Raw genomic sequence first — 134,766 nt, 5'->3', positions numbered from 1 at the left:
ACTTCACACTAAAGGGTATATATTTATAGTAGAAGAGAAAATCTCTTAACATCCAAATTGTGAAACATAGTACTCATATGATAAATGAATTTATATCAAATTATTAATGTAGGAAATGTTTGTATTTTGGGGAAAATCTACTTTGACATATCAAGTCAAACACATTTTAAGTAAATGGGAGGGATTTGTTCTTCATCACATATATACCTAGAGATAATGCCAATTTTAATTTGGAAGGATAACATCCACTATATATAACAGGATTTGACATATGGAAGAAAATATGGCTCACCCAGGGCAAAAACCTAGCACTGAGTATGGGAGGAGTTTGATCCAAACACACACATGGTGGGAGGTTAAGTTGTCCTTCCACAGATGATCTCTCACCTGCATGTAAGACCTGAGGCATGAGTGTGCATGGACACACACACAAAAATGTAGTAAAAAATGCTTTAAAAAGTCTGTACCATGTGCATTCCAATAGACAAAGTCATGTTGCCTAGAAAAGATAACATATTAATCTGAAAGTCGGTATAAAATTTTAATGTTCATGTATCATATTACCTGAACAGTTATCATAGCCTTAAAGTGAAATCCATTTAGTAATTTTAAACACACAGAAACCAATGTAGTGGAGTGAAGTTCCTGCCCACAGCTTATTAGTTTTGTAATCTTGATAACTAAGATGAGTATTTCTAGGCATGTAAAAATTCAGATCCTGCTTGCTAAGGATGAAGCTGTGGCTGAAAATGTTAGGAACAGGCGGCATGCACTGTGTGAAAGCCAGTCTTCCAATGCATAGTTAGTCTCTCACTGTGCTACTTTAACTTGTTAGGTTTTAGGATAAAGATTTATTTCAAAGAGTGGCTTTATAACTTTAGACACTTTATATTGTGCCGAGGACGGCATATAAGATTCCTGACCTGCTGCCAGCAGAGCCTGGAGAAAAGGGGACCCAAGGTTGTGGACCATCAACCCTCTGCGTGTTCCCCTCCAGATCTTCTACTTAGCAAGCCTCTAGAGGGCCAAGGCGAAATGCCTATGTGTCCCAAGGTCATGCTTTATGGCATGCACATGTCATGTCCTCCTCCATATAAATACTTCTTGTAATACTAGTCTTTTTCTTCTATTTGATCTTCATATTCTGTGTTCCTAAATCAATGGTGATTTCTGTGATACAGGAAAGGAGTGAAGTAAATTTTACAGGAAACTACACAGAGATGATCACCCAGGCTAGTGTTAAGGCAGTTACACAGGTCATGGGAAAGAACCTGCAGCCTGGGGAAGCTTTTCAGGCTTGGATAAACTGTACCGAATATGTGGTCAACTATAGCACATGGTATGATGTGTGTCAACACACTGGACTCAAATTGGCCATTATGAATAATTCAGTTTCTGAGGATATTCCAAGGACATTGTGTAAAACTTGAGACTCTAAGAGATATTGGCTGAAGACTGTGGATGGAGTAACATATAGATGGGATGACAAACTAAAAGTGTGGGAACATAGAATAGGAGGAAAATAGTAGCCCCCACCAAGAAAGGGAGATGGCAACTTTAATTCAGATATTTTTCATCCTCCTGAAGGAGTGTGGAGATAATGTGCCAATGGTTGGAGTGATTGCTACAAGTTTTATTGGGTTCCTAGAATAAAAAGAGCTGCCTTTTGTAGAACAAAGGACAAGGTCAATAAGACCAAATGACAGCCTACAGAATGGGTAATGATCTTCACCAACCCCACATCTGACAGAGGACTGATCTCCAAAATATATAAAGAACTCAAACAAGTAGACATCATAATACTGAACAATCCAATGAAAAAATGGGCTACAGAGCTTAACAGAGAATTCTCAACAGAAGAATCTCAAAAGGCTGAAAGGCATTTAAGGAATTGCTAAACATCCTTAGTCATCAGGGAAATGCAAATCAAAATAACTCTGAGATACCATCTTACACCTGTCAGAATGGCTAAGATCAAAAACACTGAAGACAGCTTATGTTGGAGAAGATGTGGAGCAAGGGGACCACTCTTCCACTGTTGGTGGGAATGCAAGCTTGTACAGCCTCTCTGGAAGTCAGTATGGCAGTTTCTCAGAAAAGTGGGAATAAGTCTTCCTCAAGACCAAATTAAACCACTCGTGGGCATATATCCAAGGAACGCTCAATCTTCCCACAAGGACACATGCTCAACTATGTTCATATCAGCATTATTTGTAATAGCAAGAACCTGGGAACAACATAGATGCCCTTCTACTATGGAATGGATAAAGAAAATATAGTGTATATACACAATGGAGTACTACTCAGCAGTAAAAAACAATGATATCATGAAATTTGCAGGCAAATGGATGTAACTAGAAAATATCATCTTGAGTGAGATAGCCCAGACTCAAAAGGACAAACATAGTGTGTACTCACTCATAAGTGGATACTAAAGGTGAGGGAAGGGATGGCCAGACGGCAACCCACAACTCCAGAGAGGCTAGCTAATAGGAAAAGACCCTAGGAGGGACACATTGATGACACTGTAAATGAGAAGTGGATGAGATCTTTAGGAGGGGACTGGGTGTTGGGGGGGGTGGCAGAGGGCGAGGAGTGGGGGATGAGCACAGAGAGAAATTGGAGGGTCAAGCTGGAACTGAGACAGAGTGGGAGGGCAGAGAGGAAGATACCATGATAGATGAGGACATCATGGGAATAGGAAGAGGCAGGGTGCTAGGGAGTCTCTTAGGAATGCACAAGGTTGACCCCACCTTCGTCTGCTTGCAGTGGTCCAGAGGGTGTCTGGACTGGTCTACTCTAGTGACCAGCCTAGCAAATAACCTAGTTGGCATCATAGAGCCTTTGTCCAATGTCTGATGGAGGCAGATACAGAGATCCACAGCCAGGGACCAGGCTGAGATCCGGGAATCCAATTGATGAGAGAGAGGAGAGATACTGAAGGCGAGGGACGTCGAGATCATGATGGGAGGATGTGCAGAGATGGCCGGCCATGCTAGTGGACCCCCCATGGGACTGGGCTAGGCCCTCTGGATATGGAAGACAGTTGTTTGCCTAGAACTGTTTGGGGAGCACCCAGGCAGGGGGATCTGGAATTGTCCCTGGTGCATGGGCAGGCTTCTCAAACCCAGTGACTATGGTGTGACACTTTGCACAGCCTTGGTGCAGTGGGAAGGGACTTGGACTTGCCTAGGCTCAGTGTGCTGGGCTCTGCTGACTCCCCATGGGAGACCTTGATTTGGGGGATGTGGTGATGCAGGGTGGTTTGGGAAAGAGGGCTGGGGGTGGGAGGAAGGAGGAGGGGTGATCTGTGGATAGTATGTGGAGTAAGTAGATCATTTCTTATTAAAGAAATAAGAAAGAAAAATAAATAAAATGAGCTGCCAAGAAAGGTGAGCTTCCTTTCATGGAAGCTCTGAAAATTGGACCAGTTCTTCCTTGGAATTTTTGAGATATAGAAGGACATATTTTGCTGACTTTCAGGGACAGATTTCTTGTCTGACGTCATTGTGGCCTACCAGGCATGGAGCTTGGTGTTTGCACAGGTCTCAGGAGGAACTTAGGTGGCTGCAGGGGTCTTGAGGTTGGAGCAGGCTGTGTGAGAAGGAAATGGCTGTCTGGTACATTCATCACTGTTCTTATTTTTATCTTTTTTGCAAAATTGCATGTTGCTAGCCTCTGGGTCAAGTGCTTAGAAGATTGTATAATCATTAATAATAAAAATAGATTATGCTTGCTTTGTTGTTAAGCCTGGGATAGTTCCTGTGTTTAGTAAAAGATGTTGAAGAATATGTTGGTGATTTTCTAAGAATAACCTTTGGAATCATGATAACATTCTGTATTTGGTGATTTCCCTTTGCTTTCTGTCCCCCCTTGCTTGTGATAATAAAAGACTGAGGTTACCAAGGAAAAAGCAGAAGCTAAAGAAGCTGTAGAAAAGAAGCTACTTAGCAACCACAGAAGCCTGAAGTGACCTGTCAGCTTGCACAAGCACTGTCTCTGAGCTGTTACTGCACCTTCCAGGTATCCCGTCCTTTGGACCCCTGAAACTGCTGAGGCTGGTCCCTGGCAATAGTGTATAGGTATCTACTATGAATGCCACACTCATTTCTTCCATGAATCTCAATGTATTGAAAATTCATTGCTATACCTGGCATTCCACTGGTAAAAAAAAATGAGAGAAGTTTTGCTCAACTAAGTATTTGTATATTCATACTTGATTAGTAATCAGATAGGACTTTTAACTGATTTAACACAGATGCAGAAAAAAAGACATATCTTTATCTCAAGTAAAACATAGGTTAATTGTAAAAATTAGGAGAAAAACAAACTTATTCTTATACTATTAGACCATTATTATCTAGCATTGTATATTTTTGTAGTAAGAAATTTCAAATTTATAATTTATTATTAGGCAAAATTAAGCAGTCTCTACACATGGAGGGAAATAGAACTGAAACCTGTCTCATAACAGGTGTGTATTGTTTGAAAATGGTCCAAATCCCAGATTGGTACATACATAATCATTTATTCATAGTGATGTTAAAATCACAAATAAAGTATAATTAACAACAGATGGAGTCAAATGTAATAGCTTAATAGCTATAAAGAAGAAATAAACCAAGATGAAATTTGGGAAGTCTGTCCAGCATTGCCATTGGTCAGAAGACATATTGAGTGGTTAATAGAGAACAGAGCCAAAAAAAAGAAGTGAATGAAAGCCATTAATCTACCCTGCATATTGGGAAACAATTTATAAAACTCTTCCCATTTCCTCTACAGAAATGAACATCAAGATAGTTTGTGTGTATTCTTATATAGTATTCTTATTGTACACTTCCATTTTCATTTATTGAGATAATTATTACTTTATTGAATGTCCTTACCTTTTGCAAATTATAATAGTTTTGACACCTTTTCTTAATGTATTGATTTTTAAAGCTTACTAAGTTTTCTCATTTGAAGTAAAAAATTGGAGCCTACTTTAAAAAAGAAATAGGGAATAGAGCATGCATTTTTTGTTTCTAAGAATTTATTTATTTATTTTATTTAATTAATGTATTAATTTTACATCAGGATGGCAGCCTTTCATCCCTCCTCTCATGCCACTTCTTTTCTCACTTTCCTGAACTGTGCCTCCATCCTCTCTTCCTCCATATTCACTCAGAAAGATGCAGGCCTCCTATGAGCACAAGCAAATCATGATATATCAAGTTACCATGAGACCAACACCTCCCCTTTATTCAGGCTGGGAAAGGCAGTTTAGCCTGAGGAATAGGTTACCAATAGCCAGATAAAGCACAGGGACTGCGCATGCTCTCATTGCCAGGAATCCCAGAAATAGACCAAGTTACTCAATTATCACAAATACAGAGGCCCAAAATCATTCCCATGAAGCTGAGCATATAATTTTCTTAGGAATGGAAGAAGACTGAGAAGTAACACTACTTTCATGGAGATTATATATATATATATATATATATATATTCTGCCCTGTGTTGGCCTGAATGTTCTTGTTATTATATAATTGAAATGATTGATTTATATACATCAAACTGATATTAACATTTATACAAGTTTTAGGTTCATAGCTGTGCACTGCAACAAGAAAAGAGACTACAGTGTACCCCTCAACTTTCAGCATTCTCTGATTGGATTAGTATGTTTGATGGGTATTTTTGTGATAAAAGTGTAGGCAGTTCTTTAAACAGAATAAAAGATTTTACACACATGACTGGAGTTGTTTGGAGTGGATAACGCAAGTGCTAATGTTAATCTTAAGGTGCCTTAGGTGATTTTAAGAAGAAATACAACTCATCATGAGCTCAGAGAGCTGGCCTTGCAGAAAGGATACAATTCCTCTTCCCTAGTGTGCTGACTTAAAGGCATTTCAGCCTCCAAGCACTAGATCCAGTTTCTGCCCAGGATGACTGGATCCTCTTCACTGTGTGCATGGGGACACTGCAGGAAGAGCTCTTGGGAACCTGACAATTTGGAGGATGAGCAACAGATGGGTTTTAAAACAACTGTCAGTACTTTGAAAACCCAGGTGTCATTATCACTTATATTAAATCAGATCAGTGTGATTGTGGAATCCTATCCATGTATGTGGTCTAGGGTTTTGAGGTCTACAACCTCAGTTATCTGTTGGTGGGTCATGTTTCTCTGGATTTATTCTGATTGATGATCCTGTCTTTATGTCAGTTACAAACTCACTTGTATTCTGGTGAGGTTATTTACCTTGAATCTTGTGATTGCCTTTTACTTCTGGACTCTGCCTAGAGGAGTACACATGGAGACTATACCTGTAACATTCCTTTTGAAAACATACTGTTCTTGGATCCATGATCTCTGTGACCAGCAGGTGAGCTGCAGGGAGGAATCTAGTGCCTCAGACATGGGATTTGAGTCTATGATCTCCCCTCCCCTCAGTCCTGCAATTTTCTCCTGCAATAGTAATGGGTTTACAGAGCTGTAGTGCCAATAACTTTTCTGAGCATTTTTTTTCCTGGTGACAATAGTCAAAAATGGAAAACATTTCTTGATATCATGGTGAGAACTCCTGAAAACTGCAATCCTGCAGCTCTCTACAGGATGTGTAGAAAGCCACACTGTACCCCATCTAGGCAGCTAGACATTTGAAGCTATCCTCCCATAATGCTTTTCTGCTTCTATATCACTGGAGAGAGGTCCTTGTGAAAGTTGCTTGCTTCTGCCTTCCCAGACAAGGGAATTTGTTTTTCCTTGAGTACAGTGTACCATATATGTCCTCCTGAGGTGCTGCTGTTTCAACTCAGAGGAAACTGAAATAAAACAGAGATGGCTGCGCTCCCCAGTGGGTGCACAACTGATGACAATGAATATCCATTTTCCAGAGTTCATCTATGTTTATGCAGGGAAAAACAGCACCCAAAAATCACCTCCCTGGTGCTTGTTTGAATGTTGAAAGGCCCAGTATTATACAGCCACAGTGCAGGCAACAAAAGCAGCAAATTGTCATGAGATCTTGAATTTAAACAAAGAAAAGCAGCTCGGGCACTGTAGTATTCCTTTCTAATATAGGTACTCCATGCAGGGGTCAGGGAGTTAGGTCAGAAAGTTCATTGAAAAGAACAATCCTGGTTTGTCCACTCAATCCCCAGAGATACATACTGGTAACTGAAAAGTTGCTTGTAAAAGGGATGCCATATTTATCATGCTATAAATTATCCTTTTATATACTTACGCATTCATTTAAAATTCTGATTAGGTTTCTAATAGTATATTATGATTCTGTAAATAAATTAATACAAGATAAAGCAACAAAAACAGAAATTTTGTGGTTGTCATAATGCAGATATCACATGTTTAATACTTAAAAAATATGCATCCCTGCAGATGAATTTCTAGTCTTATCAAATAAGAAACACAGAGCCAAATAGAGGAGTGCAAGCCGTAGAGATCAGAGAAAGAGCCGCCAACTAACCTTAGCTCACCACATTGCCGTAGCTTCCCAAGAGAACCTCTTCTTATATAAACTATGCCTTTATTGCTTTCCTGTTCTGCCTTCTTATTGGCTCTAAGCCCAGCCACATTACATCCTCATCACTCCCTATCTATACAGACCTCCATATCTCTATGGTTGGTACTGGGATTAAAGGCATGTGTCACCACACTTGGCTGTGTCCTTGAACACACAGTGACTCTGGCTGCCATGTGATTGGATTAAGGGCGTGTGCTACCACCACCACCTGACTTCCCATTATGGCTGACTATTATCTCTGATCTCCAGACAAACTTTATTTATTAACATACAAATAAAGTATCACATGTCAGTACAAATAAAATATCACCACACATCCCATTTACTGGAAGACACAAACAAATTGCAATGTTTCAATTTAAATTGTGTGTCATTTGGTTAGTACCTTCTACAGGAGCTTCAGGACCCTGCATGGGTTACTTGTAACAGGTTGCATAATCCCAACCTTTGCCCTTCAACATAGTCCCAATGGAATTAAGATCAAGGGATTTACTGAGACTTAAGAATAGACTTGCAGTATAGAGATCAAGACATGTAAGAAGAACAACATACAAGATGTTCAGTCTTTGAAGTCTATGAGCAGATATACTGAACATGTTATCACTGAAGATGCAGGAAATTTAGTTACACTATTATAGTTTAGTATTTTTGAAATACAGCTTGTTTGAGGGTATTTGGAGAATGGAACTGATTGGATGGTGATGGGTTTAGTATACAATCATTCCAGAGGTTCCATAAATGATAGCTATTTTACTGGGTTTTCCAAACACAGAAGTGGCATATTTACTTCTCATTTTGTACTTGCTTATTACATCCTTCATAGCAAGAATTTTATTATTTCTTCTCTTGGAAGTATGGATTTGTTTGAGAATGTGAATAGTATAGGTAATTATCATGTATCAATGAGTACTGAGGTATTTTTGAACAAGAATTACAAACCTTGAAAATCCCAGTATGTCAAAGACATGCAAAATGATGTATCTGTATAATTAACCACACACCTGAAGTGATCTTATGACTTATTCATTCATCAGATGCCAACCACATACTAGTTAAGGTATGGTTGAAGGAAAGAACACATTAATTATTTCATAAGATGACCTTAAGAACCAATACATAGCTGAGCTAAGCATTGACACAAATTTATAGAATGATTTTTATAACACAGACTGTGTACAAAATCTGCCACATTTATGACATGAAGCCATGTCTATAACACGTGATAGAGTTTTTCAGATCAATTTTTATTCATATACTTGCCAAACCTTAGTGCTTAGATCAGGATTAAGTTACAAGCAATACAGAGCAGAGGTAGAGTCCTCTTGTACCTGGACTCATTCACACACTCTTCACTGTCAACAAAGAACATTTCACAAGGGTGAAACAGGATGTGGCTCCTCTGACAAGCTCTGCTATAACTTCTCAGTGTCTGTGTTAGCTGTCCCTAAAGGTCCTCACCAGGCTCACAGAGGAGATGATCTCATGATCTAATATTAGCATCTCATTCACCTGCCTCCACTGCACAGTTAGAGAAATTCCTGAGACAGTTTCCAGAAACTCACACTTTTACACAGACCTAGATGCTTCCTGTATATGCATAACTCACTTGAATAGAGACATTGACAGTCTACCGGTGCCATGATGAAAACTCTCAATCCTGTTTAGGATTCTAGAAGTGAGTTGTCAGTAATAGACTGATTATTAAACAATTCTGATACCCTGAAAATACAGTTTAATTCTCACTTGAGTTAAGCCATGTCTATGACTGTGTCTGAAGATTTCATTCAGTCAGGAGAATTGACTTTGGGGTAGATATAGGAACTCATATTCTTTGCGACTCAATCGTCATGAATTATCTCTGCTTAGTCTGTGGTGCTGTCATCAATCAACTTTAATCTTAAGTCTTATTTTCCTCATGTGATTCCTTACAAGATGTTGGCATCACCTTTCATCCATAATCTCTAATTAGCAGACAGCTGTTAAAAAAAACTCACTAGCTGGGTGCTGGTGGTTTAAGAAAACCTCACACCTTTCATCCCAGCACTTAAGAGGCAGAGGCAGGTGGATATCTGTGAGTTTGAGGCCAGCCTGGTCTACAGAGTTAGTTCCAGAACAGCTACAACTGTTAAACAGAGAAACCCTGTCTCAGAAAAAAAAAAATCACTAACTTTCTAACAGGATTGTTTTCTCTTGATGTTGACTCACTGACTAAGTCTGGTAATTTAAAATGCTGCAGATATGCATCTGTGATTCTGTACCTTACCTTTCCTCAAAATAGCAAGTATCTTTTCACTTGCCATAGCAAAGTACATACAGACTCCAGCATCAAAGACCCTTCCTGAGAGATGTTTGCCACAAGTATCAGGGATCAAGAATAATTACAAAATTATTTCTCCCGTCTTTTAAGGGAATATTGTAAATAATGATCTGAAAATTCTGCATCATGGGAGGAAGACAAGATCCCACAGGGAGTGAGAAAGAAATATTGAGTTATGACATGTGAAGGACTGGCAGTCCTCTGTGGAAGTCCCATTGAATTCTTTTTTCCACCAGCAAAACAAATCTAGTTATTTCCTCTTTGTTATCCTCAAGAGACTACATCACTTAAGTTAGTAAAGAGAAAGGAAATGAGACAAATGGATGATAAAGATGTCAGGGAACATAAGAAAATGGCAATAATCCACACTGAATGTTATTGTGTCCTCTGTTCAATCACACTCTGACACTGTGTACATGCCCATGTCTCATTGCCAATGGGTAGTTATAATTTGTATTAAGGTGTGGTTTATTTAGAGTCTTATTAGTCACAGGAAAAAAAGGAAAAAGAGTAAGTATAGAAGAAACACTGGAGGTTCTCACAGCTCCTGACAAATGACAGCCTCAGCAGCAGATGCTGTGACAGGCCAACTCTACCATGACTGTAGCTGTCAGATACACCACTGCTGCCCAAATCTGTTAAAAACTACAGATGATGTTCTCATCAGAGTTTTCCCCATTTCTTCCCACATTTGCAAATCCACAAAACCCTCAAGGACAGTATTTGGTTTGAGATAAATTGAGAACGAGCATGCAGAGACAGAGATATTTGTCTTCCTGTAGACAGTCATTGACTGGGGGATGGGGAATAGCAAATATTTTTACCTTGCATTTAATTGATACAGATAGATATAAACACTATGTTTTTTTTTTCTTTTGGCAATTTGTGTTTCTTCTACCAAGATCTCTCTGTGCTAATCATTAATATATTAAGTAATTCTGTAATTCCTGGGATACAATGAATTTAATTTTCCATTTCTTTTCATGATTTATACACTAATATGTTCTCAAATATTTTCTCAACAAGGACTTTATTCTCTTTTTGCTGTTTATATTCTTATTACATTTATTTCTTTGTTTTGAGGAGGTGCTTTTCTTAATGAGTTTGGAGGTTATGGGACAACTGTTCTCTCCATTCACATGAGGGCCACCAGAATTGATCACATGGTCAGGATGGTGATTGATTTAATAAGTGAGTTTTTCTGAATTTTGTTTCTCTGATTTTTAGAATACTCTTCAAAACATTGGTGTCAGCTCTTTAAAGGTTTGGGAGAAGTCAGCAAAGGATCCATCCCATCCTGGGATTCTTGTGTAAGGACCATTTTTATGAAGCTTCTTCAGTCTTCTATGATTTCTTATACCTTTTGGATTATTCATATCAGGTCATATGTATATAGGAATTTATTTACTTACATATTTTTCAATTTTTTAGAACAGAAATGTCAAGATGTTTCCTAATAATTCACTGGATTTTACTGGGATCTGCTAAGACACCTGTTTTCACTGCAAATTTTATAATCCTTGATCTTAGTTCTCCTTCAGTTTTACAAATGGCTTCTCTTAATGCAGAAATCATGGCTCTAAGTGGTTTCCTTATCTTTTTATTTAATAACTTATTTATTTTGAGACAGAGACTCTCCATGTAGCCCTAGCTACCATCCACTTTTCTTCTGAGAACAATCTGTCCTTGAATGTACAGAGATCCACCTGTCTCTGACTTGCCAGTGCTTGGATTAAAGCAGTGCCCTCCTTAAGCGTTGAACCACATCTTTCCATGGCTGCTAAGTAGATGCTAATGAGAGTCCTGACATCCCTCTGTTGTGTTTTCACTTGCAGAGTGATGTCATTTTCCTTTATATCTTGTTACTTGTTTTATTAGCTATGTATTTCCTATTATCTGATTACCAGATGAGGGACAGAGTTTCTCCTCTGGCCATATCTCTCTATACTCCAAACACCTCTACTGTTAAAATGTCCATATCTTTGTCTGCATTTGGGAAATTCCCATTCCTTCATTAAACACAATCTCTCTGATAACTTTTAACTTAGTTTTGTTCTCTTGATCGAATTCTAGAAATGTTGTGTTCTTTATTCACCTTCCTTTCCACTATTGGGTTTTAATCCCTGAATGTGGAGTTCCCAAAAGGCATTAAAATATTAAATACAAATAGAGGGAATTTGAATAAGTGTCAAAACCAGAAATCAGCTCATAAATTTTCTATATAACTTCATTGCTTTAGAAAACATGGCTCTCTGCTTTCACTGCTGTGTCGGACAGACAGAAGGACCTGGATATAAAGGCTTTTTGCTTTTATATGCGGGATTTGGTCTCCATGGTGGTCTTTTGTGGGTCCCTGGGCATAACATCTGAGGCCTCCTCCCAGAACTCCCAAGCCCACTGGGAATACCAGCCCATAGAGCCTGAAGAGCACCAGCTGGTATGCATGTTTTCTATGTGTCTGTGTTTACCTGTGTCTACTTTTGTGTTTTTTGTATTTACTTTGGTTTGGTTTCATTTGAATATCCTTTGGTAAATGGGCTTTTGGAATGTCCTTTTGTAAGTGGGCCTTTGGGACATTTGGATATCGCTTTGTAAGTGTCCAAAATTTGTAAGTACCTGCAGGTATTTGATTTATATAAATGATATGGTTGTTCCCATGGGACCAGCATGAGGCTGTCATCTTTTTGGTTTTGGTTTTGTCTCAGAGTGTCAGGAGAGCTGTTTTGTTGTCTTGAGTGTTCTACAAAGTTTTGTTTGCCTTTCTGTTGGAATGTCTTACCTATATGAATGTGTGACTGTATGAGAAATGTGGCCACATGAATGAATGTTTTATGCCTGGGCTTATATGTGTGTTTTGACTCCTAATGGAAGTGCATGGACAGCCTTTTGGGCCAGATGGACAACATCAAGGCATGGAGGATCCCTTTGGTTGAGCTGGGACAGACTAAGAATGTTCCTGCCTCATTGCCTCCTTTCTCTCTGGCTGGCAGCTGGCCAGCCCAGGCATTGGCTCATTTTTATGGTACAGCATGGCATAGGCAGCAGCCAAGAGGATTCTATGTGGCCTGAACATGCAGCAGGTTTGAGGACAGGCCCTGTGCAGGAAGCCTCAGGGTAGAGGCTTTGTGGTACAGGGCGGGCAGGAGCCAGTGAGGGGTCAGAGCTCAAGGAGCTCAGAGCATGCCTGAGCCAGGCAGGGGCTGGTGAAGAACTGCCCCTCCAGGGTCACAGTGGAGGAGTGGGCTATAGGTCCAAAGGCCCAGCCACTCTCGTGTACTTAATAATCTGAGTTTAATAACAATCTTTTGTCTCCATGCTGTGCGTGGTCCTCTTCCATCTCCCATGCTGATGGGTGGGGCTTCTAAGACCTGCCCTGGGGCTAAAACCTGATCAAGGTTTGGTTCTAAGTGGAATGGAATGTCATTGCCTATGGTTGCTACTGCGGCTAATAACAACAATTTTTTGTCTCTGGTACAGTGCTGATGCAAATTTAGAGTTATTCTTGTGATGGTATATGCATGTATTTCTGTTCTTGTTTAAAATATTGTAGCTTACAGTATATTCTAAACTACTGAGGGAATCACAAGAAATAATTTGGTAAAAGTTTCTATGTTAAGATAAGAAAGAAAGAAAAAATTCTCTAAAATGAATGTCTGGACTGTGGGTACATGGGAGGTTATAGAAGGTGGGAATGGGTCTTATGGAAGGTTGTAAAAGGTCAGAGGGAATGTGAACTATGTTCATTATGGTTTCTTATACCTGCAAATTCTGAATTTAAAAGTTAATTCTGGTTGGTTTTCATTTTAAAATTAGCTCATGATTCTACAAACTGTTATGTTAAGTATATATAGACATGTATATGAGTTGGGTTTAACTATATGCATGAGTGTAAGCTAGCTTTAACTGTATATATGTGTATATAACTTGGATCCAACTGTGTGAAAGTGTGCAAATAATTATTGTTTACAAAAATATGCTTTAAACATCAACCACGTGGCCTTCCTCCATCTTGGCTGGTGACTTTATGGTCAGTCACATGGCTGGCAGCCATCTTTCACTAAGGTTATAAAGATCTATTCAGGTTAACAAAAGTTAACTTAAAAAATTTACATCTAAGTACTTATTTCTTTACCAAGTATTCAACAGCAAGTTGCTAGAGAATTTAAATAGATGGCTACACATGTTTAATAAATAAAGTATTTGATAAATATTAAATCTGCACCTCAATGCTTGCTCTGGCAGCTAAACTTTGTAATTTAAGATTTATTCATTGCCATTTACTTATTACATAAGATAAATGTTTTAAAGACTTGAAGGGATCATTGGAAACAGATGAGGTTTATAAATGTATGGCAGAACTAGAGTCCCAAAGAGAGTCCAGCTGCAATGGTGGACTTTAGCAGTTTTGGAAATGTCAGTGCCAGGTGAGGATCATGAGAACTACCAGTCATAATGAAATGGAACAGGCTATGTATATGCTGCAAAAGGTAAGGCCAAAGAAATCATCCAAGCCTCTAAGTAAAAGAACCAAAAGAATCATGAATGAATCCCAGATATTAAACTTTGAGATTGTTTGCACTATGGAGCTTGGTTTTGCTTTATATAGATTATGATGATGCCATGTTTTCTCCCTCTTAAAGTAAAAAAAAAAAGTATTTTATTTTTGATATTGCAGAAAGACATTTGAGAGATCTTAACCTTTTTAAGAACAGCTTTTAAATTATTTAAATTTATAAGGCTGTGGGACATTTTCAATTTATAAAATGCTCTATGTTGTTAATATTTGGACTTAAAATAAAAGGCTAAAAATTATAGTCACAACAATAAGCACAGAACACCAGAAACTGGGATGTTCATTTCTTGTGACGCAGCAAGGCAATAACCTAAGCAGTCTGGCAAAGGACTTGAAACAGCTTATGACTCCATGAGTCTCAACCCTTTTGGGGTTGAAAAACCTTTTTACAGGGGTAGCCTAGGACCACTCATATGTCAGACATTTGCATTGATATTCAACAATGGCAAAACTGCAGTTATGAAATAGCATTAAAAATGTTGAGAAACAGTGAGGCTTCAGAATGTTGTCTAGTCCCCTTGCCTTTGCTAAACTTGTTAAGTTTAAGCTATTTAGATAAACTGAATCATATATATTTTATGAATATTTTGTTTTGGTTTCTTTACTGAACTTGTATTTGATACCAGAAGAAGAGTTTCAATTTAAAATCTTTGTTTCTAAGGCTCCTTATTGTAGACTGTTAGATAACATAAGTAAATAGTCAGTAATAAATAATCAAGTTTTTTATTTTAGTCAGGCTAAGTACTTCGTAATTAATTACAGGGATAAGCTTTACTCAGTCTCTTGCATGTTTTCAGGGTTGAGCTTAAAATAAGTAACTAGAAACAAATTTATCTATTCAGATATACCTGGACAGCTCTCATACTTCAGAGATCTGCAGAAAAAGGCATTTAAAATGTTGATCTAAAAGCTTATTATATCAGACAGACCTCCAGATCTCCAAAGGTCTCCCAAGGTCTCCAAAGAAGATTATGTACAAAGCACTACAATGTCTCTGCTTGGATTATGGCAATACTGACCACAAGGCACAATGCCCCAATGCAATGCCTACCTCTAGGATCTGGCCCAGATTGTGGACAAGCAGCAGGACACTGGAATTGATTGCACCCTTTTGCCTGGACAAAGTAGGTCAGACTTTTGTGTCCGTATTCCACAGGAAAACAACTCTGCTTTATAGGCCTGATAGTGGAAGAAGATGAATGCTGTTCTGACTGGTGCCTCCAATGTTATTGAGACCTGGGTATGGACTGGTCCCTGTCATTTATAGCATTGGAAGTTGCTTGGTCTGCAATCAGATATAATTTATCCTTCTCAGATCTCTGATAGTACTGATGGCTAGGCTAGCTATAACTTTGTCAGCTTGACAGCATCAGACAACCAGATCTATATAGCCAGCTTTTTAGCTCATTTTTAAATAAGTCATAAAAATTCAAATATGGGTCTAAGAAAGATCTGAGGATATAAAATTTTCTAAGCTTTGGGGATCTCAAAAAATGATTTAGATTATAGAAGATGTTACAGATTGCTCTTCCATTCTATAATGTAACAGTTCAGAACTTAACATTTAATAGAGTTCTGACAAGCTGGTAGAGCAATGACTACTTACTGTATAGTCATAAGCTCAACAATTTAAATTTATTTCCGTTGTCATCTATAAATCTAGAAGTGCTTCTCATCAGGCCAAAATTGTCTGTCCAATTTATACCTGGCTCTCTGGACAGAAGGAAAATACACATGCTATTACTCCAAATCTGTAGTTCTTGTTGGGAATCAAAGATATGAGTCTACTTCTGCTATTTTACAGATACCCATCACCTGCTTTGTCTATGATATGGATGCCAGTACAGATTGGTAATACCAATGTATCTAAAATATTATGTCATTTTGTAAGATAGTTCCTGTAGGCCTCAGAAGATTAAAAGAGCCGGGCTAGAGAGATGGCTCTGCCGTTAAAGGCTAGGCTCACAACCAAATTGTCATAAAACCTGGATCCACTTCATAGAGGTAACAAGGACTCCAGATAGGTACAGCTTAAATTTTCCCCACTTGTCTATTCCTAAGGATGATATTTTTCTCTCTCCTGGTCTTGAGATTCCTGCCCTTCCCAGTAACTAAAAAGGTGGGGCTAAGGGTTCCAAATAAGTTCATAAATTTTAACTTCTGTTCCTACTTTAAATTCATCTCAACAGATTTTGACTTGGCTGGCAGACACCTCCAGGCTTCAGTTGCTGACTACACTGCTCTGGACTTGCTAAAAGCTGAAGAGGACCAGCCCAGCCAATGTGATTGTTCCCTGTCTCTGCAGGGTCAGATAGCCACATGCTTCTGACAAATGACCCATTGGCCAGCCTTTGACCAGCCTTTCAAACATTTTGGGGCTCTGACAACAATGCCCCAATGCCAGTTCGTAGCAGTTTCAGAAGAGAATACATCATCCCACGTTTCCTGTTCAGAAAAGGCTGAAATGCTGGGTTAAAGGGAAACTACCTGGCATAGAGGCAAGATGGCCAACTATTATACCCTTTGACATACCAGGAAAATAGGTTCAGAGTTGTCTATAAATAAATTTATTAACTGAAACAGTTCTGCAAGAAGATAACTTAAAATCTTTGCCCAGAACCAAAGAGGTATTATATAAGATCATAATCTGGTTGTACTCAAAGATCAGAACTATAGGGCCTTAAAAATGGCAATAGATACAGATGTCGCTGACCTAGAAAAAGTTAATGGTTCTTAGGACAGGTAGGACTCATGACTGAGTACTGTCATTGATACTTGTGAATGGGGGAATGTGGAGGGCCCAAAAAGCTTGACCATACAGCAGCCATGACAGGCTTAGGGGACTAGACACAGCTTCTGTGAAAGGCTTACTGGCAGGCAACACCCAGATCCAGGAAAACTTTAAGCTGATACAACCCAGGGATCCACCCAGGGTCGAGGAAGCACCTGACATTCCAAATATTCCAACCATTAGATAAGTGTCCAGATGTCCTTAAGTCTAACACACACCTATTTTTTGTTTTATAGATATCCCTAGACAATTCTCAGCCAATCAAGGGCCTAGACGATGGAGATCTCCTCACCCCAACCTCTGCTATGATAAAAACTCTGCCCCACCTGAGCTTAGGGCAGTCTACTCTCACCGTTTTTGAGAGACAGAGGGACCAAGCTTTCGAGCTTGAAATAAAGGCTCTTTGCTTTTACATTCGGGTGGTGGGGAGGGAAGAAAACCTGCCCACTTCCAGTTTCCACTGTCAAATGTTTCATAGCATTAAATTGGATGTGGCATTCAAGATGGACAGATACTGACACAAGAACAGAATCAGAGCAAGAAGTAAGTTTTATTTAAGAAGCTAGTCACCAAACATATCAAGAAAAGCTTAACATAATTGTTCTTGTTAGTTTATCATGATCATAGTAATTTTTTTCAGAATTCTAAATTTTACAAATATATTTTTATTTGCCCTTAGTTAGTTACAATGTGTTACCAAAAAATTGACAAGCACATTATATGAAGTAGGGTAAACAGAATCTGAGTGAGTGTTTTTATGCACTTGCCTAAATAAAGAGGCTTAAAAGCACATACATGAATTAAACACAAAAGACTATATATTCCCCCCAATATTTTTCTGTGATGGCTGTCCACAATGTACATACCATTCTCAGGCACCAGGGATTAATCAAGAACCATGTATGGTGCTTCAGTTTATGTTTTTAATCATATCAGCTTCTGATAAATTTCTCATCCAGGGAACAGAGTGGCTGGATGCTACAGAATAGTGACCCATGAGCAGATAGGGACTCACTGCTGGGAAACACCCAGAGATGACTATGGATGTTTTTACCAGGAGATATCTAGGATTATTCAAGATCCCCTGTAACAGTTGAAAGAGACAAGCAATTACATAAAAGAAAACAAATGTACTCACTTCAAGAAGGATGGTCTTGATAGCCCTGGACTCTGGAAGATTTTGGGGAAGTTTTGTTAGAAGGCATGTGTTGCATTCTCTGCTTGGGGCTATATAGGGTAAGAATAATAGATATGCTGACCCAGACCATGAGCTCCCCCATACAGCATCAAAGAGAGGCAGGAACACAGCACACAGAATTTTGCCAGTTTCTTCAAGAAAAACAGAGCAGTACCCACAGTCTTGTATACTTATGTTTCTATCTTCCAATTTTCAAGCCATGTGGAGGAGATTATAAGAATTTATAAAGATGTTCAGAATGCAACAGAATCATATGAATAAATCACTGTGCTGGAATGTTTTGTCTCTAATCTCTGCTCACCCAGAGTCCCTGTGGCTGATGGTAATGGCCTGGAAAACACTTATGAAGCTGTTACTTCAAATACATGTACTGCTGCCCATTTTTTCAAGGTAGAGAAAGAACTTGCATACAAAATCAGTTACAAAGACTTTTAGCATAAAAGTTTCCATGGTCTGCCGCAATCCTTTGTAAAGCAGAGTTAAGACAAAAGCTTGAACCTGAATGAATGGCAATTGAGAAAATGTGCAAAGTTACAGTGCAGTGCCCTGACTGCTGCTTTGATGACTTCTTCAAATGCAGTTTACAATATTTCCCTTGTGCTTACACATAAATGCTCAACCTACAATTCTGGGGCTTTGAGCTTTTTTTTACATCATGTGTACACATGAATGCAAACTTCTATTTTCAGGTCACTGTAAGTCATGGGTGAATATTTACAGTAACTAACAGATACTATAATGTGATAGCAACTTGCCCCATAGTGAATCATGTTCAACCTTAAGGTACTACCTTGAAACGTGTATGGTTTCAAATAGCCTTTTCTAGATCCACGTGAGGAATATAGGTGTAATGTGTTACAGAACTGTTAAAAACCATGCCATGTATTTTGGACAATGAACATGAATACATTTTAAAATATTGAGTGTGAGAAAAATAATCTGTCTTCAGTCTCAGATGACACACAAAAATCTTAATGAATTACAGCAGAATGTAAAAATATTGGCTATTAATACAAGAGTGGAGAAAATTTTAATATAAAGATGTATATGTAAAACTGTTATGTGAAAAATGAAAGCTAATTGCCTAAACTGGGAAGAGTTCAAATGTAGAATTTTTTAGACCATTGCTTAGGATCACTTTCAGTTCAGAGATGAATTTTAGGATGTCAAAACGTTTTCCACATCTATCTTATACATATCCAAACTCATCACTTTTAAATTCTTACACCACGGAGCTTTAATTTCCATGTGATTTCAATATTTTGAAAACTGACTGCAGGACACACTGCTAACAGCTGGCATCAGATGGACAGCATTTCATTAACTCTCCTTACCTACCTTTATAGAAAAAATGACCCAAGGGACTCCACACTGAGCACATTTGTCAAAGAGATTCAAACATTTTCTCAATTTATTTTGTTTTACTTAAATTTATGTAAAGACATCTTTCCATTAACATATGGACAGTCATTCTGGAAACAATTCCATTAATCTTAGAAATAAATGCTAGTTTTTATTACAAGTACAAAACCATCATGCACACTACCAACATCAGTATTAATATATTTCATGATTCTTATAATTCTAGTTAAATAGCAGATTGTTAACATAATATTGTGTTTCCAATGTACTTTGTTTTGTTTCAATTTTCTTTTGTATAATTTAAAACATTTAATTAGCAAATACTGCATATAACAAGTGAACAATGGGAAGACTTGGGATATGTGAATTTGGTATTCTAATCATTACAATCACATTCAGTAATATCTCTATTACCAACCACAGGGACCACTTTGCAAATGAGCTCTAAGGTCAACAAAATATGTATTTTATCATGGTTCAGACAAAAACTAATGATTATTAACTGATTTCATCCTCCTTTGTTCTGCGCATTCATACTTTCCATAATTAAAAGATTAAATAATTTTAATTTATTAACCTTAAACCACTGTTTTCTTTACCCCATAAGTCCTGTCACTATAGAATATATTAAATATTTGCAGAATTCAGCAATGTTAAATGTCCAGAACCACATGTATCTTTGCTGACTAACCCTATTTCTCGGTGGTGTCTCTCCTTCCTTTATACTTTTGACATACACACAGGTTCAATCCACACTCCCATGATAGGGCCACTTACCCATACTCTTGACACAGGATTTCTTTTATGAACTTTTGCTTTGGGCTATCTTTCTGTATGCTGTGAATAAGTGTTGCTCCCATTGGTTAATAAGTAGACCTGCATTGGCCTAAGGCATGGTAGACTGGAGCCAGGTGTTAAATCCAAGAGTGACAGAGAAGAAAAGCAGGGGGAGGGCAGGTGCTGTGAGTCACTGCCAAGAGAATCAACACATGAGAGAACAGGTAGTGCCCCAATGCCATGTGGCAACACATAGATGAATAGGAATGGGTTGAGTTAAGTTGAAGGAGCTAGCTAATATAAGCTAAAGCCATAAGCAATACAGTTTGTAATTAATATAAGCCTCTGAATGATTATTTTATAAGTGACTGTGGGACCATAGGTAGGAAAGATTCATCCCCACATTCAGGCTGGGCAGGACCAGAGAAACTTCTGGCTACATTTGATCCAAAATGTTTTAGCAATATTTTCCACCTAAAACCTGTGGAAACTTTAAAGAAGGGTTCTAAAATGGAGCAAAGAGCAGCTTCCTAGTTGTGTCTCTCAGGCAAGCCATAATCCAAAGATGTTTCAGCAAGGAGGCTTGAGCTAAAGTATGGTGTATTCAGGGCATGTGGGCTCGACCTACAGCATGGCAGGTTTCCACCACAGTACACAGAGATGTCTCCAAGCTATGCAGTGCGATGTGTAGTGAATTTAGCTTTTCTAGTACAGACAAAAAAGGGGGTTTCTGGGCTGCACATTGCTTGATGGAGGCATAGACCCACTGCTTCCTAGAGTTGGTGGTACACATAGCTCCCCAATGTCAAGAAGCCAAGAGGAGTGGAGTCAGCACCAAGTCTGCTGCTTTGGTTCTAGCCACACTGTAGATGTAACCAACCTTCTTATTAAATAAGAAACACAGAACCAATGCAAAGAAGAAAGCCAAGAGGTCAGAGCTAAGAGCTAAAACCTTACCCTTCCTCCTGCAGTGGTCCTACCTCTCCGAACTCACTACCCCTGTGTTAATGTCTTTATATAGTGTTCCTGTTCTGCCTTCTCGTTGGTTGTAAACCCAACCACATGACCGCCTCGTCACGGCCTGTCTGTATAGGCCTCCAGGTTTTCCTTGCTTGGTATTGAGATTAAAGGCATGTGTGTCCAATAATGGCTGTATCCCTGAACACACAGAGACTTACCCAGCTCTGCATACCAAGTGCTGGGATTACAAGTATACGCCACCACTGCCCTGCTTTCCTATGGCTTGCTAATAGCTCTGACCCCCGGGCAACTTTATTTATTAACATACAAATAACATTTTAACACAAATAAAATATCACCATATTTCCCCTTTTCTATTTTAATATAAAGGAAAAAAGAAAATGCTTATAACTAACATAAGAAAAACTATATACAAAAGTACAATAACTATATATAATATATACAAGTAATAAATACCTAAACAATGTCTAGTTCATTTGTATTTGACAAATTCAGAGAAAATAATTCCATTATCTATTCTATTGTATCTAATTCACTTTCTATCCTAATTAATCGTCAACTATAACTAACTAAACTTCAACTCCCTCAGAGACCCAAGAAGGAAATAGTATTAGCTAACAAAAAAAATAAAAACAGGAAGTATATGCAAGCAACTTCCAAAAACTTGTGAGTTGACAGAAACAGCCAGTTGCCTGGACAATCATCTGAGGTTTCTCCGCAGTGTTGGGGCATCATCTTCAGCCTATAGGCTTAGCGTATCTGACAGACTCATTTGTGAAGTAGAATGTACACAAGGTCAACAGTTCAACCTCACATTGGGTGAGAGCAGTCTATATACCAGAAATACCTGAATTCCACTAGTTTCATGTCATGATTCAGGATTTTAAATTCTGGAAATTGTTGATGTTTTTTGAATTCAGCTGTCCATTCTTCTTAGCTATGTGTGTATGTGGCTTCATTTCAGCATCCCGTTCTTCTCCACAGCCCTTTATTAAATGCCATTCTTCTGTTGAGAGGTGTGAGCTTAATTACTCTTCAAGAATAACTGTTTCAGCTACCTCCCCATTTCACATCAGAAGCCATCGGCCCACTGCCTGTTCAGCTGCCTTCGAAGAAAAGGGCACTGTATGTTTCCCGGATTACAAAGGCCACTTCAGGGATGGTGCCATATTGTCCTGGCCTCAGAAGATGCCTTTTGATAAAGCCATAACCACACTTGTTTTGACAATAATCAGTAGTCCTTTGTTTCGTGTCTTGTCTGTCCTGTTCCTCAGCAGTTGTTTCGAGGATACGTTGTTGTCCAGTGGCTAACTTTTGCTACAATGAAAGTTAACTCCAATTACAGTTTTTTCAATGCCCATATTTTCTCTGAAGTAGATTGGTACTGTCAGGAGCCGACATGTCTCATAGTCATAACAAAAAAGAAAATTTTTCTAAGTTATTAAAACATTTTAAATGCCATATTCTGTAGATCTCTGAAGGGTTTGAAGATAACCTGTCTATCTAAAATATATCTACTCAATCTTGAAAACATACCTAATATAACTACAAGTTCTATTATAATGTCTAACTACTAACTTTCATTTCTTTATATCCTAATAGTTGTTAATAACAACATTCAAGGATTAGAAAATTGCATTACATTGTTAAATGAACGGTACAATTAGAAATATACATATAGCATTTTCTAATAATATCAATTTCAATATATATAATTTGTATACAATATAAAACAATCCAATCCAATGTAAAGTATTTACATTTTTCTTTTTTTTTCTTTCTCTCTTTCTTTCTTTTTTTTTAAATAAGAACCTTAAATCTAATCTCCTTTGCTTAGCCCTTTTCCTCACCCTTTACAACAACTTGTAACCAATCCCCCTAATCAATGAAAATTATCCCAGACCCAAAACCCATTAAAAGACCTAAAAGACCAAAAAAACCAACCACCCCACACCACCTCTTTGGGAATGTGGGCGTCGTATTCTTGAAATTGCTTCCTGCTGGGTATGGGCGAAGTTATCTTTATCCTGAAAGAAAAATTTTAGGTTAATTGTCAAATTCTAGGAAAGGTAACTATATCCTTCATTATCCAGTCTGTGTATAATGCCAAAGTTCAGGGTTTATCTCAAATCCTTATTCAAGTAGTCTTTGAGACTGGATCATCTCAGCTAGCGCTCTCAAAATTGCTCTGAGCACTTTGTAGTTCAAAGCTGATCTGTAGATGATGTTTGTCAGCTTAGTGATATTATTATTGTCCACGTGGAATTGTTGTTGTTGTGGGGCCCCATCTTCTTCCTGGAGACTTCAGTTGATGTTAGGCCTGACCGTGATTTCTTGCAGAAAACTGATAAGAGACTCGAACACAAAGACTATATATGCGGCTTTTTAGAATTAGTTAGTACTCTATATGACCATTTATATCTTAACAAAGTTTAAAATGTATATATATCTATATATATTAATCTTGTAAATTTTGATATAAATTTCATACTTTAAGAAAAGTTTAAAGAATCAGAATAGAATCAAAGAGTTGAGATTAGTAATAGAATAGTCCCTTAATTAATTTGGCTTTTCTCCTGTCCTATAGCAGAAGATGGCTCTTTTCCTCTGGCATGATACAGGGAGTCTGTATTTTCCTTTTAACAACATGCTTCAGTTTAAAGAAGGATCGAGCCATTCTCCAACTCCAAAGTCAGCTTTAAATTTTAATTGAACTGGGACTATTAGAAGTTAAATAGTGTTAAATCTTTAAAGAAAAGCAGAAACAAACATTTAGGAAGACATAAAATTTTTTAGATAACATACCCATACGCCATTTCACTCTGTTTCTTAGGATAGACGATTTGTCCCTTTTCTTCAGTTGTCTCATTTGTCCAGTGTTCTTCAAATTCCTTAACCTTCATTCTCCTAAAAGACAAAAACAAAAAACTTTCCCCAAGGTTTTTTGGGGATGTTCCTTTTTGGCAAGTTACTATCTGATTAAATGAAAAGATATATGTTACTGGTGTAAGTTAGTTTAAATTGGATGCTCATGATAGTTGATAAACTATCACCTCCTCTAATTAAGAGGTCTCTCTTGTTCAAATCGAACTTTTATCAATTTTGATGGTACCCACAACTTATCTTCTCCTGTAGAAATAAAAGCAAAACCTCATCCCCAATGTAACACATATCCTGGTTTCCATTCTGAGGTCAGCACATCCTTAAAGTATATAGGTTGATTTAATTCTGTAGTTTTTTCTATTATCCAATGTCTCTCTGCAGCTGTTGTTCCTTTCTCATTGGCATTGAGAAAATTCAAAGTTAATAGAGCATTATGTAGTCTATTTCTGGGGGTTTTTGTTACTCCTTTCTGTTTATTTAGCATATCCTTTAGAGTTCTGTTTGATCTTTCTATAACTGCTTGACCTGTAGGATTATGTGGTATACCTGTAATATGGTTTATATTATAATAAGCAAAAAACTGTTTCATTTTAACAGAGACATATGATGGAGCATTATCAGTTTTGATTTGTGCATGTATACCCATAATGGCCATAACTTCTAGCAAATGAGTGATTACAGAATCAGCTTTTTAGAACTCAAAGCAGTTGCCCATTGAAATCCTGAATAAGTATCAATAGTGTGGTGTACATATTTCAATTTTCCAAATTCTGCAAAGTGAAACACGTCCATCTGCCAGATTTCATTCCTCTGAGTACCCTTTGGGTTACATCCTGCTGGTAATGGCGTTTGATTGTGGAAGGAACAAGTAGGATATTTCTTTACTATTTCTTTGGCTTGTTGCCAGGTTATGGAAAAATCCTTTTTTAAACCTTTACTATTTACATGATGTTTTTTTATGAAATTCTGAGGCCTCCAGCACATTTCCTATCAATAATTTATCAATCTCATCATTGCCTTGTGCTAGAGGGCCTGGCAGACCAGTATGGGATCGGATGTGAGTTATATATAAAGGATGACTCCTTTTTCTGATTGTATCTTGTAATTTAATAAATAATGAAGTTAATTCTGAAGTATCGTGGATAAATTCTGCAGTCTCAATATGTAATACTACTCTTTCAGCATACTGAGAGTCAGTTACTACATTGAGAGGTTCTGAAAAATCCATTAATACTAACAGAATAGCATACAATTCTGATTTTTGAACTGAATTATAAGGACTTTGAACCACTTTACTTAAATTTTCTGATTTGTAACCTGCCTTTCCTTGTTTGTTGGCATCTGTATAAAATGTACGAACTCCAGATATGGGTTTTTTCCTCACAATTCGAGGCAAGATCCAATCAGCTCTCTTTATAAGATCAATTCTATTGCTTTTGGGATATTTGCTGTTAATTTCTCCCAAAAAATTACTACAAGCTTTTTGCCAAGCTTCATTTTCTATCCATAATTTTTCAATATCCTCCTTAGTTAAAGGTACAACAATTTCTGCTGGGTCTATTCCTGCTAAATGACGAAGTCTCAATTTTCCTTTCCAAATCAAGTCAGAGATTTTTTCTACATAAGTTTTTAATTTTTTATTTGGTTTATTTGGTAAAAATATCCATTCTAATATAATATCTTCCCTTTGCATTAATATTCCTGTTGGAGAATGCCTAGAAGGTAAAATAACCAAAATGCAATCCAGCTTTGGATCAATACGATCTACGTGCCCTTCATGTACTTTCTTTTCTACCAAGGCCAATTCTTTCTCAGCTTCAGGTGATAATTCTCTTGGACTGTTCAAGTCCTTATCACCTTCTAAGGTTTTAAACAAATTATTCAGTTCATCATTTTTTACCCCAACAATAGTTCTTAGATGAGAAATGTCTCCAAATAATCTTTGAAAGTCGTTAAGAGTCTGTAGTCTATCTCTCCTAATTTGCACCTTTTGAGGTCTAATTTTTTGAAGTTCTATTTTATATCCTAAATAATTAATAGAATCTCCTCTTTGTATCTTTTCAGGGGCAATTTGTAAACCCCAGCAAGGCAAAATTTTCTTTACTTCTTCAAACATTCTTTCTAAAGTATCTGCATTTGAGTCAGCTAATAAAATATCATCCATATAATGATAAATTATAGATTTAGGAAATTTTTTACGTACCACTTCTAATCGCTGTTTTACAAAATATTGGCACAAAGTTAGGCTATTCAACATTCCCTGTGGGAGAACCCTCCATTGAAATCTTTTAACCGGTTGAGAATTATTATAAGTAGGCACTGTGAAAGCAAATCTTTCTCTGTCTTTTTCTTGTAACGGTATTGAAAAGAAACAGTCTTTTAAATCAATAACTATGAGAGGCCATCCTTTTGGTAACAGAGTAGGCAAAGGAATTCCAGATTGTAAAGAGCCCATTGGCTGAATTACTTTGTTAATTGCTCTAAGGTCTGTTACCATTCTCCATTTACCAGATTTCTTTTTAACAACAAATACAGGAGAATTCCAAGGGCTGGTTGATTCTTCAATATGATGAGCATTTAACTGTTCTTCCACCAGCTCTTGTAAAGCCTGGAGTTTCTCTGTTGTTAAAGCCATTGCTAAACCCATACAGGCTTATCTGTTGACCATTTTAAAGGTAGAGCTGTTGGTGTTTTTGGAAAATTATCAGTTGTGCCCTGTTCTTGTATGACATGGATGGCTGGTGAGCACTCATTAGAATAATATCTTTTAATATTTCTCTCAGAAACATGTACTAATTTATGATTTGTTTCTGAGATTGGAGGGATATTAATCTGAGTATTCCATTGTTGTAACAAATCTCAACCCCACAGGTTCATAGCTATGTTAGCCATATATGGTTTTAATTTTCCTTTCTGTCCTTCTGGACCTATACATTCAAGCCATCTTGCACTTTGTTTTACTCAAGATAATGTCCCAATTCCTAACAGTTGAACGTTTACCTCCTGAAGAGGCCAAGTTGGATGCCAAAATTCTGGTGCAATTATGGTAATGTCAGCACCTGTGTCTACCAGACCAGACAACAAAACACCATTTATTTTTATTGTTAGTTTTGGTCTTTGTTCATTAATAGAAGTTTGCCAAAAAATTTTCTTTATGTTTTTCCTGAATTCCCTATTTTCTCTGTTTCATCATCTTGACTAACATGATTTATTCCTATAGACATTTGGTTATTTAGTTGCTTTGAGTAGGGGTTTCCTCTACAACTGCAGGAAAGGTTTGAACTGGATTTACTGTGGGGGCCTGCCTGAGGCTCCTCTGGGAGTTTCCCGAAGCTCGAGGCAGAGGATTACCCTGTCTGTCCCTTGTTGATCTACATTCGTTGGTCCAGTGTTTTCCCTTACCACACCTTCTGCACACTCCAGAAGGAAGGGGCATTCTGTTGCCAGTGTTCCTTGAAGAAACATTATTTCTAGGAATGACCTGTTACAATCCCTTTTCAAATGTCCTTGCTTTCCACATCCAAAACATCTAACATTTCTCAAACCTTTTGAAATTGCTTTTCCTACCCACATATCATCATGGTCATAAGCCTCAACATTAACTATATCTCTAATCCAATCTTCCAAAGGTGCAGATCTTGCCTTTAACGGCCTGATTATCCTTTTGCATGCTGCATTTGCATTCTCAAAGGCCAAAGATTCAATTATTATCTGACTAGCCTCTGAATTCGGGAGCATTTTCTGTACTGCTGAAGTCAATCTTTGTAAGAAATCTGTGAAAGATTCTTTTGGGCCCTGTATAACCTTTGTAAATGACTCAGTTTTTTTTCCTGGTTCTTCAACTCTGTCCCATGCATTCAAAGCTGCCGTTTGACATAGAACTAGGGTTTGGACATCATATAAACTTTGTGTTTCTACTGAAGCATATTGGCCTTCTCCAATAAGCTAATCCTGACAGACTTGTATTTCGCTATCCCTCCATTGTTTTTCTATATTTTTAGCCTCATTATTGAACCACATTTTCCACTGGAGATGTTGTCCAGGTTCAAGAACAGCCTGTGCCAATTCCCGCCAGTCCTTTGGTATAATCCTATTACTAGTTGACCAGTTGTTTAACATTTGCTTTACATATGGGGAGTGCATGCCATAAGATGCTATTGCCTCCTTAAATCTTCGTAAGTCTAACATTTTAATTGGAGCCCAAGTATTTTGTTCATTCTCTTCATCAGGTAGCTGTTGTACCGCTACCGGATAAATTAAGGGTGATTGTGTGAAAACTGGCTTTCTTTCTGTAACCTTATGATCCAATTTTGAAACAACTTCACTGTTTATTTCTTCCTTCTGAGTTTGAATTTCTCTATAATTCATTTTTACCAGTTTAATAGGTTTTTCTAAGACTGTTATCCTGGCACTTAAATTGACTATCTTTTTAAATAGTAAAATGAGGATAAGAAAAGTAATAAACTGAATAATTCGATCAATATTAACCTTTTCATATAGTTGTTCCATTGTCAGAGTGCCTAAAATTTCAAACAAAGTCCAATTTTCTTCCAATGCACACATAAAGCCCATTTTTTTTTTAATGTAGAAAAAAAAATTCTCTTTTAAATAGATATGTTAATTGACTTACCAAGTCTGGGTAGAACAGTAGAATCCCAGGGAATTCCAAAACAGCTTCCTGGTGTTCGAGGTGTGAATCCAGAGAGAGAGAGAGAGAGAGAGATAGAGGGAGAGAGAGAGAGAGAGAGAGAGAGAGAGAGAGAGAGAGAGAGAGAGAAAGAGTAGCCGCTTGAGCCGAGTCAAGCCTTGGCTTTACGGGTATGGGCCCTATTCGGCAGGGCAGGCCTGAGTTGTTTGTAGCAGTTGCAAGTAGCTCCAGATGCAGGTCAGTCAGGCCTGGGCCCAAGCTAGGCAGCCAGGCCGCCCAGGCCGGAAACCGGACCTGCCGCCAAGCCAAGCCAAGCGGTTTTTAATGGATTCTTGTCACGATGGGCGCCAAATGTAGATGTAACCAACCTTCTTATTAAATAAGAAACACAGAACCAATGCAAAGAAGAAAGCCAAGAGGTCAGAGCTAAGAGCTAAAACCTTACCCTTCCTCCTGCAGTGGTCCTACCTCTCCGAACTCACTACCCCTGTGTTAATGTCTTTATATAGTGTTCCTGTTCTGCCTTCTCATTGGTTGTAAACCTAACCACATGACCGCCTCGTCACGGCCTGTCTGTATAGGCCTCCAGGTTTTCCTTGCTTGGTATTGAGATTAAAGGCATGTGTGTCCAATAATGGCTGTATCCCTGAACACACAGAGACTTACCCAGCTCTGCATACCAAGTGCTGGGATTACAAGTATACGCCACCACTGCCCTGCTTTCCTATGGCTTGCTAATAGCTCTGACCCCCGGGCAACTTTATTTATTAACATACAAATAACATTCTAATACAAATAAAATATCACCATACCACACTGCAGCTTAAAACAATGGTCAGAAGGTATAGACAGTCATAATATGTATGATATACATACAATATATATATATATATATATATATATATATATATATATATATATTAAAATTAATTCCCTAAAAGGAGAATAAAGTAATATAAAAAAGTTAAGCCACACAAACCACACAAATTTGGAAATTACACAGCCATTCTGGAGTGTGTTGTCTTTGGGATTTTTCACTGGAGAGATCATTTGATTATAAAGGCTCCTCAGTTAAACCAATATGTATATTTTAAAGGTATCTTGACTTTAAAATTTCTGTCTAGAAATATGTTGCTTTGGAAAAGAGGTTCTGTTTTTGTTTCCACAGAAGATTAGAACCTGTGGATTGCTTCTAGGCTAATATGGTTTGATCAACCAAAAACCCCTAAAAGATCAATAACTTCTCAAACACTACTACAGCCATATTGTAACTTTAACACTTAATTTTCTCAGGATCCCCATAAGATTGACAGAACTCCCAACCAACAGGAAGTAGTATTAGAAGCTATGCCCAAATTTCCAAATATTATTTGTAAATGTTTATTTTTATTTAAAGGTGGTTGATTATAAATGCATTCTCTTTCTAAAAATAAAAGGGGATATAGATATGATAGAATAAAAGGATAGATTATTGAACCTACTTTTTAAGAGCAACAATTTGTTTGAAATGTTTTACATTGCTATGGATTTTGGTTTATTGATACAAATTTAAAGTTAATTTTGTTATACTGTATATATATATTTTTATTCCTGTTGAAGGTATTATGTTTATGCATCTCATTTAAAAATGTAATATATAGTTAAGAAATACAAATTAATAGTCAATTGTTTTTTGGTTTTTCGAGATGGGTTTCTATGCATAGTTTTGGTGCCTGCCCTGAATCTCACTCTATAGACCAGGCTAGCCTCAAACTCACAGAGATCCACCTGGCTCTCCCTCCAGAGTACTGGGATGAAAGGCATGTTCCTCCACCACCCAGCTAATAATCAAATTTATAGTCATGTTAAGTGTTTTTAGATATACAAAGATATATTTCAAGTGGGTAGGTAGTCTTCAAATACTTCAATGACATACAAAATATGTCATTTGAAGTGTTTTAAGAGCTTAGACTTTTCTGGACATTGAGACATGTCTTCTCCAGGCAGCAACAATCTAATTCAGAGATGATGATGGGCATCGAAGAAACTCCACATGGAGCTTACTTTCTTTATGGCAAAAGTTAGCCATTTGGGAAAAAAAAACTGTTCTTGCCTGGATTGCTTGATAGTATGTTATATAACTTGGACATGCAGGACCCCTAGGAAAATGAACAATGAATTTTGCAAAAACAAAGCAAGGTTGTCCTGCAGGTTATTGCTTTGCAGAGGAGACATTGTTCAGGAAACAGGGAGAAGTAACTGAGAGGCTGTAGGCCTATAGGCTGAAGATAGATGCCCCAACATTAAGGAGGAACTTTGAATAACTTTCCAGGCAGCTAGATGTCTCTGTCATGTCTAGAATTTTGGAAGTTGCTTATAATGCACTGCCTGTTTACTTAGGTAATATCATATCTTCCTGGGGTCTTTGATGGAGTTGGACTAGATAGTTATAATTATAGTTTTTCCTTAGTTATGATAAAAGATAAATTAGATATAAAACTTTAGATTCACAAATATAGGACAGATGATGGAATATTTTCCTTAATTTTACCAAATACAATTAGATTAGACAATGTAACTCTTGCTTGATAACTTTTGTTATATAAAAATTTACTGTTAAAGTTAAAACTCTCCTTCTTGTTTAGACTGAAAAGGGGAAGTGCTGTGGGATGTCTTTCTGTATGTTGTGAATATTTGTTGCTCCCATTTGTTAATAAATAAATCTGCATTGACCTGTGGCAGGGCAGAATGGAGCCAGGTGGGAAATCCAAGTGAGATAGAGAAGAAAAGTCGTGTCAGGGCAGATTCTGTGAGCTGCTGCCAGGAGAAGCATGATGTGAGAGAATAAGTAATTCCACAAAGCCATGCAGCAACATGTGGATTAACAGGAATGGTTTGAGTTAAGTTGAAAGAGCTAGCTAATATAAGCTAAAGCCATAGGTCATAAGATTGTAAATAAAATAAGCCTGAGTGATTACTTTATAAGTAGCTGCAGGATCATGGGTGGGAGAAATTCATCCCAACTACAGGGCCAGACATGATGAGAGAAACTTCCAGCTACAAACTCTACTTGCACAATGCGATATGAAGCACACAACACTAGATCTTTTCTGAGTTACTGATCCCACTTCCAAAGTCTCTTTATCTGGGACATATGCTATAGGGAGGCAACCAATGCCTGAGATATGGCTGTGTGATTCCATGTGTTTCTCCCCAACTATCATCTCACCTGTGAAGATAGCAAGTATGCAGCTATGTAGAGCATATTGTAGATGTCTTGCTTGTCAAGGCCAAGTAACAGGGTATTTGGTCAAAGGTGTAGTTACTAAATGTTTTGATAATTTAGCTGACCTGTCCAAGAGTACCTGAATAGGGGAGTGAGGATTAAGAAAGAAAAAGACAAAAGACAGAAGATAGAATCAGGAGGGCTCTAAGTGAATACTGGAGCAGCCTGAAATTTATTTGTCATTGTCTTTTTATACCAAAAACAAGGTTGGGGAAGGGGAAGAACTTCTTACCATGTTTCAAGGAACAAAAAAGCATAAACACCTCCTTAATTATCAAAACATTGCTCCAACTAGTCTCTTTCCCACAGAGGAAAAATCTGTGAGGCACTTGTTTTCAGGCCTTCTTTTTCCTCTTGGCAACAAAAGATAAACACTATAATGGCAAAAGTGACCTCCTTGTCCCAAGATATAGTGTGGACAAATGGCCAAATACCCAGTCACAGGCTTATTTTGGAAAAACAGATAGGCATTTCTCAGCTGGATCCAGAATAATTAATACTCACAGAGGTCTGGAAAATTGTGTAGCATGTCTATCAAGAAGATGAGAATCATTAACCATAACCATAATCTCCTTACTTTTCCAGACTAGAGGATGAAATATTAGGGGATCAGGAACATGGCTCCAGTAAATTTCACTCCAACCCCTCTGGGAAAGCATCAGCAACCACAACATCATCTGGACTGGCATTCCTCTCTTCTGTATAACACATCAAATGCTGAGGCAGCCATCTAGCTTCATTTTCTTCCTGTGAAAAAATGGAAGCATGCCCTCGACCCCATATCAAAAGAGGGTTGGGTCCCTTCCATAACCCAGTGCAAAGTTCCTTCCATTTCACCTCAGCAGAAGTTGTTCGAGTGCCATCATGCCAAAATCTAAATGTGGCAGATTGCTCATGGGCATCCAATTTCAAAATATTTCACATAAAGATGAAATAATTGAATGCATTATATGGTGACTGAGAATATAAGTCCCCTTTTTATTTTTTGAAGATGGACCTTGAGAATGTCATGGGATCATTCAACAATACCTTGTCCTTTAGGATTATAAGGAATGACTGTGTTATGCTCAATTTTCCATTGGGAACAAAATTGCTGAACTGATTTACTACCGTATCCCAAACCATTATCTCTTTCTATAGATTTAGGAATCCCCATATAAGAAAACCATTTTAAGAAATGATCTATCCCATGCATGGCAGCTTCCCCAATTTCCCAATAACCATCAAAAAACCTGACTAGTTATTGACTGTAAAATGCACATATTTTAATTTGCCAAATTCTGCAACATGAGTAACGTCCATTTGTGATAAATGATTGGGAAGACAGACTCAAGGACTTACCCCTAAGGAAGGCACAGGTAATTACTGTAGACACACATCACATTGTTTAACAATCTGACTAGCAACTTCCCTGGTAAGTCCAAATTGTGCTGTGGGATGGTCTGTATGTCAAGTGTGTTGCTGATTGGTCAATAAATAAATCACTGATTGGCCAGTGGCTAGGCAGGAAGTATAGGCGGGACAAGGAGGAGAATAAAGCTGGGAAGTGGAAGGCTGAGTCAGAGAGACACTGCCAGCCGCCAAGATGAGAAACAGCATGTGAAGATGCCAGTAAGCCACGAGCCATGTGGCAAGGTATAGATTTATAGAAATGGATTAATTTAAGCTGTAAGAACAGTTAGCAAGAAGCCTGCCACAGTCATACAGTTTGTAACCAATATAAGTCTCTGTGTTTACTTGGTCGGGTCTGAGCAGCTGTGGGACTGGCAGGTGAGAGAGATTTGTCCTGACTGTGGGCCAGGCAGGAAAATTTAAGCTACAAAATTGTTTTCTTAAATTTCTGCTATTCTGATAATGAAGGGCATGTGACTGTTGAGCCAATTTTACCTGTGACAAGGTGACCATCTGTGTTAATTTATCAGCTGATGTATTATCATCAGCTACAGGGGCAAGACAATTGTAATGAACCCTAATATGAACCACAAAGCATGACAGCTTTCTTTGATAAATGGCATCTTGAATTTGCTGAAATAACATCCTAACATGACCATTATTAGTCCCAATGCAGGAAACAGTCTGTATAAATTGAAGGACTCAGGAATATAATGACTATCAGAATACAAATTAAATGAGTTATTTACAAAAAAACTGGAAAACTATAGCCAAAGCTCAGAATTCTACTACCTGTGCTAAAGTTGGAGAGTCATCACAGCTGGGACAAAACTCACAGTAGTAAAAGTCTAACAATTTTATGCAATTTTGCTTTTATTTCATGATTTGGAAATAGAAAATATTTTACTTCATATATTGTATGTATTTGTATGAAATGGTGATTAATTCTGGAGAAATATGTAATAATAAATTGGCATGTTATAACCTTTTCATGATTTTAATTGAAGAGTATATACAAATTCAAGGAAAAGCAGTTAATTGGAAGAAGCATTCAGATAAATGATGTGCAAATGCACAAATTAAAAGGGAACTGGGGGTAGTCAGCAAGAATTAAAACAGGTGGAAATGTGACATGTCATATGAGGGCAAATAAGGGATGCAGGTGGTTAGAACTAGTTATTGTTCTGATTGACTGACATTTGATTGGGTAATAAAATATAATTTGTAGTAAGTCTACATTCTAACTTAGCATGCAACATATTATTCATTGACTGATGAAATATGTTCATAAAAGATTACATTTACATTTTGAAAATTTCATATTCTTCAGGATAATTACATAAACTTGAATGAAAACATGATAATTTAGTGAAAGACCTTGAGACATTAAGAAACAGATGGCTGTTCTTGTACAAATCTGTTATATTAAAAGTTAAATAGGAAATAAAATTTTGATCTGTATATTTTACCACAGCTATTGAAAGACAAGATAAAAATTTTACTAGGAAACACTTTCAAAATTTAAAACAACATGTGATGAGTACAATTGGAAAAGAGAATATAATTGATGCTTTCAAGCAATTTAAATCAATAACATAATTCTTAGCAGTCTATATTATAGAAGAATATGGTGAGGTGGTAGGACTGGCCATTTTTAATCCCAGAAGAGGTGGTGTGAAGCTGTCCATTTCAGAAGAGCACAGGCAGATGCAGGTAGATCTCAATGCATTCAAAATATCATGATATTCACAGAATGTTTCTGACAAGCCCAGATACATACTGAGGTCCTGCTCTTATGAAAATACAACCTGGATTCCAAGTGTGGATAACTCCAATACCTCCAGTATAAAGAGGCTCTAGGACAATTATTTGACTGTAGACAGAGATTTTCCTGTAGGCATATGACCATGTAAAAGCACAAAGAATCAAACCCATACTCTAATTTCATAACACATAATTTCAGTAGATATCAACTGGACTTCATCTTTGAAATTCATGTCTTAATATGAGAACTATGTTGACTTTTGAACTAGGTTTTGAGAGGGTTATTCCTCCTAGAATTTGGCCTGTTCCTGATATGATGAACAGAGTTCTTATCTGGCCTTATTAAGATAATATAGCACTTAGGGACAAAAATGAAGCCAAGGAGGGCTGCACTAGAAGCCAAGATAGAGAAGACTTCCATAGCCACCATGACCTTCCCCTTGGTGCTGTGGTAGACAGGGAGGAATGTGACCCAAACACAGAAGAACACCAGCATGCTAAATGACAGGAACTTGGCTTCATTGAATGTGTCTGGAAGATTCTGTCACATGAAAGCCATAGTAAAACTCCCAAGTGCCAAAGAGCAGAGGTAACCCAGTATACCATGGAAGGCAAAATCTGAGCCCTTGTTACACACAATAATGATGTGCCCATATTCAACAAGAGCATCTTGGTCAAGGAAGGGAGGGGACGTTCCTAGTCAGATTCCACAGAGGACTAGGTGGATCAGAGTACATATGGGGATGATAAAGTTTGGGGCCTTTGATATTATTAACCACCTCACCACTCTCCTTGGAAAAGTAACCTTGAAGGCAATAACCACAGTGATAGCTTTGGCCAACACAGTGGCAAGAGCCACAGTGAAAGCACCTCCAAATATGATCTGCTGCAGGATACAGGTTGTGGTGTTTGGACGGCCAATGAAGAGCAAGGAACATAGGAAACAGACAGTGAGTGCAATAAGCAATGTGTAACTAAGGGTCCTATTATTAGCTTTGACAATTGGAGTGTCTCTGTGCTTCACAAAGAGTCCAAGAACCACAGTTGTCAGTACAGAGAAGCACAGAGCTATGGTTGTGAGAGACATCCCCAAGAGGTCCTCATGTTTAAGAAAACTCACAGTTTTCTGGAGGCAGTGTTTCTTTTCTGTGTTTTCATAATGACTCTCTGGACACTTCATGCACTGATCCATATCTGATCAGAAATGAAGGTGAGATTTAATCCAAGCTGAAGTAATCCCTTTTATTCTCAGCCATTTTTCTGTTCTTTTTGACAGAATTGCTATCTACATCACTTTCTTTTTTTCTCAGGTACAAAGAAACACAAACTCTGTAGTGAATGTTTTCATATTTATACCACCCAACTTCCTTATCTGATATTTCAGTTATTATTTATGTGAACTTATAAAGTGTGTTGATCCAACTCAGGCCTCTTTCCTCTTGCTCCATTCCTCAACTTCTCCCACTTTACTTCCCAACTTAATGTGCTGTCTTATCTCTTCTTTTTACATTTTAATATTCACTGAGTCTATTCAGTGATGCTAGTATTTACATATTATGGGGGCATCACCTGGAATATGGGCAACATTTCAGAATCCAGAACGTTAAAGAAAAATGATGTTCCTCTTTTGGTAGTAGTTATCAATTACTAGTTGCTTCTCATACATCCCATCTTCTTTATAGTGATATAAATTAAATACACTTACATTTTTCTCTGTTATATACCTTACAGCCTCTTGTGCTATTGGTGTATCTCTTTTGGAAGTTATTAGAATACTGAATTACAATACATAAACATACTTTATTTCTGAAACCACATCATAAGTCATACCACATTATTAATTTGAAGAGTGCAAAAGAGGGAGTATGCTCTTGAAATTATTTCATAAAATACACTTCTTAAATATAGGGTCTCAATTTTCTTATCATTATAAAATACTTCCTGTTTTCTGATATTGACTCTTCTCTGTGGAAGCTTTAGTGAATAGGCATTACTACGTTGTAACAGGCTTGATTACTGCACTAGTAAATATTCGTAATTCCAATTGGGAAAAGGTCAGAACTACTGAGACAGTTTTAGGGTATGAAATAAAACAGTGTTATAATATTCTGCTCTTGAAAATTCATAAAATTCATAATCTTGTATTTGAAGTACAAGAACAGTGATTTATGCATGCCAGATTGCCACTGTCATTTTTTGTATGATTTAAAAAAAACTCATTACCAGATTTTCAATATTATTTTGTTGACAAATTTTATTAGCATATTATTGAATTCACTTTAGTAGAATAAAACTTATTTCTATATACCTTGTAATTAATGTTTCCTTCAGCTATTGTGACACATTGTTGTATCAGTTCTTCAGACCTACTTTCAAGGTATAAGCTTAGGCTCTATTATTTTTTTCTGTTTTATGTGGAGGTGTTCATTTTGTTTTAGTTTTCTAAGTTTTAATGGATGACTCACATGTATAACTCCATTCCTTACTAAAGGCACATGATACATGTAATAAAAACTCCAGTCTCTGTGTGTGTGTGTGTGTGAATGTGTGCATGCATATTTACTAAAAGTGTGTTTCTTTTGAATAACAGTTTGAGGGCACAGTCTTTTTTTTCCAGAGCTGAGGACTGAACCCAGGGCCTTGCACTTGCTAGACAAGCGCTCTACCACTGAGCTAAATCCCCAACCCTGAGGGCACAGTCTTTTACATCTCAATGTGAGAAAGCCATGAAAGAAGTTGCAGAAAGAATGTAAAAGTCAGAGGTCATGAAATACTTCAAGGGAATAGAAACTTCCAGACACAGCTGGGCAATTGAATATATAAATTTGAGGTTTGATATCATGAATATAACATGTGAAAGCTCAGGGCAGACCAAATGTATGGAGAGTTGGCATAAAGTACTACACTTAACTGAGAAGCTATTTGACCTCATAGCTGTAATAAGGGGAAGACACTTTAAACTTTAAGAATGTGGCAGTAGGAATTAGTCCATATTCTATCAGGGACTACACTCCAAAAAGTATTTAGGTAGCAGAAACTGAATTCAATGAGTTTTTCTTATTTTTTTAACAAGAGAGAAAAGAAGTTAGGTAGGAAAATGTAAGATTTTGGAGGATAGGAATATGATCAAAACACATAGTATGAAATTTTCAAAGAATAGAAAACATTTCAAAATTTAAGTAAACCTGCTCACAAATTTAGTAGTATGGAAATACTAGCTTTTAAAGAATTTTCTTCCCAATGAAACATGCTGTGAATATGTTCAGGACCTATTCTTCTAAATGGAGACTCTATAATCCATTGCAGCTCTTAGGTCTTGGTACAACTCTCAGTAACAGACCATTGGAACTGCTTTGAGGATATTGTTTTACATACTGTTTCTCAGAATTGGAGCATAAAAATGGACATAAATCTATTCATTAAGGAAATTTGAAATTTTAGTTATGCTGTACAGTCAATAATTATAGAGTGGGGATATCAAACACAAATTGCTAATTATCTGTTCTTGCTGGGAAGAATCATTTTTAAAATAACCTATCCTACATTTAGGTGAGTTCTAATCGTTATTGAATTACAGTTAGGAAAAAATCCAATTTGTGTACTTTATTACTGTGTGTTAAATTATGTGGGGAATTAAAGCATATTGATTAGTACAGAGAAAAGGGGTTTCTTGCAGGAAACAATAGCTGAAGTTGATCATAAATGTAAATCAATTATAAATTTCTGTGCCTACTATGCACTATTTCAAGACATGGTGATGCACATTTCATATCCTAACTAAGAGAAGGAATACATTTGTCTGACTTCTCTCTAAATATTTTTCAGTTTTTAAAATAATGCAGAATCCTGTAGAAATGTGGAACCATGTCTGTAAGATTTATTCTTACCTGTCTCATTGGAAATCTCATTGTCTGCACAAGGAGTGCAATCATAGCAGCAAACAGCCTTGCCCTCTAGGGAAACTTTCCTGAATCCAGGACCACAGCTCTCACTGCACACAGACTGAGGAATCTGAGAGAAAATGGAGCAAAGTTAACAAATTCTCATGGTTAGTTAAAGTCTCAATAATATTTTTAATATCACATAATTAACTTGCAAGTTTTATTCTTATAAATTTAGAAAGGAATTTGAGCATCTGTGATCTATACAAAATTTGTCTGAGGATTATCCTATTATTAGATAGTTTGGATCATAATGAGAGAGGGACAAGTTTGATGCAGGGATTTAATTTCCAAAGCAGAAGTTGTTATACTGGGAAATATATTTGTATTATTATGATAAGTTTAACGCATTGAGATAATATATAACCCACCTCTGAATATCTTTCTGGCCATTGTATCATCTTCTCAGATAAAGTCAACTGTTGACTCTGGGGAGCATTAGGCAAAAAAATTCCTACTTTCACTTTTAGTCCAAGACCCTTTGGAAAATTCCAAAAGTTGAGAATATCATACTCATCAACATCTAAACTCTGTTTCCATTCTAAAGCCATGTTGGCTCCCATGTGGATATTCCTCAAGAAAGGATGAAGCTGAAAGTGATGCAAGAACATGTTTTAATGTAGGTCTGAGAGTTTGACAACCAATGGATTATAGAATAACTCTCAATATTCATTATCTGTGGCGTAGGACATGACAATAATGTAGCTATCATTGAAAGTCAGCAATGGTGACCTAAGTTAATGGGATACAATTCTACATCTGAGGAACTGTCAGCCTCAAGAACATATTATATACAAACTTAGGAATTGAATTGGTGAATATTGATTGAAGCAAATCTCAATTTCTTTAAAAGAAAGCTATACCCATTTACACACAGTGTTCATCGCAAAGTTCATCAAGTAAAATGTGGGTACTTATGACTACATAGTAGTTAAAAGAAATCATTTATGTGCTAATAACTTGGGATAATGAGCTTACATTGTTTCACTGAGAAAATTCTTAGTTTTCTGGTGTAATCATTATAATGAAAAAAATGTGCAGCTATTTGTGACACAATTGTTATATTCATTAAAATCATTTCCTCTTTGCTACTAGCTCCTTATTCCTCAGCAACATGAACAGAAAGATCTGCACTGACCTGGAAGATAGGATAACATGTGAAGAATCTCCTGTGGATACACACACACACACACACACACACACACACACACACACACTCACACACACACACACACACTCACTCACACAAACACACATATGTATATACTATATGTAAAATACTGAAATATGTAATACCTAATTTGGTGGCTCTGAAGAATCAAAATTTCACATTGCTGATGCTCTTATACAATGGAAGGGATATTACCTGCCAGGGTAGAACACCATTTTTTCTCCATTTCCAAATTTTTGCATCTGTGTTTGATGAAGACTCATCTCATGGAGACTGTGGGCCAAAGTATAAATAGCCTTGTGTGTATTGTAACTGTCTTCATTCATTACCATGTCAAAAATATGTCTAGGCAGTAATTCCAAGGAAGCATTGGGTTGGCACTTCTCCAAAAGTTGACAATCCAGCTCTGAAAATGGGCACTTGAAGAACAAAAACCACAATTTAGGAAGGTAATTGTCTTCAGGGTATTTATAAGGATTAACTGTTTGGATAAAATTTTTAAATTCAGCCACCTGTTCATGGTGTTGTGAAAAAATGAGACTTCCATGGAATGAATCTAGCAAGAAATAATCAGCGATATTAGTAACATCCCACTCAGAGGTCATGACCCAGACTTTACTTGTCAAAATCTGTTGACCTAGATTGCTCATTAAACCTTGTAGTGAATCATTTTCACTATAAATGATGATAATATTGGCCAATGTTTCCTGGATGATGCCAAGACTCTTCCAGTATTTGTATGAAAATGAGTTCCAGGTGCTTTGAATCACTTCAACAAAAGCTATGCAGACTTGATTTTTCTCCATATTTTCTCTGATATCTGCTAGAAACTGAGTCCCTCTGTGATCATCTGGGATAAGCAGACCAACCCAGGTCCAGCCAAAATGAAGCATTAAAGAGACCATGGCTAGTGACAGAGTTGTGTCTTGGGGGGCCATCTGGTAGAGAGAAGTAAACTGACCTCGGTCACTGAAGATAGGCTCAAAAGGACCAACAGTGAGCTGAAGGGAAAAAAAATGGAAACAAGAGAAAGAACAATGGCATTATGCACAATCCTTGTTCTGCAGAAACAGATGGAAATGGTTAGCACAATGATGGATTCACCCTGATTTTAAAGGCAAATTTCTGTGAGAGTACTTTCAGTAAATGTCTGGCCTATTTTCTATTTTTATTAATCCTCTTTGTCTACTCCAACCTTCCTCTTCTTTTCTCAGTGACAGAAATAGAAATCAATATCCAATTGTCTGGACAATTGTCATTGATATCTAACTAATCCAAATATATGTTTTTACCTATGGACACACCTGAAATGTGAGCAAAGGAGATCTACATTTTTATCCCATACAACTCCTCACCTGGGGAAATTTGTAGAGCTGAAGCAGTGTCCCAATATGGGCAGATTTTGCCCACGATGGTCCTGTTAATGCAGCAGTTAACTTTCTCTCCTTTACACAGTTATAATTACAGTGAAGCCTCTGAAGTCTACTCAGCCCTGTGAGCCAAAACAGAGCATGCACAAGAATATTTTTCTCACTGTATGGGACATTATAGAAGTCAAATCCCAGAGATATGTTTGGTAAAAGATGAGGGTTCCTGTTGATCTCCTCAATGGCAAATACCAGGACCAGAACCAACTGGTGTATTTTAAAATTATACCTGCAGAGATTGAATAAAAACATACCTGAGGAATGTACCTGGTGGTGCATGCCTTTAATCACAGCACTCGGGAGGCAGAGCCAGGTGGATCTCTGTGAGTTCCAGGCCAGACTGGTCTCCAAGGCTACACAGAGAAACCCTGTCTGGAAAAATTTAAAAAATAAAAATCTCTGAATTTGCATCCAGCCCTAGAACTTCCAGATCCCTCAAAACATTTTCATTGCCAAAGACAAATGGGGCTTTTCCCAAATGTTGGGACCCTGGAAAATCCCTGTGATACATCAGTCCAAATGATTGGACCCTGTAGCCATAGGATGGCCTATCTTTCAAATATGTGTGGACAGTATTGCTAGCTTAATAAAAGAATGCAATCAAGTTAAATGTGTTAAGATCTGATACACATAGTATCTAGGAAAATGAGGTCTTCTACTGAGCAAAAAAAAGTCATCAACTGTTTAAGGAGTGTTTGACACAGTTCAAGACTCTACTCCTGGCCCCAACTTGAGTTCAGTTTGTCATCAATCCAGCTATCCCTCTTGCCTGATGATGCCCTACAGGTGCTCATACAAGATTGTCACCAGATGAAAGATGAAATCGGGAACGTGGGAGATGCAATATTTACTTTTAATAAAATTATTTGTGCCTAAACCAGGAACCTCATCCCAACTAGAGGAACTGATTGATCTAGCCCAGTATCTCATATGGGGAAAAGGAAACTCCATTACTATATACATGACTCATCAGTTGATATGATTTTACAAGTAGGTATGTCAACTGTGTGATCTATAGAGAAATATGGCTTCTCACTGCTGGAAAAAAAGGACATTAAAAATTTTGGCCCTCCTATGGGCTATGTGGCTTCCCCTACAAATTGCTGTCCTCCATGGGCACACAGTTTAACTCACTGTCTGACAGATGACACTAAAACTTATTGATGTTCTGGTGACACATACTACAAATCAGTGGTACCTGAGACTGCAGGGCAAAGAAAAATAGTCCGTACAAAACTATACCAAGTCAGGATATTTCCTATATCCTGGCCTGATGACAATTGGGGCAAATCTCTCCCACTTGCATCTCACAGAGGTGTATATTAATTATAACTGCATGGCTATGGCTCAAGGTTTTTGCTACCTAGCTCTTATATCTTAAATTAACCCATAACTGTTAATCTATGTATCACCACATATTTTGTGGCTTTACCCACGTCCCATTAAATGTTGCTCCTTGAGTGGCTTGCTGGCATCTCTCGCTGCCTTCTTCCTGTCTCTCACTTTGAATTTCCTGCTGACTCTAAGCTGCTTTGCCATAAGCCAAATGGCTTTATTTATCGACCACTCAGAGCAACACATATTTGTAGTATATGGAAAGACATTCTTCCATTACTTATGTGTTGATGGAAGGTACCAGAGGAAAAGTTTATTCTCTCAGAAATAACGGTCTGGATTCTGGTAACAAACTTTCACCAGGTTATTCCCCTGGGTACCCCAAAACTTTCTGGGTATGTTATAGCTATACTCGGCACACTAGCATGGCATATCTCAGAAATATACCAGCATTGTGTTAAAGTAAATTGAAAACAGAGAGTCCTCACCCATGAAGGTATCCAAATGAAAGACCAACACCCTGTCAAACGTTGGAAAAACTGACCTCAACCAAGATCTGCCTTGCTGTGGAAGGGAAAAATACTTGGAACTTTCTTAAAGATACCGATTTTGAGTCGTTAAAAGTGTTCCCCACATAGACTAAAGTGTTCAAATAGTAGCTAAAAAGCTCAGGCATAAATGGATGCTCCAATTTGGCTTCCTTCTAGCAATAAGGTCCAACAATATCCTGATTTTCATAACCCAAACCCTCTTAATTATTAGCTATGGCTTTAGATATAGAGCAGAAACTTCATTGTGTATCTAGATCTCAGAGTTCTGAGCTGGCAGAAAGAATGAGCAGGCCATCAAATGAAACTCTAACAAAATTCTCATTAGAGTCCAGAAAAAGATGGATTAGCTTCCTCCTTTACTGTGCCTCAGTTTAATGTTCTCCATATAGGGAAGGATTAAATACCCATCAGATTATATTTGGAAGAATTCCCCACCTGCTTCCGAGGCTCAGAGACAAGCAGTTGACAAAACACTTTAATCATTCCCTTATCAAGTCACTAAAGGCTTTCCTATTGTCCACACAGGTTATTCACTGAATTATCTGAGATACCCAGCCATCTTCTGAGTCCACCACCAATTTCACCTTGCTTAAGTAGAGTGATATCCTCTGTGTCAAGTAAGTAGCCAAAGGGACAATGGAGCTAATCTCTTAAGGACCCTAAAAGGTCATTCTCCCAACTCCTCTTGTGGAGAATGTAGGTGCTCTTACATCACAGACCCACCACACCCAGATAAAGAGAGTGGAAGCCACAGATGCTATTCTCAAATGGAATGTCTCTGAACTATGAGCCCATTAATAATAAGGTTTCATTGGTCCCCAGGTTCTTGCACTCCCTACTCTTATACCTCTTACTGAATCTTGTGTTTTTCACTATGGGTATGAACACAGGGTCACCGTCCAAGCCTCAAGGCTCTCAGGACTGGACTGGAGATTGAGGGTGACAGATACATGGAAGGTATTAGCTAATGTGACTACAGACCAGCAGCCTTTATCTCATCTTGACCTTTACTTGCTGATGCCTACTTTAAGTGTTTGGCTCTACTGGAGAAATGAAGGACTTGAGAGTTTATCTTTTAGAGAGTAATACAGAGTTTACAATTCCACCCATTCCCTGTGGCTTTGTTCCCTAGTTGCCAGCATCAAGGAGGCTTCCATTGTAAAACTGGAGAGTCCTAAAATGATTGATTTAAAAAGATTGTGGTCTTTGGGAAACAGGAATAACCTAAGAAATAAGACTGTATCATGTAGGTCAGACCTTAGGGATTGAGTTATATCATTCCCATCCAAAATTAGCCAGAATTTCTGGTTATGCTTAGACCATGCCCTCATACTACATAGGGATATGAATTAAACAGACTGTCAGCCCATTGACTGACATACTTACAGTGACTGGGGGTAGCTTTCATTAACATTAGGAGACTTACAAGGGACAAAGAAATCTAATATCCGAAATTTTTAACCTACACACTTCTCCTTATTTTGATAGCTGATATTCAGCCTTTGGGACTACTTGGTGGACATTAGTAATGGTTTGACTCAATGGCTCTTCTAATTGTTTCCAAACTTAGAAGATATGTTGATCAGAACTTAGAGGCATTAAAAGTTCATGTTTCTGAATTAAAACTGATCAGGAACAATTAGAGAAGTTCTTGGCATGGCTGTTAAAATGTTTGCCCCCCCTGGCAAACTACTCTGCTATCAGCACTGGGTTGGAATCTAACTCTCATTGTGATTGGATCATAAACTAAAATAGTCATGATTTGGCTCATTCCCTGAGAACAGTGGTGAATGTAGCCGTGCCCCAGGCCTTAGTAGGCCTCCAGAGCTTAGCACAACTGACTGGATGGTGGTAGTGCCATTCAGCTTGTAAAGCTCAGCAAATGGACAGCACCACCTGATGAAAATGAAAACAACACACATAGTTTTCAGAAAGACTCTAAATGTATTAAACTTGCTTTTTGCTTCTGTAGTTCCAATTCTTGCTAACTGTTCTTGTTAACTGATGCATTTTAATACAGAACATGTTTTTTGTACTTAAAAGCTCATCCTGAGAAAGTCTCCATGCTACCCTGGATTCTGATCATCCTGTAGAGTTGCAGGCAGGCTAAGAAAGGTTTTCTATTGGCTTAAATCATGTTTCACCATATTCTCTGGTGAATACCCTAAACACTAAATTGTACACTTTAAACCAGGAATAAAAATTAGTTGACATCAGCCGGGCGGTGGTGGCGCACGCCTTTAATCCCAGCAGAGCCAGGTGGATCTCTGTGAGTTCGAGGCCAGCCTGGGCTACCAAGTGAGTTCTAGGAAAGGCACAAAGCTACACAGAGAAACCCTGTCTCGAAAAACCAAAAAAAAAAAAAATTAGTTGACATCATCTGCTTATGAGCCCTACAAGATGCAAAAATAACTGACCTAATAAGACATGCCCCCCTGATGCAATAGAAAAAGAAATGTTACATGAATATTCAAATCATTTTCTGTTTGGATTGAGGGCATGTTCCATGAGAAGAAATTCGTTCATAGCATGGTTTTTTGGAACACAAAAGAGACCATAAGCCCAAGGGTAGAATATAATAATATTATTCTGCTAAATGGACATAGAATTAGCATGATTCCTAATAATTTATTTGTCAAACCATAGATGAGAACATTGATCCATTTTTCTGTCACAGAAACCTCTCCTGGTAGGTGTAAATTAACAGAGACCTTCAACTGATCATTTTGGAGAAAATGAGGCACTGGATAATGCTCAGCTTCAGATGAGTTACAAACACTATTCTCAGGCACAGAAATCTCAGTGATCTTCCAGATGTTGTAGATAATTAAAAGAAAATTATTTTCCAGAAAGAACAGAGTAATTGTAGATACAAATGCATAGTATCAGGGACACCAGAGCTGCAAAAGGTCATGCTAGAAAAAAAACCTCAAGCATAGAGAAGAGAGTTTTGTGTGAAATCACACCACTAGCCGTGGGGATTTGTACTTGATAGGTTTTTGATAGTCAGTTATAATCAAAGCTTTGAACTCCAGTAGGTTTACCACAGTCCAGAGAAGGCTCCAGTTTTATGAGTAATACCACAACATAGACAGGACTCTTTGGGGAAAAAGAAGAAATGTCAAATTGGGTGAACAGGAGGTCAGTATAAAGGAGCACATACAGAAGGAGTTAGGGGAGGAGTGACTGTAATCAAAACACACTGTACTTAAGTTCTCAATAATTCATGAAGGCATTTAAACACCATCAAGTAAGCAGCCAGACACACCAAAATGATAAATAAAGAAAAGCATGTACTGGAAGGGAAATGAGGACAAAAGTCCTTCATAGTGGAAACCAAGAAAAATAGTGGAAACCAAGAAAAATAGTGGAAACCAAGTTTTCTTTTCTAACAGAAAGATTTGAATGTGTGTGTACATACAATGCATGCATTTTGAGAATTTCTTACATGTATGTAGTCTTCTGAGCACATTATATTCATCATCCCTGTTAAATTTTCCATGAAAATACAGCAGAAGTGATCAAAGCCTCCAAACACTAAGCAATGATAAGGGGATGAAGACTTTAATCACAAAATCTGATCAGTATTTGTTAGATCTCTGCTTTTTTTCTATATATAGAACATCAAAAATTATGTCAAGTTCATATATGACACTAAAATGTGGGTATTTTGCAGCTTGAATGCTTTATTATTAGATTTTTAAAATGAAAAAGCATCAAGATAGGTCTGGAGAACATCATACCAGTTTCTTGGAAGAAGACAATGGGAGAGAGAAGAAAGACAGCCATGCTTAAGTACGTGAGTTCAGAAAACGTGAAGGTTAGACAGAAATGGAGAAGCCACATTGCAGGGAAAATGGCTTCAGAGAAAGAGAAAGGGAGCCCAAGATATCACAGAAGCTTAGTTTGGATCTGTCCAGAACCCAAAAGAAAGAAATAGAAAGATAAAATGAAATTAGGATTTTCTGAATGAGCACTCAGCTGTGTTCAAAACCAAGGAAAGTTATTATAGCTAGAGTTTTCCTGCCTGGCCCACAGTCAAGACAAATCTCTCTCACCTGCCTGTCCCACAGACGCTCAGACCTGACCAAGTAAACACACAGACTTGTATTTGTTACAAACTGTATGGCCGTGGCAGGCTTCTTACTAACTGTTCTTACAGCTTAAATTAATCCGTTTCTATTAATCTATACCTTGCCACGTGGCTCGTGGCTTACCATCATCTTCACATGCTGCTTGTCCTGGTAGCACCTGGCAGTGTCTCTGACTCAGCCTTCCAATTCTCAGTTTTATTCTCCTCCTTGTACAGCCTATATTTCCTGCCTGGCCACTGGCCAATCAGTGATTTATTTATTGACCAATCAGCAACACACTTGACATACAGACCATCCCACAGCAAGTTATGACATACTCAAGTACATAAATGTTGTGATCTGAATATTCACTATTGTTATACACAAGAAAGTTTAATCCTATCTCCTATGTACTAGTTAAAATTGATTTTGGATTTTAATATATTTCATGCACATTAATTTTTAAAAATTTTGATTAATGTGAAAATCTTCAGAAATTGGCAAAAATGGTGAGAAATAAAAATACAAGATTCTGTCTCTTCATAAATGTATTTTAGTAACTTATGATGTGCAATATTGTCACTGGATGACATCTGTAGAAGATGAACAGACATTTTGAAAGTTTTAGAAATCTGAGAATGTGTTGTAGAAATTACTGTCCCTGCATTGCATAATTTCAACTGGAAATCAGAGATGTCATTATTTATTTATTCAATCACATTACATATGAGAGTGACATTGGATAATTTAATATTTATTAATTTATTAATCTTATTAGACAAAATCAGTCTAAAATGGTCCAAATTACTACTGAATGTGAATACAGTAATAGATAGACACATATATTTCTGCAAGTGACACATTGAGGTAAATATTACAAGAATTCCCATAGTGCTAACAATGACAGCCATCAGTACTCACTTGTGCGAGAACCCAAAAAAAATTCTTACACTGGGTAGGATAGTGTGTATCTGATTAGCTGTATGTGTGTTCCTTGCTGTGTTGTAAAATACCATTGCAGATTAAACATTCTTTGTGAAACACCCTAAGAAAAGGGGAGCTAGCAAATAAGATCTCTACGCTAATGAAAAGTACAAAGTTTGGATAAACAAAGCACAGTGGCTACAACAGAATGGACACCAAAGAAGGGCTTTCTAATAAATTAATGCAGTCAACATAGACCTTTATACAAGTATGTACAGAGCATTCAAAGTTCATGGTGCCCATACGAGAAAAGGCCACAGAGCTTCAGTTCATGAAAAGAAGAGATCAATTATGAGGCCACAGGCAGCAATAGAGGGAAGAGATCAGAATCATGATATAGATAGGCATCAATATATTTTCACTGCTAATACACAAAAGGAAGATAGATTGGGGGAAACATGAGAGCTGACATTACTGTCTGAGTTATACTCCAGAAAATTGATAGTTACATCTCTTTATTGCTTTTTTTTCAATTCCCCAAAACTACAATGTACATATATTTATGTGTATGTGGTGTTACTCTTAACTATTTGTCTTGAAAAAGATAATAAAAGCGTTTATTGCTATTATTAAAAAGCAATGTTACTAAATCTTGGTCATTCCAAGTTAGGTTTTTTGTTTGAAAATTTTGACATTTTATAATTGAAGTCTTATCCTGAAAGTTTCATAAACATGACTGTCTAAACATGATATGAATTAAGAAGACAATAATAGATATTACAAAGTAGTTGGGAGAAAGATCATAGGGTCTTATTTCTATACAAAGAACTAGAGGCAACTAAGGAATATCAAAAGTCAGAAAAATAGTCTTCTACAGGGAAAAGCAATGCCATAGAATATCCAATATCAAATGGTCATCTTCAAAATTATGCATAGGAGTATATTTATGTAGACTTATCTGTTTGTAGTTAGGAATATGTATATATATGTACTCACATATGTTTATGTATTAATAATTTTTTAAACAGACCATAAGTTTGGAAGGGAGGAAGAAGAGTTATATGACAAAATTTGGAGGTAAGAAAGGAAAAGAGAAATACTCCAATTACATTACAATTTCAAAAATAAATGAAGAAATAAAAATTTTTACAACAAGCATCCCACTGAAAAGTATTTTGGAATAAGTTGCAAGGAAATGCTTTATGATTTTGATGTGTGAAAAACCGCTAACATCCAAATTGTAAAGCACAATATTCATACGACACATGGATTTTTATCACATTATTAATATAAGAAATGTATGGAGATTTGGGGTAATCTACTTTGACATGTCTAGTCAACCACGATTTAAAGTCAATGGGATAGACATGTTCTTCATATCATACATTTCTAGAGACAGTAACAATTTTAATTTGGAAGGATAACAGGCACCATGTATAACAGGGTGTGACATACGGAAAAAAAATATGGTTCACCTAGGGCCAAAACCTAACACTGAGTATCTGATGAGTTTGATGTCAACACACACATGATGGGAGGTTTTAAGTTGTTCTTCCACAGATGATCTCTCACCTGCATGTGAGACCTGAGGCATGAGTGTACATGGACATACACAAAAATTTTGGTTAAAATGCTTTGAAAAGTCTGTATCATGTGCAGTTCAATAAACTGTCATGTTGCCTCAAAAGAAAACTTACATTAATCTGGAAATTGATATATAATTCTATGTTTTTATCTCATAACATCTGAATAGTTATAATAGTCCTAAAGTAAAATCTGTTTAAAAATTTAGACCACACAAAAACCAATGTAGTGAAGCAAAATTCTTGCCCACAGCTAATACGTTTTGTAATCTTGATAATTAAGATGATCATTTCTAGGCATGTAAAATTCTATGCATGAAAAGAGACAAAGAACCTTACAAAGCAGACATATTCCCACTTTGAAAACATATATGCACTCTCACAGTGTAATAAATGATATAATCAGAAGCCTTACAAAATAATTTTAGCTTTGAGATACATACACTTCTTTTTTTTTTTTTTTTGGTTTTTCGAGACAGGGTTTCTCTGTGTAGCTTTGTGCCTCTCCTGGAACTCACTTGGTAGCCCAGGCTGGCCTTGAACTCACAGAGATCCGCCTGGCTCTGCCTCCCGAGTGCTGGGATTAAAGGCGTGCGCCACCACTGCCCGGCTACATACACTTCTTGTTCCCCACCTTGTATGAAAAATTAGGAAAGGTCTTGTGCAATGGAAGATTTTGAGGGAGGAATGGAAAGGGAGAAAGACACACATATTACTATTTCGTAGTAACAAAAATATTTCTCTACCACAAACTTAATTTTATTTCTGACTTAGTAAAGACACAACCCTAAGTGGCCACAATCTTGTCATTGTGTATTATGACCACATCCATGAAAATGAGATTAAAAACTTGTTAGAAGTGCATGGGAAGACATGTAAAAGAGAAAAATACTTCTGGTAATAAAATATTAGTAAATAATTAATTTAACTAAAAAACTTTGAAGACAGGCATAGCTGTTTTGACAAGAAGAAACTACTGCCAGCTTCTAAATCTGACATCCTTACTGCTAAATCAGTGGTATCTAGCAGATGCAAACTTGTTACTCTACCATCAAATCCCTCTATAGTAACAACTTTTGGTGGCATCACCTCTTTTTACACAAGTACAAATAGACTTCTAGACTGTCCTGAAGAGCCAGGTAAACTTTGATAAAACCATCCTCCCTCTGAGACCTAATATGAGAAACATGTGGCTGTAAAGGCATGGCCAAGAAAGTTCCAATATTTCAATTGTCATATTTGGAAACAAAAATCAATAAACAAACAAGCAACTTACTGTATCATCATTGACAATAGAAAATAAATGAAGAGTAACACAATTAGATAAGGAATTTTGGATTGGAAGAGTGTTTTTCATGATAAAAAATAAGAAGCATAGGAACTTGAATACACATATCACCTGGGTCATTTGTAACATGAAATCTGAAACAGCATAAATGAACAACAACACTTACTGTATGTGAAAGTCGGTGTAAACGTTTGGCAGATAAGGATGTGGAACTTTGTTGCCTGTATACATAGTATGAACTGGGAAAAATACACCAATGGTTACATTTCCTTCATGGTGAAAATCATCTTTGATTCTGAAATAACACTCAGAGGAGTTATAGGCATATGCATGACTGTGATTAAACAAGATCCTGATAATAATAACCAAAATAAAACATCCCACCAACACACATGTCTGCTCAGACATAAGTCTGATGGATCCAGATCTCACAGTGTCTAGCAGGTTTATACTTAGCTCAAGTGTTTGTGACCATATGCGCTTCTAACTTTGTTGATGGGTGAGGCTGTCACAGTAACCCAGAGGGCTGTCACACTCTGAGCACTTTCTTATACCTCCTCCACTGCCACTGAGAATTCTGGAACTCTTTCTTCCCTTGGGCTATGCATCTGAGGCCCTGTATTCAGGTGAAAAACAAGCTGGAAAATATGTTTATAGATTTTCTTCTGCACCCGTAGGCACCATGACTTCATCTAAAACAACCGGCAGTAAGAGCTCAGGGATGAACTCCTCTTTGGATAATTTGGTCACAATAATGAAGGAAGAAACTTTTCATATGAAAACAACTGAGATTGTTGTTAACAGTCTACATCAGAGGATGACATCCCAAGTGTAGTGGGTAGAGAAAGGGCCAAAATCCCATGATGGATGGAAACCAACAAAATGATCGAGACATCATGATTTCCCAAACCAAAGGAAGTCAGTGGATTCTACCTTGCTTAGTGTCTGTGTCTCAGAGATTATTTTCTTCTATGATACATCTGTATGAATATTAATATAATGTCCACATCCAGTAAAATCTGTTTCTCACTTTGAGAAAATTAATGATCTTAATAAATTATTCAGTTCCAAATGGATCAACTAACTGCGACATGAAGTTTCCTGTTTAGATTCTATGCTTTAGGCTACTGCACCTCTGCTGTCCTAGTTAATCATCAGTAAATGATTGGGTAGATGTGCTGTTTTGATAAATACCTGTACCTAGTACAGTAAATTTACCAGCTACTTACCCTATTCTGAGAACATCAGGATGATAGGAAATCCTTCTCTTTTCTGTATAATGCACAACAATTTAATAGCCTCTAAATGTACCCTTCACCTAATAAACCAAATGAAGCAGTTATGATCAGTGTTCTATTTCCTAGTTCATAGGGTAAGCTAACACAGTGAAAGTCTGTTGTATTATGTTGTGTAAATGAGTGGATGCTCCAACTCATTAATAAGTTCCCTAAAGAAAGGACAGAATAGTAGAGTGAATAAAAACCCACAGACAATTGTCTGAGGATTGATAAACATTATTATTTCTTTTTCAGTCATGTGCATTAGAAGACAAAATGAAACACCTCAAATAGTTCAGGTGGCAATGAAATTAGTAAAACCCTCCATCATTTGTACTTCACATCAGGAACATAGAAGGCAGGAGGAACTGAATTAACCAAACAGGATGTCTAGATGCTGTGTGAATGTCTTCTAAGGGATTGCTATTTATGTACAACACTATTTGGACTTTGTCACTTAGATCCTATGATATGTTGGTTTTTGTTTTAGCATATTATATCTTATTTTATATTTTGTTATTATCTCTTAGAAACTCATTCTTTTTAAATGAGAGACAGAAATCAAGTGGATCTCGATATGATGGAAGAGTGGACAGGACTGATATGTGTAGAGGGAAGGAAAATTGATCAGAATATATTGTATGGGAAAAGAATCTGTTTTTAATAAAGGGAAGAAAGTTAAAAAGAAGAAAGCAAAATGCTTTCACCTTAATGAACTAGTTACTTATTCTTGTTATGAATTTGTTTATCCAGAGCATAATGCACATGTCAAAACTAACATTGAGTGCTTAATTGAGTATCTTACACACCATCATGGCATTCCAGATGCATTGTTTCTTTGTGTGTGTTTATATGTGTGTGTGTGTGTGTTTATTTGTTTTTTCTTTTTAAATCCCAATCAGTTTCCCTCCCTCCCCTCTTCACAAGTCCTCCTCTTGTCCCTATTCACCCAACATACCCATCCACTTCTCCTTCCCTGTTTCTCTCCAGATACATGGGGGCCTCCCATGGATATCAGTAGGCCATGGTATATAAAGTTTCAGTAAGACTGGGCACTTCCTCTTCTATAAATAATAGAAAGGCAATCAGAAGTAAGAACCAGGTAACAGAATCAAACACAGCCCCTCATCTCACTGTTAGGATTCTCACAAGAAGACTAAGCTATACCACTGTAACATATATGCACAGGGTTTAGGTCAGTCCCATGTTGGAGAGATAATTGGAATCTGGGGGCATTTCTTCAATGAGCTAGAAACCTAGAGCAATGGAAACTCCCAGGAAAAGATGAGGGTGACCCTACCCAAGTCTCTTAGCAATACAGGATACGGAGACTAAACCAGTCATCTCCAGTAACAAGGCATGTCTTTCAGTGGAGGGATTAGAACACTAATAGAGCATTATTTCTTACAAAGGAACTCTCTTCACAGGAAGAGAATTAAAACATTAGGCCCATATTCATGGAAACTACTAATTTAATATGTCCTTCACCATCCTTTATCAACAAGCATGGTGTAATGGTAACATAGCTTTTCAAAGGTAAGATACCATTTATGTGGTGCTTGCATAAAGGGCTGTGACAGTGCTTTCCAGAAGATGGCATATGCTTTGAATCAGGATGAAGATATTGTATGTTGTCTTTCTTAGCCATCAGTTATGGGTCAAGGAATTCCAGTGTGGAAATTGGAATGTTTCCACTCAATGTCACCTCTTATGACCCAGGGGAAAAAATGCTTACTGCTGCAGTGACTTTATGGTTTAATGTCCTAGAAATGTGCTTTCAGGAGCTGGAGAACTACTACCTGGAGACACAATAAATATTTCTTAAAATTAGAACCTGATATTTCACCATGGTAACTTGAGCTTTCAATTTTGTGATATGAACATATTACTAAAGGATTAACAGTGCTAAGAGATGTGATTAGTCCCCACTAGTGAGGGGAAACTTTTTTTTCTACAATGAAGGAGTAGAAGATTATGTCTGGATTACAGCAGAACCTTTAGGACTATGGTCTGTATTACTATGTCCTGTGATTGATGCCAGTGGGAAACTGAAACTAGAACTAATCCATGTAGAATGATACAGATCCCATGATTTTTAGAATGAAGTTAGAGATCACACATTCAGGGAAATTGTCAATACCTTCAAAGGTGCTTGGCGATTGTGTGGAGAAATAAATAATGAGAGGTAGTAGTGTAAGTACAGTAACACCAGCTAAGATTACATGAACAGCTGTGGAAATAATAATTTTTTTTGTTAAGAACAACTTTTTGTGTATAAACAAGAATTTATATCAGTATTTATGATTTAATTCAATATTTCTTATGGGTGAAGACAGTGATTGATATATTCATGGTTACTAAAGTTATGGGGAAAAAAGACTAAGTATTCCTCTGAAGACATCACCATCTACTTTTAAATGTATAATGAATTTGACATTGTATTTAAGATTGTTGTATCATATTAGTTGAAACATGTGACCTGGTTATTGTTTTTATAAGGAATAAAACATGACAGAAAGAGATTTGATTGTGTGTCATGTTGATGTAGGATGGATTTTGATTGGTTAACCTCTGTGTACAACTGTATTGCGTCAGAAATAATCTAACAAGCTATTAGGAAATCCTGTACCATATTATCTTAATGAGATTACTGGAAGAAGAAAGACTACCATAGACATGAGCATCATTTACTGATAACAGACCACACAAATTGTATAGGAAAAAAAGTACAATTTTCAGAGACATGTGCTCACTCATCTACCAAGTCAATCTTACTGCTGCTCTGGAATTAGTTCACTGATATTAGTTCCAGAATCTTTATAATTTCAAGACAAAATGACAATCAGCCTCTCTCCAGCAATCTTCACAGACTACAACACCAGATTTGGAGTGCTGAGACATCTAGTCTCTTGAATTGAACTATTGGATTTTCAGTCTCTCCAGTGTGAGTTATCTATTTCCATTGCTGATCAGCCTAGAACACAACATGGAAACCTATCTCATAAATCCCATAAATATACACATATAAGTAATCATTCTCTATGTTGTCTTACTTTAAAGAATCCAGACTAATACAGTGCACTTTCTGTAGCTTCATCCTCTACTGTGTAAGTAGTGGATATTATAAGTACTTATTAGCCTACTCTCCAGACCTACTACTATATGTTCATTCATAGGATGGTCTAAAATCTCTCTAAAACAAAGAAATAAATAGTACTGTGTGTTTTTATAAGCTTCATACCCCATAAACTCTCATAAAGGCAGAAGTAGTTAAAGCAAATACCTAACAGTTATTTTCTGCTGGACATACCTTTCTTTCTTTGGATACATGCACTGATGTATTTGCAAAATTCTTCTGCAATAATGAAATGCTTCAAAGGTGGTGGTGGTGCACACCTTTAATCCCAGAACTTGGGAGGCAGAGGCAGGCAGAGCTCTGTGAGTTCGAGGCTAGCCAGGTCTACAGAGATAGATCCAGGAAGCTACACAGAGAAACTCTGTCCTGAAAAACCAAATAAGTATATATATATATATATATATATATATATATATATATATATATATATATATATATATATATAATGAAATGCTTGACATGCAGATATAAATATTACAGATGTGAATTTACTTAATTTGTTTATAGTCTGAGAACTCAAACATCATTGCAATGTCAAAGAATTACTTGTCACCAATATCTTTTGGTAAATGTAATGCAAATGAATGGAGAGAGAAACACACACAAAAGGAAACAGAGAGAGAGAAAGATAGGTAGAGACAGAGAGATGAAAGAAGAAAGTGTAACATTGAGCATAGTGAAATTTTTGCATGTTATTTTAATTCATTGGTATATTTTTGTAATGTAAAAATATTTTAAATTCAAATGTATTTCATTCATATTCTTACCCTCTCACAAGTCCTTCCAGAATTTCTCCTTCTCCCTATCCTCCAAATCCATGTTCAGTCTCAAAAAACAAACAAGCTCAGTTAAAGAAAACACCCAAAACCCAAGATGTAGACAAATTTCTAAATAGTCTTTTAAAATAAACAACACAGATCCAAATATAGGGGTTAAAGCCTTAGATTTCAGGAAAGTAGGAATAGCCACCAGCTACCTTACCCATTCAGCTCTGCAACTTCCAAAATTGAGCTATTCCCTGTCCACCCATGCCTTCATTACCTTGCAGTTCTGCCCTCTCATTGATTCTTAGCAGAGCTACTTCACTTCCTTGTCACTGACTGTCTGTACAGACCTCCAAGTCTCTATGGCTGCAATATGGATTAAAGGCATGTGTCACTATGCTTGGCTGTTCCCTAGTGTGTCTTTGAACACACAGAGACACTGCCTGCCAGGTGTTCGGATTAAGGGTGTGTGCTAACCCTGCTTGAATAGTGTTAATGGAATATTATTTATGTCTACATTAGTTGGTCCAATGTTTACCTTTACCACACCTTCTGCATAATCCAGAAAGGAGGGGCATTGTGTTGTCATTGTTCCTTGAATAAGCATCCTTTCTAGGAATGCCCTGTTTACACTTCCTTTTCAAATGGGCTTGTTTACCACAACCACAACATCGGACAATTTTTCCTCAAAGCTTTTGAATATAACTGTCCTATCCACATAACATCATGGTAATGAGACTCAATATTAATTGTGTCCTTGATCCAATCCTCCAAGGGTGCTGACCTTGCTTTTAACAGCAACATTATTATTTTACATGCTGCATTCGCATTCTCAAAAACCAAAGATTCAATTATTACCTGTCTAGCTTCTGAATTTGGTATCATTCCATTTACTGCTGAAGACAGCCTTTGTAAGAAATCCATGAAGGTTTCTCTGGGTTCCTGTTAAACTTTTGAGAATGATTCAATCTTTTTTCCTGCTTTCTCAATTCTGTCCCATGCATTCATGGCTGCCATGGGGCATAGAATTAAGGTTGGGTTATCATATAAACATTGTCTTTGTATATCAGTGTATTCACCTTCTCCAAGAAGCTGATGCTGGGAAACTTCCACACCTCTAGTTCTCCATTGGTGTTCTGTTTTCTTAGGCTCTTATGCAAGCCATGTTTGCCATTGTAATTGTAGTCCAGACTCCAGGACAGATGTTATCAAACCTTTCCTGTCCTGAGGAATATTTCTATTGACCATGAGTTTAACATTTGCTTTATGAATAGACAATGCATGCCACATGATACTATAGCTTCCTTAAATCTCCTTAAATCTAACATTTCCACTGAGATGTAATCAACAAGTACATGCCCATGATCAAGTAGTTCCTGAAAGGCTATCAGATAAATTAAGTTTGGTTCTTTAAAAACAGGCTGTCTCTCTGTATCCATATAATTCAACACTGAAATAATTTCACCTTTAAATTCATTTGTCTGAATGAATATCTCTATAATTCATTTTAACAGGTTTTTCTAAGGCTTTTATCTTGGCACTTAAATTGACCAATATTGTTAATACTAAAATAAGGACAATTAAACAAACAATATCCGTAATTGATGTTACATACATTCAATCAACATTAATTATCCTCCCATTCAGGTTTTCCATTTTCAGACAGCTTAATGGGTTATCAAACAAAGACCAATTGCATTCCATTGTAAAAATATTTCCCATTTTTCAATGTGGATAAAATTCTCCTTTATCTAGTTTCTCCCTTTAAGTTATTTTAATGGACTTACCAAGTCTGCATAGAAAAGTAGAAGTCCAAGGGAATTTCAAAGCAACTATCTAGTGTGGTAGCAATCTAAAATGTGGAGAGAGAGAGAGAGAGAGAGAGAGAGAGAGAGAGAGAGAGAGAGAGAGAAGGCAAGCATACTAGCCACCAAGAGAAAAAAAGCTTAAGAAAGTCTAGTCACTTGTTCTGGCCTGAGCCATGCAGGGACTGATATAGGGGCTCTGTATCCCCATAAGTGGTTTGGATGCTTGTAGCTAAGGATGCTTGCACCTACAGTGAAGTGCAGCTCTGGCTGCATGTAGCCTGAATTGCTTGTAGCAAAGGCCAAGCCTGGGGGCTTGTAAGCTCCAAACAAGCCAGGGTCCTGTAACCCCTGGCCTGTAAGGCCACCTATGGTGATATTTTATTTGTATTAAAATGTTATTTGTATGTTAATAAATAAAGTTGCCTGGGTGTCAGAGCTATTAGCAAGCCATAGGAAAGCAGGGCACTGGTGGCATATGCTTGTAATCTCAGCACTTGGTAGGCAGAGCTAGGTAAGTCTCTTACCTAGGATTCAGCCAGTATTGGACACACATGCCTTTAATCTCAATACCAATCATAGAAAACCTGGAGGTCTATACAGACAGGCCATGACAAGGCGGTCATGTGGTTGGGTTTACAACCAAAGAGAAGGCAGAACAGAAACTCTATATAAAGACTTTAACACAAGAAGTACCTCTGGTTCAGAGAGGTAGGACCACCACAGGAGGAAGGGTAAGGATTTAGCTCTTAGCTCTGACCTCTTGGCATTCTTCTTTGCATTGGTTCTGTGTTTCTTATTTAATAAGACGGTTGGTTACATCTATAGCCACCAATGGTTATTTAATGAATTCTTGCCACCTGGGAACCAATTGTAGACAAATTTCTAAACAGTCTTATAAAATGTAAAACACAGAGCCAAATATAGGTGTGAAAGCCTCAGAAATCAGGGAAATTGTGATAGGCACCAGCTACCTTATCTCACAATCTCTAAAACTTCCAAAAATGAGCTACTTCCTGTTTACCCATGCCTCTATTGCCTTGCTGTTCTGTCCTCTCATTGGCTCTTAGCCCAGCTACCTCACTTCCTTGTCACTGCCTGTCTTTACAAACCTCCACATCTCTATGGTTGGTACTGGGATTAAAGGCACATGTCACTATGCTTGGCTGTTCCCTATTGTAATTAAATTGGTCACAATAATTCTGGGTTTAGTCCCAGATTTTGGCACCAAAATATGAGTTTTGCAACTTTGGGAAGGGTGTCCTGACTACCTGGGAAACAGGCAACACCTTGAGCTGCTTAGGACATCTTTGATGGCTGAACTGCAAGGTATAGCAGATATCTCGAGCTGCTCAGAAAAACAGCTCTTCCCTGAAGGAGTCCCTGACACCTGGAGCTGTTTAGCACAGCTCTGATGGCTGGAACTGCTAGAAGACTGTTTAGCTCTGGAACGAAGTTTTTCTGATTTTTCAGGAAAGTCAGGCCTAGAACTGCTTCAGCAAGGAAGGGTATCCTGACTGTTCAGAAAAGTCGAGGTATCCGGACTGTTCAGGAAAGTCAGGCTATACCTGGTGTGATGGGAGATGGTCTCCCTGCAGGATATAGCAATCCTGCTCCTCTACTGAAGAGCCGCTACAGCTGAGGTTTGCTCAGCCCCCACTTAAGGGGGCTTCCTAGCAGAGCTCTGCTTCTCAGGCCTAAGAAATTGAAAAATGTAACAATCTCCTCCAGCTCAGGAAAAAAAAACATTACTTTTCAGCTCTCTCTTGCTCTGTCCACTGAGAGATGTCTCAGTACAGATCTTCTGTTCAGCTCCCCCTTGATCAATCCACTATGGGATGTCTCAACAAGGTTCTTCTGTTCAGCTCCCCTTTGCTCAATCCACTATGGGACATCACAGAAAAGTTCTTCTGTGCACCAGTGAATGAAGGTCTTCACACCCAAAACTCTTTGAGAAAGAGATTTATTGGGGAAGGAAGTACAGGCAATAGCTACTTCTACCAGGGTAGAGAGAACAGCTCACAACTGACCAGGCAGGGTGGTTTATATAAGATGTCCTAGGAGCAGAGTCAACCTGTGATTGGTTAGATATATTCATCTCCCCTAAACATAGAGATCTTTGGCGAAGGTCTGTGGAACAATTGTAAAGGCCAAAATGTGTGAACAGACTGAGGGAAACATTGCTTTCCAAACACCACAGGACAGGTGAATATATGAAGTTACAGTGATTGTGACAGTATTCACAAGACCTGTGATTGCTTAACTGAGAAAAAAAATCTAGCATGGCACTGGGAAGTAGGCACAAAATCCCATGTTTCTTTTATTTTTCTTTTATAGAAAATAGATTGATTTCTCATACAGTATATACTGATTATAATTTCCCCTCTCTCCATTCCCAGTTCCTTCTAACAATTTCTCCTCTCTGGTTCCACTCCCTTTTTGTCTCTCATAAGAAAAGAATGGGCTTCTAAGAGAAAGCAACCAAACATGACAACCTAAAATATAGTTAGATGAAGCCAAAATATAATATCCAAGTTCAATGTAGAGTGAGTTGCCTTGATTTGTTCCTGATTTTCTGGGAGTTTTTATGATTTTCTCTCTATTTAAGTTCATGTTGGTTCTGGGCTAGCTGTAAATTGCCTTTATTATACTGAGTAATATCTCTTGTATCTCTAATTTCTCCAGTAATTCTATCATAAGAGGCATTGAGTGTTGTCAAAGGCCTTTTCTTCATTCAGTGAGGTGGTCCTGTGGGATTTTTTTTCTTTCAGTTTGCTTATATGGTGGATTACATTTACTGGTTTACATCCATTGAAGCATCTTTGCATTTCTAGGATAAAGCATAGTTAATAATAGTGAATGACCATTTTGATGTGTACTTGGATCCATCTGTTTGGAATATATTGAGAAAATATTCATCTCTGTTCATGAGGGAAATTGGCCTGTAATACTTTTTATTCATTATGTGCTTATTTGGTTAGGACAATGAATTGGACAATGTTCCTTTCTTTACATTTTGAGAAATGTGAGATGTATTCATGTTAAGATTTTTTTGAAATTCTGGTAAAATGCTGCACTGAAACTATCTGATCCTGAGGTGTTTTTCTTTTTCTTTTTGGTTGTGAGAGTTCAAATTTTTGCTTCTATTACACGACTAGCTATAGGTCTGTTTAAGTTGTTTGTCTGATCTTGATATAACTTTGGTAAGTGGTATGCGTTGAGAAAATTATGTGTCTTTGACATATCTAAGTGGAATCAAGTTATTTAAAATATGTCCTTACATTTTCTGCATTTCATTTGTGTCTGTTGTTATGTCCTCCTTTTCATTTTTAAGTTTGCTAATTTGGGATTTTTTTTCTCACAAGCTTTATTAATTTGGACAAGGGTATTTTAGTCTTATCAATTTTTTTTTATGGAACCAAATCTTGTTTCATTGATTCTAGGATTTATATTTGTTTTAGATTCTAGTTTATTGATTTAAGCCTTGAGTTCAATTATTTCTTGCTGTCTAATTTTGGGCATGATTTCTACTACTTTTTTTTCTACAGATTTCATGTGTACTGTTATGTTAGTAGTGTAAGTTATCTCTACTTATTTCATGTAGACAATTAGTGCTATGGACTCTCCTCTCAGTACTGTCTTCACTGTTTCCTGTACCCAGTTATGGTATGCTTTATAATAATTTTCCATCGATTTCAGCGAGTCTTTAATTTCTGTCTTAACTCATTTTTCATTCAGTAGTTAGTCCTGTATTTTCCATGGGTTTGTAAACTTTCTCCTGTTTCTATTGTTGTTCATTCCAATATAACCACGGTGCTCAGATTGGATGCAAGGTTCTGGTTCAATTTTTCTTGTATCTGTTAATACTTGCTTTGTATCTGAGCATGTGGTCAATTTTGGACAAACTTAGATGAGCTGCTGTGAAAAAGTATTTTTTGAGCATATTTGAGTCAAAGATTCCAAAAATAACTCTTCGAACCATGTTTTTTTTTTGTTTTTTTTTGTTTTTTAATGTCAGCAAGCTTCAGTATTTTTCTGCTTAAATTTGTCTGCATGCCTGGTCCATTGATGAGAGCGGGGCATTGTAGTCTTCCACTATCAGTGTTTGAGAGTCAATATGTCACTTAAGACATAGTAGTATTTTATTTATGTACTTGTGTATCATTAATTTTAGTGCATAGATGTTAAGAATTGCAATGTCCTCTAGGTGAGGTATTTCTTTGATGAGTATGTAGTGACATTTCCTATTTCTTCTCATCAATTTTATTTTGAAATGCATTTTATCAGATATTAAAATGGCTACACCTGAGTGCTTGTTAGGTCCTTTGCCTGGAATATATAGTTCTAATCATTTTACCTGAGGTGATATCTATTCTTGATGTAAATGTGTGTCTCCTAAGCAGATAATAGATTCTGTTTTCACATCCATTCTATCAGTGTGTGTAATTTTATTGTGAAATTGAAATCATTGAGATTGAGAGAGAGTAATGACAAATGATTGTTGATTCCTGTTATTTCGTTGTTGTTTTGGTGGTGGTGGTAGTAGTAGTGCCTGTGTTGTGTGTATGTGTGTGTGTGTGTGTGTGTGTGTGTGTGTGTGTCTTTACTCTTCTGATTTGCTTGTCTGAAATCATTTATTCCCTGTGTTTCTAGGGTGTGAATAACCTCTTCAGGTTATATGATTTCTCTAGTGCCTATTGTAGGAAAATATTTATAGAGAGTTATTGATAAATTTACTTTTTTATAGTTTAATGTATTTTAATAGTAAACTTACAGGAACAGCACAGAAGACAGACAACATTAAAAACATGTACTTGCATGTAGGATAACTTAGTTAGAAAAATATAGTGAATGGATGAAATCTACTGTATGATAAAAATGCTACAAACACCATTTAGCTGCCATCAATAAGAAATTTACTTATTTTTAAAAAATCCAAATGCTGGCATTGTCCAGAAAATTTTAACAAGTTTATTTATAATTGTTATAAAGTTGAAATGTTGAAATATGTTCACTGAAGCATTTTGCTTGCATTAATGCTTTACATCTTGCATTTATATTAAATATTCACACACAAATGAAAATGGAAAAGCTGCCAATACCTGATTTCTGTCCCCTATTTTTCCACTCTCAGTCATATACTTAGGTACCTCTTGACACCATGGAAAAAATATCTAACATTCAGAACTACTGATAACAGGAAGAAGAGGAAAAAAAATTTTGAGAATGAAATGTTTCACCTCATAGTGGACTCTTAAGCACATTCTCTGCGTATGCGGCATGCTAGCTGGATATCTTGTGGCATAATTGTTACACGTTTGGCATGGATAGCTCACAGGTTGGTATCTTCAAAAAGGCCAACCAGATAAGCCTCACTTGCCTCCTGCAAAGCACCAATCAAATATCTTATTTTGTCCATCAATGGTGACGGTAAATTTTACTGAGTATAGTAGTCTGTGTTGGCATCAAAGGTCTCATAGAGTCTGTATAATATTTACCAATGACTTACTGACTTTTACAGACTTCACAACCACCCCCCAAATACCAGGCAGTGGTGGAGCACACATTTAAACCCAGCACCCAGGAGGCAGAGGCAGGCAGATCTCTGTGAGTTCGAGGCCAGGCTGGGGTAAAGAGTGAGTTCTAGGAAAGGAGCCAAAACTACACAAAGAAATCTTATCTCAAAAAAACAAAAAAAGAAAGAAAGAAAGAAAGAAAGAAAGAAAGAAAGAAAGAAAGAAAGAAAGAAAAAAAAGACTTCACAGAGAACTTAGGTGTTAGGCTCTGCCTTTATGTGTTAATTGGTTAATTGATCATTTTCCATTTCATCTTTTAATAAACTTCTTTGTTTTATATATTCAGTATTTTTATTATGTACCAAGGGAAATTGTCTTTCTGGCCCAGTCTACTTGTTATTCTGATTGCTTCCTGTACGTTTTTAGATACTTACTTCTTTATGTTGGGGTAAGGGCACCTGATATTTAAATATTTTCCTGCCTTTGATCTGAGTTTCTTCTTTCCAGTCCAATTATTCTTTTTTTTTTGCAATACAATTCAGTTCTACATATCAGCCACGAATTCCCTTGATCTGCCCCCCTCATCTTCCTCCCAGCCCACCCCCCATTCCCACCTCCTCCAGGGCTAAGCCTCCCCTGCCGACTGAGATCAACCAGGTAGACTCAGTCTAGGCAGGTCCAGTCCCCTCCTCCCAGGCCGAGCCAAGCGACCCTGCGTAAGCCCCAGGTTTCAAACAGCCAACTCATGCAATGAGCACAGGACCAGGTCCCACTACCTGGATGCTTCCCAAACAGATCATGCCAATCAACTATCTCACCCATTCAGAGGGCCTGATCCAGTTGGGGACCCCTCAGCCATTGGTTCATAGTTCATGTGTTTCCATTCATTTGGCTACTTGTCCCTGTGCTTTAACCAAACTTGGTCTCAACAATTCTCGCTCATATAAACCCTCCTCTTTCTCGCTAATTGGACTCCCAGAGCTCCACCTGGGGCCTAACCATGGATCTCTGCATCCAGATCCCTCAGTCCTTGGATGGTGTTTCTAGCATGACAATTAGGGTGTTTGGCCATCCCATCACCAGAGTAGGTCAGTTCAGGCTGTCTCTCAACCATTGCCAGCAGTCTGTTGTGGGTTTATCTTTGTGGATTTCTGTGGGCCTCTCTAGTACTTTGCTTCTTCCTATTCTCATGTGGTCTTCATTTATCATAGTCTCCTATTCCCTGTTCTCCCTCTGTGTTGTTGATCCAGCTGGGATCTCCCACTCCCCCAAGCTCTCTTTTCCTCGACCCTCGCCCTTCATTACCCCAACTCATGTCCAGGCTATTCATGTACATCTCTTCCATTTCTCCATCATTGGTTGATCCCCGTGTCTTTCTTGGGGTCCTGTTTTCCAGGTAGCCTCCCTGGTGATGTGAGTAGCAGTCCAGTCATCCTTGTTCCACATCTAGTATTCTCCTATGGGTGAGTACATACCATGTTTGTCTTTCTGAGTCTGGGTTACCTCACTCAGGATGATTTTTTTTCTGGAAACATCCATTTGCTTGCCAACCTCATGGTGTCATTGTTTTTCTCTGCTGAGTAGTATTCCATTGTGTATATGTACCACATTTTGTTTATTCATTCTTTAGTTGAAGGGCATCTAGGTAGTTTCCAGGTTGTGGCTATTACAAACAATGCTGATATGCACATAGCTGAGCAAGTGCCCTTGTGGTATGATTGAGCATTCCTTGGTATATGCCCAAGAGTGTTATAGCTGGATCTTGGGGGAGACTGATTCCCAATTTTCTAAGAAAGTGTCATAGTGATTTCCAAAGTGGATGTACAAGCTTGCATTCCCACCAGCAGTGGAGGAGAGTTCCGCTAGCTCCACTTCCTCTCCAGCATAAGGTGTCTTCAGTGTTTTTGCTCTTAGCCATTCTGACAGGCATAAGGTGGTATCTCAGAGTTGTTTTGATTTGCATTTTTCTGATGATTGGGGATGTTGAGCAATTCCTTAAATGTCTTTCAGCCATTTGAGTTTCCTCTGTTGAGAATTCTCTGTTTAGTTCTATAGCCTATTTCTTAATTGGACTGTTGGGCATTTTGATGTCTAATTTCTTGAGTTCCTTATATATTCTGGATATCAGTCCTCTGTCAGATGTGGGGTTAGTGAAGACCTTTCCCAATTCTGTAGGCTGTCGCTTTGCCTTGTTGACCATATTCTTTGCTCTACAAAAGCTTCTCAGTTTCAAGAGGTCCCATTGATTGATTGTTTCTCTCAGTGTCTGTGCTACTAGTGTTCTATTTAGGAAGTGATCTCCTATGCCAATGCATTCAAGACTACTTCCTACTTTCTCTTCTAGCAGGTTCAGAGTAGCTGGATTTATGTTGAGGTCCTTGATCTACTTGGACTTAAGGTTTGTGCATGGTGATAGATATGGATCTATTTGCAGGCTTCTACATGTTGATATCCAGTTATGCCAGCACCATTTGTTGAAGATGTTTTCTTTTTTCTATTGTGCACTTTTGGCTTCTTTGTCAAAAATTATATGTTCATAGGTGTGCGGATTAATGTCAGGAACTTCAATTCAATTCCATTGGCCCACATGTTGGATTTTATGCCAGTACCAAGTTGTTTTTATTACTGTAGCTCTATAGTACAGCTTGAAGTCAGGGATCATGATGCCTCCAGAGGTTGTGTTATTGTACAGGATTTTTTTGGCTATCCTGGGTTTTTTGTTTTTCCATATGAAGTTGAGTATTATTCTTTCCAGGTCTGTGAAGAATTGTATTGTTATTATGATGGGGATTGCATTGAATCTGTAGATTGCTTTTGGTAAGATTGCCATTTATAATATGTTAGTCCTGCCTATCCATGAGCATGGGAGATCTTTCCATTTCCTGACATCTTCAATTTCTTTTTTTAGGGACTTAAAGTTCTTGTCATATAGGTCCTTCACTTGCTTGCTTAGTGTTACCCCAAGGTATTTTATGTCATTTGTGGCTATTGTAAAGGGTGATATATCTCTGATTTCCTTCTCAGCTTCTTGTCCATTGTATATGGGAGGTCTACTGATTATTTTGAGTTGATCTTGTATCCTGCTATGTTGCTGAAGGTGTTTATAAGTTGTATCAGTTCCTTGGTGGAATCTTTGGGGTCACTCATGTATACTATCATGTCATCTGCAAAAAGGGAAAGCTTGACTTCTTCCTTTCCAATTTGTATCTCCTTAATCTTCTTATGCTGTCTTATTTCTCTGGCTAGAACTTCAAGTACTATATTGAATCAGTATGGGGAGAGCAGACAGCCTTACCTTGTTCCTGATTTTAGTGGAATTGCTTTGATTTTCTCTCCGTTTAATTTGATGTTGACTACCGGCTTGCTGTAAATTGCCTTTATTATGTTTAGGTATGTTCCCTGTATTCCTGATCACTCCAAGACCTTTATGATGAAGGGGTGTTGGATTTTGTCAAATGCTTTTTCTGCATCTAGTGAGATGATCATGTGGTTTTTTTTTTTTCAGTTTGTTTATATAGTGTATTACATTGATGGACTTTCGTATGTTGAACCACACTTGCATCCCTGGAATGAAGCCTGCTTGATTATAGTGAATAATTGTTTTGATGTGTTCTTGGAGTCTGTTTGCCAGTATTTTATTGAGTATTTTTGCATCAATGTTCATGAGGGAGATCGGCCTGTAGTTCTCTTTCTTTGTTGTATCCTTGTTTGGTTTAGGAATCAGGGTAATTGTAGCCTCAAAGAAGGAGTTTGGTAATGTTCCATCTGTTTCTATTGTGTGGAACAATTTAGAGAGTATTGGTATTAACTATTCATTGATGATCTGGTAGAATTCTGTGCTGAAACCATCTGGTCCTGGGCTTTTATTTGGTTGAGAGACTTTTAATGACTGTTTCTATTTCCTTAGGGGTTATTGGACTATTTAAATAGTTTGTCTGGTCTTCATTTAACTTACGTATGAGGTACCTATCAAGAAAGTTATCCATTTTTTTTAAGTTTTCCAGTTTTGTGGAATAGAGGTTTTTGAAGTATGACCTGATGATTCTCTGGATTTCCTCAATGTCTGTTGTTATGTCCCCCTTTTCATTTCTGATTTTGTTGATTCAGATGCACTCTCTCTGTCTTTTGGTTAGTTTGGATAAGGGCTTGTCTATCTTATTGATTTTCTCGAAGAACCAACTCTTTGTTTCATTAATTTTTTGTATTGTTCTCTTTGTTTCTATTTTATTGATTTCAGCTCTCACTTTGATAATTTCCTGGCATCTATTTTTCCTGGGAGACTTTGCTTCTTCTTGTTCTAGAGCTTTCAGGTGTGCTTTTAAGTCCCTAGTGTGAGATTTCTCCAACTTCTTCATGTGGGCATTTAATGCTATGAATTTCCCTCTTAGCATTGCTTTCATAGTGTCCCACAGGTTTGGGTATGTGGTGTCTTCATTTTTGGTGATCTCTAGGAAGTCTTTAATTTCTTTCTTTATTTCTTCCTTAACCCATTTGGTGATTCAGTTGAGTATTATTCAGTTTCCATGAGATCATAGGTTCTCTATAGTTTTTGTAGTTGTTGAAATCTAACTTTAGACCATGGTGGTCTGATAGAACACAGGAGGTTATTCCAATTGTTTTGTATGTGCTGAGATTTGTTTTGTGGCCAAGTATGTGGTTGATTTTAGAGAAGGTTCCATGGGGTGCTGAGAAGAAGGTATATTCTTTTTTGTTAGGATGGAATGTTCTATAGATATTAAGTCCATTTGATTCATGACATCAGTTAAGTTCTTTATTTCTCTGTTAAGTTTTGATATCGGAGAACTATCCAGTGGTTAAAGTGGGGTGTTAAGGTCTCCCACTATTAATGTGTGGGGTTTTATATGTGGTTTAAGCTTTAGTAATGTTTCTTTTACATATGTGAGTGCCCTTGTGTTTGGGGCATAAATGTTCAGAATTGAAACTTCATCTTGGTGGATCTTTCCTGTGATGAGTATTTAATGCCCTTCTTGATCACTTTTGATTGATTTTAGTTTGAAGTCTATTTTGCTGGATATCAGGATGGCTACACCTGCTTGTTTCTTAAGACTGTTTGATTGGAAAGTCTTTTCCCAGCCTTTTATTTTTAAGTAGTGTCTATCTTTGAATTTGAGATGTGTTTCTTGTATGCAGCGGAAAGATGGGTCCTGCTTTTTGCATCCATTCTGTAGGCCTATGTCTTTTTATAGGTAAATTAAGTCCATTGATATTGAGGGATATTAATGACCAGTGACTGTTCATTCCTGTTATTTTTGGTGGTAATATGTGTGTACTTCTCTTCGTTGGGGTATACTGCTGTGGCTTTATCTATTGCCTGTGTTTTTGAGGGTGTATCTGACTTCCTTAGATTGGAATTTTTCTTCTAGTGCTTTCTGTATTGCTGGGTTTGTGGATAAGTATTGTTTAAATCTGGCTTTGTCTTCGAATGTCTTGTTCACTACATCTATGAAGATTGAAAGTTTTGCTGGGTATATTAGTCTAGGCTGGCATCCATGGTCTCTTAGTGTCTGCATTACATGTGTCCAAGTCCTTCTGGCTTTGAAAGTCTCCATTGAGAAATCGGGTGTTATTCTGATTGGTTTGCCTTTCTAAGTCACTTGGCCTTTTTCCTTTGCTGCTCTTAATATTCTTTCTTTATTCTGTACATTTAGTTGTTTAATTATTATGTGGCTAGGGGACTTTTTTGGAGGTCTAGTCTGTTTGGTGTTCTATAGGCTTCTTGTATCTTCATAGGCATTTCCTTCTTTGAGTTGGGAAAATTTTCTTCTATGATCTTGTTGAATATATTTTCTGTGCCCTTGAGTTGGTATTCCTCTCCTTTTTCTACCCCTATTATTCGTAGGTTTGGTTTTTTTCACAGTGTCCCAAATTTCATGGACATTTTGTTTCATGACTTTGTTGGTTTAGTGTTTTCTTTGACTAATGAATCTATTTCTTCTACTGTATCTTCCATGCCAGAGATCCTCTCTTAATTCTCTTGCATTCTGTTTGTTGTACTTGCATCTGAAGATCCCGATCGTTTACTCAGATTTTCTATTTCCAGCATTCCCTCTCTTTGTGTCTTCTTCATTTTTTCTATTTCCCTTTTCAGGTCTTGGATTATTTTCTTCATTTGTTTCATTGCTTTTTCTTGATTTTCTTTCAGTACTTTATTGTTTTCTTCCAGGACTTTATTGTTTTCTTCTAATTTGTTTGCCCTTTTCTCTAGTTGTTCACAGCGTTCTTCCCATTTTTTTGTCTTTTCCTCTACACAAGCCTCTACCTTCCTCATGATGTCATTCATAAGGCTGTTTCTTCTGCTTCTTCCAATTTTTGATGTTCATGTCTAGATGTTGGAGGAGGGCTCGGTTCTGGTGATCCTGTATTGCTCTTCATTTTGTTTTATGTATTTCTGCCTTGATGTCTGCCCATCTCCTTGTGGTTCGTTCTTGGTCTTATCAGCGCACTTGGTTCAGACAGAGCTGACAGATTCAGGAAGTCTCTCTCTCTTGTCCAGATGGGAGCTCCTTTTCCAAATGGGAAGTCCGGGGCAGGATGGGAGCTCTTGTCCAGATAGGAAGTCTGGGGCAGAATGGGAGCTCTTGTCCAGACAGGAAGTCTGGGGCAGTATGGGTGCTCTTGTCCAGAAAAGAAGGCTAGGGCAGGATGCAAGCTCTTGTCCAGAAGGGAAGTCCGGGGCAGGATGGGAGCTGGGGGCTGGTCTCTAAGTCTCAGGAAGTGGCTGGGGTTTCAGGCAGATGGACGTGGGGGCAGGGCATGGGGATTGCAGGGTCTGCTGGGTGTCCTGGAGAAGGTGATCCTTCCAGGTGGGGCTAGAAGACACCCTGCCTGGTGGCCAGAACCTGTGGCCAAGTTGGGTAGGTCTTCCCGGGAGTGGCTGGTGCCCAGGAACGGGGTCCAGGCTGAGCCAGGACACTTACCTCTGGTCAAAAAGGGAAGTCTGTGGCCAATTATTCTTAAATTTGGTCTTTCCATAATATTCCAGATTTCCTGAATGCTTTGTTCCAGGACTATTTAAGATTTTACATTTTCATTACTAAGGTATCTGTTTCTTCTATTATATTCAGCATCTAAGATTCTCTTTTCCACCATTTATATTTTGTTGGTGAGGTTTGTATGTGAGGTTGCTGTCTGAATTCCTATATTTTTAATTTCCAGATTGTCCTCAGTTATGGATTTAGTTATTGATTCTATTTCCATGTTCCTCTCTTGAACATTTCTATACATTTCCTCCCATTGTTTATTTATGTTTTCATAGCTGTCTTTAAGGGATTCATTCTTTTCATCTTTAAAAACCTCTATTATATGCCTAAATGATATTTTCACTTCTTGTTCATGTGATCCAGCTGTGTTGCCCCACTCAGTGGATACTGCAGTAATGTTGTAGGGCTCTAGTAGGGACATAGTGTTCTGATTATTATTGATTGTGTTTTTACATCAATGTCTAGGCATCTAGGTTTAGTATGATTATAATTCTAGGTGTTGATATCTGGTCTAGTCTTTATTTTGTGGACATTGTGTTTTTTAATTTCTATTGCCTTCTCCCATTGTTAGGAGAGTAGTGTGTCTGATGTTACCTGGTAGGAACTTTGTCTATGATCATTATAACCTTGGTCACTGACCATTCAGGGTAAAATATGTTTCTAGTTATTGTGAGATGACACTTAGAAATGGAGATGAGCTTAGAGCATATCTGAATGAGTCCAAAGGCAGGAGGAGACAAGGTATTCCACTGATATCTGCTTAGTTTCCAGGGAAAGGCCTGAGGAGAGTCTTGTTGGCACTGCAGATTGAGATAATAGTGTATGTGGTGAGTAAGGCTGGAAGAAAGGGTCTATATGATTCACTGGAGATGGGTCTATCAGAGAAGGGGGGCCTCTGTAGGTGATCTGTTACAGAGCTGGGGGTGAGAGCAGTGGTTGGAGGTGGAGTGAAAGAGTCAGAGATGAAGCTCTGCAGTTAACCTACCTGCATCCCTGGATTGGAAGGAATCCCTGCATTCCTACCAATGGGAGGAGATAAATAAAACAGTTCAAGACATGGAAGAAGAAACAGAATCAATAAAGAAATTCATAACTTAGGAACATCTGGAAATTAAAAATTACAGATTTTACTTGTATGAAATCTTCTCAGTTTGCATTTTCCTCCCTCTACTCCACTGAGTTTCTCCCTAGCTCCCCTCCCATCTGGATGCACCCCTACTGTCTCATTAAAAATCAAACAAGCTTCTGAGGGATAATAATAAAATAAAATGAGTCCAAAAAATAATGGAGTAAAACAAAGTCAGCAAAGAGATGGAAAAGATCCCAAGAAAAGGAACAAGAAACACATAGTCACAGAGAGAGCCACTTTTTCACTCACTCAGGACTCAAAAAAGAGAAACAGAAGCTACAATATTTATTTATGCAAAGGACCTGAATGGCTAAGATACAGAGAGAGAGAGAGAGAGAGAGAGAGAGAGAGAGAGAGAGAGAGAGAGAAGCAGAGAGACACAGCAGAGAGGAAATAAAAATAAAAGAAAAAATTAAAATGCATTTAAAAAACAGACAGATTAAATTTAAAATATTTTCTAAAAGTCCTGGCACAACACAATGAAACAAAGAACCTCCTCTCTACTCTGTGAAGATAGAAGAGCTGTTTGGACCCAAAATCATCAAGGAAGTCTTTCCTGTCTCAAGCAGCCATTGTCTATGGCACTCCTCTACACAGGGGAGTTAACAAGTTGGCTGCAACCAAGTGCTGCCAGATCTAATCTGTGGATCCTAGCCGGCACCCAATGTGGTGAAGAAACAGAAAATGTTAGGGGAAAGAAGAATTTCCCAGGATTCCAACCACAGTCTGTGCAAAGAATATCACCTCCATGGCCATCTCACCTGCAACCATGCTCTCAGATCCTGCTTGCTAAGGATGAAACTGTGCCTGAAAATGTTAAGCACAGGCTGCATGCACCATGTGAAACCAAGTCTTCCAATTCATAGTTAGTCTCTCACTGTGCTTCTATAACTTGTTAGGTCTTAAGATAAAGATTTATTTAAAAGAGTTGCTTTATAATTTTAGACACATTGTAGTGTATAGGAATTTACTATGAATGCATCACTCAATTCTTCTACGAATCTCAATTAATTGAAAATCACTGCTACAGAGAAAAGTAATGACATCATGAGGTTTGCAGGCAAATAGATGGAACTAGAAAATATCATCCTGGGTGATGTAACCCAGACTCAGAAGGACAAATGTAGTATGTACTCACTCATAAGTACACACTAGATGTAAAGCAAAGTATAACCAGACTGCAATCCACAGCTCCAGGGAGGCTAGCTAGTAAGGAGGACCCTAGGAAAGATGCAAGCATCACCCAGCAATGGAGAAGTACTTGAGATCTCCATGAGTAAACTGGGGTTGAGAGGGGATAATGGAGGGCAAGCGACGGGGGAATGAGAGCCTAGGGAAATGAGAGGCTCAAGCTGGAATGGGAACAGAGTGGGAGAACAAGGAAAGAGATACCATGATAAATAAAAACACCATGGGGGTAGGGAGAAGCAGAAAGCTAGGGAGGTTCCCAGGAATTCACAAAGATGACTCCACCATAGTCTACTGGCAATGATCAAGGGGGTGACTGAGTTGACCTACTGTGGTGATTGAATGGCTGAATACCCTAACTGTCATTATAGAACTCCCATCCAGTGACTGATGGAAGCAGATGCAGAGACCCATGGCTGGGCCCCAGGTAGAGCTCCAGTAGTCCAATCAATGAGAGAGAGGAGGGATGCTATGAGCAAGAGATATCGAGACCATGATTGGAAAAAATAGAGACAACTAGCCAAACTAGTGGAGACACATGAACTGTGGACCAATAGCTGAGGAGCCCCCATGCTACTGGACTAGGCCCTCTGGATAAGTGAGACAGTTGTTCAGCTTCAACTGTTTAGGGGGCCCCTAGGCAGTGGGAATGGGACTCAATCGTAGTGTATGAGCCAACTTTTGTAGTCTAGTGCCTATGCTGGGACACTTTGCACTTTGTGCAGCCTTGGTGCAGGTAGAAGGGGCTTGGACCTGCCTTAACTGAGGCTCTGCTGACTCTCCTTGGGAGACCTTGCCTGTAGGAGGTGGGAATAAGGGATAGGTTGGGTGGGAGGGCTTGATTGTGGGAGGAGGCAGGATAGAGGAATCAGGGGTTGGTATGTAAAATGAATACAAAATCTCAATAAAAAGGGGAAAAACAAAAAAAAGAAAATCACTGCTACAACTAACATACTAGTAAAGTGAGAAAAGTTTTGCTCAATTAAAAGTTTGTATATTAATACTTGATTAATGTGACCAAATAGGATTTAAACTGAAACAAAGATACAGAAAAACATGACATATAAATATCTCAAATAAAACATTGGTTAATTATAGAAATAAAGAGCAACACAGTCTTATTTTAATACAATTAAACCACTTTTATCTAGCATTGTATACTTTTGTAGTAAAACATTCCAAATTTATAGTTCATTACTGGGCAAATTTAGGGTATCTCCATACATGGATAAAAATAGAGCTGGAACCTGTCTCATGACAGGTGTGTACTGTTTGAAAATGGTCTAAGGGGCTGGAGAGATGGCTCAATGGTTAAGAGCACTGACTTGCTCTTCTAGGGGTCCTGAGTTCAATTCCGAGCAACCACATGGTGGCTGACAGCCACCTGTAATGAGATCTGGTGCCCTCTTCTGGCCTTCAGGGACACATGCAGGCAGAATACTGTATACATAATAAATAAATAAATCTTAATAAAATAAAATAAAAAAAATAATATTCTAAAGAAAAATGGTCCAAATCCCAGATTGGTACATACATAATCATTTATTCCTAATGATGTTAAAATCACAAGTAAAGTATAATTAAAAACAGCTTAAGTCAAATGCAATAGCTTAAGAGTTATAAAAAAGAAGTAAACAGGATGAAACTTGGGAAGTTTGCTCAGCATTACCATTGGTCAGAGGACACATTGAATGGCTAATTGATAACTGAGCAGAGCATGTATTTTTTTCTTTCTAAGAATTTATTGTTATTTATTTTACTTAATTAATTTATTAATTTCACATCATGATGGCAGTCTTCCTTCCCTCTTCTCATGCCACTCCCTTTCCCCTTCCCCTGAACCCTTTCTCCATCCTCTCTTCCTCCATATTAACTCAGAAAGATGCAGACCTCTCATGGACACAAGAAAATCATGGTATATCAAGTTACCATAAGACCAACCACCTTCCCCTGCATTCACTGCTTGTGGCAGTCTAGCCTGAGGAATAGGTTATTAATAGCCAGGCAAAGCACTGGGACAACCCACGCTCCCATTGCCAGGAGTCTCAGAAATAGACCAAGCTACACAACTGTCACATATGCACAGAGACCCAAAATCAGTTTCATACAGCTGAGCATGTAATTTTCATAGGAGTGGAGGAAGACTGATAAGTAACCCCACTGTCATGGCCATGTATACTTACTGCCCTGTGTTGGCCTGAAAGTTCTTATTAATTGTATAATTGAAATAATTGATTGCTATACATCAAATTATATTGATATTTACATAAGTTTTAGGTTTATAGCTGTACAGTGCAACATGAAAAGAGTCTACAGTGCACCCCTAAACTTATAGCAACATTCTTTGATTGAATATGTATATAGATGGGTGTTTTGTGATAAAAGGAGACAATTCTTTAAACCAAATAAAAGATTATATATATATATATATATATATATATATATATATATATATATATATATGACTGGAGTTGTTGGGAGTGGATAATACTAAGGCTAATGTTAAACTTAAGGTGTTTTATTTAGCTGACTTTAAGAAGGAATCCAACTCAACATAAGCTCAGAGAGCTGGCCTTGCAGGGAGGATATAATTCCTGTTCCCTAGTGTGCTAAGTTAAAGGCAAATCAGCCTCCAAGCACTAGATCCAGTTTCTGCCAGGATAACTGGATCCTCTTCAATGTGTGCATGGGGACACTGCAGGAAAAGCTCTTAGGAACCTCATAATTCAGAGGAGGACACCTGTGGAGGGATGAGCAACACATAGGTTTTAAAACAACTTTTTAGCACTTTGAAAACCAGGTGTCACTATCACTTCTATTAAATCAGAGCAGTGTGATTGTGAAATCCTATCCATGTTTGTGATCTAGGGTTTGAGGGTCTACAACCTCAGTGATCTGTTGGTGAGTCATGTTTCTCTGGATTTATTCTGATGGATGAGATCTTGTCTTTATGTCAGTTACAAACTCACTTGATATTCTGGTGAGATCATTTACCTGTACTCTTTTGACTGTATGATTTCTGGACTCTGACTGGGGAGAGAGTCATGGGTTATTTGCACCAGGTTACCTAAATCCCAACATTTGCCCTTCAACTTAGTATAAAAAGTAATTAAAACTAAGAGGTTCACTGAGATGTTAAGAATAGATTTTCAGTATAGAGATCTCACCCATGTAAGAGGAACAACATACAACATGTCTTTGAATTCTATGTGCAGATACACTTAATATGTTAACACTGAAGATGCAGAAAACTGAATTGCATCATTGTAGCTTAGCATTTAAAAATCAGCTTGTTTGAGGGTAGTTGGAAGATGGAACTGCTTGGATGGTGATGAATTTAATATACAGCCATTCCAAAAGTTCCATAAAGGATAGTTACTTACTGGGTTTTCCAAACACAGAAGTTGCATATTCATTACTGGTTTTGTAATTCCTTATTGTCTCCTTCACAGCAAGAATTTTATTATTTCTTCCCTTGGAGGTATGGAATTGTTTAAGAACGTGAATAGTATGGGTCAGTATCAAGTAACAGTGAACGGTGAGGTATTTTGATGAATGATTACAAACCTTGAAAGACCCATTATATCAGAGACCTGCAACATGATATATCTGTATAAGGAACAACACACTGGAAGCAATCACATGATTTGTTCATTGATCAGACACCACCAAATACTTGTAAAGATATGGTTGAAGGAAAACACATTAATCTTTCATAAGATAATCTTAAGAACCAATACATAGCTGAACTAGTCACATTATTATTATTGAAAAAACTTGTAGACTAATTTTTATAGCACAAGCTGTGTACACAATCTGATATACTTGTGACATGAAGCTATGGGGACCCAAAACAGCTTGACCACACAGCTGTCATGAAAGGCTTAGGTGTAGTGAAGAAAACTCTCAATCGTGTTAAAAAAGAACTCACTAGCTGGGTGCTGGTGGTTTAAAAAAACCTCAAACCTTTCATCCCAGCACTTAAAAGGCAGAGGCAGGTGGATATCTGTAAGTTTGAGGCCAGCCTGGTCTACAGAGTTAGTTCCAGAACAGCTACGACTGTTAAACAGAGAAACCCAGTCTCAGAAAATAAATTACTAACTTTCTAACAGGATTGTTTTCTCTTGATGTTGACTCAATGACTAAGTCTGGTAATTTAAAATGCTGCAGATATGCATCTGTGATTCTGTATCCTCGCCTCTCCTCAAAACAGCAACTATCTTTTCACCTGCCATAGCAAAGGACATACAGACTCCAGCATCAAAGACCCTTCCTGAGAGATGTTTGCTACAGGTAGCAGGGATCAAGAATAATTACAAACTTATTGCTTTCATCTTTTAAGGGAACACCGTAAATGATGATGATAATTATGCATCATGGGAGATGCAGTGAGAAAGAAATATTGAGTTATGACATGTGAAGGACTGGCAGTCATCTATGGAAGTCCCATTGCATCCTTTTTTCCACAAGAGAAACAGATTAGGCTATTTCCTCTTTGTTATCCTCAAGAGACTACATCACTTAAGTTCGTAAAGAGAAAGGAAATGAGACAAATGGATGATAAAGATGTCATGGATCATAAGAAAATGGCAATAATCCACACTGAATGTTATTGTGTCCTCTGTTCAATCACACTCCGACACTGTGTACATGCCCATGTCTCATTGCCAATGGGTAGTTATATTTTGTAGTAAGTTGTGGTTTATTTAGAGCTCTATTGGTCACAGGAAAAAAGCTAAAAGAGTAAGTATAGAAAAAACATCGGAGGTTCTCAAATCTCTCAAAAGACAGCCTCAGTAGCAGATGCTGTGACAAGCAAACTCTACCACGTCTGTCAGATACACCATTGCTGCCCAAAAACTGTTAAAAACTACAGATGATGTTCTCATCAGAGTTTTCTCCAATTCTTCCCACATTCCCAAATCCAAAAAACCCTCAAGGACAGTATTTGGTTTGAGATAAAATGAAAAAGAACATGCAGAGACAGGGATATTTGTCTTTCTGATGACAACCATTGACTGAGCGATGGGGAATAGCAAATATTTTTACATTGCATTTAATTGATACAGATGGAAATAAACACTATGTTTCTTTTTATCTTTTGGCAATTTGTGTTTCTTCTACCAAGCTCTCTCTGTACTATTCATTAATATAGTAGGTAATTCTGTAATTCCTGGGATACAGTGAATTTACTTTTTCATTTCTTTTCATGATTTATACACTAATATTTTCTCAAATATTTTCTTAACAAGGATTTTATTCTCTTTTTGCTGTTTATATTCTTATTGCATTTATTTCTTTGTTTTAAAGAGGTGCTTTTTTATGAGTTTGGAGGTTACAGGACAATTGTTCTCTCCATTCACATGAGGGCCACCAGAATCGAACACATGATCAGGAAGATGATTGATTCAGTGAGTGAGTTTTGCTGAATTTCTTTTCTCTCTGGTTTTTAGAATACTCTTAAAAACATTGGTGTCAGCTCTTTAAAGGTTTGGGAGAAGTCAGCAAAGGACCCATCCAGTCCTGGGATTCTTGTGTAAGGACCATTTTTATGATGATTCCTCAGTCTTCTATAATTGCTTATACCTTTTGGACTATCCATATCAGGTCATATGTATATAGGAATTTATCTACTTATATATGTTTCACTTTTTTAGAACAGAAAATTCAATATATTTCCTAATAATTCATTAGATTTTACTGGGATCTTCTAAGACACATGTTTTCACTGCAAATTTTATAATCCTTCATCTTAGTTCTCCTTCAGTTTTACAAATGGCTTCTCTTAATGCAGAAATCTTGGCTCTAAGTTGTTTCCTTATCTTTTTTATTTAATAACTTATTTATTTTGAGACAGAGTCTCTCCATGTAGCCCTAGCTGCCATCCACTTTTCTTCTGAGAACAAGCTGTCCTTGAATGTACAGAGATCCACCTGTCTCTGACTTGCCAGTGCTTGGAATAAAGTAGTGCCCTCCTTAAGTGTTGAACCACATCTTTCCATGGCTGCTAAGTATATGGTAATGAGAGTCCTGACATCCCTTGTTGTGTTTTCACTTGCAGAGTGATGTCATTTCTCTTTATATCTTGTTACTTGTTTTATTAGCTATGTATTTCCTATTATCTGATTACCAGATGAGGGACAGAGTTTCTCTAGACTCTAAAATACCTCTCTTGTTAGAATGTCCATTTCTTTCTCTTCATTTGAAAACTTCTTGTTTCTTTATTAAACACAATCTCTCTGATAACTTTTAACTTAGTTTGTTCTCTTGATTGTATCCTAGAAATGTTGTGTTCTTTATTCACCTTCCTTTCCACTATTGGTTTTTAATCCCTGAATGTGGAGTTCCCAAAAGGCATTAAAATAATAAAAATAAATAGAGGGAATCTGGAGAAGTGTCAAAACCAGAAATCAGATCATAAGTTTTCTACATGCTTTCACTGCTTTAGAAAACATGACCACTTCCAGTTGTACCTGTAAATAATGTTTCATAGCTATAAATTGGATGTGATTGTCAAGACCACTTCCAGCACAGACACTGAGAGAAATAATCAATCAATGAGACCTCTTGAAACTGAGAAGCTTTTGTAGAGCAAAGGATACGGTAACAAGGCAAAGTGACAGCCTACAGAATGGGAAAAGGTCTTCACCAACCCCACATCTGACAGAGGACTCATATCCAGAATATATAAAGAACTCAAGAAATTAGACATCAAAATGCCCAACAGTCCAATTAAGAAATGGACTATAGAACTTATCAGAGAATTCTCAACAGAGGAAACTCAAATGGCTGAAAGACATTTGAGGAATTGCTCAACATCCCTAATCATCAGGGAAATGCAAATCAAAACAACTCTGAGATACCACCTTATGCCTGTCAAAATGGCTAAGATCAAAAACACTGAAGACGGCTTATTCTGGAGAGGAAGTGGGGCTAGGAGAACTCTCCTCCACTGCTGGTGGGAATACAAGCTTGTACATCCACTTTGAAAATCAATATGGTGATTTCTTAGAAAATTGGGAATCAATCTCCCCCAAGATCCAGCTATACCTCTCTTGGGCATATACCCAAGGAATGATCAATCATACCACAAGGGCACTTGCCCAGCTATGTGCATATCAGCATTGTTTGTAATAGCCAGAACCTGGAAACAACCTAAATGCACTTCAACTGAAGAATTACAAATAAAATGTGGTACATATACACAATGGAATACTACTCAATAGAGAAAAACAATGACATCATGAGGTTTGCAGGCAAATGGATGGAACTAGAAAAATCTTCCTGAGTGAGATAACCCAGACTCAGAAAGACAATCATAGTATATACTCACTCACAGGAGGATACTAGATGTAAAACAAAGATGACTAGACTGCTACTCACAACTCCAGGGAAGCTAAATAAAAAACAGTACCCCAAGAAAGACACAGGGATCACCCAATGACAGAGAAATGGATGAGATCTACATGAACAACCTGGTCGTGAGTGGGGGTAATGAAGGGCAAGGGTCGAGGGAAAGAGAGCTTGGGGGAGTGGGAGATCCCAGCTGGATCAAGAACAGAGAGGGAGAACAAGGAATAGGAGACCATGATAAATTAAGACCACATGAGAATAGGAAGAAGCAAAGTGCTAGAGAGGTCCCAGAAGTCCAAAAATATACCTCCACAATAGATTACTGGCAATGGTCGAGAAGAAGCCTGAACTGACCTTCTCTGGTGATAGGATGGCCAAATACCCTAATTGTCGTGCTAGAAACCTCATCCAATGATTGAGGTAACCAGATGCAGAGATGGCCAGAGATGGCCAGGCCCCAAGTGGAGCTCCCAGAGTCCAATTGGCGAGAATGAGGAGGGTTTGTATAAACAAGAATTGTTGAGACCAAGATTGGAAAAAGCACAGGGACAAATAGCTAAACGAATGGAAACAAATGAACTATGAACTAATAGCTGAGGAGCCCCCAACTGGATCAGGCCCTCTGGAGAAGTGAGACAGTTGATTGGCTTGATCTGTTCGGGAGGCATCCAGGCAGTGGGACTGGGACCTGTGCTCAGTGCATGAGTTAGCTGTTTGGAACTTGAGGCTTTTACAGGGACACTTGGCTCAGCCTGGGAGGAGGGGACTGGACCTGCCTGAACTAAATCTACCACCAAGTTGAATTCAATCCCCAGGGGAGTCTTTGTCCTGGAGGAGATGGGGATGGGCGGTGCTCTGGGGAGAAGGCGGGGGTGGGGGGTGGGAGTGAACAAGGGAATACGTGCCTGATATGTAAAATTAAATTAAATTATAAAACAAAAAAAGAAAACATGACAACGTCCAGTTGACCCGGTAAATAATGTTTCATAGCTTTAAATTGGATGTGATTCTCAGGACATACAGATATTAACACAAGAATAGAATCAGAGCAAGAAGAAGTAAGTTTTATTTAACATGCTAACCACCAAATATATCAAGAAAACCTGAACATAATTGTTCTTTTTAGTCAGTTTATCATGATCATAGTAATTTTTTTCAGAATTCTAAATTTTACAGATATATTTTTATTTAGCCTTTGTAGTTACAATGTGTTACCAAAAATTTGACAAGCACATTGTATGAAGTAGGGTTAACAGTATCTGAGTGAGTGTTTTTATGCACTTGCTGAAATATGATGCTTAATTAATTAAACACAAAAGTTTATATATGCACACATCAATGTTCTGTGATGGTTGTCCACAATGTATATACCCTTCTCAGGCATGAGGGGTTAATCAAGAACCATATATGGTGCTTCAGTTTATGTTTTAGTCAAATCAGGTTCTGATAAATTTCTCAGTCAGGAAACAGAGTGGCTGGATGCTATAGAATAGTAGACGTGATCAGACAGGGACTCACAGCTGGGAAACACCCAGAGATGACTATGGATGTTTTTACCAGGAGATAGCTAGGATTAATCAAGAACACCAGAAACAGTTGAAAGAGACAAGGGATTACATAAAAGAAAACAAATGTACTCACTTCAAGAAGGATGGTCTTGATAGCCCTGGACTCAGTGGAAGATTTTGGGGAAGTTTTGGTAGTAGGCATGTGTTGCATTCTCTGTTTGGGTCTATACAGGGTAAGAGCAGTTGATATGCTGACCTAGACCATGAGGCCCCCCCCATACAGCATCAAAGAGAGGCAGAAACACAGCATGCACAATTTTGCCAGGTTTTTCAAGAAAAGCAAAGCAGTACCCACAGTCTTGTATACTTATGTTTCTACCTTCCAATTTTCAAGCCATGTGGAGGAGATTATAAGAATTTAAGAAGATGTTCAGAATGCAACAGAAGCATAGGAATAAACCACTGTGCTTGAATGTTTTGTCTCTAATCTCTGCTCACCTGGAGTCCCTGTGGCTGAAGGTAATGGCCTGGAAAACACTTATGAAGCTGCTACTTCAAATACATGTACTGATGCCCATTTTTTCAAGGTAAAGAAAAAGATTGCATCCACAATCAGTTACAAAAACTTTCAGCCTAAAAGCTTCCATGGTCTTCAGGAATCCTTTGTAAAGCAGACTTATAACAAAGGCTTGAACCTGGATGAATGGCAATTGAGAAAAAGTACAAAGTTACAGTGCAGTGCCCTGACTGCTGCTTTGATGGCTTCCTCAAACGCAGTTTACAATATTTCCTTTGTGCTTACATATAAATGCTCAACCTACAATTCTGGGGCTTTGAGCTATTTTTTTCATCATGTGTGCACATGAATGCAAACTTCAATTTCCAGGTCACTATAAGTCATGGGTGAATATTTCCAGCAACTAACAGATACTGTAATGTGATAGCAAATTGCACCATAGTGAATCATGTTCAAAATTGAGGTACTACCTCGAATCCTGTATGGTTTCAAATAGCCTTTCCTAGATCCACGTGTGGAATATAGGTGTTATGTGTTACAGAATTGTTAAAACCATGCCATGTATTTTGGACAATAAACACAAATACATTTTATAATATTGAGTGTGAGAAAAATAATTTATCTTCAGTCTCAGATCACACACAAAAATCTTAGTGAATACCAGCAGAATATAAAAGTATTGGCTATTAACACAAGAGTGGAGAAAATTTTAATATACAGGATGTATATGCAGAACTGTTGTGTGAAAAAAATGAAAGTTAATTGTCTAAACTGGGAAGATTTCAAATGTAGACTTTATTAGACTATTGCTTAGGATCCCTTTCAGTACACAGATGAATTTTAGGATGTCAAAAAGTTTTCCGCATCCATCTTATACATATCCAAACTCATCACTTTCAAACTCTTACACCATGGTGTGTTAATTTCCATGTGATCTCAATATTTTGAAAATGGACTGCAGGGCACACCTCTAACAGCTAGCATCATATGGACAGCATTTCCTTAACTCTCCTTACCTACATTTATAGAGAAAATGACCCAAGGGATTCCACACTGTGCACATTTGTTTAAGAGATTCAAAAATTTTCTCAATTTATTTTGTTTTACTTAAATTTATGTAAAGACATCTTTCCATTAACATATGGACAGTCATTCTGAGAATAATTGCATTAATCTTAGAAATTAATGATAGTTTTATTCCAAGTACAAAACCGTCATGCAAACTACAAACTCCAGTATTAATATATTTCATTATTCTTTTAATGCTAAATAACAGATTATTAAAATAATATTGTTGCCAAATGTACTTTGTTTTGTTTCACTTTTCTATTGTATAATTTAAAACATTTAATTAGCAAAGACTGCATATAACAAGGGTACAATGGGAAGATTTGGGATTTGTGAATTTGGTATGCTAATCACTATAATCACATTCAGTAATACATCTATCAGCAACCACAGTGACCACTTTGCAAATGAGCACTAAGGTCAGCAAAATATATACTTTATCATGGTTCAGTAAAGAATGCTGATTATTAACTGCATTCATCCTCCTTTGTTCTGCTCACTCATACTCTTCATAACTGAAACATTAAATCCTTTTAGGAGATTTGAAGATCACCTAAAACCACTGTTTTCTTTACCCCATAAGTCCTGTCACTATAGAATATATTAAATATTTGCAGAATTCAGCAATGTTAAATGTCCAGAACAACATATATGCTGACTAACCCTATTCCTCAGTGGTGTTTCTCCTTTCTTCACAATTTTGACATACACACAGGTTCAATCCACACTCCCATTATGATAGGACCACTTACCCACATTCTTGACACAGGATTTCCTTTATGAACTTTTGTTGTGGGCTGTCTTTCTATATGCCGTGAATAAGTGTTGCTCCCATTGGTTAATAAATAAAACTGAGTGACTACTTTATAAGTGGCTGCAGGACCATGGGTGGGAGAAATTCATCCCGACTGCAGGGCCAGGCAGGAAGAGAGAAACTTCCAGCTACAAACTCTACTTTCCCAATGCAATATGAAGCATACAACATTAGATCTTTTCTGAGTTTCTGATGCCACTTCCAAAGTCTTTTTATCTGGGACATATGCTATAGGGAGGCAGCCAATACCTGACATATGCCTCTGTGATTCCATATGTTTCCCTCCAATTATCATCTTACCTGTGAAGACCACAAGTATACAGTTATGTGGAGCATACTGTAGGGACCAGCTGACCTGTGCAAGAGTACCTGAATGCGGGAGTGAGGATTAAGAAAGAAAAAAACAAAAGACAGAAGACAGAATCAGAGTGGTTCTCAGTGAATACTGCAGCAGCCCTGAATTTATTTATTATAGCCTTTTTATACCCAAAACAAGGGGGGGAGACCTTCTTACCATGGTTCAAGGAACAAACAAGCATAAACACCTCCTTAATTATCAAAACATTAGGTAACCACACTGTAGCTGGAGAATTTCTCTCCAGCTCCCGCCACCAAGTCCTGACAGTCCCAGAGCCCATTTATAAAATAAACACACAGACGCTTACATTATTTAAACTACTTGGCCATTAGCTCAGGCCTGTCATTGTCTAGCTCTCACTCTTATATTTAGCCCATTTCTATTAATCTTTACTTTGCCACGTGGCTCATGGCTTACCGTTACTTTACGTCTTCCTTGTCCTGGCGGCAGCTCCAGGCAGTCTCTCCCTTCCCTTCCTGTTCCCTCAATTCTCTTCTCTGTTAGTCCCGCCTATACTTCCTGTCTGGCTATTGGCCAATCAGAGTTTATTTACATATAGCGATATCCACAGCACCACACCTTTGACCAAACATATCTGTTACTTGACCTTGATGAGCAAGACATCTAGTAACCAGTCCTTTGGCCAAACATCCTGTTATTCAGCCTTGAGGAGCAAAGCCAAACTTGAACTCTCTGAACTTAAGTCAAGATGGAATCAGGCCACAAACTGGAGTCCCTGTGGGGTCTCATAATTCCTCCCTTTATTTTCTAAGGGTGCCTTGAACCCCTCAGATGACTGTGCCTGTACTAGGTTGCCTTTTTCAACTAACCAGTCTTATCCATCTTAGTCTCATGAGTTACATCATTCATTCACTGCTTAGGTAGAAAAATGGTAAAAGGAACTTATCTGTCCTTAACTACCAGCCTCTGGAAAATTTCAAGGGAGGATGCAGAGCTTAACACCATGTAGATCTGAACCAACTTTCCACCAAGATTTCACAAATAACTTGATAATAATAGGCAAGAAAATAATGCCTAGCAATACACATGTTCCTATGGCTGCAACACACTCTAATAAGAGAGTAAAGGATGCCCAAGATGGAATGACATTTTTAAATTGGTCAAGGATGTCTTTAGCAGTTTTAGCTGCATCAAAATCCAATATTGCCTTTTTAACCACAACAAATATAAGGACTCAATAGCATCACACTAAATTCCTCTCAGGTGAGCTCTAACCTTTTTCCACCCAGTAACACTTTCATTGTGAAAAGAAGAGATTATAAACAGTAATGGGTTAACACCATAATTCTAGTATGATTATTAAAAGTGGACACACAATTGGTTAATTACAATTCTCATAACTTACATTAAAAAGAGGGTGTGTTAACACAAGCTAATACTGATATATTCAAAAGACAAGAAAATGTGGGGTTTTTTTTGGTGGGTGCGGTAGGAGTAACTCCATAATTCTGAACTTTTTATTTTCCCTCTTCTAAAATCCAAAGCATCAGGGCCTCCGGCTTCCAAAGATAACTTTGATCTGTTCCAGTTCCAGAGTACCAAATATCAGCAGCAAAACTTTCATCCCACTCCTTCTCATCATTTTGGAGGGCCTCTTCTGTACCTCCTAATTTGGTTTCCTGACCAGTCTAGCACCTATCTTTGAAATCCAGTGATACTATACTTAAGAGGGGCTTCAGCCACACTTTGCTTTCATAGTAGTTTTGGACTGCTCCAAAAAGTCTCTTTCTCACAGAGGGAAAATCTCTGAGGCACTTGTTTTTAGGCCTTCTATTTCCTTTTATCAACAAAAGATAAATATTATAATGGCAAAGGTGACCTCCTTCTCCCAAGATATAGTGTACATAAATGGCCAAACAGGTTTATTTTGGAAAAACAGATAGGCTTTCTCAGCTGGATCTAGAATAATTAAAACTCACACAGGTCTGGAAATTTGTGTAGCATATCTGTCAAGAAGCTCAGAATCATTAACCATAATCAGAATCTCCTTCCTTTTCCAGGATAGAGGATGAAATATTGGGGGATCAGGAGCATGGGTTCAGTAAATCTCACTCCAACCCCTCTGGGAAAGCATCAGCAACCACAATATCATCTGGACTGGCATTCCTCTCTTCTGTACACCACCCCAAATGCTGAGGGAGCCATCGAGCTTCATTTTCTTCCTGTGAATAAACACAAACATGCCCTCAACCCCATATCAAAAGAGGATTGTGGCCCTTCCATAACCCAGTGCAAAATCCTTCCATTTCACCTGAGCAAAAGTTGTTCGAGTGCCATCCTGCCAAAATCTATATGTGGCAGATTGTTCATGTGCTGTGGGATGGTCTGTATGTCAAATGTGTTGCTGATTGGTCAATAAATAAATCACTGATTGGCCAGTGGCCAGGCAGGAAATATAGGCGGGACTAACAGAGAGGAGAATGGAGAGAACAGGAAGCTGGGTGGGAGAGACACTGCCAGCCGCCACCATGACAAACAGCTTGTGAAGACACTGGTAAGCCACAAGCCATGTGGCAAGGTATAGATTTATGGAAATGGATTAATTTAAGCTGTAAGAACAGCTGAGCAGTGGTGGGGCACGCCTTTAATCCCAGCACTTGGGAGGCAGAGCCAGGCGGATATCTGTGAGTTCCAGGCTAGCCTGGGCTACCAAGTGAGTTCCAGGAAAGGCACAAAGCTACACAGAGAAACCCTGTCTCGAAAAACCAAAAAAAAGAGAACAGTTAGCAAGAAGCCTGCCACAGCCATACAGTTTGTAACCAATATAAGTCTCTGTGTTTACTTGGTTAGGTCTGAGCAGCTGTGGGTCTGGCAGGTAAGAGAGATTTGTCCTGAGGTGGGCCAGGCAGGAAAGCTCTAGCTACAAATGGCACCCAATGTGGGGCAAGAGTTTCCACGTAAAACCTGAGAAAAAAGATTCTAAAATAGAGCTAAAAACAGTTCCTAGTTGTTTCTTTCAAGTTAGTGGCAGCCTGTGTGTTTGAGCTACTATGGCGGGTTTCTGGCGTGCATGCTCGACCTGCAGTATGGCGGGAATGAGGCCTCTGTAAGTGGCACATTAAGCTGTGTGGTGGATTTAGCCTTTGCTAGTACAAAAAAAAAAAAAGAGGTTTCTGGGCTGCATGCTGCTTTGATAAAAGCATAGACTCACTATTTCTGAGAGTTGATGGCTCCCAGAGCTGGCAGAAAACGTACCACCGCCACGTTGGGAAGCTGAAGTGGGCAGAGCCAGCAGCCACAACGCCAGCGCCTTTTCAGGCTTAGAAGGCTGCAGTTTAAAGCAATAGGCTCAAGCTAATATAAAAAAATAAGCCACATAAAGATGGTTACCACACAGAGAATCTGGATTATGTTCTCTTTGATATTCGTAACTGAAGAAAAACATTTGATTACAAAAACTGTTGAGTTATGCCAAAATGTATATTTTAAAGGTACCTTCACTTCAAAATTTGGATGTAAGGATATGTTGCTTTGGAAAGGAGGCTCTGCTTTTGTTTCCATAGAAAGCCAGAAGCTATGGATTTGTTCCAGATTAAGATACATCAGGTTTGACCAGCCAAGACCCCCTGAAAGGTCTCCAGCAGGAAATAGTAAGAGAAGCTACGCCCAAATTCCCAAATACACCAAGCTGACTTTGGAGATGTGTAAAGGTTAAAACCTTCTTTTTTAAGAAAAGAAAAAGGGAAGTGCTGTGGGATGGTCTGTATGTCAAATGTGTTGCTGATTGGTCAATAAATAAATCACTGATTGGCCAGTGGCCAGGCAGGAAATATAGGCGGGAATAACAGAGAGGAGAATGGATAGAACAGGAAGCTGGGTGAGAGAGACACTGCCAGCCACCACCATGACAAACAGCTTGTGAAGACACTGGTAAGCCACAAGCCATGTGGCAAGGTATAAATTTATGGAAATGGATTAATTTAAGCTGTAAGAACAGTTAGCAAGAAGCCTGCCACAGCCATACAGTTTGTATCCAATATAAGTCTCTGTGTTTACTTGGTTGGGTCTGAGCAGCTGTGGGTCTGGCAGGTGAGAGAGATTTGTCCTGAGGTGGGCCAGGCAGGAAAACTCTAGGTACACTCATGGGCATCAATTTCAAAATATTTAAAATAAAAGGGAATAATTGAATGCATTATATGGTGACTGGGGATATAAGTCCCTCTTTTTATTTTTTTGAAGATAGATCTTGAGACTGCCATGGGCTCATTCAACAATACCTTGTCCTTTAGAATTATAAGGAATGACTGTTTTATGCTCAGTTTTCCATTGGGAACAAAATTGTTGAAATGCTTTACTAATATATCCCAAACCATTATCTGTTTTTATAGATTTAGGAATCCCCATATATAAAAAACATTTTAAGCAATGAGCTATCACATGCTTAGTAACTTCCCCAATTTGCCCAATAGCCATCAAAAACCCTAAATAGGAATTGACTGTCAAATGCAAATATTATAATTTGCCACATTCTGCAACAATTTGCCATAAATGATTGGGAAGACAGTCTCAAGTATTTACCCTTAAGGAAGGCACAGGCAAATACTGTGGACACATCACATTTTTTAATAATCTGACTAGCAACTTTCCTGGTAAGGCCAAATTGTTTCCTTAAACTTCTGCTATTCTGATAATGAAGGACATGTTACTGTTGAGTCAATTCTACCTGGGACAAGGTGACCATCTGTGTTGATTTATCAGCTGATGTATTATCATCAGCTAAAGAGGCAAGAAGATTGTAATGACCCTAATATGAACCACAAAGCATGACAGCTTTTTTTGATAAACGGCATCTTGAATTTGCTGAAATAACATCCTAACATGACCATTAGTAGTCTCAATGTAGGAAACATTCTCTATAAATTGAAGGACTCGGGAATATAATGACTATCAGTATACAAATTAAATGAGCTATTTACAAAAAAAAACTGGAAAACCATAGCCACAGCTCAAAATTCTGCTACCTGAGCTGAAGCTGGAGCTGTTTGTATTAAATAACCTTTGCCATTAATGACGTAAGCAACTCTTCGATTGAAGTAACCATCAGTAAAACCCAGCATAGCATCTTTCGTGGTATCTTTTATCACAACTTTAGGAAATATAAATGAATGCATTTGGGTAAATTGAAACAATCAATCAGCTGGAAAATGATTATCAATTTCGACCCAAAACTGAGCAAAAGCAACTACGTAAAAATCATTATATTAAAATAAACAATCAGCTTGTTGTTTATTAAAAGGAATGTTGATCACACTTGGTTCTTTACCAAAATATCACTTAGAATGTATCAAGGTTTTCTATGTTAAAGAAGCTGCTGCTTCATAATAAGAGTTCAACACTCAGGCTGGTGAAACAGTTAGATTCAAACAGAATAACAGCCCATTTTGCAATATCACAGCTGTTGGAGTATGTCTTGTACGAAGCACATAGATTCCCCATGGTTTTGCATAGTCAACATAGCATACTTGCTAATGTTGAATGGCATGCTCCACCTGAGTCAGTACTTGTTCAGCAACATCTATAAGATAACTAGGGAAACTAGGATCAGTATTTCCTATAACAATCTAACTGTGGGGCTCCAGATCACCCACAGACAACTTCAAATAGGGCCACAGCCATTGTATATCCCCAATAATTTTTGAAAATCATTCAAAGTTTTCAAGCAATGTTTCCTAATTTACATTTCTGAGGTTTAATTTCTTTAGAATACAATATATGTCCCAAATACTGAACAGGCATCTGTCTTTCCACTTTCCTGTAGCAATTAACAACCCTGCATGAACAAGACTCTGCTGAAGCTGTATAGATGTGGCAAGCAAAACTCCTTCATATTTATGGGTAAGCAAAATATCACTCATATAACTCAGTGGATTCCTCTGGTATCCTTCTTTGACTTACATTTATAAGCCCAATGCTTCCCTCTCTTGAATCCACAACAGTTAATCATATGGTGACAGGCAACCTTTGGCCATCTGTTTCCAATCTTTGGTAGGCAAGGCTTCTATCAATCCCTGGAAACATTTGAAAACCTTGCACATCTTTCCCTCTGCCAGCTGCTTCTCTAACACTAGCTTGCAGGGGAGATGCATGACTAAGGGTGAGGGTTTGCCATGTTCCAGGAGGACTTTGCACCATAGCAAACATAGGCAAATTTTCTACATTGATAGACGACCCCCCAGGTAGATCCAATCCAGCCACTAAAGCAGAAAGAAGAGTGCTCCTCCAAGCAGAGGAGACCTGCAGAGTCACCAATTTTGTGAAAGGAAAACTACTAAATCTCTCAAGCCCTTCAACTTCTCCTGGTTTCATCACAAAATTTGTGCTTCTCAACATTCATGATCAGAAACTGAGCAGGTGAAAACTCCTGATTATGCTATTTACTGGCTTCTTCCTTAAGCTCAGCTTCATCACCAGGATTGAACTGATCATCATCAAATAATTTTGTAAAGGAGTCTGTGTCTAGTGGCTCCTCTGGTGTCATGGAGTGTTTTGTTTCACTTTTAACCATTTCAAGGGAAAATACCTTCTGCTGTTTGTGGCACAAATTAAAAGTGTCGCTGATAAGTGCCCACAGAATAAATGAATCCATTGTGACCTTCCCAGGCCCATGCTCATTATAATGCTGTTGGAATTTGATTACAATCATCCCCCAAGTGTCTGTGTCCAAGGTCTCATTCTTGGAAACCCAAGGACACACTTGTTCTACAAACTAAAAATTTCTGTACTGGCTGCTGCCCTACTTTAGCTTCTCTGACTTTTAAAATATTTTTAAGCAGGAAAGAGGAGGGTTTGTACAAGCAAGAATTGTTGAGACCAAGTTTGGAAAAAGCACAGGGACAAATAGCCTAACTAATGGAAACACATGAACTATGAAACAATTGCTGATGAGCCCCCAACTGGATCAGGCCCTCTGGAGAAGTGAGACAGTTGATTAGCTTGATCTGTTTGGGAGGCATCCAGGCAGTGGGACCGGGACCTGTCCTCAGTGTGTGAGCTGGCTGTTTGGAACCTGGGACTTATGCAGGGACACTTGGATCTGACTGGGAGGAGGAGACTGGACCTGCCTGAACTGAATCTACCAGGTTGAACTCAATCCCCAGGGGAGTCTTTGCCCTGGAGGAGATAGGAATGGGGGGTGGGCTGAGAGTAAGGCAGGGGTGGGGGTAGGTGGGAGGACAAGAGAATTTATGGCTCATATATAAAATTAAATTAAATTATAAAATTTAAAAAATATAAAAAAACAGTTGTCTACTATTACCATGCCCCATATTTACAATTTCACTCCCAAGTTACTCACTGCAATTCCACTTTAATTAATATCTGAGTGCTCAATTCACCTGAGTATCCTTCATGAAGCCCCCTGTTTTCAGATCCCCTGTTTGGGCACCACAGGTCAGGAACAACTGACCTATTCAACAGTACCTGAAAGGGGGAGTGAAGATTAAGAAATAAAAGACAAGAGACAGAAGATAGAATTGGGAGGGCTCTCAATGAATATAGCAGTAGCCCCAAATTTATTTTGCAAAGCATTTTCTTTATACACAAAGCAAGGGGGAAAAATGACCTCCTCACCATGGTTCAAGGAACAAACAAGCATAAACATCTCCTTGTTATCAAAACATCCAGTAACCATACCTTTGTCAACATTCTGTTATTCAGCCTTGGGGAGCAAAGACAAACTTGAACTATCTGACCTTAAGTCAAGATGGAATCAAGCCACAATCTGGAGTCAGTGTGGCTCCCACAAGAATGTCCTTATGTTTCTCTCATGACTTTACAGGATCTGTTGTAAAGTCATCTCTTTCATATCTAGCTTCATTAATTTAGATATTCTCTCTCATTTTGTTGACTAATTTGGCTAAGGCTTTGTTATCTTCTTGATTTCTTTGATGAAACAACTTTTTATTTTTTTTATTCTTCATTTGGTTTATGCTGTTGCCATTTGTTTCTATCTCATTGATTTCATCCTTGATTTTCACAGCCCTGATTTGTAGCCCTCTTATTTCTTTTTATCTACCATTTTCAATTATTGTTTTTCTAGAGATTTCAAGTGTGCAATGAAGTTATTAATAAGAAATCACTCCAGTGTTTTTATTTAGGCATCCAGTGCTTTTAATTGCCTCTTAGAACTGCCTTCATTGTGTCCCATACTTTGGATATGCTGTGTTTTCATTTTCATTCTTTGTTTCTGTTAACCAACTGTTCATTCAGTAATGAGTTTTTCAGCTTCCTTGAGTTTGTATATTTCCTCTTCGTATTGTTGATATTCAGCTTTAATTCACAGTGGTAGGATATAGTCTATGGTATTATTTCAATTTTCTTATAACTGTGGAGACTTGTTTACTCCTTTTTGTGGTCAGTTCTGGAGGAAGCTTTGTGAATTCTTGGAAAAAGAAAGATTCTTTAGTGTTTGGTTGTTATATTCCATAGAAGTCTGTCATGTCTATTTGATTCATGATGTTATCTAACTCCAGTGTTTCTTTGTTTAGATTATGTCTGGAAGAACAGCCTATTTGTGTGATTAGGGTATTGAAGTCACCTAGTATCACTGTGTTCGGATCAATATGTGATTTTTAGCAGCACTACTGTTCCTTTTACAAACTTTTGTTCCTAGAATTTGATGCAATGCTTAGAATTGTTAGATGTTTTCACTATATTTTCCCTTTGATTACTATGTAATATCCTTCTCAACCTATTCTGTTTAGTTTGGGTTTGAAATTTATTTTATCATATAATATAAAAATAGCTATGCCTGCTTTCATCTTAGATTCATTTCCTTGTAATATTTTATAATCTTTTTAAAGTATGCAGTGAATGACCTTGATTGTGAAGTGTGTATCTTGGAAGCATCAGAAAAATGCACCTTGTTTTTTACTCAATGTGTTAGTCAGTATAGGATATTAGTAGAAAGTTAGGCTCACCTGTCCCACAGTTAAAATGAATAAACTATTATTTTCAACATGTTTCTAAAACAAAATATATCTATACTGTGAGAAATTGTAGTCTCATTTTTTACTATAAGATTATAGCTAGGAGTAAGAAGAATTATCTCCACGCATTCACTGTCATTCAAGTATAAATTAATTTATTCCATTGTTTTTATTAGAGGACAACTTTTTTTTTACTCTCTACTGATTTTATTGTCCAGATTCAACTTTTCTCAAGCATCTTTATTCTTTGGAGGGGGCTAGCCTTAACACACGTTTGCTTGGCTAACATATTTGGTGTTCTCTCTCTCTCTCTCTCTCTCTCTCTCTCTCTCTCTCTCTCTCTCTCTCTCTCTTTCTCTCTCTCTCTCTCTCTTTCTCTCTCTCACTCTCTCTTCCTTTTTCCATATCAACCACAGATCCCCCTCTCTTCCCTCCTCCTGCTCTGCTCCCACCTTCCCCCCCTACCCAGCTGACCTCCAACATGGTAAGTTCATCCTCTCCTCCAACAATGTAAGTTCACCCATTGGAGGACAGCTAAGTCTGGTACATTTGTTTAAGGCAGGACCAAGCCATTCCTGGCTTCATCAAGGGTGAGCAAGGTGTCCTACCACAGGTAATGGGATCCAGAAAGCCAGTTCCTGCACCAGGGATAGATCCTGATCACAGTGCCAGGGTCCCCTCAAACAGACCCAGCTACACAATCATCTCCCATATGCAGAAGGTCTACTCTGGTTCTATGCAGGGTCCACAACTGTAGAGGACAACTCTTTAAAAAAAAAGTTTGATGTGAATTGAAGGATAATTAATTTCACAACATATTTAATTACTTAGTAAGGAAAGCTAAAGAACAACATTAAAAAATAGAAGATATAAATCAACTTATAATGCCAATTAATAGAACTGCATTGTTATTTTTCATATTATAGTGGAATCACATCATTTTTGCCTTCATTTCCCTCTGACTAAATGATCCTGAATACCTATTCTTTCTCTATTAAAAAATCTTGAACTCTTTTTTTAAGTTGTTATTGCATACATACATTCAAATATCTGTGAGTACATATTAGGAATATAAATGTATGTATAATTCCTATACATAATATATACCTTATATAATATATAACCTATACATATAATTTCAATTATAACATATAAATTATGTACTATATGATTCATGTATATGAATACATATAAATAAACAGTCCTAAATTGTATATGAATATCATTTTGTCTTATAAATCATTTAGTGTGCTCTGCCTCATGGAAGACTTTTTCTTCCTCTGTCAGCTTTACTTTGTTCCTTGTAATCCTTGTATGGTTGAGGCTTACTGAGGTTTGCCATTCACATATGCATGCCTATTGCTGTGTTCCTAGTTCTGCTCATATTTATGAAGTCATGTTGATCAGACATTATGTGTCTTTATGGATAATGTATACATTCCTAAGAGAAATATGATAATTTAGTGAAGGGCCTTGAGACTTTAAGGAACAGATGGATGTTTTTGCACAAATCTGGTATATTAAAAGTTGAATAGAAAATAAAATTTGATCTATATATATTACCACATCTATTGAAAGACAAGATAAAATTTTACTAGGGAACACCTTCAAAATTTAAAACAACATGTGATGAGTACAATTGGAAAAGAGAATATACTTGATGCTTTCAAGCAAATTAAATCAATAACATAATTCTTAGCAGTCTATATTATAGAAGAATATGGTGAGGCAGTGGGACTGGCCATCTTTAATCCCAGAAGAGGTGGTGTGAAGCTGTCCATCTCAGAAGAGCAGAGGCAGATGCAGGTAGATCTCTATGCGTTCAAAGTATCATTATATTCACAGAAAGTTTCAGACAAGCCCAGATACATACTGAGGTCCTGCTCTTATGAAAATACAACCTGGATTTTAAGTGTGGATAACTCCAATAGCTCCAGTATAAAGAGGCTCTATTAAAATTGGATGACTGTAGACAGAAATTTTCCTGTAAACAGATGACCATGTAAAAGCACAAAGAATCAAACCCATACTCTAATTGCATAACACATATTTTCAGTAGAGATCAACTGGACTTCATCTTTGAAATTCATGTCTTAATATGAGAACTATGTTGAGTTTTGAACTAGGTTTTGAGAGGGTTATTCCTTCTAGAATGTGGCCTGTTCCTGATATGATGAATTGAGTTCTTATCTGGCCTTATTAAGATAATATAGCACTTAGGGACAAAAATGAAGCCAAGGAGGGCTGCACTAGAAGCCAAGATAGAGAAGACTTCCATAGCCACCATGACCTTCCCCTTGGTGCTGTGGTAGACAGGGAGGAATGTGACCCAAACACAGAAGAACACCAGCATGCTGAATGACAGGTACTTGGCTTCATTGAATGTGTCAGGTAGATTCCGGGACATGAATGCCATAGTAAAGCTCCCAAGTGCCAAGGTGCAGAGGTATCCCAGGACTCCATGGAAGGCAAAAGATGACCCCTTATTGCACATAATGATGATATTTTCATTTTCAGCATGATAATCTTGGTCAAGGAATGGAGGAGAATTCCCTAGCCAGATTCCACAGAAGACAAGGTGGATCAGAGTACATATGGGGATGATAAAGTTTGGCGCCTTTGATATTATTAACCACCTCACCACTCTCCTTGGAAAAGTAACCTTGAAGGCAATAACCACAGTGATAGCTTTGGCCAACACAGTGGCAAGAGCCACAGTGAAAGCACCTCCAAATACGATCTGCTGCAGGATACAGGTTATGGTGTTGGGATGGCCAATGAAGAGCAAGGCACATAGGAAACAGACAGTGAGTGAGATAAGCAATGTGTAACTAAGGGTCCTATTATTAGCTTTGACAATTGGAGTGTCTCTGTGCTTCACAAAGAGTCCAAGAACCACAGTTGTGAGTACAGAGAAGCACAGAGCTATGGTTGTGAGAGACATCCCCAAGGGGCCCTCATGGTTTAGAAAACTCACAGCTTTCTTGAGACAGTGTTTCTTCTCTGTCTCTGCATAATGATTCTCTGGACACTTCATGCACTGATCCATACCTGATCAGAAATGAAGGTGAGATTTAATCCAAGCTAAAGTTATCTCTTTTATTCTAAGCCATTTTTCTGTACGTTTTGACAGAACTGCTATCTACATCACTTTCCCTTTTTCCTCAGGAACAAAGAAACGCAAACTCTGTAGTGAACATTTTCATATCTATATCACCCACCTTCCTTATCTGTTATTTCAGTTATTATTTATGTGAACTTATAAAGTGTGTTGATCTAACTCAGCCCTCTTTCCTCTTGTTCCATTCCTCAACTTCTTCCAGTTTTACTTCCCAACTTAATGTGCTCTCTTATCTCTTCTTTAAATACATTTTAATACTCACTGAGTCTATTCAGTGATGCTAGTATTTATATATTTTGGAGGCAGCAATTGGAATATAGGCAACATGTCAGAGTCCACAACCTTAAAGAAATATGATGTTCCTCTTTTGGTAGTAGTTATCAACTACTAGTAGATTCTCATACAACCCATCTTCTTTATAGTGATATAAATTAAATACACCTTACACTTTTCTCTCTTATATACCTTCAAGCTTCTTGTGCTATTGTTGTATCTCTTTTGGAAATTATTAGAATACTGAATTACAATACATAAACATACTTTATTCTGAAACCACATCATAAGTCATACCATATTATTAATTTGAATAGTGCAAAAGAGGGAGTATGCTCTTGAAATTATTTTCATAAAAATACTCTTATTAAACATAGGGTATCAGTTTTCTTACCCTTATAAATTGCTTCCTGTTTTCTAATATTGACTCTTCTCTGTGGAAGCTTCAGTGAATAGGCATTACTACATTGTTACAGGCTTGACTAGTGCACTAGTGAATAGTCTTCATTCAAACTGGGGAAAGGTCAGAACTATTGAGACAGTTTTAGGGTATAAAATAAAACAGTATTATAATATTCTGCTCTAGAAAATTCATAAAATTCATCTTGTATTTGAAGTACAAGAAGAGCGATTTGTGCAGGCCAGATTTCCACTGTCATTTTTTGTATGATTTTAAAGAGTAACTCATCACCAGATTTTCAATTTTATTTTATTGACAAATTTTATTAACATATTATTGAATTAACTTTAGTAGAATAAAACTTATCTTTATATACCTTGTAAATAATGTTTCCTTCAGATATTGTGATACATTGTTATATCTGTTCTTAGGACCTACTTTCAAGGTATAACTTCAGGCTCTGTTATTTCCTTCTCTTTTATGTGGAGGTGTTCATTTTGTTTTAGTTTTCTACGTTTTAATGGATGACTAACATTTATAACTCTATTCCTTACTAAAGGCACATGATACATGTAATAAAAACTCCTGTCTGTGTGTGTGTCTGTGTGTGTGTCTCTGTGTGTGTGTGTGTGTGTGTGTGTGTGTGTGTGTGTGTGTGAATATGTGCATGCATATTCACTAAAAGTATGCTTCTTTTGAAAAACAGCTTGAGGGCACAGTCTTTTACATCTCAATGTGAGAAATCCATGAAAGAAGTTGCAGGAATAATGTAAAAGTCAGAGGTCATGAAATACTTCAAGGGAATAGAAACTTTCCGACACAGCTGGGCGGTTGAATATATAAATTCAAGGTTTGATATCATGAATAAAACATGTGAAAGCTTGGGGCAGACCAAATATCATGTATGGAGAGATGGCATAAAATACTACACTTAACTGAGAAGCTATTTGACCTCATAGCTGCTATAACGGGAAGACACTTTAAACTTTTAGAATGTGGCAGTAGAAATTAGTCCATATTCCATCAGGGATTCTACCTCAAAGAGTATTTGGGTAGCAAAAATTGAATTCAATGAGTTTTTCTTATTTTTTTTTAACAAGAGAGAAAAGAAGTTAGGTAGGAAAGTGGAAGATTTGGGAGGGTATGAATATGATCAAAAGATATAGTATGAAATTCTCAAAGAATAGAAAACATTTCAAAAGTGAAATAAACAAATTTAGTATTAGGTATGGAAATACTAGCTTTTAAAATTGTTTCTTCTCAGTGAAATATGCTGTGAAAATTTTCATTACCTATTCTTTAAATGGAGATTTTATATTCCATTGCAGCTCTTAGTTCTTCGTACTAATCTCAGTAACAGACCATTGGAACTGCTTTGAGGATTTTGTTTTATATACTGTTTGGCACAATTGGAGGATAAAAAATGGATATAATCCTATTCATTAAGGAAATTTGAAATTTTAGTTATGCTGTACAGTCAATAATTATGTAGTGGGGATATCAAACACAAACTGCTAATTTTCTGTTCTTTCTGGGAAGAATCATTATTAAAGTAACCTATCCTACATTTAGGTGAGTTATAATCATTATTAAAATACAGTTAGGAAAACATCCATTTTGAGCACTTTATTACTATGTGTTAAATGATGTGGTCTTATCAGTGCACTTGGTCCAGTCAGAGCTGGCAGATTCAGGAAGCCTCTCTCACTTGTCCAGATGGGAGCTCTTGTCCAGATGAGAGGTCCAGAGCAGAATGGGAGCTGGAGGCTGGTCTCTAAGTCTCAGGAAGTGGCTGGGGTCTCTTGTCCAGATGGGAGGTCCAGGGCAGGATAGGAGCTGGGGACTGGTCTCTAAGACTCAGGAAGTATTTGGAATCTCGGGAGGATGGGCGTAGGGACATTCAAAGACAAAGCCAGATTTAAAACAACACTTATCCACAAACCCAGCCCTACAGAACGCACTAGAATAAAAATTCCAACCTAAGGAAGTCAGATGCACCCTCCAAATCACAGGCAATAGAAAATGTCACAGCAGTAAAACCCAAAAGAAGAGAAGTACACACACACTACCACCAAAAATTAACAGGAATGAACAATCACTGGGCATTAATATCCCTTAATATCAATGGACTTAATTCACCTATAAAAAGACACAGGCTTACAGAATGGAAACAAAAGCAGGACCCATCTTTCTGCTGCATACAAGAAACACACGTCAAATTCAAAGACAGACACTATCTAAGAATAAAAGAATGGGAAAAGACTTTCCAATCAAATTGTCTTAAGAAGCTAGCGGGTGTAGCCATCCTAATATCCACCAAATAGATTTCAAACTAAAATCAATCAAAAGAGATCAAGAAAGGGCATTACATACTCATCACAGGAAAGATCCACCAAGATGAAGTTTCAATTCTGGACATTTATGCCCCAAACACAAGGGCACCCACATATGTAAAAGAAACATTACTAAAGCTTAAACCACATAATATACCTCACACATTAATAGTGGGAGACTTCAACACCTCACTTTCAGCACTGGACAGACCTCCCAAATCGAAACTTAACAGAGAAATAAAGGACTTAACTGATGTCATGACTCAAATAGACTTAATCGATATCTACAGAACATTTCATCCCAACAAAAAAAGAATATGCCTTCTTCTCAGCACCCCCATGGAACCTTCTCTAAAATCGACCACATACTTGGCCACAAAGCAAATCTCAACAGATTAAAAAAACAATTGGAATAACCCTCCTGCATTCTATCAAACCACCATGGTTTATAGTTAGACTTCAACAACAACAAAAACTACAGAAAACCTACAATCTCATGGAAACTAAATAATGCTCAACTAAACCACCAATGGGTTAAGGAATAAAGAAAGAAAGAAATTAAAGACTTCCTCGAGATCAACGAAAAATGAAGACACCACATACCCAAACTTATGGGACACTATGAAAGCAGTGCTAAGAGGGAATTCATAGCACTAAATGCCCACATAAAGAAGTTGGAGAAATCTCACACTAGTAACTTAACAGCATACCTGAAAGCTCTAGAAGCAAAGTCTCCCAGGAAGAATAGACACCAGGAAATTATCAAAGTGAGAGCTGAAATCAATTAAATAGAAACAAAGAGAACAATACAAAAAATTAATGAAACAAAGAGTTGGATCTTTGAGAAAACCAACAAGATAGAAAATTCCTTATGCAAACTAACCAAAAGACAGAGAGAGAGCATCCAAATCAACAAAATCAGAAATGAAAAGGGGGACATATCAACACACATTGAGGAAATCCAGAGAATCATCAGGTCATACTTCAAAAAACTCTACTCCACAAAACTGGAAAATCTCAAAGAAATGGATAATTTTCTGGAACAGTACCACATACATAAATTAAATCAAGACCAGATAAACTATTTAAATAGTCCAATAACCCCTAATGAAATAGAAACAGTCATTAAAAGTCTCCCAACCAAAAAAAGCCCAGGACAAGATGGTTTCAGTGCAGAATTCTACCAGATCTTCAAAAAAGAGTTAATATCAATACTCTCTAAATTGTTCCGCACAATAGAAACAGGAGGAACATTACCAAACTCCTTTTATGAGGCTACAATTACCCTGATTCCTAAACCTAACAAGGATAAAACAAAGAAAAAGAACTACAGACCAATCTCCCTCATGAACATTGATGCAAAAATACTCAATAAAATACTGGCAAACAGACTCCAAGAACACATGAATGGTCATATAGAGTACTAACTAATTCTAGAAAAAAAGGCTTCAGTTAGCTGTATATATATATGTCTTTGTGTTCGAGTCTCTTATCAGTTTTCTGCAGAAAATCTCGGCCAGGCCTAACATCAACTGAAGTCTCCAGAAAGAAGGTGGGGCCCCACAACAACAATTCCACATGGACAATAATAATATACCTAAGCTGACAAACATCACCTACAGATCAGCTTTGAACTACAAGGTGCTCAGAGCAATTTTGAAATGACTAGCTGAGATGATCCAGTCTCAAAGACTACTTGAATAAGGATTTGAGATAAACCCTGAACTTTGGTATTATACACAGACTGGATAACGAAGGATATAGTTACCTTTCCTAGAATTTGACAATTAACCTAAAATTTTTCTTTCAGGATAAAGATAACTTCTCCCATACCCAGCAGGAAGCAATTTCAAAAATATGGCGCCCACATTCCTAAAGAGGTGGTGTGGGGTGGTTGGTTTTTTGGTCTTTTAGGTCTTTTAATGGGTTTTGGGTCTTGGGTAATTTTCATTGATTAGGGGGGTTGGTTACAAGTTGTTGTCAAGGGTGAGGAAAAGGGCTAAGCAAAGGAGATTAGATTTAAGGTTCTTATTTAAAAAAAGAGAGAAAGAAAGAAAGAAAAGAAAAATGTAAATACTTTACATTGGTTTGGATTGTTTTATATTGTATACAAATTATATATATTGAAATTGATATTGTTAGAAAATGCTATATGTATATTTCTAATTGTACCATTCATTTAACAATGTAATGCAATTTTCTAATCCTTGAATGTTGTTATTACCAACTATTAGGATATACAGAAATGAAAGTTAGTAGTCAGACATTATAATAGAACTTGTAGTTATATTAGGTATGTTTTCAAGATTGAGTAGATATATTTTAGATAGACAGGTTATCTTTAAACCCTTCAGAGATCTACAGAATATGGCATTTAAAATGTTTTAATAACTTAGAAAATTTTTCTTTTTTGTTATGACTATGAGACATGTTGGCTCCTGACAGTACCAATCTACTTCAGAGAAAATATGGGCATTGAAAAACCTGCAATTGGAGTTAACTTTTATTGTAGCAAAAGTTAGCCACTGGACAACAAAGTATCCTCGAATCAACTGCTGACAAACAGGACAGACAGGACACGAAACAAAGGACTACTGATTCTTGTGAAAACAAATGTGGTTATGGCTTTATCAAAAGGCATCTTCTGAGGCCAGGACAATATAGCACCATCCCTGAAGTGGCCTTCACAATCTGGGAAAGGTACAGTGCCCTTTTCTTCGAAGGCAGCTGAACAGGCAGTGGGCCGATGGCTTCTGATGTGCAATGGGGAGGTAGCTGAAACAGTTATTCTTGAAGAGTAATTAAGCTCACACCTCTCAACAGAAGAATGACATTTAATAGAGGGATGTGGAGAAGAACGGGATGCTGAAATGAAGCCACATACACACATAGCCAAAAAGAATGGACAGCTGAATTCAAAAAACATCAACAATTTCCAGAATTTAAAATCCTGAATCATGACATGACACTAGTGGAATTCAGGTATTTCTGGTATATAGACTGCTCTCACCCAATGTGAGGTTGAACTGTCGACCTTGTGTACATTCTACTTCACAAATGAGTCTGTCAGATACGCTAAGCCTATAGGCTGAAGATGATGCCCCAACACTGCGGAGAAACCTCAGATGATTGTCCAGGCAGCTGGCTGTTTCTGTCAACTCACAATTTTTTGGAAGTTGCTTGCATATACTTCCTGTTTTTATTTTTTTGTTAGCTAATATTATTTCCTTCTTGGGTCTCTGAGGGAGTTGAAGATTAGTTAGTTGACAATTAATTAGGATAGAAAGTGAATTAGATACAATAGAATAGATAATGGAATTATTATCTCTGAATTTGTCAAATACAAATGAACTAGACATTGTTTAGGTATTTATTATTTGTATATATTGTATATAGTTATTTTACTTGTGTATATAGTTTTTCTTATGTTAGTTATAAGCTTTTTCTTTTTTCCTTTTTATTAAAATAGAAAAGGGGAAATATGGTGATATTTTATTTGTATTAAAATGTTATTTGTATGTTAATAAATAAATTTGCCCAGGGGTCAGAGCTATTAGCAAGCCATAGGAAAGCAGGGCAGTGGTGGCGTACACTTGTAATCCCAGCACTTGGTAGGCAGAGCTGGGTAAGTCTCTGTGTGTTCAGGGATACAGCCATTATTGGACACACATGCCTTTAATCTCAATACCAAGCAAGGAAAACCTGGAGGCCTATACAGACAGGCCGTGAGGAGGCGGTCATGTGGTTGGGTTTACAACCAATGAGAAGGCAGAACAGGAACACTATATAAAGACATTAACACAGGGGTAGTGAGTTCGGAGAGGTAGGACCACTGCAGGAGGAAGGGTAAGGTTTTAGCTCTTAGCTCTGACCTCTTGGCTTTCTTCTTTGCATTGGTTCTATGTTTCTTATTTAATAAGAAGGTTGGTTATATCTACAATACCCCACAATAGACTGCTGGCAATGGTCGAGAGACAGCCTGAACTGACCTACACTGTGATGGGATGGCCAAACACCCTCATTGTCGTGCTAGAGACCCCATCCATCGACTGAGGAAACTGGATATAGAGATCCACAGCTAAGCCCCGGGTGGAGCTCCGGGAGTCTAATTAGCTAGAAAGAGGAGGGTTTATATGAGCGAGAATTGTTGAAGCCAAGGTTGGATAAAGCACAGGGACAAATAGCCAAACGAGTGGAAACACATAAACTATGAACCATGGTTGAGGGGTCCCCAACTGGATCAGGCCCTCTCAATGGGTGAGACAGTTGATTGGCTTGATCTGTTTGGGAGGCATCCAGGCAGTGGGACCAGGTCCTGTGCTCATTGCATGAGTTGGCTGTTTGGAACCTGGGGCTTATGCAGGGTCGCTTGGCTTGGCCTGGGAGAAGGGGATTGGATTTGCCTGTACTGAGTCTACAAGGTTGATCTCAGTCCTCGGGGGAGGCTTTCCCCTGAAGGACGTGGGAATGGGCGTGAGCTGGGGGGAAAGGTAGTGGGGCGGGAGGGGGGAGAACAAGGAAATCCGTGGCTGATATGTAGAACTGAATTGTAATGTAAAATAAAGGAAAAGAAAAGAAAAGAAATAAAAAAAAAGAACAGAGAGAGAGAACAAGGAATAAGAGACCATAATAAATGAAGACCGCATGAGAATAGGAAGAAGCAAAATCCCAGAAATTCTCAAAGATACCTCACAATAGACTACTGGCAATGGTCGAGAGACAGCCAGAACTGACCTACTCTGGTGATAGGATGGCCAAACACCCTAATTGTCATGCTAGAAACCTCATCCAATGACTGAGGTAACCAGATGCAGAGATCCATGGCCAGGCCCCAAGTGGAGCTCCAGGAGTCCAATTGGCGAGAAAGAGGAGGGTTTGTATGATCGAGAATTGTTGAGACCAAGGTTGGAAAAAGCACAGGGACAAATAGCCAAAAGAATGGAAACACATGAACTATGAACCAATAGCTGAGGAGCCCCCAACTGGATCAGGCCCTGTGGATAAGTGAGACAGTTGATTAGCTTGATCTGTTTGGGAGGCATCCAGGCAGTGGGACCAGGACCTGTCCTCAGTGCATGAGCTGGCTGTTTGGAACCTGGGGCATATACAGGAACACTTGGCTCAGCCTGGAAGGAGGGAACTGGGCCTGCCTGGACTGAATCTACCAGTTTGCACTCAATCCTCAGGGGAGTCTTTGCTGGAGGACATGGGAATGGGAGGCAGGCTGGAGGGAAGACAGGGAGGGGGGAGGGAGGGAGGAGAACAAGGGAATCCGTGGCTGATATGCAAAATTAAATTAAATTTAAAAATAATATTAAAAAATTATGTGGGGAAATAAAGCATTTTTGTTAGTACAGACAAAAGGGGTTTCCTTCAGGAAACAATAGCTGAAGTTGATCAGAAATGTAAACCAATTATGAATTTCAGTGCCTGCTCTGCAGTATTTCAAGACATGGTGATGCACATTATCATATCCTAAATAAGAGAAGGAATACCTTTGTCTGACTTCCCTCTAGATATTTTTCACTTTTTAAGATAATGCAGAATCCTGTAGAAATGTGGAACCATGTCTGTAAGATTTATTCTTACCTGTATCATTGGAAATCTCATTGTCTGCACAAGGAGTACAATCATAGCAGCAAACAGCCTTGCCCTCTAGGGAAACTTTCCTGAATCCAGGTCCACAGCTCTCACTGCACACAGAATGAGGAATCTGAGAAAAATGGGAGCAAAGTTAACAAATTCTCATGCTTTATTGAAAGTCTCAATAATATTTTTAATATCACATAATTAATTTGCAAGTTTTATTCCTATATAAGTAGAAAGAGAATTTGAACATCTGTGGTCAATACAAAATTGGTGTGAAGATTATCCCATTATTAGACAGTTTGCATCATAATGAGGTAGGGACAAGTTTGATGCAGGGAGGTCATAGAAGACATGACCTAGAAGGTCAAGTGGTCTTTCCAGATGGATCTTGTCTCTGTGCATGCAAACAAATTGTGAGCATCCCTGTGAGTGTTTTTAAAGAGAAGTTTAAAGGGTTCACTCTAAGAGTAAGCATCACCATTCTATAGGCTGTTGTCTCAGAATTGAGAATGAGAAAAGGTGATTTATGGTATTTACTTTTTTCTATTGACTGAGAATATGATGTCATCAGGAACTTCATGCTCCTAGAGCAATAAATTTCCAAAGATAAGGGCTGAAGGCTCATACTGTCATCCAAAAGAAACACTTGCTTAAGTTACATTAGGTATGTATGTATCTCCAGTAGCACAATAAGAGATAACAGACACACATGCACACTAATATTTCAATTCAAGGGGTTGATAAAAGAAGTGATAACTGTTTATCGTCTGTAATTTTAAGCATGGAATCAAGATGAACTACACAAATTTTAGATACAGTGAAGGAATTCTAATAGAGACATTGTGTATTGGTTTGAATGAAAAGTGGAAATTATAAACCCAGATATGTGACTATATATTTCCTCATTGGTGGTGCTATCTTGAGAGTTATTTCAACTTTGAGACTTATTGGCAGAATTATTTCAGTGGTTGGGGATTTTGAAAATGTATGGCCCTCACCTAATTCCAGTATTCACTCTCTGCTTCCAGTGTGGACTGAGACATTTTGTTTGAGGTTCCTGCCCATCTCTCCATGATTGCCAGACATTGGCATGCCTCCTGAGTATAGAGGAAACTCGAAACAACAGAACCATAAGTCAGATAAACTCTTTTTTCCAAAAGTCACTTCTGGTGATGGTGTTTGATCATAGCAAGAAAATATAACTTATTCAGTTTTCTTTTGTGAATGTAGAGATTTTCGACATCAGAATGTCCTGTGAGACATTATGAAGATTGCATATACTACTTCTCAGTTGTACTTAATTTGTATCAAATTAACAAAATTTAACCCATGCACCACTGAATGTTAGCAGACATTTAAAGCTTAAAAACGTCCTTTTTTTTAAGAATCAGGGGATTATGAAGCACTGTTTTCTAGTAGTTACTTTTTGTCTTTGTCTACTGGGAATTTTATAGTACTGGGATTTAATTTCAAAAGTAGAAGTTGTTATACTGGGGGATATATGTGTATTATTATAATAAGTTTAATGCATTGAGATAATATATAACCCACCTCCAAATATCTTTCTGGCCATTGTATCATCTTCTCAGATAAAGTCAACTGTTGACTCTGGGGAGCATTGGGCAAAAAATTTCCTACTTTCACTTTTAGTCCAAGACCCTTGGGAAAATTCCAAAAGTTGAGAATATCATACTTATCAGCATTTAACTTCTGTTTCCATTCTAGAGCCATGTTGGCTCCCATGTGGATATTCCTCAAGAAAGGATGAAGCTGAAAGTGATACAAGAAGATGTTTCAATGTAGGTCTGAGAGTTTTACCACTAATGGATTATAGAATAATTTTCAATGTTCATTATCTGTGGTGTAGGACACAATAATAATGTAGGTATCATTGAAGGTCAGCAAAGATGGCCTAAGTTAATGAGATACAATTCTCCATCCGAGGAACAGTCAGCCTCAAGAACATCTTCTACACAAACTTAGAAATGGATTCAGTGAGTATTGATTGAAGCAAATCTCAATTTCTTTAAAAGAAAGCTATACCCATTTACACACAGAGTTCATCCCAAAGTTCATTGAGTAAAATGTGGGTACTTATGACTAAAATTCTTAGGTTTCTGGTGTAATCATTACAATGAAAAAATTGTGCAGATATTTGTGACACTATTTTTATAATCATTAAAATCATTTCTTCCTTGCCACTAGCATCTTATTCCTCAGCAACATGAACAGAAAGATCTGCACTCACCTGAAGATACGATAACACATGAAGTATCTCCTGTGTATGGATACACACACACACACACACACACACACACACACACACACACACACACACAAACACATGCATATATGTATGTATATATACATATACTATATACCTAGTTTGGTGCCTCTGAAGACTCTCAAAATTTCACGTTATAGTTGCTCTAATACAACGGAAGGAATATTACCTGCCAGGGGACGAACACCATTCTTTCCCCATTTCCAAGTGGTTGCATTTGTACTTGCTGAAGACTCATCTCATGGAGACTGTGGGCCACAGTATAGACAGCCTTGTATGTATTGTAGCTGTCTTCATTCATTTCTATGTCAAACATATGTCTAGGTAGTAATTCCAAGGAAGCATTGGGTTGGCAGTTCTCCAAAAGATGACAATCAAGCTCTGAAAATGGGCACTTGAAGAACAAAAACCACAATTTAGGAAGGTAATTGTCTTCTGGGTATTTATAAGGATTAACTGTTTGGATAAAATTTTTAAATTTAGTCACCTGCTCATGGTGTTGTGAAAAAATGAGACTTCCATGGAATGAATCTAGCAAGAAAAAATCAGCGATATTAGTAACATCCCACTCAGAGGTCATGACCCAGACTTTACTTGTCAAAATCTGTTGCCCTAGATTGTTCACTAAACCTTGTAGTGAATCATTTTCACCATAAATGATGATAATATTGGCCAATGTTTCCTGGATGATGCCAAGACTTTTCCAGTATTTGTATGAAAATGAATTCCAGGTGCTTTGAATCATTTCAACAAAAGCTATGCAGACTTGATTTTTCTCCATTTTTTCTCTGATATCTGCTAAAAACTGAGTCCCTCTGTGATCATCTTGGATAAGAAGACCAACCCAGGTCCAGCCAAAATGAAGCATCAAAGAGACCATGGCAAGAGACAGACTTGTGCCTTGGGGGGCCATCTGGTAGAGAGAAGTAAACTGACCTCGGTCACTGAAGATAGGCTCAAAAGGACCAACAGTGAGCTGAAGAGAAAACAATTAGAAACAAGAGAAAGAACAATGGCATTACGAACAATCCTTGTTCTGCAGAAACAGGTGGAAATGGTTAGCACAATGATGGATTCACCCTGATTTTAAAGGCGAATTTCTGTCAGAGATGTTTTCAGTAAATGTCTGGCCTATTTTCTATTTTTATTAATCCTCCTTGTCTACTCCAACCACCCCTTTCTTTTCCCAGTTCCTTAAATAGAGGTCCATCTCCAATTGTCTGGACAATTGTCATTGATATCTAACTAATCCAAATTCACCTTTTTAACCTATGGACACACCTGAAATGTCAGCAAAAGAGATCTGCATTTTTATCCCATACAACTCCTCACCTGTGGAAATTTGTAGAGCTGAAGCAGTGTCCCAATATGGGCAGATTTTGCCCACGATGGTCCTGTTATTGCAGCAGTTGACTTTCTCTCCTTTACACATTTATAATTACAGTAAACATGGCGATTACTACTCAGGCCTGTGAGCCAAAAAAGAGCATGCATAAGAATGTTTTTCTCACTGTATGCGACATTATAGAAGTCAAATCCCAGAGAGATGTTTGGTAAAAGATGAGGGTTCCTGTTGATCTCCTCAATGGCAAATACCAAGGCCAGAACCAACTGGTGTATTTTAAAATTATACCTGCAGAGATTGAATAAAAACATACTTGAGGAAATTACAGACTACACAGAACTGCAGATTCCGACTACAAAGACTAATGGACAGATTCCAGAATTCCTGGGTGCAGCTGGGTATTTCAGTGTTTGTGGAAACTGCAATGCCTCTATACATAAGCACAAAGTATGAGAATTAAGCCGCTAATCTTGACTGAGACTAAATGAAAGACATTCAAGCCTTTAAAAAATGGTGATGCTCGCCTTTAATCCCAGTACTTGGGAGGCAGAGCCAGGCAGATCTCTGTGAGTTCGAGGCCAGCCTGGTCTACAAAGCAAGTTCCAGGAAAGGCACAAAGCTACACAGAGAAACTCTGTCTCAAAAATTTTTTTAAAAAAAGCTCTCTGGTTCATATTTCATGTGTTTCCGTTTGTTTGGCTCTTTGTCTCTGTGCTTTATCCGACCTTGGTCTCAACAATTCTCTCTCATATAAACTCTCCTCATTCTCGCTAATTGGACTCCCAGAGATCCACCTGGGGCCTAGTCATGATCTCTGCATCCAGATCCCTCAGTAGTTGGATGAGGTTTCTAGCAGGACAATTAGGGTGTTTGGCCATCCCATCACCAGAGTAGGTCAATTCGGACTGTCTCTCGACCATTGCCAGCAGTCTGTTGTGGGGGTATCTTTGTGGATTTCTGTGGGCCTCTCTAGCACTTTGTTTCTTCCTATTCTCATGTGGTCTTCATTTACCATGGTCTCCTATTCCTTGTTCTCCCTCTCTGTTGTTGATCCAGCTGGAATCTCCCATTCACCCAAGCTCTCTTTCCCTCGACCCTCGCCCTTCACTACCCCCACTCCTGTCCAGGCTGTTCATGTAGATCTCATTCCATTTCTCTGTCATTGGGCGATCCCTGTGTCTTTCTTGGGGTCCTGATTTCCAGGTAGCCTCCCTGGTGATGTGAGTAGCAGCCAATGGCTGAGGGGTCACCAACTGGATCAGGCCCTCTGAGTGGGTGAGACAGTTGATTGGCCTGATCTGTTTGGGAGGCATCCAGGCACTGGCACTGGGTCCTGTGCTCATTGCATGAGTCGGCTATTTGAAACCTGGGGCCTATGCAGGGTCGCTTGGCTCGGCCTGGGAGGAGGGGACTGGACCTGCCTGGACTGAGTCCACCAGGTTGATCTCAGTCTGTGGGGAAGGCTTTGCCCTGGAGGAGATTGGAATGGGAGGCGGGCTGGGGGGAAGGTGAGGGGGGTATGAGGGGGGAGATCAAGGGAATCTGTGCCTGTATGTAGAACCTAATTGTATTGCAAAATAAAAATTAAAAAAAATGTTATAATAGCATCTAATATTTTATGTACTAATTTCAAAAATAAAATAAAAACTACATAATAATAAGAATAATAATAAACAGTTGTAACGAAAAAAAAAAAAAAGCTCTCTGATTATGGCTCCAGCCCTAGAACTTCCAGATGCCTCAAAACCTTTTCATTGCCAAAGACAAAGGGGGCTTTACCCAAATGTTGGGACCATGGAAATTCCTTGTGATACATCAGTCCAAATGATTGGACCCTGTAGCCATAGGATGGCCTATCTGTCAAATATATGTGGAGAGTACTGCTAGCTTAATAAAAGAATACAATTGAGTTAAATGTGTTAAGAACTGATGCTCATAGTATTTAGAAAAATGAGGTCTTCTACTGAGGAAAAAAATCATCAACTGTTTAATGACTGTTTGACCCAGTACAAGACTCTACTCCTGGCCCCAACTTGAGTTCAGTTTGTCATCAATCCAGCTATCCCTCTTGCCTGATGATGACCTTCAGGTGCTCAGACAAGACTGTCACCAGATGAATGATGAAACCAGGAACGTGGGAGATGCAATACTTACTTTTAATAAAAATTATTTGTGCCTAAACCAGGAACCTCATCCCAGGAAGAGGAACTGATTGATCTAGCCCAGTATCTCCTATGGGGAAAAGGAAACTCCACTACTATATACATGGACCAACAGTTGATATGATTTTACAAGTGGGTATGTCAACTGTGTGATCTATAGAGAAAGATGGCTTCTCACTGCTGGAAAAGGACATTAAAAAATATTGGCCCTGATACGGACTAAGTGGCTACCCCTAGAAATTGATGTCCTCCATGGGCACACAGTTTAACTCACTCTCTGACAGATAACACTAAAACTTGGTAATGTTCTGATGACACATACCACAAACCAGTGCTACCTGAGACTGTAAGGTAAAGAAAAAATGGTCAGTACAAAACTATATGTAGTCAGGATATTTTCTATGTCATGGCCTGATGGTAGTTGGGACAAATCTCTCCTACTTGCATCCCCCAGGTAAACACACAAAGGCTTATAGTTAATCTGTGGCTTTACCTGACTCCCATTAAATGTTGCTCCTTGAGTGTCTCGCTGGTGTCTCTCCCTGCCTTCTTGCTGCCTCTCTCTTTGAATTTCCTGATGACTTTAAGCTGCTTTGCCATAAGACAAGTGGCTTTATTTATCAACCCATCAGAGCAACACATATTTGCATTGCAGAGAAAGATAGTCCTCCATCACCTATGTGTTGATGGCAAGTACCAAAGGAAAAGTTCATTCTCTCAGAAATAACTGGCTGGATTCTGGTAACAAACCTTCACCAGGCTATTCCCCTGGGTACCACAAAATTTTCTGAGTTGTTCAGACGAAGGTATGTTATAGCTATACTCGGCACACTAGCATGGCATATCTCAGGGATATACCAGGATTATGTTAAAGTAAATAGAAACAGAGAGTCCTTACCCAGTAAGGGATCCAAATGAAAGACCAACACCCTGTCAAATGTTGGAAAAACTGACTTCAACCAAGATCTGGCTTGCTGAGGAAGGGAAAAATACTTGCAACTTTCTTATAGATACCATTTTTGAGTGGTTAGAAGTGTTCCTCATATAGTAGCTAAAAAGCTCAGGAATAAATGGATGCTCCAATTTGGCTTCCTTCTAACAATAGGTTCCAACAATATGCTGATTTTCATAACCCAAACCCTCTTAATTAATAGCTAGGGCTTTAGACATAGAGCAGAATCTTCACTGTGTATCTAGACCTCAGAGTTGTCAGCTGGCAGAAAGAATGAACAGGACATCAATTGAAACTCCATCAAAATTCTCATTAGAGTCCAGAAAAAGATGGATCGTCTTCCTCCTTTACAGTGCCTCAGTTTACATTTTCCCATATTAGGAGGAATTAACTACCTATGAGATTATATTTGGAAGAATTCCCCACCTGCTTCCAAAGCTCAGAGACAAGCAGTTGACAAAACTCTTTAATCATTTCCTTATCAAGTCACTAAAGGCATTCCAGTTCTCCACACAGGCTATTCACTGAATTATCTGAGATACCCAGCCATCTTCTGAGTCCACCACCAATTTCACCTTGCTTAAGTAGAGTGATATCCTCTGTGACAAGTGAGTAACCAAATGGACACTGGAGCTAATCTCTTAAGGACCCTACAAGGTCATTCTCACCACTCCTCTTGTGGTGAATGTAGGTGCTGTTACATCACAGACCCACCACACCCAGATAAAGAGAGTGGAAGCCACAGATGCTATTCTCAAATGGAATGTCTCTGAACTATGGGCCCATTAATAATAAGGTTTCATTGGTCCCCAGGTTCTTGCACTCCCTACTCTTATACCTCTTACTGAATCTTGTGTTTTCCACTATGGGTACGAACACAGGGTCACAGTCCAAGCCTCACTGCTCTCAGAGCTGGACTGGAGATTGAGGATGACAGATACATGGAAGGTATTATCTGATGTGACTACAGACCAGCAGCCTTTATCTCATCTTGACCTTTACTTGCTGATGCCTACTTTATGTGTTTGGCTGTACTGGAGAAATGAAGGATGTGAGAGTTTATCTTTTAGATAGTAATACAAAGTTTACGATTCCATGCATTCCCTGTGGCTTTGTCACCTAGTTGCCAGCATCAAGGAGGCTTCCATTGTAAAACTGGAGAGTCCTAAAATGATTGATTTAAAAAGATTGTGGTCGCCGGGCGGTGGTGGCTCACGCCTTTAATCCCAGCACTCGGGAGGCAGAGCCAGGTGGATCTCTGTGAGTTCGAGGCCAGCCTGGGCTACCAAGTGAGTTCCAGGAAAGGCGCAAAGCTACACAGAGAAACCCTGTCTCGAAAAACCAAAAAAAAAAAAAAAAAAAAAAAAGATTGTGGTCTTTGGGAAATAAGAATAACCTAAGAAATCAGACTCTATTATGTAGGTCAGACCTTAGGGATTGAGTTATATCATTCCCATCCAAAATCAGCCAGAATTGCTGGTTATGCTTAGACCATGCCCTCATAGTACATAGGGATATGAATTAAACAGACTGTCAGCCCATTGACTGACATACTCACAGTGACTGTGGGTAGCCTTAATTAAATTAGGAGACTTACAAGGGACAAAGAAATCTAATATCCCAAATTTTTAACCTACATACTTCTCCTTATTTTGATAGCTGATATTCGGCCTAATGGGATGATGTAAAATATATATATATATATATATATATATATATATATATATATATATATATGCAATATTACTGGGGACTACTTGGTGGACATATATTAATGGTTTGACTCAATGGCTCTTCTAATTGTTTCCAAACTTAGAAGATATGTTGATCAGAACTTAGAGGCATTAAAAGTTCATGTTTCTGAATTAAAACTGATCAGGAACAATTAGAGAAGTTCTTGGCATGGTTGTGAAAATATTTGCTCCCCCTGGCAACCTACTCTGCTATCAGCACTGGGTAGGCATCTAACTCTTATTCTGATTGGATCATGAAATAAAATGGTCATGATTTGTCTCATTCCCTGAGAACAGTTGTGAATGTAGCAGTGCCCCAGGCCTTAGTAGGCCTCCAGAGCTTAGCACAACTGACTGGATGGTGGAAGTGCCATTCAGCTTGTAAAGCTCAGCAAATGGACAGCACCACCTGATGAAAATGAAAACAAAACACATAGTTTTCAGAAAGACTCTAAATGTATTAAACTTGCTTTTTGCTTCTGTAGGTCCAATTCTTGCTAACTGTTCTTGTTAACTGATGCATTTTAATACAGAACATGTTTTTTGTACTTAAAAGCTCATCCTGAGAAAGTCTCCATGCTACAGTGACTGGGGGTAGCCTTAATTAACATTAGGAGACTTACAAGGGACAAAGAAATCTAATATCCCAAATTTTTAATCTACATACTTTTCCTTATTTGGATAGCTGATATTCAGCATATATATATATATATAAAAATCATCCCATTATATATATAGAAATCATATATATAGAAATATATATATATATATAAATCATTCCATTATATATATGCATATGTATATGCAATATTACTTGGCCTCTGGGACTACTTGGTGGACATATACAAATGGATTGACTCAATGGCTATTCTAACTGTTTACAAATTAAGTAGATATGTTGATCAGAACTTACAGGCATTAAAGTTCCTGTTTCTGAATTAAAAAACAGATTTCCTTCTGCCCCGGACTTCCCTTCTGAAGCACAGGTGAGTGCCCTAGCTTGCCAGGACCCCATCCCTGGGCACCAGCCACACCGGGGAAGACCTGCCCAACTTGGCCCCAGGTTCTGGTCCCTGGGCAGGTTCCCTTCTAGCCCCACCGGGAAGCATCCCCTTCTCCAAGACCCCTGGCAGACCCTGCAGTCTCCACGCCCTGCCCCCACGCCCATCCACCTGAGCCCCAAGCCTCTTCCTGAGACTTAGAGGCTGGCCCCCAGCTCCCATCTTGCCCAGGACTTCCCTTCTGAAGCACAGGTGAGTGCCCTAGCTTGCCCCCGACCCCATCCCTGGGCACCAGCCACTCCGGGGAAGACCTGCCCAACTTGGCCCCAGGTTCTGCTCACCGGGCAGGTTCCCTTCCAGCCCCAACGGGAAGGATCCCCTTCTCCAAGACCCCTGGCAGACCCTGCAGTCTCCACGCCCTGCCCCCACGCCCATCTGCCTGAGCCCCAAGCCTCTTCCTGAGACTTAGAGGCCGGCCCCCAGCTCCCATCTTGCCTAGGACTTCCCTTCTGAAGCACAGGTGAGTGCCCTAGCTTGCCCCGGAACCCATCCCTGGGCACCAGCCACTCTGGGGAAGACCTGCCCAACTTGGCCCCAGGTTCTGGTCCCCGGGCAGGTTCCCTTCTAGCCCCACTGGGAAGGAACCCCTTCTCCAAGACCCCTGGCAGACCCTGCAGTCTCCACGCCCTGCCCCCACGCCCATCCACCTGAGCCCCAAGACTCTTCCTGAGACTTAGAGGCCAGCCCCCAGCTCCCATCTTGCCCAGGACTTCCCTTCTGAAGCACAGGTGAGTGCCCTAGCTTGCCCCGGACCCCATCCCTGGGCACCAGCCACTCTGGGGAAGACCTGCCCAACTTGGCCCCAGGTTCTGGTCCCCGGGCAGGTTCCCTTCTAGCCCCACCGGGAAGGATCCCCTTCTCCAAGACCCCTGGCAGACCCTGCAGTCTCCACGCCCTGCCCCCACGCCCATCCGCCTGAGCCCCAAGCCTCTTCTTGAGACTTAGAGGCTGGCCCCCAGCTCCCATCTTGCCCTGGATTTCCCATCTGGAGGAGAGAGAGGAGAGCACCCATCCTCCCCCGGACTTCCCTTCTGAACAAGAGCTCCCATCCTGCCCCGGACTTCCAATTTGGACAAGAGAGCTCCCATCTGGACAAGAGAGAGAGACTTCCTGAATCTGTCAGCTCTGTCTGAACCAAGTGTGCGGATAAGGCCAAGAACGAACCACAAGGAGATGGGCAGACGTCAAGGCAGAAACACATACAACAAAATGAATAGCAATACACCATCACCAGGCCCTAGCCCTCCTCCAACACCTAGACCTGAACATCAGAAATTGGAAGAAGCAAAAGAAAATAGCCTTATGAATGTCATCATGAAGAAGCTAGAGGCACGTGTAGAGGAAAAGACAAAAAAATGTGAAGAACGCTGTAAACAACAAGAGGAAAGGGCAAACAAATTAGAAGAAATCAAAAAAGTCCTGGAAGAGAACAATAAAATACTGAAAGAAAATCAATGAAACAAATGAAGGAAACAGTCCAAGACCTGAAAAGGGAAATAGAAAAAATGAAGAAGACACAAACAGAGGGAATGCTGGAAATAGAAAATCTGAGAAAATGATTGGGAACTTCAGATGCAAGTATAATCAACAGAATGCAAGAGATGGAAGAGAGGATCTCTAGCGTTGAAGATACAATAGAAGAAATAGATTCCTCAAAGAAAACACTAAAGTCAACAAAGTCATGAACCAAAATGTCCAAGAAATTTGGGACACCATGAAAAGACCAAACCTACGAATAATAGGGGTAGAAGAAGGAGAAGAATACCAACTCAAGGGCACAGAAAATATATTCAACAAGATCATAGAAGAAAACTTTCCCAACTTAAAGAAGGAAATGCCTATGAAGATACAAGAAGCCTATAGAACACCAAACAGACTAGACCCCCCAAAAAAGTCCCCTCTCCACATAATAATTAAACAATTAAATGTACAGAATAAAGAAAGAATATTAAGAGCAGCAAAGGAAAAAGGCCAAGTGACATATAAAGGCAAACCTATCAGAATAACACCCGATTTCTCAATGGAGACTTTGAAAGCCAGAAGGTCCTGGACAGATGTAATGCAGACATTAAGAGATCATGGATGTCAGCCTAGACTAATATACCCAGCAAAACTTTCAATCATCATAGATGGAGTGAACAAGACATTCCATGACAAAGCCAGATTTAAACAATATTTATCCACAAACCCAGCCCTACAGAAAGCACTAGAAGGAAAACTCCAACCTAAGGAAGTCAGATACAACCTCGAAAACACAGGCAATAGATAAAGCCACAGCAGTAGACCCCAACGAAGAAAAGTACACACACATCACCACCAAAAAATAACAGGAATGAACAATCACTGGACATTAATATCCCTCAATATCAATGGACTTAATTCACCTATAAAAAGACATAGGCTTACAGAATGGATACGAAAGCAGGACCCATCTTTCTGCTGCATACAAGAAACACATCTCAAATTCAAAGATAGACACTACCTAAAAATAAAAGGCTGGGAAAAGACTTTCCAATCAAATGGTCTTAAGAAACAAGCGGGTGTAGCCATCCTGATATCCAGCAAAATAGACTTCAAACTAAAATCAATCAAAAGAGATCAAGAAGGGCATTACATACTCATCACAGGAAAGATCCACCAAGATGAAGTCTCAATTCTGAACATTTATGCCCCAAACACAAGGGCACCCACATATGTAAAAGAAACATTATTAAAGCTTAAATCACATATAAAACCCCACACATTAATAGTGGGAGACCTCAACACCCCACTTTCACCACTGGACAGATCCCCCAAATCGAAACTTAACAGTGAAATAAAGGACTTAACTGATGTCATGACTCAAATGGACTTAATCGACATCTACAGAACATTCCATCCTAACAAAAAAGAATATACCTTCTTCTCAGCACCCCATGGAACCTTCTCTAAAATTGACCACATACTTGGTCACAAAACAAATCTAAACAGATACAAAACAATTGGAATAACCTCCTGTGTTCTATCAGACCACCATGGTCTAAAGTTGGATTTCAACAACAACAAAAACTACAGAAAACCTACAATCTCATGGAAACTGAACAATACCCACCTGAATCACCAATGGGTTAAGGAAGAAATAAAGAAAGAAATTAAAGACTTCCTAGAGATCAACGAAAGTGAAGACACCACATATCCAAACCTATGGGACACTATGAAAGCAGTACTAAGAGGGAAAATCATAGCACTAAACGCCAACATAAATAAGCTGGAGAAATCTCACACTAATGACTTAACAGCACACCTGAAAGTTCTAGAACAGGAAGAAGCAAAGTCTCCCAGGAAAAAATAGATGCCAGGAAATTATCAAAGTGAGAGCTGAAATCAATAAAATAGAAACAAAGAGAACAATACAAAAAATTAATGAAACAAAGAGTTGGTTCTTTGAGAAAATCAACAAGATAGACAAGCCCTTATCCAAACTAACCAAAAGACAGAGAGAGAGCATCCAAATCAACAAAATCAGAAATGAAAAAGGGGACATAACAACAGACATTGAGGAAATCCAGAGAATCATCAGGTCATACTTCAAAAACCTCTATTCCACAAAACTGGAAAACCTAAAAGAAATGGATAATTTTCTGGATAGGTACCACATACCTAAATTAAATCAAGACCAGATAAACTATTTAAATAGTCCAATAACCCCTAACAAAATAGAAACAGTCATTAAAAGTCTCCCAACCAAAAAAAGCCCAGGACCAGATGGTTTCAGTGCAGAATTCTACCAGATCTTCAAAGAAGAGTTAATACCAATACTCTCTAAATTGTTCCATACAATAGAAACAGAAGGAACATTACCAAACTCCTTCTATGAGGCTACAATTACCCTGATTCCCAAACCAAACAAGGATACAACAAAGAAAGAGAACTACAGACCGATCTCCCTCATGAACATTGATGCAAAAATACTCAATAAAATACTGGCAAACAGACTCCAAGAACACATCAAAACAATTATCCACCATGATCAAGTAGGATTCATTCCAGGGATGCAAGGATGGTTAAACATACGAAAGTCTGTCAATGTGATACACCATATAAACAAACGCAAAGAAAAAAACCACAGGATCATCTCACTAGATGCTGAAAAGGCATTTGACAAAATCCAACACCCCTTCATGATAAAGGTCTTGGAGCGATCAGGAATACAGGGAACATACCTAAACATAATAAAGGCAATTTACAGCAAGCCAACAGCCAACATCAAATTAAATGGAGAGAAACTCAAAGCAATTCCACTAAAATCAGGAACAAGGCAAGGCTGTCCGCTCTCCCCATACTTATTCAATATAGTACTTGAAGTTCTAGCCAGAGCAATAAGACAACATAAGGAGATTAAAGGAATACAAATTGGGAAGGAAGAAGTCAAGCTTTCCCTATTTGCAGATGACATGATAGTATACTTGAGCAACCCCAAAGATTCCACCAAGGAACTTATACAGCTTATAAACACCTTCAGCAACATAGCAGGATACAAGATCAACTCAAAAAAATCAGTAGCCCTCCTATATACAATGGACAAAAAAGCGGAGAAGGAAATCAGAGATACATCACCCTTTACTATAGCCACAAATGACATAAAAACCTTGGGGTAACACTAACCAAGCAAGTGAAGGACCTATATGACAAGAACTTTAAGTCCCTGAAAAAAGAAATTGAAGAAGATGTCAGAAAATGGAAAGATCTCCCATGCTCATGGATAGGCAGAACTAACATAGTAGAAATGGCAATCTTACCAAAAGCAATCTACAGATTCAATGCAATCCCCATCAAAATACCAACACAATTCTTCACAGGCCTGGACAGAATAATACTCAACTTCATATGGAAAAACAAAAAACCCAGGATAGCCAAAAGAATCCTGTACAATAAAACAACCTCTGGAGGCATCACGATCCCTGACTTCAAACTCTACTATAGAGCTACAGTAATAAAAACAGCTTGGTACTGGCATAAAAACCGACATGTGGACCAATGGAATCGAATTGAAGACCCTGACATTAATCCGCACACCTATGAACAAATAATTTTTGACAAAGAAGCCAAAAGTGCACAATGGAAAAAAGAAAGCATCTTCAACAAATGGTGCTGGCAAAACTGGATATCAACATGTAGAAGGCTGCAAATAGATCCATATCTATCACCGTGCACAAAACTTAAGTCGAAGTGGATCAAGGACCTCAACATAAATCCAGCTACTCTGAACCTGCTAGAAGAGAAAGTAGGAAGTAGTCTTGAATGCATTGGCATAGGATACCACTTTCTAAATAGAACACCAGTAGCACAGACACTGAGAGAAACAATCAATCAATGGGACCTCTTGAAACTGAGAAGCTTTTGTAGGGCAAAGGATATGGTCAACAAAGCAAAGCGACAGCCTACAGAATGGGAAAAGATCTTCACCAATCCCACATCTGACAGAGGACTGATATCCAGAATATATAAGGAACTCAAGAAATTAGACATCAAAATGCCCAACAGTCCAATTAAGAAATGGGCTATAGAACTAAACAGAGAATTCTCAACAGAGGAAACTCAAATGGCTGAAAGACATTTAAGGAATTGCTCAACATCCCTAATCATCAGGGAAATGCAAATCAAAACAACTCTGAGATACCACCTTACGCCTGTCAGAATGGCTAAGATCAAAAACACTGAAGACACGTTATGCTGGAGAGGATGTGGAGCTAGGGGAACTCTCCTCCACTGCTGGTGGGAATGCAAGCTTGTACAACCACTTTGGAAATCAATATGGCGCTTTCTTAGAAAATTGGGAATCCATCTCCCCCAAGATCCAGCTATACCACTCTTGGGCATATACCCAAGGAATGCTCAACCACACCACAAGAGCACTTGTTCAGCTATGTTCATATCAGCATTGTTTGTAATAGCCAGAACATGGAAACAACCTAGATGCCCTTCAACTGAAGAAAGGATAAACAAAATGTGGTACATATACACAATGGAATACCACTCAGCAGAGAAAAACAATGACATTATGAGGTTTGCAGACAAATGGATGGATCTAGAAAAAATCATCCTGAGTGAGGTATCCCAGACTCAGAAAGACAAACATGGTATGTACTCACTCATAACAGGATACTAGATGTGGAACAAGGATGACTGGACTGCTACTCACATCACCAGGCAGGCTACCTGGAAAACAGGACCCCAAGAAAGACACAGGGATCGCCCAATGACAGAGAAATGGAATGAGATCTACATGAACAGCCTGGACATGAGTGGGGGTAGTGAAGGGCAAGGGTCGAGGGAAAGAGAGCTTGGGTGAGTGGGAGATCCCAGCTGGATCAACAACAGAGAGGGAGAACAAGGAATAGGAGACCATGGTAAATGAAGACCACATGAGAATAGGAAGAAACAAAGTGCTAGAGAGGCCCACAGAAATCCACAAAGATACCCCCACAACAGACTGCTGGCAATGGTCGAGAGACAGTCCAAACTGACCTACTCTGGTGATGGGATGGCCAAACACCCTAATTGTCGTGCTAGAAACCTCATCCAACTACTGAGGGATCTGGATGCAGAGATCCATGACTAGGCCCCAGGTGGATCTCTGGGAGTCCAATTAACGAGAAGGAGGAGGGTTTATATGAGCGAGAATTGTTGAGACCAAGGTCGGATAAAGCACAGAGACAAATAGCCAAACAAATGGAAACACATGAAATATGAACCAATGGCTGAGGGGTCACCATCTGGATCAGGCCCTCTGAGTGCGTGAGACAGTTGATTGGCCTGATCTGTTTGGGAGGCATCCAGGCAGTGGCACCGGGTCCTGTGCTCACTGCATGAGTCGCCTGTTTGAAACCTGGGGCCTATGCAGGGTCCCTTGGCTCGGCCTGGGAGGAGGGGACTGGACCTACCTGGACTGAGTCCACCAGGTTGATCTCAGTCTGTGGGGAAGGCTTTGCCCTGGAGGAGATTGGAATGGGGGGCGGGCTGGGGGGAAGATGGGGGGGGGAGGGGGGAGAACAAGGGAATCTGTGGCTGATATGTAGAACTGAATTGTATTGCAAAATAAAAATTAAAAAAAAATATATAAAAAATAAAAAAATAAAAAATAATTATACAACATGAATTTTAGCCATTAAATAATCATTACATTATGTCTTTATTGTCTGGTGATATACATTTTACTGTCAAATATTTGAGAAACAAAATTTGTGGAAAAAATAATTAATATAACTCACTAACCAGAATTTCACATAAAAAATATTAGTGCTCTATGATACTTATTAGAATTTTGAATAGATTGTTTAAAAAAGGCTAACAAGTATAATAAATATGAATAGTGAAAAAGTTTATAGTCAGGATTAAATTATACTGTAAAATGACATTTTATTTCATTGTGTGTACAATGTATATTTTTTAATTATTATTATTTAACACAGCATTTAACCTTTTATTTCATTATACCCTGACACATAACAAAACTAAAAATAAGCCACTAAATATGTACAAAATTTGTATTTGAATGATATAATTAAATATCAAATGTTAAAGTGTTCCAGGCTTTCAAGAAAGCACATTTCATAATTATTTTATTGCTCATGAATTATTAGATAAGAATAAAATGTGAAGTAATTGTAGTTAATGTAAGTAGGTATTTAGTAGATGAGAACATTGTGGGCTCTCTGGGATACAACGATGAACACATTCTCAAGGGAAATCCATTTGTGAGCAGAGTTAGAAGTTAGTGAGATATTGAAGGATGGCTTCTAGAAATCCCCCATGGTCTACAGGAGAGCAGAGCTATGGCCTGGACTTTTAGTTCCCAAGGGCTTAAGTCTTTTGAAGTCAAAACAAATACACCTGGATCATCTGTTACATAAGTACAAGCTGTCAGAGGCAGGGTTCTATTTTAAGCATCTTGTAATCATAGTAGCAGTGTTGCTACATCCTACTCTGTTCTCTGTAAATAGTACTTTCTGAACTGCTGCTTGAGATTATAGAAGGCTGGAGTGTGTTTCTATATCTCTGAGGGTTTTTAGTACTCTATTTTTGTTTCAAGTACTTCTATTCAGTCATCATAAAATAAAGAAAAATTAAATGAAGCCTGATGAATATGAGTGTTACGAGTGTCCAGCAGAGCAGCCATAACTTTACACTCTGTTCTTCAGAGAAAAAAATCTGCCTTTATGAAATAGAGGCAACAATTTTTGAGATTTAACAGATAAAATCTAAAGAATATCATATCTTCTAGTGTTGTGTTTAAATAGCTGAGAATTAACTAAATAGGTGAAGATGAATGGGAACAGTTCTCTATGTATCGCTATGTATCCTTGTGGATGAATAGACACATACAACAAGTGATTTTGTATAAATAAAATATCTGTCCATAAAGCTTTGTAAATAAACAGAAGTATGATCAAATGGAAGACATACTGTAGGGCAATTCAACAGTAAAAAAAAAAAAAAAAAAAAACCAGATTTCTTTCCAGAAATAAATGTTCCTACAAAATTGGAGAGGATTAGAGTTCTCATGAAATATAGGAAAGTATGTATGGATTTGGGAGAAAACAGGTTTCTCTTTACTAATTGATGAGGAGCAATTAGAGAAGTTCTTGGCATGGTGATCTATCACCTGCATGTGAGACCTGAGGCATGACTGTGCAGGGATGCACACAAAAATTTTGGTAAAAATGCCTTATAAATTCTCTATTATGTGCAGTCCAATAGACTAAGTCATGTTGCCTCAAAAGAAAACTTACATTAATCTGGAAAGTGACATGTAATTTTATGTTTGTATATCACATCATCTGAATAGTTATAATAGTCCTAAAGTAAAATCTGTTTAAAAATTTAGACCACACAAAAACCAATGTAGTGAAGCAAAATTCCTGCCCACAGCTAGTACATTTTGTAATCTTGATAATTAAGATGACCATTTCTAGGCATGTCAAAATTCTATGCATAAAAAGAGACAAAGAACCTTAGAAAGCAGATGTATTCCCTCTTTGAAAACATATATGCACTCTCACAGTGTAATAAAGGATGTAATCAGAAGCCTTACAAATAATTTTAGCTTTGAGATACATACACTTCTTGTTCCCCAACTTGTATTAAAAAATTAGGAAAGGTATTTTACAATGGAAGATTTTGAGGGAGGAATGGAAAGGGAGAAAGTCACACATACTACTCTTTTGTAGTAACAAAAACATTTCCCTACCACAAACTTAATTTTATTTCTGACTTAGTAAGAAACAACCCTAAGTGGCCACAAACTTGTCATTGAGTCTTATGACCACATCCGTGAAAATGAGATTAAAAACTTGTTAGAAATGATGATAAGACATGTAAAAGAGAAAAATGATTCTGGTAGTAAAATCTTAGTAAATAATTAATTTAACTAAAAAACTTTGAAGACAGGCATAGCTGTGTGACAACAAGTAACTATTGCCAACTTCTAAATCTGACATCCTTAGTGCTAAATCAGTGGTATCTAGCATATGCAAACTTGTTACTCTACCATCATATCCCTCCATAGTAACAACTTTTAGTGGCATCACCTCTTTTTACACGAGTACATATAGACTTCTAGACTGTCCTGAAGAGCCAGGTAAACTTTTTTTTTTTAATTTTTATTTTGCAATACAATTCAGTTCTACATATCAGCCATGGATTCCCTTGTTCTTCCCCCTCCCGCCCCCCTTACCTTCCCCCTAGCCCGCCGCCCATTCCCATCTCCTCCAGGGCAAAGCCTTCCCCACAGACTGAGATCAACCTGGTAGACTCAGTCCAGGTAGATCCAGTCCCCTCCTCCCAGGCTGAGCCAAGCAACCCTGCATAGGCCCCAGGTTTCAAACAGCTGACTCATGCAATGAGCACAGGACCCGGTCCCACTGCCTGGATGCCTCCCAAAGAGATCAGGCCAATCAACTGTCTCACGCACTCAGAGGGCCTGACCAGTTGGTGACACCTCAGCCATTGGTTCATATTTCATGTGTTTCCATTCGTTTGGCTATTTGTCTCTGCGCTTTATCCAACCTTGGTCTCAACAATTCTCGCTCATATAAACCCTCCTCATTCTCGCTAATTGGACTCCCAGAGATCCACCCAGGGCCTAGTCATGGATCTCTGCATCCAGATCCCTCAGTAGTTGGATGAGGTTTCTAGCATGACAATGAGGGTGTTTGAGCCAGGTAAACTTTGATAAAAACCATCCTCCGACTAAAGACCTAATATGAGAAACATGTGGCTGCAAAGGCATGGCCAAGGAAGATCCAATATTTCAATTGTCATATTTGGAAACAAAAATCAATAAACAAACAAGCAACTTATTGTATCATCTTTGAGAATAGAAAATAAATGAAGAATAAAATAAAATAAAATAAGGAATTTTGGATTGGAAGAGGATATTTCATGATAAAAATAAGAAGCATAGGAGTTTGAATACACATATCACCTGGGTCATTTGTAACATGAAATCTGAAACAGCATAAATGAACAACAGCACTTACTGTATGTGAAAGTCGGTGTAAACGTTTGGCAGATAAGGATGTGGAACTTTGTTGCCTGTGTACATACTATGAACTGGGAGAAATACACCAATGGTTACATCTCCTTCATGGTGAAATTCTTCTTTGATTCTGAAATAACACTCAGAGGAGTTATAGGCATATGCATGACTGTGATTAAACAAGATCCTGATAATAATAACCAAAAGAAAACTTCCCACAAACACACATGTCTGCTCAGACATGAGTCTGATGGATCCAGCTCTCACAGTGTCCTGCAGGTTTATACTTAGCTCAAATGTTTGTGACCATATGTGCTTCTAACCTTGTTGATGGGTGAGTCTGCCACAGTAACCCAGAGAGCTGTCACACTCTGAGTACTTTCTTATACCTCTTCCACTGCCACTGAGAATTTTGGAACTCTTTCTTCCCTTAGGCTATGCATCTGAGGCCCTGTATTCAGGTGAAAAACAAGCTGGAAAATATGTTTATAGATTTTCTTCTGCACCCGTAGGCACCATGACTTCATCTAAAACAACAGGCAGTAAGAGCTCAGGGATGAACTCCTCTTTGGATAATTTGGTCACAAGAATGAAGCAAGAAACTTTTCATATGAAAACAACTGAGATTGGTATTAACAGTCTACATCAGAGGATGACATTCCAAGTACAGTGGGTAGAGAAAGGGCCAAAATCCCATGATGGACGAAACCCACCAAAATGATTGAGACATCATGATTTTCCAAACCAAACCAATCATTAGATTCTACCTTGCTTAGTTTCTGTGTCTCAGAGATTCTTTTCTTCTATGATACATCTGTATATGCATATTAATATAATGTCCACATCCAGTAAAATCCATTTATTTCTCACTTTGAGAAAATTAATGATCTTACTAAATTATTCAGTTCCAAATGCACCAACTAACTGAGACATGAAGTTTTCTGTTTAGATTCTGTGCTTTGAGCTAAAGCACGTTTGCTGTCCAAGAAATAATTGGGTAAATGTGTTGTTCTGATAAATACCTGTACCTAGTGCAGTGGATTTACCAGCTACTTACCCTGTTCTAAGAACATCAGGATGATAGGAAGTCCTTCTCTTTTCTCTATGAAGCATAATAATTTAATAGCCTCTAAATGTACTCTTCACCTAATAAACCAAATGAAGCTGTTATGAGCAGCGTTTTATTTCCTAGTTCACAGGATAAGTTAACACAGTGAAAGTCTTTTGTATTCTGTTGTATCAATGAGTGGATGCTCCAACATATTGATAAGTTCCCTAAAGAAAGGATGGAAGAGTGGAGTGAATAAAAACCCAGAGACAATTGTCTTAGGATTGATAAACATTATTATTTCTTTTTCAGTCATGTGCATTAGAATACAAACTGAAACATCTCAAATAGGTCAGGTGACAGTGAAATTAATAAATCTCTCCATCATTTGTGCTTCACATCAGGAACATAGAAAACAGGAGGAACTGAATTAACCAAACAGGATATCTAGATGCTGTGTGAATGTCTTCTAAGGGATTGCTATTTATGCACAACACTATTTGAATTTTGTCACTTAGATCCTATGATATGTTGTTTTTTGTTTTAGCATACTATATCTTATTTTATACTTTGTTGTTACCTCTTAGAAGCTCATTCTTTTTAATGAGAGACAGATATCAAGTGGATCTCGATATGATGGAAGAGTAGGAGGGACTGATATGAGTAGAGGGAAGGAGAATTGATCAGGATATATTGTATGAGAAAAGAATGTTTTTAATAAAAGGAAGAAAATTAAAAAGAAGAAAGCAAAATGCTTTCACCTTAATGGACTAGAGAATTATTCTTGTATGAATTTGCTTGTCCAGAGCATAATGCACATGTCAAAACTATCATTGAGTGCCTTATTGAGTATCTTACACACCATTATGGTATTCCAGACAGCATTGTTTCTTTGTGTGAATGTCTATGTTTGTATGTGTGTGTATGTGTTTGTTTTTTTTTCTTTTTAAATCCCAATCAGTTTTCCCTCTCTCCCTCTTCACAAGTCCTCCTCTCATCCCTATTTACCCAACAGACCCATCCATTTCTCCTTCCCTGTTTCTCTCCAGATACATTTGGGCCTCCCATGGATATCAGTCAGCCATGGTATATATAAATTTTCAGTAAGACTGGGCACTTCCTCCTCTATTAATGCTAGAAGAGACAATCAGAAGGAGGAACCAGGTAACAGAGTCAGACACAGCCCCTCATCTCATTGTTAGGATTCATACAAGAAGTCTAAGCTATACCACTGTAACATATATGCACAGGGTTTAGGTCAGTACCATGTTGGAGAGATAATTGGAATCTGGAGGCATTTCTTCAATGAGCTAGAAACCTAGAGAAATGGAAACTCCAAGGAACAGATGTGGGTGACCCTAGCCAAGTCTCTTAGCAATACAGGATATGGAGACTAAACCAGTCATCCCCAGTAACTAGACACATCTTTCACTGGAGGGATTAGGACACTAATAGAGCATTATTTCTTACAAAGGAACTCTCTTCACAGGAAGAGAATTACAACATTAGGCCCATATTCATGGAAATCACTAGTTTAATATGTCCTTCACCATCCTTTATCAACAAGCATGGTGTAATGGTAACATAGCTTTTCAAAGATAAGATACCATTTATGTGGTGTTTGCATAAAGGGCTGTGACAGTGCTTTCCAGAAGGTGACATATGCTTTGAATCAGGATGCAGTATATTGTATGCTGTCTTTCTTAGCCATAAGTTATGGGTCAAGGAATTCTACTGTGGAAATTGGAATGTTTCCACTCAATGTCACCTCTTATGACCCAGGGGAAAATGCTTACTGCTGCAGTGACTTTATGGTTTGCTCTCCTAGAAATGTGCTTTCAGGAGCTGGAGTACTACTACCTGGAGACACAATAAATATTTCTTCAAATTAGAACCTGATATTTCACCCTGGTCAACTTGAGCTTTCAATGCTCTGATGTCAACATGTTACTAAAAGATTAACAGAGCTAGGAGATGTGATTAGTCCCCACTAGTGAAGGAAAACTTGGTTGTTTTTCTGCAATGAAGGAGTAGAAGATTTTGTCTGATTTACAGAACATCCTTTTAGACTATGGTCTGTATTACTATGTCCTGTGATTAATGCCAGTGGGAAACTGAAACTAGAACTAATCCATGTAGAATGATACAGTGCCCATGATTTTCAGAATGAAGTTAGAGATCACACATTCAGGGAAATAGTCAAGACCTTCAAAGTTGCTTAGCTATTTTGTGGGGAAATAAATAATGAGAAATAGTAGTGTAAGTTCAGAAACACCAGCAAAGATTACATGAACAGCTGTGGAAATAAGGATTCTTTTGGTTAAGAACAACTTTTTGTGTATAAACAAGCATATATATCAGTATTTATGATTTAATTCAATATTTCTTATGGGTGAAGACAATGATTGATATATTCATGGTTACTAAAGTTATGGGGAAAAATACTAAGTATTCCTCAAGGGACATCACCATCTACTTTTAAATATATAATGAATTTGACATTGTATTTAAGATTGTTGTATCATATTATTTGGAACATGTGACCAGGTTATTGTTTTCATAAGGAATAAAACATGATAGAAAGAGATTTGACTGTGTGTCATGTTGATGTTGGATGGATTTTGATCGGTTAACCTCTGTTTAAAACTGTATTGACAATCAGCCTCTCTCCAGAATTCTTCACAGACTACAACACCAAATTTGGAGTGCTGAGACATCTAGTCTCTTGAATTGAACTACTGGATTTTCAGTCTCTCCAGTGTGAGATATCTATTTCCATTGCTGACCAGCCTGGAACACAACATGGAAACCTATCTCATAAATCCCATAAATATAGACATATGTGTACTCATTCTCTATTCTGTCTTACTTTAAAGAATCCAGACTAATACAGTGCATTTTCTGTACCCTCATCCTGAACTGTGTAAGTAGTGGATATTATAAGTTCTTATTAGTCTACTCACCAGACCTACTACTATTTATTCTTTCATACAATGGTCTAAAATCTCTCTAAAACAAAGAAATAAATAGTACTGTGTGTTTTTATAAGCTTCATACCCCATAAACTCTCATAAAGACAGAAGTAATTAAAGCAAATACTTAACAGTTATTTTCTGCTGGACATACCTTTCTTTCTTTGGATCCATGCACTGATGTATTTGCAAAATTCTGCTGCAATAATAAAATGCTTGCTGGGCAGTGGTTGTGCATGCCTTTAATCCCAGCACTCGAGAGGCAGAGGCAGGCAGATCTCTGTGAGTTCGAGGCCAGCCTGGTCTACAGAGTGAGATCCAGGAAAGGCACAAAGTTACACAGAGAAACCTTGTCTCGAAAAACAACAAAAAAAGTTAATAATGAAATGCTTGACTTGCAGATAGAAACATTACAGATGTGAGTTTACTTAATATGTTTATAGTCTGAGAACTCAAACATCATTGCAGTGTCAAAGAAGTACTTGTCACCAATATCTTTTGGTAGATGGAATGCAAATGAATAGAGAGAGAGACACACACAGAAGAAAACAGAGAGAGAGAGAGACAGAGAGATGAAAGAAGAAAAAGTAATATTGAGCATAGTGAAATTTTTTCATGTTATTTTAATTTTGTATATTTTTATAATGTAAAACAATTTTAAATTCAAATGTATTTCATTCATATTCTTCCCCTCTCTCACATCCTTCCAGATGCTCTCCTCCCTATCCTCGAAATTCAAGTTCAGTCTCAAATAAACAAACAGAAGCTCAGTAAAAGAAAACACTCAAACCCAAAAGAAAAAATAAAACAACACTAACAAAAAAACCCCACTACACTACAACCAAATAAAATCACACACTCAAAACTGTAGAGTTTATTATATATTGATCAACAGCTCCTGAACACGAGGCCTACCCTCAGTGGTTGATATACATACTGTCACTCTATAGGAGAAAACTCAATTTCCCTATCACAACAGGTTAAAAAAAGAGTTCATATTTAACGTTTGTGTTAGTGGAAAGGATTTTATTCGTTCATTTATTCATTCATTCCACCATCCATCCATTTACATAAAATAAAATATAATGAAATCAAGAAAAACTGTCACATCAAAGTTGGAGAAGACAAACTGAAAGAAGGTAAAGTGCCCCAGAGATGGCACAAGAATCAGAGACTCACTAGTTTTCAAATTTAGAAGTCTATTGAAAGCTTTTGGGTCCCTTGATAACCTTCACTCAGAGTTTCAGAAGAGATGCTGCCGGTGACTGATTAATCTAAGGGCTACCCTAATAAATCTATATTCATGAAACCCTTTAGTCCATACACTTTATTCTTTGGAGTCAGTTCTCTCTCTACACAGCTTCTTTTCTGCTCTCATAAATTGCTCCTTTCTTGCCTGATACTCTCTCCCTCTTTCTGCTGTTCCCTCTAAGTGCTATCTTAATTCCTCTTAGTTCTGCCCCACCTAGGTCTTTCTCATCTTGTTCTTATCCACCTAGTTCTTGGCATTTGGCTCTTCCTCATTTTCTATCTCATCCTTCTTGCTCTCCATCTAGTTCTCCAGTAAAATATTGTTCTCAAATCTCTGATGTTTACAGTTATATTCATTCAATAGCAATGCTCTGGCTAAGGCCAGGTCACCAGGCTTGAATTCCCTCAGGATCAAAAGGAGGGACAATAGGATCCACACAAACGAGTAGTAATTGCCAGCCACCATATACAACCCAAAAAGGAAGTGACCAATGGGTAATAGAATTAACTGAGGGCTAAATTCAGTTAATATCCGACCAAAAGGGATTGCATGTGTTCAACTTTATTCTTAGATGTAGCTAGTTAAAGCATTAGGAGTCTATCAGTGACAAATGAAAATTTAACTGCCATATTTCCCTTTGGCCCCTATCTGTCCAAGCTATCTTGGCTACTGTCATTTTCTGGCAGGGCAGGGGAGTGAACTCCTTGGCTGGGAAGTCTGAGTCAACTTGATGTACCTGTAAGTAGAAACCCTTTATTTCTGTGTCAATAGTTAAAGGTAGATCAAAAACTAGAGATAAGACTTTGGAAAGAGAGAGAGTTAGGCTTAATTAGCACATCGGCTAGGCCTTCTCGAACAGATAGTCTGGATGCTTAAGTCTGCTGATAAGATACTCTTTTCTGTCTGGGAATGGTCCTAGCCAGATGCTGCTAATGATGATAATTACAGAAAGGCCTGAAATTAGGGATCCTGACCGCATTAGTGCACAGAAGGTTATCTAAATATTCCTTTAGTAAAGGGGAAAATAAATGATGGAAAAGCTATAATAGCACATGGGAATTCATAGCAGGAAATGGCTAATAATCAAAACCAATATCCATCAAGACTCCTTGAGCCTTGGCCTCATCCTCTGGAAGAGTTCTTAACTCTTTTAGGTATTGCTTTGCCATAATCAGATAAATTTCTACAGCACATATTTTTTCAGGTTGCAGCAGGAATCAAATAAAAACACTAAACAAAGCTACAATGCAAGCAAGGGGACCTAGTGCAGTGCCCCGGCCAGCGGGGTATCAACGGGGGCGACCCACCTGTGGGAGAGAATGAGAGGGATGGGAGACACGAGAGAAGACAGCAAGACAGTGTGTTCTGATCAAGCTGCAAATTTTATTCTTCTCAGCAAGGCTTATATAGTATGGGAGGGGGAAGGAAGGATGGAAGGGGTGCATGATGTGCCGTACGTGAAGGTGAAGGGGGGACGTGCAGGTGAAGGGCTACATGAAAGTCTTGAGGCTGCTAGGTGGTAAGGTCACTGGTCAGGGCCCATTGTTCTGTTGCTATGCTACCTGACCTGCCTGACCTGTTCTTTATATTTGGAGGCATCTGGTTTAGGTTAGGGACTTGTTCTCTGGCCTAGCTAGTACTTTTCCATGGTCCATGTTTGGTCTCTGACAGTGCAGACCTGTGCAAGCCCTGTGTATACTTGTGTAGTAACTGTGAGTTCATATGAGTTTGATTATATATGTTTAGAGACTTAACTTTTTCTCATCATTATTCACTGGCTCTTACACTTTCTTCCCCCTCATACATGTGGTTACCTGAGCTCTGAGGGAAGGGATTTGATGGAGAAATCCCATTTAGGCCTGAGTGTTACATTGTCTCATTCTTTGCACAATATAAGGGGGTCATATATATTTGTTCCAGTCTGATGCAGGAGGAAGCTTCTCTCATAATAGCTGAATAAGGCCCTGATCTGAGTATAACAGAGTATCATTAAGTGCTATTTTATCACTACATATATACATACACACACACACACACACACACACACACACATACATATACACATTTACATTCTTTGTGTCTATAAATTTATCGATAGGTAAAATGTAAAATACATTATATAAGAAAACTTTAATTTCATGATTAATTTTATATTATCTAATTAATATTATATATTAAATAATAAAAGACAAAATACATAATATTTTTTTTCTTTTTTAGGCCAGTATTATTTGCTTTTACTGTAGATCCCTAGGCAATCTAATCTCAGGATCTTGTTCATCCAGTCAGTGTTGGGTGTGGATTGTGGAGTGGGCTTTAAGTTAAATCTCTTTAAAGCTGTGACTCCCGTAAGCATTGTGTCTTCATTACCCTAACATATCTTGCAGGCAATACACCATGTAGATAAAGGGTATGTGACTAACTTTCTGTTTATACATCTCTTTTGGAGGCAAGCAGAGTAATTTTCTGTACAAAAGACACCAAAAAGGTAGAGTGAATATTCTACATAGGCACCTATTTAACATCTCCATGCTCAATAAGTTGAATAGGTGTTGTGTTCAGCAATGAGGCCTTGTTATCAGTTATCAGTTTAAAGAGAATAAACTTGTCTTGGCAATAGCCTGGGTTGTTTGGGGATTCCCATGGAGTCTCTTGGAACAAGAACCCAGTTAGATATAACCCAATCCTATTCTAAAATCTTCATTTGGTAACAAGAGATTGCCACTCCCTTTATATGACAACTTCCTTTAGAACACTTACATATATATGTGAGTTTTACTATATGAAGTTTCCATACTCATACTAGCCCTCTAATATTCTTTAATTTTGGTTGTCTCTCCATGTGTTCTCTCCCAAAACTCCTCTCACTTCCCACTCCATACTTTATCTTCCATTCCAGCTAATCTTAAAAAAGTATATACTGTAGAGAAAAAGCATGTTCAATTTTATATTTGTTTATCTATGCCAGAAAAGTATAATATATATTTCTTAAAGACTATGTATGTTCATAATTAATAATTTATCTTTATCAAATGATACTTAAGTTTTCATTCATATTAGTAACACAAGAATGATGAATATTGGTAAATCTGAAAGTTGGCATGCATTTCCATTTGAAATATAAATATTTCATAAATCAAAGAAAAAAACATCACACTCTAAAGTATTTCATAAATACCTGAAGCAAATATTTATGCTTTTAATTCAGAAAGTTATTATTAAGTGTATATATATATGTACATATATATAACACAAATCATCAAGGATATATTTCTATGATACATGATTTTTTATGATGCTATTAAGGTAAGAAATGACTTGCTATAATCCACAGACATACCAAGTCAATCACATATTCAGTAATTGTAAGAGTAAATACTCTGTTTCATATCTATTGAAGGTGACATTTTGAGATTTGGGGGAAGAATATTAGCCAGCAGATATAAATATAATTACCATAAGGTGTACCAAACCTGCTCTGTCAGTTGAAGATCCTTCTGATGATTTTGAAGAGCTAAGTTTGATCCCAGCACACAAATCATGGTAGAAGAGAATCTGCTTTTATTGTTATACA

At 38.0% G+C, this 134,766-nt stretch overlaps 1 protein-coding gene and 1 pseudogene across 1 annotated transcript; both read right to left on the bottom strand.

Moving 5' to 3' along the window:
- Nucleotides 1-35,738: 35,738 nt before the first annotated feature.
- On the bottom strand, nt 35,739-91,699 carry LOC131903668 (vomeronasal type-2 receptor 116-like; annotated as a pseudogene).
- Nucleotides 91,700-96,270: 4,571 nt separating this feature from the next.
- On the bottom strand, nt 96,271-130,114 carry LOC131903661 (vomeronasal type-2 receptor 116-like). Its single transcript, XM_059254372.1, has 7 exons — nt 130,095-130,114; nt 125,922-126,107; nt 109,481-109,781; nt 108,318-109,124; nt 107,416-107,634; nt 105,865-105,988; nt 96,271-97,199 (listed from the first exon to the last, which is right to left on the bottom strand). Exons 1-7 carry the CDS (start codon nt 130,112-130,114, stop codon nt 96,271-96,273), a joined length of 2,586 nt encoding a protein of 861 aa, XP_059110355.1.
- Nucleotides 130,115-134,766: the final 4,652 nt, after the last annotated feature.

Source organism: Peromyscus eremicus, chromosome 1, assembly GCF_949786415.1.
Source record: "Peromyscus eremicus chromosome 1, PerEre_H2_v1, whole genome shotgun sequence".
Lineage (NCBI taxonomy): Eukaryota > Metazoa > Chordata > Mammalia > Rodentia > Cricetidae > Peromyscus > Peromyscus eremicus.
This window is presented reverse-complemented; position numbering and strand designations above follow the sequence as displayed.

Coding starts and splice junctions, on each gene's coding strand:
- LOC131903661 (XM_059254372.1), bottom strand. CDS start 130,114: ATGGATCCAAAGAAAGAAAG. Junction 109,125..109,480: donor AGCTCTACAAATTTCCACAG/GTGAGGAGTTGT, acceptor TTTTCTCTTCAG/CTCACTGTTGGTCCTTTTGA. Junction 97,200..105,864: donor TGAGATTTCCAATGATACAG/GTAAGAATAAAT, acceptor ATTTCTGATCAG/GTATGGATCAGTGCATGAAG.